At 42.7% G+C, this 144,179-nt stretch overlaps 7 protein-coding genes and 1 long non-coding RNA gene across 8 annotated transcripts in view; 5 read left to right on the top strand and 3 right to left on the bottom strand.

The window, feature by feature from the left end:
* Positions 1-12,360, top strand: part of LOC115102421 (phosphatidylinositol-3-phosphatase SAC1-B) — a 15,175-nt gene extending 2,815 nt beyond the window's left edge. Inside the window, exons 6-18 of the mRNA XM_029622359.1 lie at positions 2,900-2,959; positions 3,076-3,109; positions 3,768-3,869; positions 6,062-6,234; positions 6,404-6,552; positions 6,747-6,845; positions 6,986-7,124; positions 8,084-8,153; positions 8,338-8,410; positions 8,863-8,956; positions 9,057-9,149; positions 9,284-9,341; positions 9,605-12,360. Of these exons, the coding sequence (XP_029478219.1) occupies positions 2,900-2,959; positions 3,076-3,109; positions 3,768-3,869; positions 6,062-6,234; positions 6,404-6,552; positions 6,747-6,845; positions 6,986-7,124; positions 8,084-8,153; positions 8,338-8,410; positions 8,863-8,956; positions 9,057-9,149; positions 9,284-9,341; positions 9,605-9,741 (1,281 nt within the window). The 3' untranslated portion in view covers positions 9,742-12,360. The remainder of the gene's footprint in view (positions 1-2,899; positions 2,960-3,075; positions 3,110-3,767; positions 3,870-6,061; positions 6,235-6,403; positions 6,553-6,746; positions 6,846-6,985; positions 7,125-8,083; positions 8,154-8,337; positions 8,411-8,862; positions 8,957-9,056; positions 9,150-9,283; positions 9,342-9,604) is intronic.
* Positions 12,361-36,626: 24,266 nt separating this feature from the next.
* LOC115102429 (sodium- and chloride-dependent transporter XTRP3A-like) lies at positions 36,627-64,357 on the bottom strand. Its single transcript, XM_029622372.2, has 11 exons — positions 63,962-64,357; positions 58,219-58,359; positions 55,376-55,467; positions 54,850-55,077; positions 46,621-46,731; positions 42,480-42,721; positions 41,687-41,849; positions 40,846-41,050; positions 40,017-40,176; positions 39,100-39,265; positions 36,627-38,871 (listed from the first exon to the last, which is right to left on the bottom strand). Exons 1-11 carry the CDS (start codon positions 64,086-64,088, stop codon positions 38,704-38,706), a joined length of 1,803 nt encoding a protein of 600 aa, XP_029478232.1. The 5' UTR covers positions 64,089-64,357; the 3' UTR covers positions 36,627-38,703.
* An 11,748-nt stretch (positions 64,358-76,105) lies between these two features.
* On the top strand, positions 76,106-77,903 carry LOC115114447 (gamma-glutamylcyclotransferase-like). The gene is made up of 3 exons (XM_029642691.2): positions 76,106-76,364; positions 76,452-76,597; positions 76,942-77,903. Exons 1-3 carry the CDS (start codon positions 76,245-76,247, stop codon positions 77,144-77,146), a joined length of 471 nt encoding a protein of 156 aa, XP_029498551.1. The 5' UTR covers positions 76,106-76,244; the 3' UTR covers positions 77,147-77,903.
* Positions 77,904-78,548: 645 nt separating this feature from the next.
* On the bottom strand, positions 78,549-81,952 carry LOC135563081 (uncharacterized). Its single transcript, XR_010460292.1, has 3 exons — positions 81,554-81,952; positions 81,289-81,447; positions 78,549-79,956 (listed from the first exon to the last, which is right to left on the bottom strand). It is a non-coding gene; the product is annotated as an uncharacterized LOC135563081 (long non-coding RNA).
* Positions 81,953-82,943: 991 nt separating this feature from the next.
* Positions 82,944-84,745, top strand: LOC115114455 (gamma-glutamylcyclotransferase-like). Its single transcript, XM_029642704.2, has 4 exons — positions 82,944-83,251; positions 83,460-83,611; positions 83,980-84,112; positions 84,342-84,745. Exons 1-4 carry the CDS (start codon positions 83,036-83,038, stop codon positions 84,486-84,488), a joined length of 648 nt encoding a protein of 215 aa, XP_029498564.1. The 5' UTR covers positions 82,944-83,035; the 3' UTR covers positions 84,489-84,745.
* A 3,535-nt stretch (positions 84,746-88,280) lies between these two features.
* Positions 88,281-98,916, top strand: LOC115102436 (nucleotide-binding oligomerization domain-containing protein 1-like). Its single transcript, XM_029622385.2, has 12 exons — positions 88,281-88,490; positions 88,717-88,944; positions 89,355-89,529; positions 89,724-91,545; positions 91,669-91,752; positions 91,863-91,946; positions 92,034-92,117; positions 92,190-92,273; positions 95,364-95,447; positions 95,560-95,643; positions 95,793-95,876; positions 96,080-98,916. Exons 2-12 carry the CDS (start codon positions 88,738-88,740, stop codon positions 96,150-96,152), a joined length of 2,865 nt encoding a protein of 954 aa, XP_029478245.2. The 5' UTR covers positions 88,281-88,490; positions 88,717-88,737; the 3' UTR covers positions 96,153-98,916.
* A 22,095-nt stretch (positions 98,917-121,011) lies between these two features.
* LOC115102442 (nucleotide-binding oligomerization domain-containing protein 1-like) lies at positions 121,012-127,613 on the top strand. The gene is made up of 12 exons (XM_029622399.2): positions 121,012-121,296; positions 121,429-121,656; positions 122,066-122,240; positions 122,435-124,256; positions 124,424-124,507; positions 124,618-124,701; positions 124,789-124,872; positions 124,953-125,036; positions 125,358-125,441; positions 125,556-125,639; positions 125,789-125,872; positions 126,076-127,613. Exons 2-12 carry the CDS (start codon positions 121,450-121,452, stop codon positions 126,146-126,148), a joined length of 2,865 nt encoding a protein of 954 aa, XP_029478259.2. The 5' UTR covers positions 121,012-121,296; positions 121,429-121,449; the 3' UTR covers positions 126,149-127,613.
* Positions 127,614-129,748: 2,135 nt separating this feature from the next.
* LOC115102448 (E3 ubiquitin-protein ligase znrf2-like) overlaps positions 129,749-144,179 on the bottom strand; it is an 87,982-nt gene continuing 73,551 nt past the window's right edge. Inside the window, exons 3-5 of the mRNA XM_029622411.2 lie at positions 143,035-143,140; positions 133,641-133,723; positions 129,749-133,344 (exon numbers count right to left, since the gene is read on the bottom strand). Of these exons, the coding sequence (XP_029478271.2) occupies positions 133,666-133,723; positions 143,035-143,140 (164 nt within the window). The 3' untranslated portion in view covers positions 129,749-133,344; positions 133,641-133,665. The remainder of the gene's footprint in view (positions 133,345-133,640; positions 133,724-143,034; positions 143,141-144,179) is intronic.

The following is a 144,179-nucleotide window of genomic DNA, read 5'->3' as shown; positions in this document are numbered from 1 at the left end:
AGGTACACTTCAACTATGACAGACAAAATGAAGAAAAAAAATCCAGAAAATCACATTGTAGGATTTTTAAAATGAATTTATTTGCAAATTATGGTGGAAAATAAGTATTTGGTCACCCACAACCAGCAAGATTTCTGGCTCGCACAGACCTGTAACTTCTTCTTTAAGAGGCTCCTCTGTCCTCCACTCGTTACCTGTATTAATGGCACCTGTTTGAACTTGTTATCAGTATAAAATACACCTGTCCACAACCTCAAACAGTCACACTCCAAACTCCACTATGGCCAAGACCAAAGAGCTGTCAAAGGACACCAGAAACAAAATTGTAGACCTGCACCAGGCTGGGAAGACTGAATCTGCAATAGGTAAGCAGCTTGGTTTGAAGAAATCAACTGTGGGAGCAATTATTAGGAAATGGAAGACATACAAGACCACTGATAATCTCCCTCGATCTGGGGCTCCACGCAAGATCTCACCCCGTGGGGTCAAAATGATCACAAGCAAAAATCACAAAACCACATGGGGGGACCTAGTGAATGACCTGCAGAGAGCTGGGACCAAAGTAACAAAGCCTATCATCAGCAAGGGCATTGAAGATGAAACGTGGCTGGGTCTTTCAGCATGACAATGATCCCAAAGACACCGCCGGGCAACGAAGGAGTGGCTTCATAAGAAGCATTTCAAGGTCCTGGAGTGGCCTAGCCAGTCTCCAGATCTCAACCCCATAGAAAATCTTTGGAGGGAGTTGAAAGTCCGTTTTGCCCAGCAACAGCCCCAAAACATCACTGCTCTAGATGAGATCTGCATGGAGGAATGGGCCAAAATACCAGCAACCGTGTGTGAAAACCTTGTGAAGACTGACAGAAAACGTTTGACCTCTGTCATTGCCAACAAAGGGTATATAACAAAGTATTGAGATAAACTTTTGTTATTGACCAAATACTTATTTTCCACCATAATTTGCAAATAAATTCATTAAAAATCCTACAATGTGATTTTCTGGATTTTTTTTCTCATTTGTCTGTCATAGTTGAAGTGTACCTATGATGAAAATTACAGGCCTCTCATCTTTTTAAGTGGGAGAACTTGCATAATTGGTGGCTGACTAAATACTTTTTTGCCCCACTGTGTGTGTGTGTATGTATGTATGTATGTGTATATATATATGTATATATACACACACACAGTTGAAGTTGGAAGTTTACATACACCTTACCCAAATACATTTTAAACTCAGTTTTTCACAATTCCTGGCATTTAATCCAAGTAAAAATTCTCTGTCTTAGGTCAGTTAGGATCACCACTTTATGTTAAGAATGTGAAATGTCAGAATAATAGCGTGATTTATTTCAGATTTGATTTCTTTCATCACATTCCCAGTGGTTCAGAAGTTTACATACACTCAATTAGTATTTGATAGCATTGCCTTTACATTGTTTAACTTGGGTCAAACGTTTCGAGTAGCCTTTCACAAGCTTCCCACAATCAGTTGGGTGAATTTTGTCCTATTCCTCCTGACAGAGCTGGTGTAGGCCTCCTTGTTCACACACGCTTTTTCAGTTGTGCCCACAAATTTTATATGGGATTGAGGTCACTCTAATACCTTGACTTTGTTGTCCTTAAGCCATTTTGTCACAACTTTGCAAGTATGCTTGGGGTCATTGTCCATTTGGAAGACCCATTTCTGACCAAGCTTCAACTTCGACTGATGTCTTGAGATGTTGCTTCAATATATCCACATAATGTTCCTACCTCATGATGCCATCTATTTTGTGAAGTGCACCAGTCCCTCCTACAGCAAAGCACCCCTACAACATGATGCTGCCACCCCCGTGCTTTGCGGTTGGGATGGTGTTCTTCGGCCTGCAAGCCTCCCCCTATTATCCTCCAAACATAACGATGGTCGTAATGGCCAAACAGTTATAATTTGTTTCATTCGACCAGAGGACATTTCTCCAAAAAGTACCATCTTTGTCCCCATGTGCAGTAGCAAACCGTAGTCTGTCTTTATTATGGTGGTTTTGGAGCAGTGGCTTCTTCCTTGCTGAGCGGTGATTCAGGTTATGTCTATAGGACTCGTTTTACTGTGGATATAGGTACTTTTGTACCAGTTTCCTCCAGCATCTTCACAAGGTCCTTTGCTGTTGTTCTGGGATTGATTTGCACTTTTCGCACCAAAGTACGTTCATCTCTAGGAGACAGAACGCGTCTCCTTCCTGAGCAGTATGACGACTGCGTGGTCCCATGGTGTTTATACTTGCGTACTATTGTTTGTACAGATGAACGTGGTACCTTCAGGCGTTTGGATATTGCTCCCAAGGATGAACCAGACTTGTCGAGGTCTACAATTTTTTTCTTTCTGAGGTATTGGCTGATTTCTTTTGATTTTCCCATGATGTCAAACAAAGGCACTGAGTTTGAAGGTAGGCCTTGAAATACATCCACAGGTACAACTCCAATTGACTCAAATGATGTCAATTAGCCTATCAGAAGCTTCTAAAGCCATGACATCACTTTCTGGAATTTTCCAAGCTGTTTAAAGGCACAGTCAACTTGGTGTATGTAAACTTCTGACCCACTGGAATTGTGATACAGTGAAATAATCTGTCTGTAAAGAATTATTGGAAAAATTACTTGTTATTACAAGAAATTCATGGAGTGGTTGAAAAAAACGAGTTTTAATGACTCCAACCTAAGTTTATGTAAACTTCTGACTTCAACTGTATGAGGGAGGAAAATAATGTAAAAACATGTTTCCATTTGGAGATACATTCATGAAAACATGAGTAATGTGTTTGTACGTGTGTCCTGTCCAGATGCAGACATTTCCTATGCAGGGCATGTGGAAACAAGTTGAATGGTATGATAAAGATGTGTTGTTTTCTTGTCCTCATTTTAGGCAGATCAGCGGTTTGTGTGGAATGGTCACCTGTTGAGAGAATTCATGCCACAGCCAGAGGTAAGGACAGAGCTGACACATGTTAAATCCACTTGTGGTAAATATAAAATGAATATGTTCCAGTACAGATCTTATGATCTTTCTAAACTGCATTGTCTCTGTTCTTCTCTTGACAGCTGCACAGGTTTGCTTTTCCTGTTGTCCACGGCTGTATCCTTTCAGGTTTTTCTATTTGTTACAAACTCCAGATGAAGACTTTTCCCTCCTTTTCAATTCTCATAAACAGGAAGACCTCATTACCACTTCCTGTAAGACAACAGATATTACCCATGTGAGATGTCATTCACGGGGCGGTTGTTTAGAGTGAATGAACTGTTAAACAGCATTGCAGTTTAAACCCTGTAATCTGTCATTGGTTGGAAATCTACCCTCTGATGGGAACACACTAGATCACATGGTCATTTTTACGTTCATATTTTCCATGAGGTTTGGTGGTCTGAGTGACTGGATCTAAAGCCCATTACTCTGGATTAGTCTTGTCATTCTTTTCCCTGAGAAAAACTTAAACTGTTTGACAGACCATGAATATCAATAGAAGTTAACTTGCGGTTTTCTCCTTTAGCCACAAGGGGGAGCTAGAGATTCATACGTCACATTATAATTGGGAAATTAGGGATATTGTATTCACAGACAATGAATGGAAAGTGGATCCATTGACATATTGTGACGGAGCCCACATTTCTAAGCATCACAGCAGGCCCAACTCCAAAACATTTTCTGAAAAGGAGGCAGAGAAAGGTTGAATTCAGGAGGTAAAGTTAGGCTTTAAAGGTTAAGACTGTATTATCCCTAACCATGTGTTGTCCAGTCATCGTTATGAAGTCCTGCTGCATCAATGGGAAGATCTTTGACTGGAACATCATCTCCAGGCGGAGCTGCTTCAGGGCTGGAGTACGTTACTACGTCAGAGGTGACTGACTCCACATCCACCAGCACATCTAACTGGAGCTTTCTGACTAGAGCAGGGATGATGGACAATCTTTTCCACAGTGGACTGGTGTGGGTGCAGGGGGTTTTGTTCCAGCCAAACAGTAATACATACAGTACCAGTCAAATGTTTGGACACGTCTACTCTTTTCAAGGGGTTTTCCTTATTGTAGAATAATAGTGAAGACATCAGAACTATGAAATAACACACATGGAATCATGTAGTAACCAAAAAAGTGTTAAACAAATTCAAAATATATTTTAGATTCTTCAAAGTAGCCACCCTTTGCCTTGATGACAGCTTTGCACGCTCTTGGCATTCTCTCAACCAGCTTCATGAGGAATGCTTTTCCAACAGTCTTGAAGGAGTTCCCACATATGCTGAGCACTTGTTGGATGCTTTTCCTCCACTCTGCGGTCCAACTCATCTCAATTGGGTTGAGGTCGGGTGATTGTGGAGGCCAGGTCATCTGATGCAGCACTCCATCACTCTCCTTCTTGGTCGAATAGCCCTTACACAGCCTGGAGGTGTGTGTTGGGTCATTGTCCTGTTGAAAAACAAATGATAGTCCCACTAAGCGCAAACCAGATGGGATGGCGTGGCGTATCGCTGCAGAATGCTGTGGTAGCCATGCTGGTTAAGTGTGCCTTGAATACTAATTAAATCACAGACCGTGTCACCAGCAAAGCACCATCACACCTCCATGCTTCATGGTGGGAACCACGCATGCGGAGATCATCCATTCACCTACTCTGCGTCTCACAAAGACACAGCGATTGGAACCAAAAATCGGTCTAATGTCTATTGCTTGTGTTTCTTGGCTCAAGCATGTCTCCTCCTTATTGATGTCTTTTAGTAGTGGTTTCTTTGTAGCAATTCGACCATGAAGGCCTGATTCACCCGGTGTCCTCTGAACAGTTTATGTTGAGATGTGTCTGTTACTTGAACTCTGAAGTATTTATTTGGGCTGCAATTTCTGAGGCTGTTAACTCTAATGAATGTATCCTCTGCAGCAGAGGTAACTCTGGGTCTTCCTTACCTTCCTTATTTTCCTTACCTGTGGCGGTCCTCATGAGAGCCAGTTTCATCATAGCAATTTTCCGTATTGACTGCCCTTCATGTCTTAAAGTAATGATGGACTGTCGTTTCTCTTTGCTTAACTGAGCTGTTCTTGCCATAATATGGACTTGGTCTTTTACCAAATAGGGCTATCTTCTGTATACCACCCCTACTTTGTCACAACACAACCGATTGGCTCTTTTAAGAAGGAAAGAAATTCCGCAAATTAACTTTCAACAAGGCACACCTGTTATTTGAAATGCTTTCCAGGTGATGAAGCTGGTTGAGAGAATGACAAGGCTGTGCAAAGCTGTCAAAGTAAAAAAAAAAAAATGTGCAGGGATGTTCTAAATGTTTTACTATGGTTCCCTGAAAGTTTTCTTGTTAGGTTTTATTAACGATCTGAGCAAATATTTCAATAGGGCTTTTAACACTGCTGTCTTAGTTTGGGTTAACCGTTTTGGGCACAGATGCGACACATGGAAATTCATATGCTTAGGCATAATCATTCAAACTTTTTTATATTTTTTATTATGGCATGGCATCAGTGAGATTCAAACCCATGCTCTTCTGTTCTCGATCCATGGAATTAGTCCACTGCGCCACCAGGATGGAGCTAGCATGCCATATATTTTTCTAACAAATTCTAAATTGTTCATTTGAGTTTAGAATTAGAATTATTCCCAATGTCAAACCACTTGGAGAACATTCCTAGAACATTACAAACATTGAAAGTCAATGTAACCATGTTTGAACTTTTAGTAAATGTTCTATTAAGGTAATGAAATACCAAGTAAATAACATTATATATATATATATATATATATATCTTAAATGTGCTGAGAATGTTCCAAAGCAATGAACTATCCTGCACCATTCCCAGATAGTTGTGGGAAGATGTTTTGCTAAATAACCATAGGACATCCACACTCTCGCTAAGCTCCAAGAAACATATGGTTCTCAGAATGTTATATGCTAACTGGGTCTTCAATCAATATTTTGATTAGTGGAATCAGGTTTTTTACAGCTGGGTTGGAACAAAACCCTGCACACACTCCAGCCCTTTGCAGATAATATTGGCCTGATCATTACATAATGTCTATTTGGTCCATCAGGCATTGACTCAGAGGGTCATGCAGCTAACTTTGTGGAGACGGAGCAGATTGTCCAGTACAGCGGGGGCAAGGCCTCATTCGTACAGACCCGAGGCTCCATCCCCTTCTACTGGTCCCAAAGACCCAACCTCAAGTACAAACCAAAACCTCAGATCAGCAAAACCATTGACCATGTAAGCTACCTGTTACAATATTCATATCATTTTTCATATTCAATGTTTAAATGTAAAAACATTTTAATGTACAGTAGTAGTAGTCATTTAAATACAGTAGAGGTATGTGATATTGAGTATTACTATACTGAGTCAAGTCTTTCTTACCTTTATTGTCCTGCTTTCACAGCTGGATGGCTTCCAAAGGCATTTTGACTCGCAGATCATCATTTATGGAAAGCAAGTGATTTTAAATCTGATCGACCAGAAAGGCTCAGAGAAACAATTGGAACAGGCCTTTGACAAAATGGTGTCCAGCTTGGGCAATGGCATGGTCAAGTAAGGACTATAGCTTTTCCCCATCATTCATTCTGATCCCACTATGCCCGTCTTCTTCTAACTTCATTCATGTATATATATATTTTTTTAGGGGTGAACATTCTGTCTAAAGCCATAGAACTCCAAATAACCCCTTAAAGAAAATGATTTAATTTGATTTGACATACCTTTCTCCCTGTACCGTGCACCTCTAGGTACATAGCGTTTGACTTCCACAAGGAATGCAGTCGGATGAGGTGGCATCGCCTGCAGATCTTAGTCGATATGGTGACAGAGATGCAGGACGAGTATGGGTAGGTATTTAGTCTGCATGGCCGGTGAGATGAGTTTGTGTACTTTGTGTTCATCTCCGTCTGTGGTTTGCTGATTTGGTTTTGGGACAAATGTTATTGTAAAATCAAATAGGAATCAAATTGTTTGATTGGTTGGTCAGGTACTTCCTGGTTGATGTGGATGGGAACGTTCTGGTGCAACAGGAAGGGATGTTCCGCAGTAACTGCATGGACTGTCTGGACCGTACCAACGTCATCCAGAGTCTGCTGGCACGACGCTCACTGCAGTCACAGCTGGAGGTGGGAACCACCAATCAGACATGTCCAATATATAGACACTCCCACTAGTTCTAGACACTTCTACCACTTCCATCTTAACTACAGGTGTCAAACTCATTCCACGGAGGGCCAAGTTGCAGCGGGTTCTTTAATCCCTTGTACTTGATTGATGAATTTAGGTCACTGATTAGTAATGAACTCCCCTCACCTGGTTGTCTAGGTCTTAATTGAAAGGAAAAACCAAAAACCAGCAGACACTAGGCCGTCCATGGAATGAGTTTCACATCCCTGATCTATACACGTTCACCACATCTAGACTCACTCTCTCTGTGTCTTTGACATAATGAGTAATGTCATGTTCCTCCGTGTTCTACCTCAGGAGTTTTAGTTTTACTGTTCAATAAAGGTGTAGACGTAACCTCTCCTTTTACATTCTGTAAAAACAATGGTAAAAATCTTAATGGAAACTACATTTTATGAGGAGCTTGTCCATTTTGACCTAACATAGACCTTTTGACTTGACAAAGTCATATGTTTCACAACTTACATTACCTTGACTCACTTGACCCATATTTGCAAATGAGCAACAAACAGACATAACAGAGACGGGGAAAACACAAACTCTATGTTGAAGGTCTCTGACTAAAGCTGCTGTCTCTGTGGACTTTGACTGTGGGCTGTTTAGTTATCTGACCCTATGTGGGCTGTGAAAAGGTCCGGTCTCATCTCACCCAGGTACAATAAATACTTCAGGTACCATTGTGTTTTTTATTAAACTGTTTTATCACTGTGGGTTAAACTGTCATTGAAACATCTATTAATAGTGTAGTAGTTAGGCTGCTGGTGATGAAGGTGCAGTTGCATCAAGGTCTTTTGGTTAAACAACAGTGCTGAATCTGATGGCGACCATCTTGGTTCCACCTTGCCCCCTGTAGTCAGGCCACTGCAGTATCTCACCACACATCTTTGTTTATCTGCAGCGACTGGGAGTTCTCCACATGGGCCAGAGGATTGAAGATCAGGCCGACTTTGAGAAGATCTACAAAAATGGTGATCCTCAGCTGAAATCTGCACACTTTCCTACCCCTCTGCCAGCACGAGCACAGCATTGTCTTCCTTATGAGATTATTTGGTTTTGGTTTAACATGATTGAAAACCTCCCCTTTTTCCACTGACTAAATCTGGGGTTTTTTTCTCTTTCTTCCTCTCCCTCTCTCACCCTTGCTCGCTGCAGCGTGGGCAGACAATGCCAATGCGTGTGCCAAGCAGTATGCTGGCACAGGGGCCTTGAAGACAGACTTCACAAGGTGAGAGAGAAGGGCTCACGTGTTTCTTGCTATTCTGGTGATTAGCAAACTAAGGCACAGGACTAGCTCTCTTCATAGAAATGTACTCCCATTCCATCAGGAAGTCACTGAGTTCACCTGGCTTTAGGAGGATATTATGGATTCCAATAGAACTTGTCCATTATACAATGACAGAGAACTAGTTGTCTTTCTGCTGTCACAGTACCATCCCACTGTCAGTCACACCCATGAAGTTGGCCATGCATTATTGGCTATGAACTACATCAAAACATCCTACTGGATGTTGGTGCCCTAAGAACAGGGATGTTCTGCTTGTGATTTTTGTGATAACCAGGAAGACAACTCTGAGTAAGAGTGTGCTCAATGAAAGGGTGGAGGATGATGATGATTATTTGTAGTATGTGTGAGAGATGATTATGACAGGGATGACTGAAGCGTTGCTCATGTCTCAGAACAGGGAAGAGGACACAATGGGGGCTGGTGATGGACGGCTGGAACTCCATGATCAGATACTACAAGAACAACTTCTCAGACGGCTTCAGACAGGTGTGTCTAGTGTGTGTGTGCGCGCCAGTTATTAGTCATGTTTTGTAAATTCTTGACGTGTGTGGTAACTGATAATTGAGACATCTCTCCTGATCATCAGGACTCTATTGATCTGTTCCTGGGTAACTATGCCATTGATGAGGCAGACATGACCACACCCCTTCACGAGACCAAAGACTGGAAGTTCCTCACGGTGAGATCTGATTGGCTAGGCTTGATCAGTGCTATGTATACTGATAGGCTACAATATGTGTTGGTTTCAGTCACAAGCGGTAGATTGAGATTCCGTTATCTTATTTAACTCCTGTTTCCCCTCTCCCCCTCTAGTTGCCCATTATCATGGTTGTGGCATTCTCCATGTGTATCATCTGCCTCCTCATGGCTGGTAAGACAGCAGTGGACTCCCTTGTCAATTCTGCATTGAATCCTAATAGGGGCATGGAATTTATTTGAACATTCTAGTTACACCTGCACCGATCTCAAGTTAAGATTTGGTCCATAAACACATTTTGCAGTACTTAATTTTACAATACTGTTTCTACTTGTACTGAACTGGTACTGACTAGGCAAGTATGTGCTATCAATGGGAACTTTTCGGTACTTAGTTATTACCCGTAGTGACCCTCAGTGCCCCCCCCCCCCCCCCAGGTGACACGTGGACGGAGACCCTGGCGTATGTGCTGTTCTGGGGCACAGCTAGCTTCGTGACGGCTGGCGTCATCCTCTTCAACGGTCGGGAGTTTGTAGACTCGCCCAAGCTGGTCCAGAAGGAGAAGATGGACTGAATGTGTGCGTGTGGAAAGCAGCTACGCCCCACAGACTTCTCCTCTTCCTCTTCATCCCACTCTTCTTCATCATCATCGTACCCTCAGGATCAGCGGGCCTGGAGCCTGTACTGATTACTGAGCCAACGACATGAGGAAGAGGAGGAGGAGGGTGGGGTGAGAGAAAGGCCAGGTGTATGATGTAGGGCTGTGAAGCATACAGGGACTCGCTCTGCACTGGCCTGCTGCTGTCCACACCACTAAGCACATTGTTTGGGCTGGGGCTGGGGAAGATCCCTAACCTTGTCCATAGACTGACTGTATAAGCTGAGAACTGTCTGATTTTATGATACAATACCCCACTACGGTAACACAGTTACCCCTCTGCACGGAATGCATATGAACGGACACTGGCACTGCTGTTGTTGCCATAGCAACCTTGACACAGGAACTACTTTTTCAAAAGTCTTGCCCTTTTTGTCGTTGTTTTTGTTGATTTGTCGCCTTCTAGCTACATCATGTCATATTTTCTCTGTTGGTTGCCATATTGTTTGTGTCATTGCCCCTGAAGGGTCGATCTGAACGTGGTGTCTTAGTGTGATAGCCACTGGCACCCAATATGTCAGCTGTCTGACGGCCCAGCCCAAGCCATGATCCCAAAACTAGCTCACCAATAGTCATGGAGAGAATGTGCTAGCTGGCCAATAGGCAGGAAGAGAACGTGCTAGCTGGCCAGTGATTAGGGAGAGAATTTTCTAGCTGGCCAATAGTTGGGGAGAGAATGGGCCGAACTGTTTCAATAGGGAACTTTAGTTATGGTGTCCCACCACCATTAATGCCATTGTAACTGGCCATACTATTCTCAATCACTGCACTTCTGAGTGCACAGACAGACCCTCAAAGGGTTTCAAATGAGGATTCCTCTGAGATGTGACGAGAGGAATGTTTGTCTGTCTGGCTGTCTAGTCTTCCCAGGGATGGAAAGCTTCATGAAACAGCTGGAAAGACAAATCCTCATTAGTTTCTGACAACTAAAAGGTGTGAGAGAGCATCAAACTATATACTATAGTGAGTAGGATCTGTCTTTGACCAGTAGACTGCGAGGCCCAGACCTAGGCTAATAATGAAGCATGGATTTAAAGGTCCAAATGCAGCCATTTTTATATCCATATCAAATCATTTCTGGGTAACCGCTAAGAACCTTACTGTTATTGTTTTCAATTCAAATGGTCGAAAAGAAAATAATTGTCTGGGAATGGTTTTAGGGGAGGGGTGAACTGAACTAGATGTTATTGGCAGAGAGGTTTGGAAATCTTTCTTATTCATTTATTAACTAATTTTTACCGTCGGGTGATGTCACCAGGCAGTTCAAAACTCCATCCCACCAAAACAGACTGAAATTTCAGGCGGTCTTTTCTAACACTAGAAGAGCATTATTATTTCACAGTGTTATTCCAACCTGGTAATATATATTAATCATGGGAAAATATAGTTTTTGACTGAACTGGGCATTTAAACGAACCAAAGTCTCATGGGGCATTGGGGATTTTAAATGCCACTTGTCCCCTATGACAATTTCTTTGTTTTAGTATGTGGGAATGTGAACTGTTGCTCTCTCTTACACAATCTTTCTCTATATAATTTATCCTTTGATTATTGGCTGTTCTGTAGCACTAGCCCCAAGTCAAATTATGCTGCCTTACGACAGGTAAGAGACGGGGTGTTTAGTAGCAGGATTGGGGCCAATTCCATATAAATTCAATTCAGGAAGTAAAATCCAATTCACAATTGTATTCTCATTGAAAAGCATTGAGAACATGTTTAATTGGAATATGAATTTCAGTTTACTTCCTGAATTGAAATGAAATTGAGCCCAACCCTGGTGTATAGTGTACATAATCATTACAGGATCACACTTACCTTACCTGCTGTCAGAGTGGCACCTGCTGATCTGAGAATGTTTAAGTATGTAATATTAAATTGATTATATTGCCGCTTATGTGTCTTTCCACTTCAACTGTAGTGGTACAAAACGACAATGAGAATATGTATGTCCTATAACTTTAAATGTAGTGGTCCAATAATACATCGGGGTATGGTTACTATGATGAAGCATAAGTTGGTTATTATGCTTCTCAAATGGCTCATTTGCTGTAGCTATAACCCTTGGTATACATAGGATGCCATGCAAATGGACAACAGTACATTCCGCTGTGCATTATCAGCCATAAGCCTATCAAATACAAGAATCAGCCAGCATAGTGTCTCTTGCTGATCTGTGTTTTTAAACAGATGATTTAGGTGCCATGTTAACCTAGATACAATTTCATGTAATGACAAAGCATTGTATGCTTGTAAGAATGATGTGCTATTTAAGCGGAGTCATGTTTGAGCGGTTTTAGACAAATATTTTTGGTTTGACTGCTTTACCAATGAAAATGGGTTGCTACTGTTGGCTCAATGCAGTAATAAGAAAACAAGCTGGACCAGTTTTAATTGTTTTCTAGGCCTATATTATTGTCACTTGTTTTGTTTATCAGAGGATTTAATTTGGGGGTGTTATTTTCCAGGATTTTAATTTGTTATTGTGTTTTTTTGTCACTTGTGTCCAAGAATGTGTAATAAATGTGTCATCAGTCATTCTGTTCCATTTCCTAATATTGTTCTATAGAAATTGTTATTTTACACAAAATGTAGCATATTTATTGTCCATAGTGTTTTCTGGTTTAGTTAAGTTTTAAGTGACAATATGGAAAATACTATTGCTACCGTAATACAAATCAATTTCCTTTAGGGGGTAGTTTATGAATGTGTGTAGCAGTCCATTTGATCAAGTGTATTCTTTATTAGATAATGGTTAATCATTGTCTGATTTCTTTTCAGAAAACAACAGAACTGCCCTTAACTATTTTCTTGGAAGTTTTTCCCTAGGTGGCATAGTGCCACAAAGTGGTACCCTCCCTTACTAGTGCTGGTACACAACAGAAAGTAGTTTAATTTTTGAACAAAATGTTCATACTTTAGTTTGAGGATGTGCATATACAGCCTGCTCTTGGTGTTATTCCCTCCATCTATGATGCACTGAGGCACAGTATGTCAGTATGTTGAATTTATTAGGATCCACATTAGCTGACCCCATGACGAAAGCTAGTCTACCTGGGGTCTGACACTTAACAAAAAAGACATTAGACATTAAGAAACATTGACAAGTAGACATTAGAGACATTTAAAACTATCACAAATAATTTATTTTAAAAAAAAAATGGTGTCCGCCACACAATTTAGTTTTCATTGCATTTCAAAGGCAGTGGGCTATACTTTTTCGTGTGACTGTTACAAATGTTGAATAAGTCATTTGTATATTTCACAATATGTGATACTGTGTTGCAGAGTCAATAGTGTTTCGGCGTTGCGGTCATTGTAGTATAATTAAACGTAGACAGCGAAAATGGTTTTGCCATTAGCAGGACCGCAGATATTGAGAAGAGTGAGATGCAAGACATCGCTCTCACACAGTCACACAGTATCTGCATGTGCACAGGTTCCCTTCGCAGCGTGGAAGTTGAGCCTTGCGTTTCAACACTCTCTTTGAGTTGTTGAGGAAATTGACCCACTATGCTGTTTATTTTTCTGCATCTATGTCACATTGCTGAGACTAACTTTAATGTGTAATGTTTTATCTGCTGAGGAGTAGGATAGCAGATGTAACAGATATACCAGCCACCTCACCCTTCTCTTTATCCAAGCTGTGATGAAAGCTGTGATAAACAGACACAGATGCTCTCTCCGTAACGTTAACAGAACGCCTCTGTAACGTTACTGGAATACTAGCTCACAGTGTCATTTGCTCCCGCCTGCCGAGCACCTGCCCTTGCCGTAACGTTAAACTGCTAGATAGCAGAGTGCGGGGGCGAAGGACACTCCCGTTGTCTTAGCTAGCTGGCTGCTGGTGTCGCTCCCGCTATGTACCTGTGTTAGAACAGCCATCTGGAGCGTCTGAGCAGTTGGCTTCTGAGCCCTCACCCACCCACTGATTCTACTTTGGTCTGACACACTACTACATGTCCGGAAAGAACCAGGCAGATGTGTCCATGTCTAGAGTTTTATTCTCTTAGTCCACACACACACACACACACACACACACACAAAGTGATTTTTGTGGTTTCTATAGAAGAATAGAACTAAACATGCATATTGGGGCTCCTGAGGGGTGGTGTCTAAGGCACTACTTCTCAGTGCTAGAGACGTCACTACAGACTCTGGTTCGATTCCAGGCTGTTTCACAACCGGACGTTATTGGGAGTTTCATAGGGTGGCACACAATTGGCCCAGCGTCGTCCAGGTTAGGGTTTGGCTGGGTAGGCTGTCATTGTAAATAAGAATTTGTTCTTAGCTGACTTGCCTAGTTAAATAAAGGTTAAATAAAAATATATTTTTTAACAATGGTACTGCAAACTACACAGTTTGATATTTACATAGCCCAATAAATAAGAAGTGCACCTATTCGTAGATGAGTAAAAAAAAAAACAGACATTGAATATTCTTTTGAGCATGGTGAAGCCATTTGCACTTTGGATGGTGTATCAATACACACAGTCACTACAAAGATACAGATCTCCAGCACCCCGTTTGGAGGACAAATATCTTAGCTTTTATGCTAAATATACATACATTTTATCTATACATTTTGCATAGACATTTGACATACATGGTACTTTTATATATAACAACAATACATTACCAAACAAACTTTTTACTCCCAACCCTCAGCCACTCTCAGCCCATCCCACCTATCACCATAGACCTCAGCTCTTTACTCCCAACCCTCAGCCACTCTCAGCCCATCCCACCTATCACCATAGACCTCAGCTCTTTACTCCCAACCCTCAGCCACTCTCAGCCCATCCCACCTATCACCATAGACCTCAGCTCTTTACTCCCAACCCTCAGCCACTCTCAGCCCATCCCACCTATCACCATAGACCTCAGCTCTTTACTCCCAACCCTCAGCCACTCTCAGCCCATCCCACCTATCACCATAGACCTCAGCTCTTTAATCCCAACCCTCAGCCACTCTCAGCCCATCCCACCTATCACCATAGACCTCAGCTCTTTACTCCCAACCCTCAGCCACTCTCAGCCCATCCCACCTATCACCATAGACCTCAGCTCTTTACTCCCAACCCTCAGCCACTCTCAGCCCATCCCACCTATCACCATAGACCTCAGCTCTTTACTCCCAACCCTCAGCCCCTCTCAGCCCATCCCACCTATCACCATAGACCTCAGCTCTTTACTCCCAACCCTCAGCCACTCTCAGCCCATCCCACCTATCACCATAGACCTCAGCTCTTTACTCCCAATCCTCAGCCACTCTCAGCCCTTCCCACCTATCACCATAGACCTCAGCTCTTTACTCCCAACCCTCAGCCACTCTCAGCCCATCCCACCTATCACCATAGACCTCAGCTCTTTACTCCCAACCCTCAGCCCCTCTCAGCCCATCCCACCTATCACCATAGACCTCAGCTCTTTACTCCCAACCCTCAGCCACTCTCAGCCCATCCCACCTATCACCATAGACCTCAGCTCTTTACTCCCAATCCTCAGCCACTCTCAGCCCTTCCCACCTATCACCATAGACCTCAGCTCTTTACTCCCAACCCTCAGCCACTCTCAGCCCATCCCACCTATCACCATAGACCTCAGCTCTTTAATCCCAACCCTCAGCCACTCTCAGCCCATCCCACCTATCACCATAGACCTCAGCTCTTTACTCCCAACCCTCAGCCACTCTCAGCCCATCCCACCTATCACCATAGACCTCAGCTCTTTACTCCCAACCCTCAGCCACTCTCAGCCCATCCCACCTATCACCATAGACCTCAGCTCTTTACTCCCAACCCTCAGCCCCTCTCAGCCCATCCCACCTATCACCATAGACCTCAGCTCTTTACTCCCAACCCTCAGCCACTCTCAGCCCATCCCACCTATCACCATAGACCTCAGCTCTTTACTCCCAATCCTCAGCCACTCTCAGCCCTTCCCACCTATCACCATAGACCTCAGCTCTTTACTCCCAACCCTCAGCCACCCTCAGCCCATCCCACCTATCACCATAGACCTCAGCTCTTTAATCCCACCCTCTGCCACTCTCAGCCCATCCCACCTATCACCATAGACCTCAGCTCTTTACTCCCAACCCTCAGCCACTCTCAGCCCATCCCACCTATCACCATAGACCTCAGCTCTTTACTCCCAACCCTCAGCCACTCTCAGCCCATCCCACCTATCACCATAGACCTCAGCTCTTTACTCCCAACCCTCAGCCACTCTCAGCCCATCCCACCTATCACCATAGACCTCAGCTCTTTACTCCCAACCCTCAGCCACTCTCAGCCCATCCCACCTATCACCATAGACCTCAGCTCTTTACTCCCAACCCTCAGCCACTCTCAGCCCATCCCACCTATCACCATAGACCTCAGCTCTTTACTCCCAACCCTCAGCCACTCTCAGCCCATCCCACCTATCACCATAGACCTCAGCTCTTTACTCCCAACCCTCAGCCACTCTCAGCCCATCCCACCTATCACCATAGACCTCAGCTCTTTAATCCCAACCCTCAGCCACTCTCAGCCCATCCCACCTATCACCATAGACCTCAGCTCTTTACTCCCAACCCTCAGCCACTCTCAGCCCATCCCACCTATCACCATAGACCTCAGCTCTTTACTCCCAACCCTCAGCCACTCTCAGCCCATCCCACCTATCACCATAGACCTCAGCTCTTTACTCCCAACCCTCAGCCCCTCTCAGCCCATCCCACCTATCACCATAGACCTCAGCTCTTTACTCCCAACCCTCAGCCACTCTCAGCCCATCCCACCTATCACCATAGACCTCAGCTCTTTACTCCCAATCCTCAGCCACTCTCAGCCCTTCCCACCTATCACCATAGACCTCAGCTCTTTACTCCCAACCCTCAGCCACTCTCAGCCCATCCCACCTATCACCATAGACCTCAGCTCTTTAATCCCAACCCTCAGCCACTCTCAGCCCATCCCACCTATCACCATAGACCTCAGCTCTTTACTCCCAACCCTCAGCCACTCTCAGCCCATCCCACCTATCACCATAGACCTCAGCTCTTTACTCCCAACCCTCAGCCACTCTCAGCCCATCCCACCTATCACCATAGACCTCAGCTCTTTACTCCCAACCCTCAGCCCCTCTCAGCCCATCCCACCTATCACCATAGACCTCAGCTCTTTACTCCCAACCCTCAGCCACTCTCAGCCCATCCCACCTATCACCATAGACCTCAGCTCTTTACTCCCAATCCTCAGCCACTCTCAGCCCTTCCCACCTATCACCATAGACCTCAGCTCTTTACTCCCAACCCTCAGCCACTCTCAGCCCATCCCACCTATCACCATAGACCTCAGCTCTTTAATCCCACCCCTCTGCCACTCTCAGCCCATCCCACCTATCACCATAGACCTCAGCTCTTTACTCCCAACCCTCAGCCACTCTCAGCCCATCCCACCTATCACCATAGACCTCAGCTCTTTACTCCCAACCCTCAGCCACTCTCAGCCCATCCCACCTATCACCATAGACCTCAGCTCTTTACTCCCAACCCTCAGCCACTCTCAGCCCATCCCACCTATCACCATAGACCTCAGCTCTTTACTCCCAACCCTCAGCCACTCTCAGCCCATCCCACCTATCACCATATACCTCAGCTCTTTACTCCCAACCCTCAGCCACTCTCAGCCCATCCCACCTATCACCATAGACCTCAGCTCTTTACTCCCAACCCTCAGCCACTCTCAGCCCATCCCACCTATCACCATAGACCTCAGCTCTTTACTCCCAATCCTCAGCCACTCTCAGCCCATCCCACCTATCACCATAGACCTCAGCTCTTTACTCCCAACCCTCAGCCACTCTCAGCCCATCCCACCTATCACCATAGACCTCAGCTCTTTAATCCCAACCCTCAGCCACTCTCAGCCCATCCCACCTATCACCATAGACCTCAGCTCTTTACTCCCAACCCTCAGCCACACTCAGCCCATCCCACCTATCACCATAGACCTCAGCTCTTTACTCCCAACCCTCAGCCACTCTCAGCCCATCCCACCTATCACCATAGACCTCAGCTCTTTACTCCCAACCCTCAGCCACTCTCAGCCCATCCCACCTATCACCATAGACCTCAGCTCTTTACTCCCAACCCTCAGCCACTCTCAGCCCATCCCACCTATCACCATAGACCTCAGCTCTTTACTCCCAACCCTCAGCCACTCTCAGCCCATCCCACCTATCACCATAGACCTCAGCTCTTTACTCCCAACCCTCAGCCACTCTCAGCCCATCCCACCTATCACCATAGACCTCAGCTCTTTACTCCCAACCCTCAGCCACTCTCAGCCCATCCCACCTATCACCATAGACCTCAGCTCTTTACTCCCAACCCTCAGCCACTCTCAGCCCATCCCACCTATCACCATAGACCTCAGCTCTTTACTCCCAACCCTCAGCCACTCTCAGCCCATCCCACCTATCACCATAGACCTCAGCTCTTTACTCCCAACCCTCAGCCACTCTCAGCCCATCCCACCTATCACCATAGACCTCAGCTCTTTACTCCCAACCCTCAGCCACTCTCAGCCCATCCCACCTATCACCATAGACCTCAGCTCTTTACTCCCAACCCTCAGCCACTCTCAGCCCATCCCACCTATCACCATAGACCTCAGCTCTTTACTCCCAACCCTCAGCCACTCTCAGCCCATCCCACCTATCACCATAGACCTCAGCTCTTTACTCCCAACCCTCAGCCACTCTCAGCCCATCCCACCTATCACCATAGACCTCAGCTCTTTACTCCCAACCCTCAGCCACTCTCAGCCCATCCCACCTATCACCATAGACCTCAGCTCTTTAATCCCAACCCTCAGCCACTCTCAGCCCATCCCACCTATCACCATAGACCTCAGCTCTTTACTCCCAACCCTCAGCCACTCTCAGCCCATCCCACCTATCACCATAGACCTCAGCTCTTTACTCCCAACCCTCAGCCACTCTCAGCCCATCCCACCTATCACCATAGACCTCAGCTCTTTACTCCCAACCCTCAGCCCCTCTCAGCCCATCCCACCTATCACCATAGACCTCAGCTCTTTACTCCCAACCCTCAGCCACTCTCAGCCCATCCCACCTATCACCATAGACCTCAGCTCTTTACTCCCAATCCTCAGCCACTCTCAGCCCTTCCCACCTATCACCATAGACCTCAGCTCTTTACTCCCAACCCTCAGCCACTCTCAGCCCATCCCACCTATCACCATAGACCTCAGCTCTTTAATCCCAACCCTCAGCCACTCTCAGCCCATCCCACCTATCACCATAGACCTCAGCTCTTTACTCCCAACCCTCAGCCACTCTCAGCCCATCCCACCTATCACCATAGACCTCAGCTCTTTACTCCCAACCCTCAGCCACTCTCAGCCCATCCCACCTATCACCATAGACCTCAGCTCTTTACTCCCAACCCTCAGCCACTCTCAGCCCATCCCACCTATCACCATAGACCTCAGCTCTTTACTCCCAACCCTCAGCCACTCTCAGCCCATCCCACCTATCACCATAGACCTCAGCTCTTTACTCCCAACCCTCAGCCACTCTCAGCCCATCCCACCTATCACCATAGACCTCAGCTCTTTACTCCCAACCTCAGCCCTCTCAGCCCATCCCACCTATCACCATAGACCTCAGCTCTTTACTCCCAACCCTCAGCCACTCTCAGCCCATCCCACCTATCACCATAGACCTCAGCTCTTTACTCCCAATCCTCAGCCACTCTCAGCCCTTCCCACCTATCACCATAGACCTCAGCTCTTTACTCCCAACCCTCAGCCACTCTCAGCCCATCCCACCTATCACCATAGACCTCAGCTCTTTAATCCCACCCTCTGCCACTCTCAGCCCATCCCACCTATCACCATAGACCTCAGCTCTTTACTCCCAACCCTCAGCCACTCTCAGCCCATCCCACCTATCACCATAGACCTCAGCTCTTTACTCCCAACCCTCAGCCACTCTCAGCCCATCCCACCTATCACCATAGACCTCAGCTCTTTACTCCCAACCCTCAGCCACTCTCAGCCCATCCCACCTATCACCATAGACCTCAGCTCTTTACTCCCAACCCTCAGCCACTCTCAGCCCATCCCACCTATCACCATAGACCTCAGCTCTTTACTCCCAACCCTCAGCCACTCTCAGCCCATCCCACCTATCACCATAGACCTCAGCTCATACCCTCTGCCACTCTCAGCCCATCTTCACCATAGACCTCAATCCCAACCCTCAGCCACTCTCAGCCCATCCCACCTATCACCATAGACCTCAGCTCTTTACTCCCAACCCTCAGCCACTCTCAGCCCATCCCACCTATCACCATAGACCTCAGCTCTTTACTCCCAATCCTCAGCCACTCTCAGCCCATCCCACCTATCACCATAGACCTCAGCTCTTTACTCCCAACCCTCAGCCACTCTCAGCCCATCCCACCTATCACCATAGACCTCAGCTCTTTACTCCCAACCCTCAGCCACTCTCAGCCCATCCCACCTATCACCATAGACCTCAGCTCTTTACTCCCAACCCTCAGCCACTCTCAGCCCATCCCACCTATCACCATAGACCTCCCTTGTTTGGTTTCCATGTGCCATATATTCTTCAATTGCGCTGTGATGTTTCACAAAATGTTTGAATCTTTCTAATCGTATATTATCCACAGACTGTGAGCTAAAGATGAAAACCTTTCCTACAAGTATTATTATATTATTTATTGACTGCCTATGGTTTTCCAGATCGCCCAACACGGTTATTTGTAAGGTTAATTTTAAGTGCATGTTGTGATTTTTAAACCATTGCTGAAGCTGTGACCAGAAATAAGCTACATAGGGGCAATACCCGACTAAGTGATCTATTGATTCTGTATATTCGCAACAAAGTCTACAGAGCTGAGATTGTTGTATGGCCCATATATATAGTATTCTGTTGGTGGCAAGAATTGTATATAATCATTTAAATAGAAAAACTCTAAGTGTTGAGTCAAGTGTAGTTTTTTTGTACCAGTTCATAAACCATGTGCCATGGAATTGGTACATTGAAAATCTCCTCCCATTTATTTTGCAACCTGTATGGCGCAGCTGTCAACATTTTTGTCCTCAGATTAAGCTGGTATATTTTTCTATTTATGCCAATTCCTTTCAGCCAATTTGTATCTTTAATATATGGCAGGCAAACAAGTTCCCTACCTTTTCTTTTTTCCACTTGCCTCCTCCATTTTTGTGGAAGTGCTGCAATCAGTTTTAGTTGTAAATTTGGATTGAGCAGATATTCCCATATATTCAATACTTGCATAACTCCTCCATTTCTATTAATAATATTAATAATAAATATAATACAATTTAAAAAATAATAATTCCATAAAGAATGTTTTTTTTATTAATCAGTATATTTGAGTTTAACCATAACATTTGTTGTAATATTTGTCCTCTTTTCTGGAGGTTAAAACTGAAATTGTAACCAGCTTTGTGTGGCTTGTTTAAGAAAGAGCGATACTTTAAACAAAATTTCATTTTCAATTAGTCGGAAATGAGAAGTTGTAATCTGTATGATGGCAAAAAGCTATTTTTGAACAGAGGATGAGCTTTTCTTGATAATCTACTAGAGAACCATTTTGGGTTTAAGTATCATTTATGTATGAGTGAAGCTTTAGTGAGAGGTTTAAAGCTTTAATATTTAATAATTTTAGCCCCCCAAACTCATTAATTATATAAATAGGCATGTTTAATTTTGTCTGGCTTAGCATTCCAAATAAAATGAAATGTTTTTTGCTCATATGATTTTAAAAAGGAATCATCGAGAGTAGGCAATGGCATTAGTAAGTAAGTAAACTGTGATAGGACCAAAGAGTTAATCAATGTAATTTTTGGTATTTACCTCTCCAAGGTTGCAAAATCTTATCTATTTTTGCTAACTTTCTATTGAAATTAATTGTGGTAAGTTCATTTATATTTTTTGAGATGTGAATACCAAGTATGTCTACTTCACCATCCGCCCATTTTATTGGTAAACTACAAGGTAGTGTAAATACTGTATTTTTTTACGATGCAATACGTAACATGGCAATCTTGTCATAATTAGGTTTTAATCCAGAGAGGCTAGAAAAGTGATCAAGATCTTCAATGAGACTATGCTCAATGCAGGTGCTTCTACACCTGCATTGCTTGCTGTTTGGGGTTTTAGGCTGGGTTTCTGTACAGCACTTTGAGATATCAGCTGATATAAGAAGGGCTATATAAATACATTTGTTTTGATTTGATTTGATGACTATGCAGGGATCCAGATTGCAGACTTAAGAAAAAACTAGAGTCATCAGCATACAGTGACACTTTTGTTTTTATCCCCTGGATATCTAACCCCTTGATGTTCTTTTTGGATCTAATTGTAATAGCTATCATTTCAATGGCCATAATAAATAGATATGGAGACAACAGACAGCCTTGTTTTACTCCTCTTAAAAGCTCAATCCTTTCTGAGAAGTAACCATTGTTTACTATTTTACATCCGGGGTTGCTGTACATAACTTTAACCCATTGTATAAGAGATTCACCAAAATTAAAGTATTCCAGGCATTTATATATAATTTCTAATCGTACTTTATCAAACGCCTTTTCAAAATCTGCTATGAAGACCAGACCTGGTATCTTCAATGTTTCATAATGTTCAATTGTTTCAAGTAATTGTCATATATTATCTCCAATATATTGTTCATGTAAAAAAACTGTCTGATCAGGATGAACAATATCTGGTATAACCTTTTTTATTCTATATGCTAAGCATTTCGCCAGTATTTTCGCATCACAACATTGAAGTGTTAGAGGCCTCCAGTTTTTTAAATGGACTAGATCTTTATACTTACCACCTGGGTCCTGTTTTAGTAGTAATGAAATCAGACCTTCTTGTTGAGTACCTGACAGTCTACCATTTGTATAAGAGTAATTAAAAGATGCTAATAATGGATCTTTGAGAACATCAAAAAAGGTCTGATATACTGGTATATCTACTCTACTCTACTGGTATAACGTTAAGCCCTGGTGTTTTTCCAGATATTTTGCCTCACAAAGTTCCAATTCTGTAAGTTAGCCTTCACAGCAGTCTTTCTGTAAATGTGTTAATAATAATAATAATACACGTCAAATGATGATTATTATTATTATTATGAAAGAAGTCCTTACAGTTAACATCATTCAGTGGAAATGGAGGAGACTGAAAAGATGTTTAAAATATTTTGCTTCCTCTTTCAAAATATTATTTGGTGAATCATGGATAACTCCATCATTTGTAACGAGTTTCTGTAAATTATTTTGGTACAACATCTGTGTTGAAGATTCAAGACAAATTGTGAATTTTCCCCAATTTTCCATCCAATTCGCTTTATTTTTGTAATACATTACACTTGATCATTCTTGAATAAGTACCTCCATTTTTGGGGTTTTCCTCTAACCTATTTTGTGCCTCTATAGTAGTTTCCATTACCATCTACCTGCGCTGTTACTTCCTCTATTTCCTTTATTAGTCTAGTTTCTTTTGACCTAAACTGCTTTTGTTTTAATGATGAGTATTGTATTGAATGGCCTCTAAGTGTCCCATACAAAAAATGTCCCATACAATAAGGGGATCTGCTGTACTATGTTGTACAGAAAAAAGACAATTATGAATTATTTAGTCTTAGTTAAGAACAAATTGTCATCCAATAGGCTTTGATTTAATTTCCAATATCCCTCCAATATCCCTCTATAAGAGTTATATGGAGGTCAATTAGATGGTGGTCCGATCACATTCGGTCTCCTATTAACACTTTTAAAAAAAAATAATAACTTTTGATGCCAGCAAGAACGAGACCAGGAAGTAATGAAGACGGCTAGCTTGACTAAGCCTCCTCCATGTATATCTCACTAGGTCAGGGTTTTTCAACCTTTATATATCCACTAGTTCTAATGTATCCATGATCTTTGTGATCTCCGTAAGTGTTTGAGGGTGATAGTTTGTAGAATGATTTCCTTTACGATCCATTGAGGTACTTAAAACTGTATTATAATCTCCCACCATAATAATAGATTACTTCGTTGCTTGTGAGCTCAATAGATTATTATATATATTTTCAAATAAGTACCTGGTATCTTCAACGTTTCATAATGTTCAATTGTTTCAAGTAATTGTCGTATATTATCTCCAATATATCGTTTCTTTTACGAGCACATCAACATTCTGATCAATAAATAGTTTCAGATTCTCTATATTATCCAGAATGTTTGTTTTGTAGTTATTAGCTAATCCTCAATTTTTGTGATGAATTCATGGGACAAGCTGTGCCTACCACGCTGCCACGTCATCCAGACCTCGTCCCAGGGTCCTTAGTTTATTGATGAACTTTGAGAGCACCCTTCCTAGCCCAGATGCTGTAGAGGAAGGGAACCGCTCAGGGATTTCACCATGAGGCAAATTATGACTTTGGAACAGTTACAGAGTGTATCACTTTACTGCAGTCAAATAACCTAGTGGCATCATGCAGGGAATGTTAGTCATATTTTTTCATAATTTCATAATTAATATACCTATTTTTTGGTCAGAAAATCCAGTGTTTCCATGTCAAATGGTTTTGTTCTATTTCAGTCTTCTGTGATGTAATATTGGGATGCAAACTCAACATTATTACATGTCAACTCTATATCTGACATGGTACAGGTGTCTATATCTGACATGGTACAGGTGGCTATATCTGACATGGTACATGTGTCTATATCTGACATGGTACATGTGTCTATATCTGACATGGTACAGGTGTCTATATCTGACATGGTACAGGTGTCTATATCTGACATGGTACAGGTGTCTATATCTGACATGGTACAGGTGTCTATATCTGACATGGTACAGGTGTCTATATCTGACATGGTACAGGTGTCTATATCTGACATAGGTACACTTCAACTGTGAGAGACGGAATCTAAAACAAAAATCCAGAAAATCATATTGTATGATTTGCATTTTATTGTATGACATAAGTATTTGATACATCAGAAAAGCAGAACTTAATATTTGGTACAGAAACCTTTGTTTGCAATTACAGAGATCATACGTTTCCTGTAGTTCTTGACCAGGTTTACAGAAACAAAGGTTTCTGTACCAAATATTAGTTTCTGCTTTTCTGATGTATCAAATACTTATGTCATGCAATAAAATGCAAATCATACAATATGATTTTCTGGATTTTTGTTTTAGATTCTGTTTCTCGCAGTTGAAGTGTACCTATGAGAAAAATTACAGACCTCTACATGCTTTGAAAGTAGGAAAACCTGCAAAATCGGCAGTGTATCAAATACTTGTCCTCCCCACTGTATTTCCAGGTCTCTCCAGAGATGTTAGATCGGATTCAAGTTCGGGCTCTGGCTGGGCCACTCAAGGACATTCAGAGACTTGTTTCAAAGCCACTCCTAAGTTTTGGCTGTGGGCTTAGGGTCGTTGTCCTGTTGGAAGGTGAACTTTAGCCCTAGTCTGAGGTTGGGAGCACTCTGGAGCAGGTTTTCATCAAGGATCTCTCTGTACTTTGCTGTGGTCATCTTTCCCTTGATCCTGACTAGTCTCCCAGTTCCTGCCGCTGAAAAACATCCCCACAGCATGTTGCTGCCACCACCATACTTCACCGTAGGGAAGCATGCTACATCACCGGGGCCAAGCTTCCTGCCATCCAGAACCTATATAATAGGTTGGTGGTGGAGGAAAGCCCATAATATCATCAGAGACTCCAGTCACCAAAGTCATAGACTGTTTTCTCTGCTACCGCATGGCAAGCAGTACCTGAGCGCCAAGTCTAGAACCAAAAGGCTCCTTAACAGCTTCTACCCGCAAGTCATAAGACTTCTGAACAATTAATCAAATGGCCCCCGGACTATTTACATTGACCCCCCTCCTCCATTTGTTTTGTACACTGCTGCTACTCGCTGTTTATTATCTAAGCATAGTCACTTCACCCCTACCTACATGTACAAATTACCTCAACTAACCTCTACCCCTGCACACTGACTCTGTACCTGTACCCCCTGTATATAGCCTCGTTATTTTATTGTGTTACTTTTTATTATTTTTACTTTAGTTTATTTGGTAAATATTTTCTTAACTCTCCTTGAATTTTGAACTGCACTGTTGGTTAAGGGCTTGTAAGTAAGCATTTCACGGTAAGGTCTACACTTGTATTCGGCGCATGTGACAAAGTTTGATTTGATTTTAAGGAGACTGCATTGCGCAGGCAGATGGAATAGAGTAAATAGGCATTTTAAAGTCATAGATTTAGCTGGTGGTAACTTGTGGAATAGACACTGGCTGGAATGTGGTTTTAACCAATCAGCATTCAGGATTAGACCCACCTGTTGCATGAAGGAACATAGATTAGGTTACTTACATTGTCTGCACTTCTATTTCTCCAGGATATAATATGATTTACATGTCCTCTGTTGCTGATTATGACAGGGAGGACCGGAGTGCTACGAAACCCAGTCTCTAAGCAGTTGATGAAGATAATCCTGGAACCCCTGTGGTTGGGGTGAATCCCATCCCTTGTGTTTTTCTGTAAAACAATTATGTCCATTGTGGGATGGGTAAGAGACAGTCAAAGAATCAAGTAAAAACAGACAGAACTTTATTTTGTCTTGTCAGACCTGTCATAAATAAGAAATACAAGAACATTTGATTTCAAAAACTCTATATTTAAGAACTATTTGTTAAACATATTTCCTCTCACAAACAAAGCGTTTTCTGTTTGGAGCTCAGAGATCTGCTGCTCTCGCACTGAGAAGGAGAGGCTTGGGAAAGATCCTTTTCACCCAAACATAATTTAAAAAGTGCAACTAGAACCAGTCAAAACAAAATGCATCGAAGACACTTGTTTATTTTGGACCGGTGCAAATATCTATACACTGTGAAAGCCTCCGGGTCAAAATGACCCACAACATTCCACAACACATCAGTGTGTCCACATTTTGAAGTTAGGTTCATGACCCTAAATGAGGAAAAGTAATTTAATTTCATGGAGAAAAAGAGAGGGTAAGTAATGTTTTAGACAACTCAAAAGTAGAAATGGATCAAATTGACCAGCAACATAATAGGAGTTTTAAAGAGTGTTGATTGCTCCCACAGCAATGAAAAATTGTCACAAAAGAAGACATTCTTGTCTTTGCAGTTTCTTCAGGAACTTGTTTAGGGCAGCGAGGCAGCTGTAACATTCTAAACCCTTCGATAGCACTGCAGTGGGCCTGAGATGATTATTCTCTTCCCTGTGCCAACAAAGGTGTTCAAGAGAATGTTCAAGCTCTGTAAGGTCGCATCCAATTGACGGTCCTCTTTGTCCTTTCCAGTAACAAGGATGACATACAGGTAGCAATGTACTTCTGGCAAGCCACTCAAGATCTGATCCATTGCCTGAAGTGCCCCTTGTCTGTCACGACAGTCAGCAGCTCCTTTGACTTTTCATCCACATGCATCTGCAAGTAGGTGTGGCAGAGGTCGATTTTGCTGAATTTATAACCCTCAGCTAAGCCAGGGAAAATGTTGTGGTATTGGATACTGCTCAGCGGACAACACAGGATTAATTGTGAATTTAAACACCTAAAGTCGATGTCCTAATCCCCATAAAAAGATGTCAGTTTAATCCACCGCATCCGCCTATGTCTCACTTCTGCGGTGAAAGGTGGTAGAGCTAGAGGGGTGTTTGTCAGACCATGAAAAATCACGAAAATCGGTCTTCTCACAAAATAGTCTGTAGCATCCGAACGGTTTTACCTCCTCTATGGAAAGATGGGACTCATGAACGCAATGGTGTTCTCTGTTTTACCCATACAAGCGTCTTGGGACTCGTCTGAAGTTGGTACAGCCAATCCACCAACTGTAGTGTCCGAACAGTTTAGGCTACACACTAATATGACCTATCTGTTGAAAGGCGAGACTCTCACAAACAAGTACATGTTGGTTGTTTTGCTCTAGGATGCCCAATGTCCTCACAAGACTCATCTGAAAGTCCACGGTACAAGTTGTATAAGGGCACAAGGCGAGACCCAAATGCAGACACAGGAGGCAGATGTTAGAGCTCCGATATTTATTATAACAAAGGGAGTAGGCAAAGGCAGGTCGGGGACAGATGAGAGTTCATCAACCATGTCAGAGTCCAAACAGTACCAGACGATAGGCAGTCTCGAGGTCAAGCGAGGCAGGGGTCAGAAACCAGATCTAATTCCAAAACAGTACAAGGGGATAGGCAGGCTGGTAGTCAGAACAGGCAGAATGGTCAGGCAGGCGGGTTCGGAGTCAGGACAGGCAAGGGTCGAAACCAGGAGGACTAAAAACAAACAGAGACTGGGGGAAGAAAATAGGAGCAAGGAAACCCGCTGGTTGACTTGGCAAACAAGACAAACTGGCACAGAGAGACAGGAAACACAGAGATATATACATCGGGGATAATAAGCGACACTGGAGGGGGTGGAGACAATCACAAGGACAGGTGAACCAGATCAGGGTGTGACAAGTTGAAAACATCTATGGAAGTACATGTAAAAAAAAAAAAAAAAAGTTTCTGATTTTTCTTACATCACTCAAATGTAGGACAAACACTTCAGAATAAACTTCCTTTTCTATCTGTTCTATGTAATGATTCTGTTATTCAATGTGTTTGTATGGGCTAATAGCAGTAATGCCAAATACAGATTATTTTTTTTATTTTTTTAAATTTTATTTCACCTTTATTTAACCAGGTAGGCTAGTTGAGAACAAGTTCTCATTTGCAACTGCGACCTGGCCAAGATAAAGCATAGCAGTGTGAACAGACAACACAGAGTTACACATGGAGTAAGCAATTAACAAGTCAATAACACAGTAGAAAAAAAAATGGGCAGTCTATATACAATGTGTGCAAAAGGCATGAGGTAGGCGAATAATACAATTTTGCAGATTAACACTGGGGTGATAAATGATCAGATGGTCATGTACAGGTAGAGATATTGGTGTGCAAAAGAGCAGAAAGGTAAATAAATAAATTAAATAAAAAAACAGTATAAAAACAGTATGGGGATGAGGTAGGTGAAAATGGGTGGGCTATTTACCAATAGACTATGTGCAGCTGCAGCGATCGGTTAGCTGCTCGGATAGCTGATGTTTGAAGTTGGTGAGGGAGATAAAAGTCTCCAACTTCAGCGATTTTTGCAGTTCATTCCAGTCACAGGCAGCAGAGTACTGGAACGAGAGGCGGCCAAATGAGGTGTTGGCTTTAGGGATGATCAGTGAGATACACCTGCTGGAGCGTGTGCTACGGATGGGTGTTGCCATCGTGACCAGTGAACTGAGATAAGGCGGAGCTTTACCTAGCATGGACTTGTAGATGACCTGAGCCAGTGGGTCTGGCGACGAATATGTAGCGAGGGCCAGCCGACTAGAGCATACAAGTCGCAGTGGTGGGTGGTATAAGGTGCTTTGGTGACAAAACGGATGGCACTATGATAGACTGCATCCAGTTTGCTGAGTAGAGTGTTGGAAGCCATTTTGTAGATGACATCGCCGAAATCGAGGATCGGTAGGATAGTCAGTTTTACTAGGGTAAGCTTGGCGGCGTGAGTGAAGGAGGCTTTGTTGCGGAATAGAAAGCCGACTCTTGATTTGATTTTCGATTGGAGATGTTTGATGTGAGTCTGGAAGGAGAGTTTGCAGTCTAGCCAGACACCTAGGTACTTATAGATGTCCACATATTCAAGGTCGGAACCATCCAGGGTGGTGATGCTAGTCGGGCATGCGGGTGCAGGCAGCGATCGGTTGAAAAGCATGCATTTGGTTTTACTCGCGTTTAAGAGCAGTTGGAGGCCACGGAAGGAGTGCTGTATGGCATTGAAGCTCGTTTGGAGGTTAGATAGCACAGTGTCCAATGACGGGCCGAAAGTATATAGAATGGTGTCGTCTGCGTAGAGGTGGATCAGGGAATCGCCCGCAGCAAGAGCAACATCATTGATATATACAGAGAAAAGAGTCGGCCCGAGAATTGAACCCTGTGGCACCCCATAGAGACTGCCAGAGGACCGGACAGCATGCCCTCCGATTTGACACACTGAACTCTGTCTGCAAAGTAATTGGTGAACCAGGCAAGGCAGTCATCCGAGAAACCGAGGCTATTGAGTCTGCCGATAAGAATATGGTGATTGACAGAGTCGAAAGCCTTGGCGAGGTCGATGAAGACGGCTGCACAGTACTGTCTTTTATCGATGGCGGTTATGATATCGTTTAGTACCTTGAGCGTGGCTGAGGTGCACCCGTGACCGGCTCGGAAACCAGATTGCACAGCGGAGAAGGTACGGTGGGATTCGAGATGGTCAGTGACCTGTTTGTTGACTTGGCTTTCAAGACCTTAGATAGGCAGGGCAGGATGGATATAGGTCTATAGCAGTTTGGGTCCAGGGTGTCTCCCCCTTTGAAGAGGGGGATGACTGCGGCAGCTTTCAATCCTTGGGGATCTCAGACGATATGAAAGAGAGGTTGAACAGGCTGGTAATAGGGGTTGCGACAATGGCGGCAGATAGTTTCAGAAATAGAGGGTCCAGATTGTCAAGCCCAGCTGATTTGTACGGGTCTAGGTTTTGCAGCTCTTTCAGAACATCTGCTATCTGGATTTGGGTAAAGGAGAACCTGGAGAGGCTTGGGCGAGGAGCTGCGGGGGGCGGAGCTGTTGGCCGAGGTTGGAGTAGCCAGGCGGAAGGCATGGCCAGCCGTTGAGAAGTGCTTATTGAAGCTTTCGATAATCGTGGATTTATCGGTGGAGACCGTGTTACCTAGCCTCAGTGCAGTGGGCAGCTGGGAGGAGGTACTCTTGTTCTCCATGGACTTCACAGTGTCCCAGAACTTTTTGGAGTTGGAGCTACAGGATGCAAACTTCTGCCTGAAGAAGCTGGCCTTAGCTTTCCTGACTGACTGCGTGTATTGGTTCCTGACTTCCCTGAACAGTTGCATATCACGGGGGCTATTCGATGCTATTGCAGTCCGCCACAGGATGTTTTTGTGCTGGTCGAGGGCAGTCAGGTCTGGAGTGAACCAAGGGCTGTATCTGTTCTTGGTTCTGCATTTTTTGAACGGAGCATGCTTATCTAAAATTGTGAGGAAGTTACTTTTAAAGAATGACCAGGCATCCTCAACTGACGGGATGAGGTCAATGTCCTTCCAGGATACCCGGGCCAGGTCGATTAGAAAGGCCTGCTCACAGAAGTGTTTTAGGGAGCGTTTGACAGTGATGAGGGGTGGTCGTTTGACTGCGGCTCCGTGGCGGATACAGGCAATGAGGCAATGATCGCTGAGATCCTGGTTGAAGACAGCGGAGGTGTATTTGGAGGGCCAGTTGGTCAGGATGACGTCTATGAGGGTGCCCTTGTTTACAGAGTTTAGGGTTGTACCTGGTGGGTTCCTTGATGATTTGAGTGAGATTGAGGGCATCTAGCTTACATTGTAGGACTGCCGGGGTGTTAAGCATATCCCAGTTTAGGTCACCTAACAGAACAAACTCTGAAGCTAGATGGGGGGCGATCAATTCACAAATGGTGTCCAGGGCACAGCTGGGAGCTGAGGGTGGCCGGTAGCAGGCGGCAACAGTGAGAGACTTATTTCTGGAGAGGGTGATTTTCAAAATTAGTAGTTCGAACTGTTTGGGTATGGACCTGGAAAGTATGACATTACTTTGCAGGCTATCTCTGCAGTAGACTGCAACTCCGCCCCCTTTGGTAGTTCTATCTTGACGGAAGATGTTATAGTTGGGTATGGAAATCTCTGAATTTTTGGTGGCCTTCCTGAGCCAGGATTCAGACACGGCAAGGACATCAGGGTTAGCAGAGTGTGCTAAAGCAGTGAGTAAAACAAACTTAGGGAGGAGGCTTCTGATGTTGACATGCATAAAACCAAGGCTTTTTCGATCACAGAAGTCAACAAATGAGGGTACCTGGGGACATGCAGGGCCTGGGTTTACCTCCACATCACCCGCGGAACAGAGAAGGAGTAGTATGAGGGTGCGGCTAAAGGCTATCAAAACTGGTCGCCTAGAGCGTTGGGGGCAGAGGATAAGAGGAGCAGGTTTCTGGGCATGGTAGAATATATTCAGGGCATAATGCACAGACAGGGGTATGGTGGGGTGCGGGTACAGCGGAGGTAAGCCCAGGCACTGGGTGATGATGAGACAGGTTGTATCTCTGGACATGCTGGTTGTAATGGGTGAGGTCACCGCATGTGTGGGAGGTGGGACAAAGGAGGTAACAGGGGTATGCAGAGTGGGTCTAGGGGCTCCATTGTGAACTAAAACAATTATAACTAACCTGAACAACAGTATACAAGGCATATTGACATCTGAGAGAGACATACAGCGAGGCATACAGTAATCACAGGTGTTGAATTTGGAAAGCTAGCTAAAAACAGTAGGCGAGGCTAATCCGCTAGCACAACAAACAGCAGGTAAAATGGCGTTGACTAGGCAACGGGGCCGACAGGTAAGACAAACAAGCAGAAAGGAGTACCGTGATTAATGGACAGTCCAGCGTGCGTCAGCTATGTAGCCAAGAGATCAGTGTCCAGGGGCAGCGGTGGATGGGCAGGGGGGCTGGCGAGTGATTCAGGTTTTTTTTTTTTTTTTTTTTTTTTAACTAACAATGACTAACTAGCTTGTAGCTAGTTAGCTGGTTAGCGTCTGGAGGTTCTTGAGTGTCATAAAAATAAAAATAAGAGTAAAAGTAATAGCGATTCCGTATCACATTGGGTGAGGCAGGTTTCCGGAAGGTATAAACAAATTAAAAATCAAAAAGAGATAGAAAGTAAATGGGGTCAGAGAGTGATTGGGACGCGGTGGTACAGACGGTTAGCAGGCCTGTGCTAACAAGCTAACAGTTCGTAGGCCCGAGCTAGACAAGGTAGCAGTTAGCGGACCGGAGCTTGACAAGCTAGCCGTTAGCAGGCCGAATTAGCAAGCAGGGAGATAGCGAGGGCTAGAGAGTTAACCTTTGGGGGACGTCGCGATGGGGTGAGTCTGTTTATTTATTCCTCTTCATGCGGTGAGCTGGAGATACAGCGATTCAGAAAGCTCGCGGGCCTTGGCCAGCAGATGGATCTTTGGCGATGTCGCAGCGGAGAAGCCTGTTGAAACCCCTCGGACGATTATGTCGGCGGACCAGTCGTGATGGATCGGCGGGGCTCCGTGTCGGCAGTAGAGGGTCAGTCGAGGGTCCAGGCCAATTGGCAAATTAGGTATTTTTGGACCTCTTCGGGTAGTCGGGAGATGGGTTTAGCTCGAGGCTAGCTCCAGGCTAACTGGTGCTTGCTCTGGGACAGAGACGTTAGCCAGGAGTAGCCACTCGGATTGCAGCTAGCTATTTACGATGATCCGGTATAAAGCTTCAGAGCTTGCGGTAGGAATCCGGAGATGTGGTAGAGAAAAAGCAGTCTGATATGCTTTGGGTAGATGTCGCGCTGGTGTCCTAGTTAGCGTTGAAGACCGCTAGCAGTGGCTAGCTAGTAGCTAGTTAGCGGCTAGCTTCTGATGAGGGTTCCGATTCTAAAGCATAGAAAAAGCAGATCCGTACCACATTGGGTGATGCGGGTTGCAGGAGAGTATATTCAGCCTGTGGTTGGGAAGTGAGATTAAAATATGTACGAAATATATACGGAAAAAAAGAGGAAAAAAACTATATTTACACTATACAGGACGGGACAAGACAAAACACACGTCCGACTGCTACGCCATCTTGGATCCATCTTGGCTATTTCAAAGTAGCCACCCTTTACCTTGATGACAGCTTTGCACACTCTTGGCATTCTCTAAACCAGCTTCATGAGGTAGTCACCTGGAATGCATTTCAATTAAGAGGAATGTGCAAAGCTGTGATTGGTCAGTTTTGTATACAATTACATTAAGAATCAAATGTTTTCAGGTAAAATGTACTTTAATTAAGGGCTCGATTTAATCCATAATGCTGAAGGTCAGCTCCATAGTGCTATTGAAATTCTTCAGCGCTACTGATTGAATTGAGCCCTAATAAATGTTGGGAACATTATCTTATTGGACCATATTCAGAAAATAAAAACATTTAGCATACTCAGCTATTCCTCTCTTGAATCAGCAGCCAATATGAAACTTGTACGATATGTCTGGAGCATGTCCTCACTCACTTCACACTTTCCAATGATGTGAAGAATCAATATTTGAGGAGGAAGAGAGACAGGGAGCTACACAAAGGGAAAGTTAGGTGCATGTCAGTCAGCACCCCAGTACATTTCCATAGCTTGTGTCAGTACATTTCCATAGCTTGTGTCAGTACATTTCCATAGCGTGTGTCAGTACATTTCCATAGCTTGTGTCAGTACATTTCCATAGCGTGTGTCAGTACATTTCCATAGCTTGTGTCAGTACATTTCCATAGCGTGTGTCAGTACATTTCCATAGATTGTGTCAGTACATTTCCATAGCTTGTGTCAGTACATTTCCATAGATTGTGTCAGTACATTTCCATAGCTTGTGTCAGTACATTTCCATAGCTTGTGTCAGTACATTTCCATAGATTGTGTCAGTACATTTCCATAGATTGTGTCAGTACATTTCCATAGCTTGTGTCAGAACATTTCCATAGCTTGTGTCAGTACATTTCCATAGCTTGTGTCAGTACATTTCCATAGCTTGTGTCAGTACATTTCCATAGCACGTGTCAGTAAATGTCTGATATTGCAGAGTCACATTGTTGACACATCATCTCAAAATAGTATTAAATGCTTTTATTTCCATACAGATATTGAAACAGACTACAGATATTACAAATTTAACTACTCAATCTCATATACACAAAATGTATTTCTACTGAAAAGGTGGACCTTGGTGGTCCTGCTATTGGAAGTATGGAACTATTACTGGGTATTGAGATTTGGGAGAGAACACTTCCCTGTTTATATTACCCTTTGGATTGTTCCACAAAAAGAGTGACTTTTGGGTAGTGTTATTTTGTCCAAAAAACATATTTCACCTAATATTATCATTCTGTCATAAGGAGCACACATTCACATTCCCTATTCAAGAGGTCAAATTAATAAAAAAAATGGCAATTAAAGTAACAGGGTTGACAATTTGATCTTAAATCAGCCATAACCCCCTGCAAGCTCAAAAAAAAAACTTGAAACATTTATAGCCCATCTATGCTCGAAGTGTTATGCTCAACGCTAACAGTTTTCTACCACAAAACAAGAGAAAAACACCATAGAACCAGCTTATAATATTTTTTTATTTAACCTTTATTTAACTAGACAAATCAGTTAAGAACAAATTCTTATTTACAATGACGGCCTACACCGGCCAAACCCGGATGACACTGGTCCAACTGTGCACCGCCCTATGGGACTCCCAATCACAGCCAGTTGTGATACAGCCTGGATTCGAACCAGTGTGTCTGTAGTGACACCTCTAGCACTGAGATGCTTAGACCGCTGAGCCACTCGGGGACCGCCGCACCACTTGGGGACCGCTGTGCCACTCGGGACCGCTGCGCAACTAGAAATAGTTCCAGCATATTAACATTTGTCTAGTTTACATAACAGGCTTGACCTTAAAATGTGGGACAAACGTAAATTAATCACTAATGCAAGAAAATATATATATATATGTCAGAAAAACATGTCAAAATATAGTGTTTTGGCACCTTAGCAAATCTTTATTCATATAAAAAATAGGATATATTACATTTTCCATGTGGTTTGTATTAAAGGGCACTTCATTTAATATAGCAGGCGTTAAAATGTCTACTTAAAATATCAAAGAGACGCAAAAGGCACTCTATTTGAAGAACGACCCTGTTATATTCAGCCCTAAACCTCAGCTCACTAGGCTGAAGACAAAACTACATTCCAGTCTTTGACAGAGAAAAAAAAGTGCTTAACTTCAGACAAACACGCTATTTAATGCAGGTGGTTCTCGGATGGCCCATGTCTATCCCGTAGAAATAAAATCTCATGCTATACTGGACGAAAATATAAACGCAACATGTAAAGTGTTGGTCCCATGTTTCATGAACTGAAATAAACAATCCCAGATATTTTCCATATGCACAAAAAGCTTATTTCTCTCAAATGTTGTGCTCAAATTAGTTTACATCACTATTAGTGAGAATTTCTCCTTTGCCAAGATAGTCCATTTCTCTACCATAAGCTGCATCCAATGTCGTTTTATAGAATTTGGCACGTAGGTTCAATGGGCCTCACAACCGCAGACCACTTGTAACCACGCCAGCCGAGGACCTCCACATCCGGCTTCTTCACTTGCGGGATCGTCTGAGGCGGTGCTGAGGAGTATTTCTGTCTGTAATAAAGCCATATTGTGGGGAAAAACTCATTCTGATTTTCTGGGCCTGGTTCTCCAGTGAGTGGGCCTGGCTCCCAAGTCGTGAGCCTATACCCTCCCAGGCCTACCCATGGCTGTGTCCTTGCCCAGTCATATGAAATCCATAGATTAGAGCCTAATTTATTTACTTCAATTGACTGGTTTCCTTCTATGAACTGTAACTCAGTAAAATCATTGAAATTGTTGCATGTTGCGTTTATATTTTTGTGGTCTATACATTTAATGGTATTATAAAGTACATAGCTTGTCAAACCAAACACTTTTAAAAAATCCAGATTTCATAACATTGAAATGTGTCATCCTTGCTGGCTACTAGCAAGTTGGACTGAATTAAATGCCTGGTTTGCAACAAAAAGTGTATCTTGTTCACTAATACCAATGGTTCAAATGTCTTCATGTCTTTAATAATTTCACCATAGAAAATACTACTTATAAAACATGAACACATCATTGTGGTACAGCAGTTAAAATAATAATTGTTCACACCAATACTTGATTCACACTAACACCAACCTGTATTAAACATTGTACAAATATATTTACACAGTGTTTCCATCACTGTACAGTGGAACAACTTTGATTTTAGAAGTGGGGGGACATATATGGTTTTTTAATCCAGTCGGATAAACACTTCAAACAGCCTACCTGACCGCTCGGAGGCTTCTGCATGGTCCTAAAGCACCCCATTGCCTCGTTTTTAAAATCCCATTCCAATGATAACATCAGCGGGGGACAAAAATGCAATTTCAGAATGTAGGGGGGACCTGTCCCCCCATCCCCAGTCAAAGTTGCGCCCCTGTTATTATAAATGGATGGTTTCAAATTGTTAACATGAAAAAATGCTCACAGCATTACAACATGTTTAGCAATTGTTTCTGTGCAAACCCATACATTTTCCTGTAAAAAGAGTAGGTCTACATTGTATTTTTTGCTTGTGAATATGCACAGTACATTGGTACATAACCATTGGGCTGTATCCTAAGTCCAGTTGATGTGGATTCTATGACAGCAGTGCAACACTACAATACTTTCTAATTAGAAGAGCACACAATCTTTCACACGTTCAGGAGGTGAAACGCTCTGGAATGTTGCAGAAAGAAATGCTTCCTATAGAGCTAACATGATTTCCTATTCTATATGACAGAGAATAGTGTCTGTTCTACATAATATATATCTATCTGAACATTCTGTTACATTGCACCCCAATGAGTATGATCCTGGTAAGAAGTCACTGATGGTGAATTGACAGCAAAGCCCATAGGTATAGATATGGTCTTGGTCCTGTTCATAGAGATTTGTTCGTTATATGTGAAATTATCAGTATGTTTGCAAACACTAAATCACATACAGCTATTGCTACAAGTTGTTCTTGGTCATTTGACACCAGTCAGACTGTATTCAGTCATAACCGAGTCAGACGAAGGTCTACCTTGTACATCCAGGCACTCCACATATCTCACAACTCATTGAGTAATCTACAGAATATCTACAGTAAACCAATGGGATACAACATACTTCACCATAATGACATTTAAGGGAAAAAATATCTTAAACATTATGTAGCGCTTTAAATAAAGAGGGTTGACACACTGTGTCTCAAAGAATCTGCTACTGAAAGCTAAACATTAAAGGTCCAATGCAGCCATTTTTATCTCAATATCATAGAATTGATGGGTTACAATTAAGTACCTTACTGTGATTGTTTTCATTTAAAATGGTCAAAAAGAAACCAAAATAGCTTCTTAGCAAAGAGCTATTTCTCAAGCAAAAATGTTGCTAGGACTGTCTTGTAGAGGTCTGAGTGGGGAAGGGAAAATGGAAAACTAGCTGTTATATGCAGAGGTTTGGATCTCTTTCTTATTGGTCTATTAACTAATTTACCATGCTCCATCCCACCAAACAGCTCTTACACTAAAAGGGGATTATAATAATGTTCCCAATTTCACTTTATTATTCCAACCTCATAGCCTGGAAATATGTACAAAACACAGGAAATCTTTTTTTTTTTTTTTTTTACTGCACTGGGGCTTTAAACAATGCAATCAACCATTCACAAGATTATTTGTTCGTTTTTCACTTCTGAAATATTTTGGATGTAGTTCTAAGCCCTGCTCAGAACCACAACTACAAAATACAAAAGTTCACTATTATTACCCAGTAAGTGTTAGATGCCAAAGGACGACTAGGGCTAATGCTAGGTACAGATCTGGCGGTCTGTCCACCAGCAGCACAGTGGCAGAGCCAGCCTGCCCCGGGGGGAGAAAGAGGGCCTTTGGTTTGTGGTGTGGCATGAACCACTGCACCAGGAGAGTGAGGTACTGTTCTGTTAAGACAGCCATGATACGGACGGTAGATTGTCGATCAGTCGATCCTATAACTAGAGGGTCCAGTCAGTCTCAGAGCCGTAATGTAGCAGCTCTGCCTTGTGTCACTCTGTCTGCCAACCAATACGTGGGTCTTTACGCTGACACAGTGCTGACAGTGCGCTCTCTCTTCCCACTGGCCAGGTTCCTCTTCTTACAGTAGGTGTAGAGGGCCGTCAAAGGGATACAGCAGACAGAGGAGGCTAGGAGGAGGCCGATGAAGGCTTGGGCGTAGGGAGGATACTCCGTCACCACAGACTTCCCCTGGAGGAGGGGGAAGACAACAGGACAGGCAGAGATCAACATTGTATTTGGGTGCAGCATATTCTTTTCCAGTGCTTTTCTTTCATTCATGTATGACTGGTACAATCAAGTCTCCCTTTGGGGATTAATAAAGTACAATCTTATCTTACCCGTTTTTTGGTCCGAGTGCTTGTTAGTGTAATGACAGGGTTATTGATAAGATATTGGAGATAAAAAGAGAGGCCTTACCAGTTCTTTGTTCCAGGCCTGGTATGTGGGCGTTCCTCCCTGGATGTAGTTGACAATGTAGAAGATGAACAGGGCAATGAGGAGGATGGGACTGACTCCTGCCAACATGATCTTCCAGTAGCAGTTAAGACGATGACCTAACATGTCTTCTACATCCTTCTCAAACCTGGAGAGGGAAAGGTTGCAGGAGCATTGATATGAGGACTCTGTCGATTAAGGCAGCCCCCCGCACCGCTCTGATTCAGAGGGGTTGGGTTGAATACGGAAGACACATTTTGGTTGAATACATTCAGCTGTGCAACTGACTAGGTATCCCCGTTCCCTTCCTAAAATACTTTCATATATTTTGTATGGGCAAAAGACAACCATGGTATTTTAGTTTAAACATTCATTCAACATTCAAAGGAAATTGCTTATATGCTTCTTAAGCCATTTTGCTTTTAATAAACAGTACAAGCCCAACTTAAAAAACTACAGTGCAGTTCAGTCAAAATCCTGAGAGAAGAGTGAAAGGAATGTGAGGTATTTGTGGATGATTATGCTAAGTGTTGTTTGGCATTACTGGACACAATACAGCTTTTATGAGGTACTTTAAAGACTTAACTCTACTGGCTGCTAACACAACTGCAGTAGGGCTACACATTCTCCAGTAGAAACTGTTTCAAATAAAGTCAGCTCAACTATTGTTTCTTGGAGAAAAGGTACTGTATGACAAGATGTGTTCGTTTTTCTGATTTCAAACAGCAAAGGTGATGATGCTTTGAAAGCTTCTGAAATGAGTCATTCTTCATTATCAATATTGTACACACACACACACACACACACACACACACACACACACACACACACACACACACACACACACACACACACACACACACACACACACACACACACACACACACACACACACACACCTTTTGATGCCATATATGTAGCAGACGGTGATAACTTCAATGAGGACGATGAAGAGCAGAGAGAAGGTGGCTCCATAGTCGTTGAACATGGTGAACCAGTAGTTCCCAGAACGGGTGGTGAAGCCCAGGCCAAGCAGCAGGCAGAATAGACACACCAGACCTACAGGATATGACAACACACATGTTAGTCACACACACCAGACCTACAGGATATGACAACACACCTGTTAGTCACACACACACCAGACCTACAGGTTATGACAACACACATGTTAGTTACACACACACACCAAACCTAGAGTATTGGCCCACTCCAAGCTTATCTCTGTCCTGGCAACCCAATGGTTGAACCAGCTTCCCCCGAAGTTAGGACAGCAGAGTCCCTGCCCATCTTCTGAAAACCTATCTCATCAAATAAGACACAAGAAAAACATACTTACTACGATGGTGTTATGTAGTTGTCTCATCTAGCTATTTTAAGATGAATGCACTAACTGTAAGTCACTCTGGCTAAGAGCATCTGCTAAATGACTAAAATGTAAAATTTAGGATGGGACAACTCACCTGTTAGTCTCTCTCTCACACACACACACACACACACACACACACACACACACACACACACACAACAAACTCAAGCCGCAGGCAGAACAGACACACCAACCTAAGGACAAGACATGCCCGGGTCCACCCTAACCCTAGTTTCATGTTCACACCTTAGCTCAATTCTTACCCTCAACCACAACCATAAACCTAGCTTCACGACCACACCTTAGCTCAACCCTAACCCCCTCTTCCGCCCTTCCCCTCATCACCCCTTCTCTCTCACCATTGAGTGTTTTGGTGCTCATGTAGCGGCTGATGAACTTCAAGTCACTGAGGGGGGTGATGACGGCGATGACGTTGCCCAGCATACTGCCCATGCCCAGCAGCAGCAGCATGATGAAGTAGAGCACAGACCACAGCTGAGACACGGGCATGTTCTTAATGGCCTCACTGTACACTATGAAGGCCAGGCCTGTACCCTCAACAGCCTGGGAGGAGGGAGAGAGATGGAGAGAGAGAGACTTTAGTGGATATTCAGTCCTGCATAGTGCAAAAGTTTCTGAAGTCAGTATTACATTTTTTGCTTTCCTCCATTGGAAACTTAAGTGGGATGGTTTATTAAAGACAAAATGGAAAATCCAGAAGAGCATTGAAAATGAAATATTAGCATTAATTGTAACTGCAACAGCCCATGATATTTGCCACATCTCACTACCACCACCACAGAGTCAAATAAAGTTGTATAGGTGACATTGAACTATGATTAAATATTAAATATTTATAGAATGGTGAGTGAAGTTTTTATTGCCTCACGGTAAAATACATTTATTTTGTTGCTACATGATAACATATTGTCAGGAAACCAGAGGTGTGTTGTTAGATTAAGGACTCGATTCAATCCATATTGCGGAAATTCTGAGCTATAGCGCAAAAATGTTAAGGTAAGATCAGATTGAGATGATTTATGCAGCATTTACCCTGAATTTCAATCTCGCTATATCACAGAACTTCTGAGATTCAGATTGAATCGAGCCCTAAGAGAAGTAGCAAATTAAGTTGTCTTATCAGTATTTTGCACAAGTTTTCCTATTAGTTCATTTGAGTTGTGTCTCATCATGACCTACCGTGTCTAGTTCAGCCTCTAGGTCACAGGTCTCCAGCCTACCTCCCAGACTGGCAAACTGTTCTGGGTGTGTCCTGTTCAGCTCAGTGATCCAGTGGTTGACATTCTCCAGACTGATGGTGTCCTCTGCTAGATCAAAGGTGTTCAGGAGCAGCAGTCGCACCCTGGGAGAAGAAGAGAAATGTCAGTGTCATGAAAGGACAAGTGGTGTAGCGCAGTTTCTCTGAAACTTTTTTTAGGTGGGGGAGGGGAGGGGGCCAGGTAACTTCCTGCAATTCTACAGATTTTGCCATGGGGCAGAGAGAAAAGTGTGCAGTTTTAAAGCAAATTTCCTGCTATTCTATGCATTTTGCCATGAGGTTGAGAGAAGATTTACCAGTTTTATAGCTAATTTCCTGTAATTCTAAACATTTTGCCATGGCTTATGACATTTATACATGTTTGGTTTGGGACCCCCCAGCCCTTTCCAGTCGCTGCATGCTACGTCACTGGAAAGGGCATTTATGATCTGAATCATACAGTATATCTAGCCCCTTATACAATTCCTCTCATTGCTGATCTAGATTTCAATGCCTTCCCAAGTCCAAGCACCTGCCATTTCTTCCATTTGTATGTCTGCAGAAACTGCTACAGTCTACAGACGTTAAATTAATTGTATATGTTTGACCTAGAATTTTTTACGTTTGTAGTGGCTTAGTGCTGCTAACTGGTGTCACCTATGTCTCTGAGTTGAAAGTTCAATGCCAAAGTCAATGAGACAACCAACCAGACCGCAACCCCAACCAGGGCCTCACCTCTCCAGGCAGCTCTCGTAGTTGAAGGTGGCCTTAAAGCCATAGATGGAGAAGGTGACGATACTGGCGAAGATGGAGGTGCTACTGTTGACCATGGACACGACGATGGCCTGCTTCTCAAAGTTGTTGTTGTACTGGTTGTAGCTGGCAAAGGCAATGAGGGATCCAAAGCCCAGGCCCAGAGAGAAGAAGATCTGAGTGGCCGCGTTGATCCATGTAGTGGGGTTAGCCAGCTGTTCCATCTAAGACAGCAAACACACACACACACACACACATTAGTAAAGCATATTAGTAGCACACACACATGCAGTGGCAAGAAACAGTATGTTAACCCTTTGGAATTACCTGGACTTCTGCATAAATTTGTCAAAAAATTTGATCTGATCTTCATATAAGTCACAACAATAGACAAACACAGTCTGCTTAAACTAATAACACACAAACAATTACTGTATATGTTTTCATGTCTTTATTGAACACACTGTGTAAACATTCACAGAGCAGGTTGGGAAAAGTATGTGAACCTTTGGATTTAATAACTGGTTGACCCTCCTTTGGCAGCAATAACCTCAACCAAACGTTTTCTGTAGTTGCGGATCAGACCTGCACAATGGTCAGGAGGAATTTTTGACCATTCCTCTTTACAAAACTGTTTTAGTTCAGGAATAGTCTTGGGATGTCTGGTGTGAACTGCTCTCTTGAGGTTATGCCACGGCATCTCAATTGGGTTGAGGTCAGGTCTCTGACTGGCCCACTCCAGAAGGCGTATCTTCTTCTGTTGAAGCCATTCTGTTGTTGATTTACTTCTGTGTTTTGGGTCGTTGTCCTGTTGCATCACCCGACTTCTGTTGAGCTTCAATTGGCGGACAGATAGCCTTATATTCTCCTGCAAAATGTCTTGATAAACTTGGGAATTCATTTTTCCGTCGATGATAGCTAGCTGTCCAGGTCCCGAGGCAGCAAAGCAGCTCCAAACCATGATGCTCCCTCCACCATACTTTACAGTTGGGATGAGGTTTTGATGTTGGTGTGCTGTGCCTTTTTCTCTCCACACATAGTGTTGTGTTCCTTCCAAACAACTCAACTGTTGTTTCATCGGTCCACAGAATATTTTGCCAGTAGAGGTGTGAAACATCCAGATGCTCTCTTGCGAACTTCAGAGTGGCTTCTTCTGTGATTTCCTGCCATGAACACCATTCTTGTTTAGTGTGTTACGTATCGTAGACTCGTTAACAGAGATGTTAGCATGTTCCAGAGATTTCTGTAAGTCTTTAGCTGACACTCTAGGATTCTTCTTAACCTCATTGAGCATTCTGCACTGTGCTCTTGCATTCATCTTTGCAGGACGGCCACTCCTAGGGAGAGTAGCAACAGTGCTGAACTTTCTCCATTTATAGACAATGTGTCTTACCGTGGACTGATGAACACCAAGGCTTTTAGAGATAGTTCTGTAACCCTTTCCAGCTTTATGCAAATCAACAATTATTAATCTTGGGTCTTCTGAGATCTCTTTTGTTCGAGGCATGGTTCATTCAGGCAAATACAGTGCCTTGCGAAAGTATTCGGCCCACTTGAACTTTGCGAACTTTTGCCACATTTCAGGCTTCAAACATAAAGATATAAAACTGTATTTTTTTGTGAAGAATCAACAACAAGTGGGACACAATCATGAAGTGGAACGACATTTATTGGATATTTCAAACTTTTTTAACAAATCAAAAACTGAAAAATTGGGTGTGCAAAATTATTCAGCCCCCTTAAGTTAATACTTTGTAGCGCCACCTTTTGCTGCGATTACAGCTGTAAGTCGCTTGGGGTATGTCTCTATCAGTTTTGCACATCGAGAGACTGAATTTTTTTCCCATTCCTCCTTGCAAAACAGCTCGAGCTCAGTGAGGTTGGATGGAGAGCATTTGTGAACAGCAGTTTTCAGTTCTTTCCACAGATTCTCGATTGAATTCAGGCCTGGACTTTGACTTGGCCATTCTAATACCTGGATATGTTTATTTTTGAACCATTCCATTGTAGATTTTGCTTTATGTTTTGGATCATTGTCTTGTTGGAAGACAAATCTCCGTCCCAGTCTCAGGTCTTTTGCAGACTCCATCAGGTTTTCTTCCAGAATGGTCCTGTATTTGGCTCCATCCATCTTCCCATCAATTTTAACCATCTTCCCTGTCCCTGCTGAAGAAAAGCAGGCCCAAACCATGATGCTGCCACCACCATGTTTGACAGTGGGGATGGTGTGTTCAGGGTGATGGGCTGTGTTGCTTTTACGCCAAACATAATGTTTTGCATTGTTGCCAAAAAGTTCAATTTTGGCCAGAGCACCTTCTTCCACATGTTTGGTGTGTCTCCCAGGTGGCTTGTGGCAAACTTTAAACAACACTTTTTATGGATATATTTAAGAAATGGCTTTCTTCTTGCCACTCTTCCATAAAGGCCAGATTTGTGCAATATACGACTGATTGTTGTCCTATGGATAGAGTGTCATACCTCAGCTGTAGATCTCTGCAGTTCATCCAGAGTGATCATGGGCCTCTTGGCTGCATCTCTGATCAGTCTTCTTCTTGTATGAGCTGAAAGTTTAGAGGGACGGCCAGGTCTTGGTAGATTTGCAGTGGTCTGATACTCCTTCCATTTCAATATTATCGCTTGCACAGTGCTCCTTGGGATGTTTAAAGCTTGGGAAACTTTTTGTATCCAAATCCGGCTTTAAACTTCTTCACAACAGTATCTCGGACCTGCCTGGTGTGTTCCTTGTTCTTCATGATGCTCTCTGCGCTTTTAACGGACCTCTGAGACTATCACAGTGCAGGTGCATTTATACGGAGACTTGATTACACACAGGTGAATTGTATTTATCATCATTAGTCATTTAGGTCAACATTGGATCATTCAGAGATCCTCACTGAACTTCTGGAGAGAGTTTGCTGCACTGAAAGTAAAGGGGCTGAATAATTTTGCACGCCCAATTTTTCAGTTTTTGATTTGTTAAAAAAGTTTGAAATATCCAATAAATGTTGTTCCACTTCATGATTGTGTCCCACTTGTTGTTGATTCTTCACAAAAAAATACAATTTTATATCTTTATGTTTGAAGCCTGAAATGTGGCAAAAGGTCACAAAGTTCAAGGGGGCCGAATACTTTCGCAAGGCACTGTATGTTTGATGTCTTCTGTGCCCGTATGAATAACCCCTATGATGTAACTGGAATGATGAGATAGATGTTCTTCATTTATGTTTTTGTTTTATTATTTCACTGCCATACTGTGTTCGATCTTGTCCAGCCATCTTGTCTCAAGAGGACCACAATGGAAATAAGTCCCAGACTTTATGGTGTGTTATCCTCAATGATTTTATTCATGTGCATGTATGGCTTTTAAGTTTTATGTGTGCTTGTTTTTTAAAATGGTCGAATTAATAAACTAAACCAAACTAGATGCTTCTTATGAATAGCAAACTCAAATGTTGTGAGTGTTTTTTTATAGCGCAGGGCAGCTCTAACTAACATCTCCAATCTCGTCTCAATGATTGTACTCAAGGTTAGCTGACTCCAATTAGCTTTTGGAGGTCATTAGCCTAGGGGTTCACATACTTTTCCCAACCTACACTGTGAATGTCTAAATTACGTGTTCAATATAGACAAGAAAAATACAATCCTTTGTGTGTTGTTAGTTTAAGCACACTGTGTTTGTCTGTTGTTGTGACTTAGGTGAAGATCAGATCTAATTGTATGACCAATTTATGCATAAATCCAGATAATTCCAAAGGGTTTACGTACTTTTTCTTGCCACTGTATGTAAAGCAGGATTAAACATAACAGAACAATGTACATGAGCTACCATACCTTGGCTGTGAAAACGTAGATCTATTGCATCTCATCTATGCCGCTCTGTCTTTGCTCATCAATACATTTATATGTACATATTCTTATTCCATCCTTTTACTTAGATTTGTGTGTATTAGGTAGTTGTTGTAGAATTGTTAAATTACTTGTTAGATATTGTTGCACTGCCGGAACTAGAAGCACAAGCATTTCACTACACTTGCAATAACATCTGCTAACCATGTGTATGTGAACAATCAAATTGTATTGTATTTGATCAATAATGTTCTTTCATTCATCTAATCATTCGTACCTTGGGCGTGAACATGTACTTCACACCGTTGATGGCTCCGTGAAGGGTGACGCCACGGATGAGGTAGATGATGAGGACCAGGTAGGGGAATGTGGCTGTGAAGTACACCACCTAGAGAGGGGAGAAACAGCAGGGGGATTCAGGGTCAAAGTTCAACTATGCTGCACTGATTGCCTGTTTTCTAACACAGATTTGGCCCACTTGTCCTACGGTTTTATAACATTGCTCGCTGCATTTACTGTGAAGTTGTAGGTGGAAGTGAACTTGTTTGTGTATGTCTTTCCATCAATTGATAACGATGCTATTACTTTTCTATTATTTCTCTCTGTATTGTTGGGAAGGGCCGTATGAAACCATTTCACTGTTAACCTACACATGTTGCTTACGAAGCATGTGATGATTAAAAAGTGATTTGATTTATTTTGATGAACCTCTTTTAGGTCATTTTAGATGAGAGATCATATAAAAATCAAAAGCCCCTTGCCAGAACGAATCAGAACGATTCAGAACAAATCAGTTTTAAAGGGACCTCCTGTGTGCATGCGCTTGCACGTTATAATAAACATCATAGGCAGCTCGTGAGTTTCAAGTTTGGGGAAGCTTACAATTTATCACAATTTGCCAACTTTCTTCATGGAACAGTTTCATTTAAATCTCCTTCCAGACTCACATTAAGCATCTCCAATCCAAAAATACATCTAGAATCGGCTTCCTATTTAGCAAAAAAGCATCATTCACTCATGCATACCCTTGTAAAACTGACTATCCTACTGATCCTTGACTTTGGCGATGTCATTTACAAAATAGCCTCCCACACTCTACTCAGCAAATTGGATGCAGTCTATCACAGTGCCATCCATTTTGTCACCAAAGTCCCATATACTACCCACCACTGCAACCTGTATGCTCTCATTGGCTGGCCCTCGCTTCATATTTGTGGCCAAACCCCCTGGCTCCAGGTCATCTACAAGTCTTTGCTAGGTAAAAGCCCCACCTTATCTCAGCTCACTGGTCATCATAACAGCACCCACCCGTAGCACGTGCTCCAGTAGGAACATTTCACTGGTCACCTCCAAAGCCAATTCCTCCTATTCCTGGAACGAATTGCAAAAATCACTGAATCTGGAGACTCATATCTCCCTCACTAACTTTAAGCATCAGCTGTCAGATCAGCTCACATATCATTGCACCTGTACATAGCCCATCTGTAAATAGCCCATCCAACTACCTCATCCCCATATTATTATTTATTTAATTTTTGCTCCCTTGCACCACAGTATCTCTACTTGCACATTCATCTTCTGCACATCTATCACTCCAGTGTTTAATTATTAAATTGTAATTACTGTAAGGGTGTGAACTGGTGGCAGAGTAGTCAGACGCAGGAGAAAAATAACTGTGTTTCCAATGGCGCAGTTTATTTACAAAAAAATAATAAAAATCAATGGGTAACATAACCTGACGCACACCAGTACAGACATACACATACACTTACAATAAACAATCACCGAAAAGGACATGAAGGGGAACAGAGTGTTAAATACACACCAGTACAGACATACACATACACTTACAATAAACAATCACCGAAAAGGACATGAAGGGGAACAGAGTGTTAAATACACAACATGTAATTGATGGGATTGGAACCAGGTGTGATGGAAGACAAGATAAAACAGCGATGGCTAGAAGGTCGGTGACGTCGACCGCCGAACACCGCACGAACACGGAGAGGGACCAACTTCGGCGGAAGTCATGACAATTATTTGCCACTATGGCCTATTCATTGCCTTACCCCCCTAATCTTACCTCATTTGCACACACTGGGGTGGCAGGGTAGCCTAGTGGTTAGAGCGGTGGACTAGGAACCGGAAGGTTGCAAGTTTGAACCCCTGAGCTGACAAGGTACAAATCTGTCATTCTGCCCCTGAACAGGCAGTTAACCCACTGTTCCTAGGCCGTCATTGAAAATAAGAATATGTTCTTAACTGACTTGCCTAGTTAAATAAAGGTAAAATAAAAAACACTGTATATAGATTTTTTCTATTGTGTTATTGACTGTACGTTTGTCTATTGCATGTCATTGTTTTTGCCGCACTGCTTTGCTTTATCTTGGCCAGGTCGCAGTTGTAAATGAGAACTTGTTATCAACTTGCCTACCTGGTTAAATAAAGGTGAGATAAATAAAATAATTATAAAAAAATAATAACGTTTTTGTTTCTCAAAATTACTATCACATGGTTAATCAGAAAAATCTGAATTAAAATGATAAAAATCTCAACTAATGCAAGAGCACCAGCCTTGGACACATGGACACATTGATACAATGTGACCCATTGGCGGCTAAAGAAATGAGCACATGGAACTCAGAGATAGCCTATAGGCCAATGCAGCAGTAGGCCTATAACTTTCATTGTCAACTTAGTAAAATAGGCTTAACACAAATTAAAACAGTAGAAAATATCCTGATATAATTTTTTTTTTTTCAATCGGATTAATCTCTCTGCCTGTCTGCCTCCCTTTCTATCTGTCTTGATTTGAGCTATCGCTGGTGAAGTGAGACATTGTATCAACTCAGCAGGTTGGCGTGCTCAGATGTGTGCGCTCCATCCATGTTATGACAGAGAAACCATACACATGCTCATTTCTCACATTGAGCACTCCAAACAAAATACATAGAAAAAATTAGCAAAACTCCTAAATAAACCAAAACTTGTTTCTCACAAGTATAGCAGGTTGTGAACTCTGCAAACAATGTTTCCACTCCAAGAATGAGAACAGTAAATTACTGTAATACATTAATTAACAGAAATGTCTGTAACTGTTGGGGTTTGTTTCCTTGTTACTTGTCAATCATTGGCTCATTGGTGAAATTAGCATTATGACAATATCTTTAATTAAATCATTCAAAAACCTTTATTAATGTAATTGCAGACAGAAGTTGACACCAGGAACATAGCACGCATGTTCCTGAGTAAGTTCTGCAAAATATAAAAGGTCCCAAGTTATTTTATTAAACCTGAAGTCCAGCCCTAGTGATGTCACTGCCTACATCATTATCTTCTCCTCCTGAGACCAAAACCATGCCTACTCAACACTAAAACTCTTGTTTATATAGCTATCTAAAAGCTTAGCAGGAAATGTCCAAGTTGATTTATAGTGGAATGTCTAACTAATATCTTATCTCTTACACTCCCCTGCAGAGTTATGTCTTCACAGTTCTCAGACAGTTTCTTCATAAGAGGCAGAGAGCCTAGAAAAGTACTGTGGAACAATATTAAACCTCATAATGTATATATATTGTTAATCTGTAGTCTAGGACCCTATAAATGTAAGGAGGGAGGGGTCTTATAACCCCTCCCCTTCTCTTAATACAACATAAGCATAATCAATTATTATAATACATCAAACATTTGGTACAGCCCCTATCATGACCCCTAGGTGAACCCCTTTCATAACCAAATGACAGGGGATTAACGACACCTTGACAAGGCTTTACATGTTACATACTGTATGTAATGGGGAATTGATCAAAAATAAACAAAGGGAAAACAATTCACACAATAAACCAATGAATGTGCAAGAATTGTTGGAAGACATTGGAGCACATTATTGAGAGCTGAGTGCATGCATTCTGGAGAGAGACGCAGACATATTTTCACCACACGCGTTCCCTTATTCTTGTCTCAACATTTTCAATTATACTCAAGACACATTATCTTCACACATTTTAGATGCTTTTCACGGACATATGCAACTCAATAATCAGTTAGGCCTGCGGAAGTATTCACCCCCCTTGGCATTTTTCCTATTTTGTTGCCTTACAACCTGGAGTTTTTATTTTTCATTTTTTATGTTTGTGTCATTTTATTTACACAACATGCCTACCACCTTGAAGATGCAAAATATATTTTGGGGTGAAACAATCAAGAAATAAGACAAAAAACAGAACTTGAGCGTGTATAACTATTCACTTCCCCAAAGTCAATACTTTGTAGAGCCACCTTTTGCAGCAACTACAGCTGCAAGTCTCTTGGGGTATGTCTCTATAAGCGTGGCACATCTAGCCATTGGGATTTTTGCCCATTCTTCAAGGCAAAACTGCTCCAGCTCCTTCAGGTTGGATGGGTTCTGCTCGTGTACAGTAATCTTTAAGTCGTACCACAGATTTTCAATTGTATTGAGGTCTGGGCTTTGACTAGGCCATTCCAAGACATTTAAATGTTTCCCCTCAAACCACTTGAGTGTTGCTTTAGCAGCATAATTAGTGTCATTGTCCTGCTGGAATGTGAACCTCTGTCCCAGTCTCAAATCTCTGGAAGACTGAAACAAGTTTCCCTCAAGAATTTCCCTGTATTTAGCGCCATCCATCATTCCTTCAACTCTGACCAGTTTCCCAGTCCCTGCCGATGAAAAACATCCCCTGGGGATGGTGTTCTCAGGGTGATGAGAGGTGTTGGGTTTGCGCCAGACATAGCATTTTCCTTGATGGCCAAAAAGCTCAGTTTTAGTCTCATCTGACCAGAGTACCTTCTTCCATATGTTTGGGGAGTCTCCACATGCCTTTTGGTGAACACCAAACGTGTTTACTTATTTTTTTCTTTAACCTCTTAAGTCGACCCTCTACTTTTTTGAACATTCTGTTAAAAATCGCGCAACATTTCAGCGCCCTGCTACTCATGCCAGGAATATAGTATATGCATTTGCTTAGTCTGTGTGGATAGAAAACACTCAGACGTTTATAAAACTGGTTAAATCACTGCTGTGGCTTTACCAGAACGGCATTTACATCGAAAAGCACAGGAAAAACTGATCACTGAAAATGGGAAAATATATCCATGCACTACTTGAACCCATTGATAAAGGTGAACCACAATTAATTGACTGAGGTTGCAATACCTACAGCTTCCACACGGTGTCTAGAGTCTTGTCATTTCCCTTCGAGTTTTTTCTTGGTCAAACACATGCAGGGCACCGTATCTCCTTAGGTCTAGGACCGGATATTTTCGTTGAGTTTCTAGCCGGACATTTTTCCAGACGGACAGCTAATGATCTTTACATCGCCTCCTGATGAATTTTATCGCTTATTAACGTTTACTAATACCTAAAGTTGCATTACAAACGTATTTCGAAGTGTTTTGTGAAAGTTTATCGTCGACTTTTTGAATTTTAAAAAAATGACGTTACGTTTTGAAACGATGTTTTTTTCGTTTATCACACAGTCTACATATAACGATATCTAGGCTTTATATGGACCGATTTAATCGAAATAAAGACCCAAATAGTGTTTATGGGACATCTAGGAGTGCCAACAAAGAAGATGGTGAAAGGTAATGAATGTTTTCTATTTTATTGTGCGGTTTGTGTAACGTCGAAATGCTAATTATTTTGTTTACGTCCCCTGTGGGTCTTTTGGGGTGTTACATGCTATCAGATAATAGCTTCTCATGCTTTCGCCGAAAAGCATTTTAAAAATCTGACTTGTTGCCTGGATTCACAACGAGTGTAGCTTTAATTCGATACCCTGCATGTGTATTTTAATGAACTTTTGAGTTTTAACTAATACTATTAGCATTAAGCGTAGCGCATTTGCATTTCCAGAGCTCTAGTTGGGACGCAAGCGTCCCGAGTAGAAGCAAGAGGTTAAGCAATGGCTTTTTCTGGCCACTCTTCCGTAAAGCCCAGCTCTGTGGAGTGTACGGCTTAAAGTGATCCTATGGACAGATACTCCAATCTCCGCTGTGGAGCATTGCAGCTCCTTCAGGGTTATCTTTGGCCTCGTTGTTGCCTCTCTGATTAATGCCCTCCTTGCCTGGTCCGTGTGTTTTGGTGGGCGGCCCTGGCCCTCTCTTGGCAGGTTTGTTGTGGTGCCATATTCTTTACATTTTTTAATAATGGATTTAACAGTGCTCTGAGGGATGTTCAAAGTTTCTGATATGTTTGTATAACCCAACCATGATCTGTACTTCTCCACAACTTTGTCCCTGACCTGTTTGGAGAGCTCCTTGGTCTTCATGGTGCCGCTTGCTTGGTGGTGCCCCTTGCTTAGTGGTGTTTCAGACTCTGGGGCCTTTCAGAACAGGTGTATACATACTGAGATCATGTGACAAATCATGTGACACTTATATTGCACACAGGTGGACTATCTTTAACTAATTATGTGACTTCTGAAGGTAATTGGTTGCGCCAAATCTTATTTAGGGGCTTCATAGCAAAGGGGGTGAATACATACGCACGCACCACTTTTCCATATTAGATTTTTTAGATTTTTTTTTAAACAAGTACGTTTTTTTATTCACTTCACAATTTGGACTATCTTGTGTATGTGCATTACATGAAATCCAAATAAAATCCATTTAAATTACAGGTTGTAATTATACAAAATAGGAAAAACACCTTTTCAAAAATGCTTTTGCAAGGCACTGTATCGCCATGCGCGCTGCCCAAATTGCTGGCTTCCCAAATAGGCATAGGCCTACGCACTTGTGATTGGAAACAATCAACAGATCGATTTTTTTTAAATGAAGAACTTAATGATCCTCTGTGGCTAAGTCAAGTTCTCTGGTAAAGTATTTTGAATGATTGTATTTAGACAGGAGTAATTATGTAATTTTGGAAAAACATCAATTTATTTTAGGGGAAGCCAGCATCTGAATAGTGCACTGCACCCACCAACTTTCCTTTCTAATTCGCAAGTGGCTGAAATCAGAGATTTGTCTGTAATGACAAGATTCTCATTTCTCCACACTAACAATGCGAGTCGTTCAGCCAAAGGAATGTAGGCTACAAGCTTAGGTCTGCATATTATGACTATAGAAACGCATTGGGCTTATTCAGGACAGATTTTGTCAAGAATGAGCACCCTGGATAAGAGTGTCTGCTAAATAACAAAAATGTAAAAATGGAATGTAAAAATGTAGCAGATGTATCTGATGCTGTCTGGTCAGAAAAAGTAAGGCATGCCATACTCCTTTTGTCCAGAGAGCATCAGATACATGGTCTACACATAAGGAGACAGAGGGGTGCTGTTCCGCTCGCTCGGATGCTTTATCTGAGATGGATGCGTCTTTGTGTCTGTGCGCATCTCGGTCAAATAAATCATTCATATTTCAATATTTCATTTGGACGGGCAAGGAGGTACGGCAGGGCTTGCTAGACCCCCTAGGGCCCGCCCATAACACAAGTTCTGCCATGAATCCACTGTGAACAGCAGACCAGAAAACAGTTCTCTGTCTGTGTTGACACAGTATCCTTTACTTTCACCCTGGCTTGTCTCCTCAGAGACTCCCACTCTACATAGTTATGTAATGAAGTAGGCTAAGGTTTTCAAAAATCACTCTCCCAGCTGATGTTTTCCTCAGTTCAGTAAAGATCCATTGGATCTGCTTCCCCTTTCCCTGCTCCAAAATTCTGAGTTGGCAAACTGCAGCCACAAACGTTGACTGTTTTATTCGCCAGGCCTTGATGGACAACTATCTGATCATATAGAATATTGAACTGTTTGTACCTTGTCTCGACATTACAAATAACTTTCTTGACCCTTTCCTTTGTTATCGAGGTCACCTCTCAGCTGACTGTTTTCCTCTGCTCAGTAAAAATGCAGGTAACTGTCAAAATAAAGGAAACACTTGACTAAATGAGGGATACAAAGTATACTGAAAGCAGTTGAGTTAATTAAGCAATTTACATCCCATCATGCTTAGGGTCATGTATAAAAATGCTGGGCAGGCCATTATTTTGGCCACCATGGCTATGCCCACATAGGATGACAATGCCCCCATTCACAGGGCATGAGGTGGCACTGAATAGTCTGATGAGCATGAAAACGATGTAAACCATATACCGTGGCCATCTCATTCACCAGATCTCAACCAAATTTAACACTTATGAGAGATTCTGGAGCGGTGCCTGCAAGAGCGTTTTCACCACCAGCAACAAAACACCAAATTATGGAATTTGTCATGGAAGAATGGTGTTGCATCCCTCCGATAGAGTTCCAGACACTTATAGAATCTATGTCAAGGTGCATTGACGCTGATCTGGCTCGTGGTGACCCAATAACCTATTAAGACACTTTATGTTGGTGTTTCCTTTATTTTGGCAGTTGCCTGTATGACACAGGAGACGATAGTGACCTATGTCCACTAGATCTTCAGCTAGCATGACATAAGGGTACCATAACTGTCTTGACCCTGTCCATCATTACCGAGCTGATCTCTGACCTCTCACCTTCCCGGTGGACTTGACCCCCTTGACGATAAACAGGTAGACAATCATCCAGGCCAGCAGGAGGCAGAGTGCCTGTCCCATGTGAATCCCTCCGTTCTCCTCGATGGACCCGGAGATGTCCAGGGTCTCCCTGTAGAAGAAGTACTGGGTGGGCGTGGCCCGCTCACACTCCTCCACATGGCCAGTCAGGTTGCTGTTAACCGGGCACTCTGCCCATGGCAGGATCGACTGGAGCAGAGTGGGAGGAAACAGCACAGGTCAGGTCAGGCACAGGATGTTACAGATAGCACTAGAGCAATGAACTGCGTCTTCTAAGATTCCAAACAAAACAGTCTGCACAGGACCAATAGATGACCAATAGTGTGTCCTCAAAGCTGAGTGAGCCTGTTCATACATCTGGTAATAAGATTGTAACAAGTTATTGAAGATCGTCTACATTGTATCATACATCTGAATGGAGGTCAAATACTATGAATTGCTCTATTGAAAATAAAGATAATTTTGCCATTGTGAGACTGGAACTAACCTGGAATGAATGAAAGAGGTACCAGAAACTCCATGCATTGATGACATTGTAATAGAGGCATAGGTACATGGAGGTCACAACACTGGCCAGACCTGGAACCAGCAGAGAGAGGAACAGATACATTTAAACTATAAGCAGATATTATCTCATTTGCATCTTTGATAAGGATACTTTTGTTAGGTTGTTGAAATACATTTGCAGTGTTGGGAAGAAGTAAACTACATGTTTTTCAACTATTCATTTAATTACATTTTACAGTAGCTTATATTTTAGGGTTCTTTGGATGTCCCCATAGCAGAACTCTTTTTGGTTGCAGGTTGAACCCTTTTTAGTTCCAGGTAGAACCCATTTGGGTTCCATGTAGAACCCTCTAGTTAATTACTTTGTTGCCATGTAGAGGTGTAGTTAACCACACAAACTACATACTACATTTTTTGCAAAAAGAATAGACAATATGTAGGCAATACTTTCCTTCCTTTTTCAGTCAGACCTGCCTAATTCTCACTTGAAGCATAGTTTTTGTGTTTAATAAGCTAAATTACACATTTTGTTAACATATGACCCCAAAGTGATCTGTTCTTGCAATTTGAAGTCAATGACATTTTAGATTTACGTATGATAATTTGTATGTAGTGACCTACTTTTTCAAAGTAACTTTAGTTAAGTAAACTATATTTTTCTTCCAGTGTGAAGAAATTGGTAGCTTAAACTATAAACTATATTTTTAGAGTAGCTTCCCGATACTGTACATTTTACACAAAAATACTGGCCTAAATGTAACAAAGCCATTTTTAAAAACGTGTGTAATGTGATAAATTAAAGGCAAATGTATGTACTTTATTAAATGGCAGTGTGCACCCATACATGTGTAGCACTCTATGTGCAGTGTCTACTGTCCCCAAAAATATTATTAAAAGTAAAAAAAAATTTAAGAAAAAGAAAAAAGGACCGTCGCAGGAGGTCCCGGACTGTGGACAGTCGCAGGAGGTCCCGGACTGTGGACCGTTGCAGGAGGTCCCGGACTGTGGACCGTCGCAGGAGGATCCGGACTGTGGACCGTCGCAGGAGGTCCCGGACTGTGGACCGTCGCAGGAGGATCCGGACTGTGGACCGTCGCAGGAGGTCCCGGACTGTGGACCGTCGCAGGAGGATCCGGACTGTGGACCGTCGCAGGAGGATCCGGACTGTGGACCGTCGCAGGAGGTTCCTGACTGTGGAACGTCGCAGGAGGTTCCGAACTGTAGACCGTCGCTGGAGGTTCCGGACTGTGGACCGTAGTAGGAGGTTCCGGACTGTGGACCGGTGCAGGAAGCTCTGGACTGGAAACCTTCGCCGGAAGCTCTGGACTGGAAACCGTCGCAGGAAGCTCTGGACCGGAAACCGTCGTCGGAAGCTCTGGACTGTGAACCGTCGCCGGAAGCTCTGGACTGTGAACCGTCGCCGGAAGCTCTGGACTGTGAACCGTCGCCAGAAGCTCTAGAATGTGAACTGCCGCCGGAAGCTCTGGACTGGGAATATGCACTGGAGCCCTAGTGCTTGGAGCCGGAAAAGTTGGCACCGGACTGGTGACAAGCACTTCAAGGTGAGTGCGTGGAACTGGCACAGGACGTACCGGACTGGGGAGGCGCACTGGAGGCCTGGTGCGTGGAGCTGGCACAGGTGGCACTGGACTGGTGACACGCACTTCAGGGCGGTGCGAGGAGCTGGCACAGGACGTACTGGGCTGTGAAGGCGCACTGGAGACCTGGTGCGTATAGCCAGCATCAATTGTACCGGTTCGATGACACACTTTGCACGGCAAGTGCGAGGAGCTTTGAGATTCTTCAAAGTGGCCACCCTTTGCCTTGATGACATATTTGTAGACTCTTGACATTCTCTCAACCAGATTAATGAGGTAGTCACCTGGAATGCATTTCAATTAACAGGTGTGCCTTGTTAAAAGTTAATTTGTGGATTTCTTTGTGGAATGGATGATCTCCGCATGTGTGGTTCCCACCTTGAAGCATGGAGGAGGAGGTGTGGGGGTGCTTTGCTTGTGACACTGTGTGATTTATTTAGAATTCATGGCACACTTAACCAGCATCGCCTTCCCATCTGGTTTGCACTTAGTGGGACTATCATTTGTTTTTCAACAGGACAGTGACCCAAAACACACCTCCAGGCTGTGTAAGGGCTATTTGACCAAGAAGGAGGGTGATGCATCAGATGACCTGGTCTCCACAATCACCTGACCTCAACTCAATTGAGATGGTTTGGGATGAGTTGGACTGCAGGGTGAAGGAAAAGCAACCAACAAGTGCTCAGTATATGTGGGAACTCCTTCAAGACTGTTGGAAAAGCATTCCAGGTGAAGATAGTTGAGAGAATGCCAAGAGTGTGCAAAGTTGTCATCAAGACAAAGGTTGGCTACTTTCAATATTTTATTTCATACGTTTTTGGTTACTACATGATTCCATATGTGTTATTTCATAGTTTTGATGTCTTCACTATTATAGTGTTCACTAGTGTGCTCCCTCTCCGGCCTCTAGGTCACCACGCTGCTCGTTATGACGCACACTTGTCACCATCGTTACGCGCACCTGGACTCCATCAACTCCCTTATTACCTTCCATATATACGTACGTCACTCCCTTTGGTTCCTTCCCCAGGCGTTATTGATTCTGTTCCAGTGTCATGTCTGTGTGTTGTTCGTGCTACTTGTTTTACGTTGCGTTTATTTATTAAAACACTCACTCCCTGAACTTGCTTCCCAACTCTCAGCGCACATCGTCACAGTAGAAAATAGTTAAAATAGTAGTAGGTGTGTCCAAACTATAGACTGGTACTGTATATTTAGTACTCACCCACTCCCCCCAGATAGGGGTTAATAGCTCTCCATGCTCCAATGCTGCCCAGACGCATCTTCTGGCCAATGGCTAACTCCATGTAGAACAGGGGTACCCCCAACAGGACCAGCATAAGCAGGTATGGGATCAGGAACCCACCTGAGGACAGAAAAAGGACACACATACAGTATATTTGACCATTCAAAAGACCTGCAGTAGCAGAGACAAAAACACACACATGATCTATAAGGTGATGCACTGAGCTTCAGATTCATATGACACCCAGAAAATGTGTTCTCATTCTTAATAGTTCTATTTCATTTACATAATGAATGTGGCCTTGGTCCTTGTATTCGGTTGCATTTTTCTTCTCCCTATATATTAATGGAAAGAAAGGGTGCAGTGCAGTGCAGTGCTTCCTTCATTATTCTTTGATCAAGGGTCTAACATCTAAACAAAGCCTTATTCATGTTTCTACTGGGTTCTGTTCTCTCTGACTTTCTCAGTATTCATGACAATCACAAAAAAACAGTCTGGCCTGGGTCACCCCATGACCCATGGGACTGAAAGCAAAGTGACCTGTCTACTGTGATTTCCAGTCTGCTAGTTTGAGTCGTCGACAGTAATTACAGTAAGCAGGCAGTGGGGCAGACAGTGAAGGGGGCAGGGGGTGAGGAGGGACAGGGGAGCAGGGGGACATTCTCAGTGACACAAACACAAAGTCAAAGAGAGTTTAGAGAAGGGTCAGCCACTGGAACCCTTTTGGGATTCATTAATTCACTCGTTCATTCATTTACTCATCCATCCGTCCATTCAATTTTCAATTCATTCATTCATTCAGTGGGTGAACATAATGGTATTAAAAAGCATGTCATTGTCCATAATTTAGCAGTTAGATGGAAGATTCCATGCTTCTAGCTCTCAGATTCTTCATGCTACCTTCCCTTGACTGTAATGAACTCTTGTGAATGAGTGTTCACACAGAAACAGCATGTATAATCGGATAAGGATTAGACGGAAGTTGAAATAGTTAGATATATTGGAATAAATAGCTTTTCCTGTACTGTAATCTCAGATTCCTCAAGTTGTTGCACAAGAAATACATGATTGTAAAATCACGTTATTATGATGTGTATCAGGTGATTATTTACACTATGACAAATCATTTTTTGAACACTGTAAAATAAATAATGCACAACGCAATGGTAACATAATATAGAACTTAAGGGGGGCCTCAATGTGTATAATGTAAGACTCCTAACCTCTAATGTCCCATCTTTCTGTTTTACGTTGTGATCTGTTAACAATGAGAGGGACATGACATTTTATAGGATTTTTGGGACCTCCATTTGTCTACGCTCATGATGTACTGTTTGTCCTACATGTTATATTGATTACTGTATGCTTGAAGTCCTGTCATTAGGTGTAAGCCTGCTGTAGATTATTAGTATTGAATAGGTTCTCCTAAACCAGAGCCTCATAGGGATATGCAAGGGTAGAGCTTATTTATATGGTAGAATAACAAAGGTATACCATTTCATGAGGTAATTCAAGTGTATTTGTCTTCCGTCATCTTATCTCTGTCAGTGTCAAGTTGGTGGGGCATTGCCTTAATGTTACTGTCCAGTGTTTCCAGAATTCAATTAAATATGACCTATAATTGAACTTTAGTTCCAAAAGGCTATATCCCCACATTTTTCATATTTGTGTTTTTTCACCCAAAAATGATTGCTTATGGGTACCTTCATCCGTGTGTAAAATATTACTGTTGTCAGATTTTCTATTCATAGATTTTTCATGTATATTCAAATGTTTTTGTTTTTTTGCAAAACACCATGTATCCACTGTTTAGCTGGAATGGAATGTTCGTATCCTGTATATATGACAGTGATATATGGCTGTCTCACCTATCTTAATGCACTAACTGCCACTCTGGATAAGATAAGAGCATCTGCTAAATGACTAAAACGTCAAATGTAAATATTTTACATACAGATCTCACATTACTATAGCGATTCATTTTTTATTAAAAAATTATAATATTGATTTTACAAATGTATAATTTGTACAGTTCTTTAATAAACATTTCGTTATTTGTCACATTTAACTGTATAAAACCCAGCAGTAGTACTTATTTCTCAAGTTTTTCAAAAAAACATGATTATTTGTTTCTCTGAAATGAAACCATTAAGTGATTTTAAACAAATACATGTCTGTCAATGAACAAGCCCATGCCCTGATTAGTTGGTGAAATAACACACTAATCTCTTTCATAAGTTCTTTAAACAATAAGACCTAATTTACCAACATTTCTGTAAAAAATATATATAGCATTTTGGAAGGAAACTCTTCAATTACTTACAATATGAGTGAAACAGTTTTCCTACCAAAAATTGTATGTTAAAAAGCAGCTTTTCTGTGTTGGAATGGTGTGGGCCAGTGGAGGCTGCTGAGGGGGGGACGGCTCATAATAATGGCTGGAACGGAGCAAATGGAATGGTATTTGATACCAGTCCACTCATTCCACTCCAGCCATTACCACGAGCCAGTCCTCCCCAATTAAGGTGCCACCAACCTCCTGTGGTGTGGGCATACCCCAACAACAGAATGTTGTGGGTGTATACCGGTCATTCAAAATATTAATGCGAGTAGATCACTGATTGGCCAGCTCATGCCTTCTAGACCGCTGATTGGCCATCTCATCCTCCTCCACAAACTGATGATGGCACTAAGATCGCACTCAAACGCACTCAACACGCTGTATAGAAAATCCACATGCAGAAAGGGTGCTTCTCGTGGCCGGGGATTTGAATGCAGGGACACCTAGAGTTTTGACTCGTTTTTACCATCATGTAACCTGTGCAACTACAGTCAACAAAACTCTAGGTCACTTTTACTCCACACACAGAAACGCATTCAAAGACTCTCCCTTGCCCTTCCTATGGCAAATCTGACCGCATCTCTATCCTCCGTATTCCTGCTTACAAGCGAAAACTCAAACAGGAAGTACCAGTGATTCACTCAATAGAGAAGTGGTCAGATTAAGCGGATGCTAAGCTACAGGGGCTGCATCGCAAGCACAGACTGGAATATGTTCTGGGATTCATCCGATAACATTGAGGAGATTACCACATCAGTCACTGGCTTCATTAATAAGTGCTTCAACAACGTCATCCCCACAGTGACCGTAGGTACATATCCCAACCAAGAATGTTTTTCATTGACCACAGCTCAGCGTTCAACACCATAGAGCCTTAACAAGCTCATCAATATGCTCAGGACCCTGGGACTGAACACCTCCCTCTGAAACTGGACTCTGAAATTCCTGACGGGCCGGCCCCAGGTGGTGAGGGTAGGCAACAAACAACACATCCGCCACACTGACCCTCAACACGGGGGCCCCTCAGGAGTGAGTCTTTAGTCCGCTCCTGTACTCCCACGACCACACTTTCATTAAGTTTGCTGACGACACGACGGTGATAGGCCTGATCACCAATAAGGATGAGACTGCCTATAGAGAGAAGGTCAGTGACCTGGCAGTATGGTGCCAAGACAACAACCTCAAAAATGAGCTGATCGTGGACTACAGGACACGTAGGGCTGAGCATGCCCCCATCCACATCGAAGTGGCTGTAGTGGAGCGGGTGTAACAGAATAACTTTAGACCGTCCCCTCGCCCCCTGCACACATCAACGTCACCGATTGAAACACTATTTAGCGCGCACCGCTAACTAGCTAGCTATTTCACATCCGTTACACTCACCCCTCTTTTGACCTCCTCCTTTTCCGCAACAACCAGTGATCCGGGTCAACAGCATCAATGTAACAGTATAACTTTAGACCGCCCCCTTGCAGAGCAAGGGGAACTACTACTTCAAGGTCTCAGAGCAAGTGACGTCACAGATTGAAACGTTATTTAGCGCGCACCACCGCTAACTAGCTAGCTATTTCACATCCGTTACACGGGTCAAAAGTTTAAAGTTCCTCTGTGTCCACATCACTAAGGAATTAACATGGTTCAATACAGCAGACAATGCCTCTTCCCCCTCAGAAGTCTGAAAAGATTTGGCATGGGCCCTCAGATCCTCAAAAGGTTCTATAGCTGCACAGTTGAGAGCATCTTGACTGGCTGCATCACCATTTGGTATGGCAACTGCTTAGCATCTGACCGCAAGGCCCTGTAGAGGGTAGTGCTTACGGCCCAGTATATCACTAGGGACGAGCTTCCTGCCATCTATACCAGGTGGTGTCAGAAGAACGCCTTCAAAATTGTCAAAGACTCCAGCCACCCAAGTCACAGACTGTTCTCTCTTCTACCGCACGACAAGCGGTACCGATGCATCAAGTCTGGAACCAACAGGACCCTCCTTCGACCCCCAAGCCATAGGACTACTAAATAGTTAACCAAATAGCTACCCAGACTATCTGCACTGACCCTCTTTTTACTAACTATTTCACATACGCTGCTGCTACTGTTTATGATATATCCTGTTGCTTAGTCACTTTACCCCTACCTATATGTACATAGTGTATATAGCCAAGTTATCGTTATTCATTGTGTATTTATTCCTTGTTTATTACTCTGCATTGTTGGGAACGGCCCGTAAATATTTCACCTTTAGACTACACCTGTTGTTTACGAAGCATGTGACATTTTCTGTTGTTGATTTGATTGATTTGAAATAGCCAACATTTTTTAAACTGTCTGTTTGAGATACACGTTTGGGTTTTTGAAGTGTATTTTATTCAATTTATGCTTTGGACACAAATACGAGTATAGGATGAGACAATATTATTTGGGTATGAGTTAACAGAATATTAACTTTTACATTTATTTTGTTACTGGACAGTTACATTAAGGCAAAAACTCTACAATAATAAATACAGAACAACTATACTAGCATACCACACCTGTATTTATGGATTGGACATATTGGCCTTAAAGCAACCGAAGCATCAACGAGTCTTGTATGTGAACATTTTCTAGGAATCTATGAATGGAACAACAGAAACATAAACACCTGTTTACTGTTACGCTACTAATTGTAAAACTTTGTAAAAGCAAATGTTGATCCATTTGTTATTCTGTGACAAACAACTGGGCGCGTTAAGGGTTAAAATTGGCTCCGTATCAATCCAAACTTTAGAGTGGAAAGTACTTTTATGCGCGCGCTTTTGGAAGCTCCTTTATGTATGCGCTTTGGTACATGCATACCCTCTGTTTTTGAGTGGACTAACTGTTCTCAGTGACTTATATGGAATATAGGAATATGAAAAATATGAATTGAACTAACAACTACGTGAGATCATTTCAAAAACATGGCACATTTCCTGCACCACTAACTTTTAGAGGAAGAAAACAAGACTGCACAGTAACACCTTCACTCACTAGAAATGTTTAACAAGGTGACTGACGCTAACCAATATAGTAATCGTTCCGATTCCCTGTAAATTAATAATAAACTGATAACGTTTCACCCAGGGTAAAATAATAACTAACCCATTCTACAATCACACAAGATCAGTGTGCCATTGCGCATGGATAAAGGTGAAGAAATTGGACACTGACTGGCTATTCATATAGCCTACATTACCACTTTTAATCAGTAAACACTAATTGTATTCATTCATTTTACACAGTGTCAAATATTGCAGTTCGATATTTAATACAAAATAACTGTAGGCCTAAATGTACAATATATTATGGATTAAACCCTAAATTAGGCTATGCGCTGCACCTAAACAAATAAATAGTGCTTACCCCCGCCATGCATTTGACACAAGTATGGAAAACGCCACACATTTCCCAGTCCAACCGCGTATGATACACACGCCAGGACAAATTGCATGGGATTGTCCCACTCTGCTCTTGCGGCGTCCTTCCCCATCGTTGAGTCCTGAGCACACAATCAAGCCAATGTTCAGGTCCGGTCGAGTCGGTGGCAGTGCGGTGCCGGTGGACAACCTTGACAGTCAGCAAGCCTAAGTCTGAAGTACCGGGAGTAGGGATGGCACTCCTGTCTGGATAATAGAACAAATACAATGACAGCGTCCTATGGGAAACAGGGAAAGTGTGTCAACAGGAGGCTGTTCGAGTCAGACACATTTGCAATAGCTGAAGAAATAGCATGGAGTTTATAGAACGCTTGCCCATTCTAACGAGGTACCCCTACTTGAGAGGGAGGGTCTAATGTTTTAATAGGTAGGCATAGGCTAGAGAGTTTACATAACCCAGGTGAATGTTTGATTTTCCCAGCTCTTCTTAAAAACAAGAGTTTATACGCCTGTCATAGAGATAGTGGACCATCGCCAATACCTTTTATATTCCTTAGGGTATGCTTCAGATAGCATGTGTTTGCTTTTGTACAATGGATTTCACAGTACAAGATTCAGTGCTGGAAATAATGTATTTATTTTCCTTTTTTTGTGTTCATACAACTTGAAATATAGTACTGGAGTCAGATGTGCAAAAACAGCACAACCAGTGTTAAGGTATCAATGATTCAAATAGCTGTTTTCTGTAAGAAGTCAATCAGTAAGAAGTTAATGCACATTATTTTACCTAAAAAGGGAGTTTTCCATTACAGTTTTATTGCATTTAAATGAAAAGAAAAAACAAAGGAAAAAAAAGAACCCGTGAGAGATGAGAGACAGCGAAACAAATGTGTTAATATACACACAGTGACGATACAGTACAAATAAAGGATGAAAGATAGAACCAAAAGAACAGAGAACTGAGACAATGTCCTCCAGGGTTTGTGACCCTTGCCTGTCTATCTGCAGATTTCCCTGAAACCCCCTCTCACCTTGCCACCATGCATCCACTGATGCAGGTGGGTTCAGAGTCCAGACAGGCAAGGGTCACAACCGGGAGGACTAGCAAAAACAGAGCGAAGGAAAAAGCAGGCGAACGGAATAACACCCAGGTTGACTTGACGAACCTGCAACAGACAAGCAGGGAACACAGGAATAAGTACCCAGGGACTAATGAGGAAAACAGCTGACACTTGGAGGTGGGTGGAGACAATCACAAAGACAGGTGAAACAGATCAGGGTGTGACAATAGGCCCTTAAAACACTTCTATCCCCAAGCCATTAGACTGTTAAATAGCTCTTTAGGCTAGGGGGCAGTATTTTGATGTTTGGATGAAAAACGTGCCCAAAGTAAACTGCCTATTTCTCAGGCCCATTTCTCAGGCCGATTTATCAGACCCAGAAGCTAGAATATGCATATTATTGGCAGATTAGGATAGAAAACACACTAAAGTTTCCAAAACGGTCAAAATATTGTCTGTGAGTATAACTGATATGGCAGGCGAAAACCTGAGGAAAATCCATCCAGGAAGTGCTGTTTTCCTGAAACTACTCTTTTCCATTGCAAGCCTATCCTACATTTAAAGGGATATCAACCACATTCCTTTCCCTATGGCTTCCACAAGCTGTGAACAGTCTTTAGACATAGTTTCAGGCTTTTATTCTGAAAAATGAGTGAGAATGATCACATCTCGTCAGTGGATAGCCAGATGTCCTCAGATTTGTGCATGCGCGCACGCCGGGAGCGAGACCTTTTCTTTCTCTCTTCTATTGAAAAGGCTACCGTCCGGTTGAAATATTATCGATTATTTATTGTAAAAACAACCTGAGGATTGATTATAAAAAACGTTTGACATGTTTCTAAGAACTTTACGGATACCATTTGGAATTTTCGTCTGCCCGTCGTGACCGCACGAGCCTGTGGATTACTGAACAAAACGCGCCAACCAAATGGAGGTTTTTGGATATAAAGAGAATCTTTATCGAACAAAACAAACATTTATTGTGTAACTGGGAGTCTCGTGAGTGCAAACATACGAAGATCATCAAAGGTAAGTGATTCATTTTATTGCTTTTCTGACTTTCATGACCAATCTACTTTGCTGCTAGCTGTTTGTAATGTTTTGTCTGCTGAGAGTTTGAGTTGAGTTTGAGTTTATGTTTTATTTTTACAGGGACAGTGCACATTAATCAACGTTTCAGTAAAAGTGACGGTTTTAGCCAGCCGGCTAATTTTCAACCACAGTCCCTGGGCAGGTTATTAAAAACAATTACAATATAGACAATAGCAACATAGAACAAGCAAGACATAGCAACATAGGACAAGAAGACATAGCATACAGACAGAGCAACATAGGACAAGCAAGACGTAGCATACAGACAGAACAAAAAGCAGCAAGACAAAATTCATAAAAGCAACAAAGTGTTTCCACACCTCACAAGCTACAGACAACAGACAACATGGAAAGCGGCAACACACAGCTAGGGACCATGTTCACAAATCTGATTGACCTTTAGCCATGTCTTCAAGCATTTTGTGAAAGTGTGATATGTGGTGCAGTTATGTGTGTCTGATGGCAGTGTATTCCAGACATGGGAAGCTCTCACAGAGAATGCAGATTTACTAAAGGTGCTTTTCCTTAGGGGAACTATACAGTCACTTCTCATGGCAGACCTTGTGGATCTGCTGCCATATGTCTGGGTTTTCTGTTTAACAAAAATATTGAGTGGAGGGGGAGCCAGGCCATTAAGGATCTTGAATACAAGACATGCGTCGGTGTATTGCACAAGATTTTCCCAACTCAAGAGCTCATGCTTTCTAAGGATGTGACAATGATGATGGCTATTGGGCTTCCTATCAAGCACTTTGAGAGCCTGTTTGTAGACAGACTGAATAGGTTTTAATGTTGTACAGCAAGCTTGGGCCCAACTAGTCAAGCAGTATGTTAAGTGGGGGAGTATCATAGTTTCGAAGTACAGTTTTGCTACCTCTGTAGTCAAACAATTTAGTATAAATCGGAAATTAGCTAGGTTGAATTTGGTTATTTGAATTACCTTTTTCACATGCTTTTTAAAAGAGAGGTTGGAATCAAGTATGATGCCAAGGTACTTAAAATCGGATACCACCTGGAGCTTCTCCCCTGACACATAGACATCTGGCTCAGGAGCATCTGTTGCCCTCTTTGTGAAGAACATGCAAACAGTTTTTTTCACATTGAGATGCAAACACGAGTCACTGAGCCACTTTGTAACCTGGACCATTACAGTAGTGAGTTCTTGTGCAGCTTGTTGTTTGCTCTTTGCATGCACATATATCACTGTATCATCTGCATACATTTGAACTTCAGACCCAGTACAGACAGAAGGCAGATCATTAATGTACAGGCTGAACAGGAGGGGCCCCAGTATTGACCCTGGGGCACGCCCACATCATAGCTACGAGTGGGCGACAGCTCATTGCTCACTCTGACACACTGAGTTCTGCCTTCAAGGTATGATTTCATCCATCTCAAGGCATCAGGGGAAAAGTTGAACTTGGACAATTTTGTGATGAGAATCTCATGGTTAACAGTATCAAAAGCCTTCCTTAGGTCCGGAAACACAGCCCCAACAGCACCCCCTTTGTCCATCTTGGACTTCACATTTTCCAGAAGAAAGCAGTTGGCCGTTTCTGTGGAGTGTTTCGCTTCTGAAGCCAAACTGCATGGAGTGTAATGTGAAGGGGCTGTTGTTGAGGTGGGCAATCAGTTGTTCTGCTACACACTTTTCAACAACCTTGACACCACAGGTAGTATACTAATGGGCCTGTAGTTACTCACGCCAGCAGGGTCGCCTGATTTAAAGATGGCCGTTATTATGGCCGACTTCCATACCCTTGAAACACACCGAGACCAATAGATGTGTTGGTGACCTTAGTAATGGGGCCAATGAGTGACTCTTTGTAGTTTTTAAGAAAGGTAGAGTCCATCCCAAACACATCTTTGGCTTTAGAGTTCTTTAGTGAGCTAATCACCTTGTTCACCTTTGACTCAGAAACCTCCCTTATGATGAAGACAGGTTGAGTGTCATTCACTAGCACTGAGCCCAAGAAACCAGTGGAGGGGTTCTGTGTCAGTACCCTGACAGAGTCAATAAATTAGGAATTGAAGGCTATTGCTATTTCGACTGCATCCTGTGTTAGATTGTTATTCACCATGATTTCTAGTCTTTTTGCAGTGTTACTATGGTCTGTGAGCTGTCCTCACATAATCGCATGGTTTGCTTTCACCATAAAGACTTTTAAAAATCTGACACGCCGGCTGGATTAACAACAAGTTAAGCTGTGTTTTGGTGTATTGCACTTGTGATTTCATGAAAATGTAATATTTTCAATTCACCGTATGTAGACGAAAATGATCCCGCTAAAGGGATCGGAGTGGCAAGAGGTTTTAAATAGCTAACAAAATGGCTACTAGGACTATCTGAGTTGACCCTTGTATTTTTCTTTTTGTACTGTCTCTATGCACACTCACACATTCACTCACATTGACACTCCAATACACACAACAGGTACACACATTTATACTGACTCTACACACACGGACACACCCCCACATATAGTCTTTATATACGCTGCGGCTACTCTGTTTATTGTACATCCTGATGCCTAGTCACTTTAACCCTATACATATGGTGCCTTCGGAAAGTATTCAGACCCCTTGACTTTTTCCACATTTTGTTAAATTACAGCCTTATTAAAATGGTTTAAAACAATTTAAAATCCCTCAGCAATCTACACACAATACCCCATAATGACAATGTGAAAACAGATTTTTTTGACATTTTTACAAATATATACAAAATAAAAAACAGAAATACTTTACTTACATAAGTATTCAGACTCTTTGTTATGAGACTTGAAATTGAGCTCAGGTGCCTCCTGTTCCCATTGATCATCCTTGAGATGTTTCTACAACTTCATTGGAGTCTACCTATGGTAAATTCAATTGATTGGACACCTGTCTATATAAGGTCGCACAGTTGACAATGCATGTCAGAGCAAAAAGCAAGCCATGGGGTTGAATGAATTGTCCGTAGAGCCCCGAGACAGAATTGTGTCGAGGCACAGATCTGTTATCAAAAAAATGTTTGCAGCATTGAAGGTCCCCAAGAACATAGTGGTCTCCATCATTCTTAAATTGAAGAAGTTTGGAAACACCAAGACTTCCTAGAACTGGCCGCCCGGCCAAACTGCGCAATTGGGGGAGAAGGGCCTTGGTCAGGTAGGTGACCAAGAACTTGATGGCTGCTCTAGAGCTCCTCTGTGGAGATGGGAGAACCTTCCAGAATGACATCTATCTGTGTTTCTGTTCTACTTTATGTTATTTTTTAGTACTACATTGATAATGATGGGTTTAGAGCTAGCAAAAATACATTTCACTGTACTTGTGCACGTGACAAACTTCAAATTGAAACAAACAGCTTATGAACAAGTCTAACACAATTATCACCATATATTTCCCAATCCCTACTGTGACAATCCTTCCACTCATCCACTTCAAACCAGGGTCTCAGATGGGGGTTAGACTGGTTGTGCAATGGTCGCCTGAAGGGTGCACGTGCGGTTTGCTGCTTGCTGCACATCCCACTTAACTGTTGTTGAATCCGGCCCAGATGAGGCTGGTGGAATAGTTTGTCAGGGAAGATAGGGAGGCAGTGGCTATCGTTTTGGTGGGAGACTGGGCTCTGCTCAAACAGTGATTGGTGTAGACCTCACATCTCAGCCCTAAATGGGACACAACAGGAGTTAATGGTCGGAGCTGTCCAGTTGGGACTGGAGCCTCGTGGAGGGAGGCCATGGGACCATGTTGGAGGAGCTGTATAAGGGAACAGCAGGATTGGTTACGGGCGGGTTGGGGGTCGGTGGAGGGCGGGGGTCAGAGTGGGGTTCACAGTGAGGGGTGCAGCTGTACAATTGAGCTGAATTCTGTTTTCCATTGCTCCCCACTGACATAACACAAATGCATTGCTATTTGTCCCAGATGACATCCCCCTCTCTGATGCATTAGCTGTGTTTATTTGGGATTTCATAATGGTCCTAGTTGGACAGTTAAGGAAGACGCCCACGGGACTGGTGTGGCGTGATCATTGGGGTGGAGGGAGGAGCGAGAATGTCTGAAGGACAGTGAACGCAGTAGAGGAAAGCAACCCAGCCTGCATATTTACAATCGGAGAGGGGTTGGGGGAGAGCGGACATGTTTTGTCAACAGATGTGGAATTTAGCAAGAGCTGCTCGTGGGATGTCAACATCATATCCTCTTGTGTGTAACCCAGAACTGGTCTGTATGCACCATGGTGAGCTTTCAACTGGTCACATCCTTCCAAATGAAAAGCAGAAAGGCCAGAGACTGGAGGCTGTCTGGGATTGGGTCAGATCTGACCGGAAAGATCTGGACAAAACGTCCACCACAGTGAGGCACAGTTCGTCTGGGTTAGGGTTCTGACGGTAAATGCTTTAACAGGTCCTGACATTGCATCGCTGTGGCTGCTGCGAGGAACAGAGACCCCATGCCTGCTCAGTACAGGAACACTACAGGAACGAGAGCCAACTCCTCGCTGGCCCATAGCCCTGGCAACAATGGACAATTAGTGACTGTTGCGGTACAGACTGTCTGAAATGTTAAGACGCAGTTACATAACAGTTCTCTCAATGGGTCTTTGTCTCTCACTGGGTCTTTGTCTCTCACTGGGTCTTTGTCTCTCAATGGGTTTTTGACATACAGCTGTTCTGTCTCTCCAAGCAATGTGCCCAGTCTGCTCTTAAATCTTGTACACTGGTCACAAGATGGGTTCATCAGGTGGGGTCATTTGCGTACACTTAATGAGTGTATTGTTTGTTTTCCCTCATTCACAATTTGACACTTGTTTATTTACAATGAAATATAATTGCTTACATTTTTTTGCTGTTGCGAGAGTCACACCACAACACGCCACTGCATCAACCTTTTGGCTAAGATCAAGTATAGTACCTGAGTCCCATGTGTTGCTGCTGCTAATGGTATTGGTCTGGAACACCATCAGGGCAGCATGACTCTTGGCTCGCCCCGCGTGGGAAAGTCTGGCCAGAGGGTGTACTACTGCTCGGTGACAAAACACCCGGAACTGATTTTTGCCATGGTAACCATGTCAGCTCCCCTCTTTGTGTTGAGATATTGTTGTTTGTGTCCGCTATTTGTTTGGGATGGGGTTCTGACACATTCACCAATGTTTCAAGGCAAAGACTGGACTACGGAAATACCAGAGCCATATATCTGAACATTCCGACAGAGCCACTTTCTCCTCCATAGCTGTTGCTAAGTGATCATTTGACACTTCCACATTGTGCAGTTTATTTCTGATCGTTTTCAAAACCTATGAAGATTTCCATTGAAAGCAAATATGCAATTTGTTGACAGCACAACACAGTACAGACTTGGATACACATTGAATGCTAATCAATAAAAACGCCTGTCAAATTCACTGCTATGTTTTGCTTGTTTAAAGCAGGTAATTTCATAGGGAATTGTCAGAGGCGCTCTCGTATTGTTACATCATCAAAATGTCACAAATTAAGTTCTATTTGGGCGCTAACATGGCAGCCGTTTTAAAAACCTGTCCGAACTCTCTATATGGAAATGAAAAGTTTATGGCTCAACTCAACCAGAAAACACAGTGCTTTTCAATGAGGAGGCTGCCACCACTAAGGCTTAGCATGTCCAAAGCTCTATACCAGGGATTTAAGTTAGTAAGAGTTTGTCAGCTAGTTTGACTGATTGTGGTGAAGGTTTTAATTCCATAATAATAATAGAATTCTATAATCATAACAGCATCTTTTTTCAAGGAGTTATTTTTCCCTTGTTCATTTTATTGGGGATTTGATCTGATCCAACGGTGGATGTGATACTGTATCAACTGTATGTGACCATTTCAAACGCAACACTGCCATCTACAGGAATAAACAGATAGGGCAGACAAAAGGTGACTTTCTGTACAAGTCTGAAACATTTAACAACTGATAGAAAAATAACAGGCTTGGTCAGTTATAAACCTATACTTGTTTATTGATGGACTTGACGTTTGGAAACAAAACCTGCTGTAATGTTTCCAAGGATCATGTAAGATCTTTGGATATCCTACCAGCTACAACTTTAGCAGGATCCTTCCTTAAGTATCTAGCTATTCCATCCAGACCCCAGTCAAATCTTGCAAACATGTCTAGCAGAACTATTGAGTCACTTTGCAGACCCACACTATCCCACAGTTCCATTGGTGAAAAGTTGTACCCCCCTGTGAGCTGGAGGACGTGAATGGAGGAAGGGGCTCCAGCCCCCGACCCTGGCCCCCTCCCTGGCTCCATACTGGGGCTCTCTCTCACCCCTCTTCACACCAACTCAGGACAAACATGATTGGGCCTGAGTATGAGACCGAGAATGTTCTCCAGTAAAACCGGCAACATCATCCATGGCTGTCCATGCTTATGTCTCTAGCTTTATCCATGCAGGATATAATGGATATATCAATAGTTTGTTGGAAGGAACAAGGGTGAGATGAATTAATTAATGTAGACCGACAGAGACAGACAGTAAAATAAAAATGATACTGTGTACAAACCGTGATAAATAAAACAAGGAGAGAAATGTAGAAATAAGTGAATGCATTCAAATGGCTAAATGAAGCAGCTATAACTGATAGTTGCCACTTTAAAACACCCACCACCACAATGTAACCAGCATTACGTTTCTTTTATTGTACCCCCTCACTTGTCAATGTGTCCCTCACATGCACTTGCACATGCTACAATAAATCAAAGAACACCAGCGACACACAATTGGAAGATATTCTAGCCTAGAGGCTCAGTTCTGTAAAATATCATTGTTATTGATCAACAATGCTCTTGATCAATATGTGAATGTTACAGAAGCATTCTTCAAGTTTAAAAATGATAAATCACAATAAAAACCTGATTGATATTACCTTTGTATACGCTGGCCAGGAGTGTTCTCTTCCTATCTGCTTGAATGATAAACAAGCAAAGTATATGTTTTATTAATAATTCTACCTTTTTATCGCACAAAGAAATCAGGCGTTCTGCGCACACAACATTATTTGAATTAAACAAAAATATCTACTTTAATCAACTCCAGTATGTAATCAAATGTTCTCCTTCAACACATTCAGTTTATGTATGAAACATGCTCCGTTTCAGACTTCGCAGACAGACAATTACAGGTTGTGGTCCTCCTGTTTGTGATGGATTTTTCCACTCCGCGGATGGATGCGAGAGTACGACGTGGTCTGGGCGCTTGCTTCCTATTGGTTAGTTCTTTCTCCCCCTCCATCAGTGATCCAAACGCTGTTTTGAGTGGGTGCGGTTAATTAATTAAAATATTCCAGTAGGCTGGCTCAGAGAAATTCCTCCATTATCTTTGTCTAGTCTATGCAATCCATATGGGCTCAAGCAATGAGTACAACGGGGTCATTACCATCATCCATTTAGACCCATTTTCTGTCAACGTCATTAAAAGTTGCGCATGCAGTTCATCAGAAACGTCTTTGCCTCTTCAAATGCAGTTTGTGCAAATTAAAGTGATGCTCCAAAGGTTTTTTATCATTTCAACCAGAAGTTTGTAAAGTAGTGCTCACCTGCCATAAACAGTCACGGAAAAAATTGTGCTCGATTGTGTACTACATCATTAGTTAAATAAAGGTTAAATAAAATAAAAAAATACAATAAAATCATCCATTTCATATATGTAACCAATTGCAAAAATGTGTTTTATGATATATTATAAATTCCAATTATTCAGACTATATGTTACACATTTGTAAGTGCTTACGACCCCAGACTGCATCTTTATCACATAACAGATGTCATGTAATGGTCCTGTGTGTAGCTGGTGTAGAGAGTCAGGCGCAGGACAGCAGATATGAGTAATCAACGTACTTACTCAAAATTACAAAAATACAAAGCAACATAGCGAACCCACAAAAACGGACCGATGTACAAAGAATAATCACTCACAAACAAAACATGGGGAACAGAGGGTTAAATAATAAACAAGTAATTGGTTGAGTGAAGCCAGGTGTGAAAGACAAAGACCGAACAAATGGAAAATGAAAAGTGGATCGGCGGTGGCTAGAAGGCCGGTGACGTCGACCGCCGAACGCCGCCCGAACAAGGAGAGGGACCAACTTCGGCGGAAGTCGTGACATGTCATCTGAGATGGATTACCTATCAAGCTAGCAAGGCAAGGTAAAATATCACAAATAGAGCTAGATAAAGCAGGAAGAATAATATACTTGTTGAACATAGAAATCAGTCTTGTGTTTTCATGGTCATCACTGTTAAAGGACGAATATATATTTTTACAACCAGATCTCTATTTCTGATCTAAATGGAATGTTATAGAATGGTCCAGCCACCTTTTTGGGGATTTCATGTTTTTGAGAAACTTACCCCAAATAGCAAATCACTTCATCATCCTAATTGAGTAGTATGGGGGCCTAGAAAAAACATGAACAAAGGCACCAAAAATGTCCACTTATGTCCTTTTAGAAATGGCAAACATCTCAGTATAGCGTTTTTTTTTTTTTAACTAGGCAAGTTAAGAACAAATTTGTATTTAAAATGACAGCCTGCCCTGGGCCAATTATTCATCACCCTGTGGGACTCCCAATCACCGCAGGATACAATACAGCCTGGTTTCGAACCACGGACTGTAGTGATGCCTCTTACACTGAGATGCAGTCCCTTAGACCACTGTGCCACTCGTGAGCCCAAATACAGGTCTTTAGATGTTTGACACAATTTCATGTGTACATCTGCAATGTTATATTCCCGTTTGTGAAACTCAAGCCATTTCCCCTATCCAGCTGTTCCATTGTCATTGTAACATATTGCTACAGGTAACTGCCAAAATAAAGGAAGTGCCAACATAAAGTGTCTTAATACAGTGTTGGGCCACCAGGAGCCGTCAGAACAGCTTCAATGCACCTTGGTATAGATTCTGTAAGCTTCTGAAACTTCCTGTGTGGAAGCACATGCTTTTAATATACTTTGTATCCCTCATTTACTCAAGTGTTTGGCAGTTACCTGTAGAATGGATGGAGAGGTATTGCTAGAGTGGCAACAAAATAAATTAGAACGTTGCAGATACATTTCGGGATGACACAATTTCATGTGTACAACATCTAGACCTGCATCACTATACGAACTTTGCTGTTTCCACTATATTTTCAATAACCCAAAATAGTGTATATTAAGCTGTTTGAAGCTGGTGTACAAAACCAAAAGTAAAACGACGCAAAAGCTAAACTTAAAGATGGGAAGCATAGAAATAGCACACAGAACAGATATACTGAGCATCAGACTTGCTTTCAATAGGAATTACCAATCTATAACTCACTTTTCTATGTGAATTTGGTCAGATCGCACACAAAGTTACCTACTGGACTTTGATGGACCAGCCATGTTTAGCCTTCCATTCCCGTGACCAGTAATGCTTCCTATACTTTCAATGCATTTTTCTGCAAAAGATTGGTAAAGCTTGGGACAAAATAAAAAAGGTGTGTAAACTGCATTTACCCTCCACTGCACCAGTCAGTGCCAATGACATAATTTCAAAGCAAAGTTCTAATGATATTTCTTTGTACATAATTGAGGTTTGCCTGATTACCATCGGCGGTGGAAACATAAATCCATGTGCACGCAAGCAAACATGAGTGATGGATTGGCCTATTTGTCAAAGCATCAGCTGCAACACATCACTAACTTCTCTGCCCACATGACAGTGCTATGCAGGCTTTTTGCAGCACACTGTGAATGACATGCTGGTGTGACTGTGAGCTCAGCCAGCTCAGGCTATAAGGCTCAGCAACCAGCAGCAGGCTGTGTGTATTGTGTGGCAGTGGTGGGTACAGCACAGGCCAGGCCTGTTGGATTAGCATGAGAATGGAGAGTCAGTGAGTGGAGAGAGGGCCTGTATAAAAGAGGGGGAAGCAGAGTTTAATCTCTGTCACAATAGCGCCTCTCCTTGACCTCTCTTTGATCTCTCCTTGCGTCTCTGCTCCAAGCACTCTTGCTGACTGTAGTTTCTCTCTATTCTCTCCTCCACCTCCTTGTCTTCCCTCGACTCCTCCTCCTCCACCTCACCCTGCCCTTTCCCCTCCTGCTCCTCCTCCTGCTCCTCCTCCTTCTCCTCCTCTCTGTCAGCATGGATGACAACATAGAAATCCACACCTTCCTGTACTTTGCCTACGGCAGCAACCTACTGAAGGAAAGGCTCCAGCTCAAGAACCCCTCCGCTTCCATCCACTGTGTGGCCAGGCTCAAGGTACGACCCGACCTGACCTGACTATAAGGAGGACCTGGGAGGACACCTGACCTTAACCTGACCCTCTCTATCTCTCCTTCTCTCCAGGACTACAAGCTGATATTTGGGAACTACAAGGGTCTGGCCAGTGACCGCTGGCATGGGGGTGTGGCGACCATCGAGAACAGCCCAGGGGACGAGATGTGGGGAATGGTATGGAGGATGAACGTGGCCGACCTCAAGTCTCTAGACAGGTAAGATACCTTTATCTAGTTCACCTAATCCTAGTTGGCACATACTGTGTCTACTGTATCCAGGCTGTTTCACAACCGGCCATGATTGGGAGTCCCATAGGGCGGCGCACTATTGGCCCAGCGTCGTCCAGGGTTTGGTCGGTGTAGGCCATCATTGTAAATAATAATTTGTTCGTAACTGACTTGCCTAGTTTAAAAAAATATTTAAAAAAATACTGGGTCTGTTGTGTCATTCTGAGTGCTTCTTCATTGTGGTTGATGTGGTCTAGTTCTAACCAGTACTAAAGTTGTGTGGTTGGGTGTATTCATATTTGTGTGTTGTGTGTGTGTGTGTGTGTGTGCAGCCAGGAGAACGTGAGACTAGGGGCCTACAGCCCTGTGGAGGTGAATGTGAAGACTCGGGGCCAAGAGCTCATCTGTCGCACCTACATCATGAACAGCTGTGTTTACGCTCCACCATCGCCACAGTACCTCAAGGAGACACAACTCCTTTTACACTCCCCCCCCCTCTCTCTCTCTATCACACACTGTCTTACTTTCTCAATCTAGTTATATCTCTTTTATTCAAAATCCATTTAAGAACATGGACTTGACACTGAACTCTGTAAGACGTTAGATACCTTACCTTACAAGAGGAACGTTGTTAATGAAACTTGTGCTCTCCATGGATATACAGTGGGACAATGAATAGAAACGCAGAAAGTTGTCTCTGGAACAAATTACCAACAAATGTTTTTTCAAATGAATTGTAATGAAACAATATAGTCTATATTGTCAAAGGAGAAGCTTAAGGCCATCTAGACCAACAAGTATGAGGGCCCACTGCCTGTCATGGCTGAGCTGGAGCGGATTATGAAAAGAGACAAAGAGAGAGCCAACCACCGATCTGACGCTTGACAACACCTTGAACAAACTGCCATATTTAGGAACTCAACTCCTGGTAGGACAATATAAGTTTGCTTCAACATCTTCCATTGTCCTACCAAGAGTTGCTGAATATCTTCTCATCTCCAGTTTGCTCCACTGTTCATGCACCTTGGTTTGAAAGAAAGTTAGCGACAGCATATATTTTTCTCTAGGAACTCAAACCTGCCCAGAGAGAGAACTGTGTTCACGAACTCACTGGTTAAAGAAACCCTCAACATTACATCTATAAGTCCTCTTCAGGAATAGTTATTTACTGACTAATAATGATGATGATGATGACACTGAGTATCCCTCAGACTGTATAGGGATTAAATGTAGAATATGATCATGTGTATTTCTACTACTTCGGCACACAATAAAACCTCCCTGGATGTTCTGTGTTAATCTGTATAGAGTGTACAAAGGCATTAAATCAGCCTCATTCAAGATAGCCTGATCTCAGATCTGTTTGTGGTGTCTTTCCAAATCGTACAGGTCAGTGACATGACCACGTTGTCAAGACAGCACAGAAAGATATGGGACCAGGCTACATTCAAGATCACTTCTTCTTCTTCCCCTCCCCCTTTGTATGCAAATCCATAAACTTCATTGTTAGATGAGAATGTGTTTCCTTGAAAACATATTTTGAACAATGGAAGTCTGTTTACTTGTATGTGATTGAAGGTCTTTGTCTCCCTCTGCTGTTGATAACGGTTGGTCGTTGTATCAACACAGTTCATACAAAGTTCATTGGAAGCAGAATACCACTGTCTAGACATGTACACAAAATAGGTGCTTTCTTAAACCTTAAATAGTTATTTGGCTCATCCCTGTAGGAAAACCCTTTATGGTTCCAGGTAGAACCTTTTCACCCAACAAAGACCCCTTTAGAACCCTTTTTAAAAGAGTGAAGTACTGAATCTGGTCACTGGCCAGGGTGTGGTTCAGGAGGGACCAGTTTGGTCAACAGATGGTCCCAGAAGGCAGGCTGCATGGCCTGGTCCAGGTAGGTCCTGGGAATCACAATAATAACTGATTATTTGAATTAAAGAATAAAGTGTTTTTATCACACCCAAGGCATTATACAACACAGGAAAGACAACATACTCAAGTCATAATGAACATAGAATTTAGAAGACAAGCCTTCAGGTCTTCAGGTCAAGTTCCTCAACACACAAGGTCATAGAAAATATATACATTCGGAAAGTATTCAGACCACTTCACTATTCCCACATTTCGTTATGTTACAGCATGATGCTGCCACCACCATGCTTCACCGTAGTGATGGTGCAAGGTTTCCTCTAGAAATGACGTTTGCCATTCAGGCCAATGAGTTAAATATTGGTTTCATCAGATCAGAGAATCTTGTTTTTCATGGTCTGAGAGTCCTTTAGGTAACCCTTTGGCAAAGTCCAATCGAGCTGTCATGTGCCTTTTATAGAGGAGTGGCTTTCGTCTGATTGGTGGAGTGCTGCAGAGATGTTTGTCCTTCTGGAAGGTTCTCCCATCTCCACAGAGGAACTCTGGAGCTCTGTCAGAGCGACCATTGTGTTCTTGGTCTCCTCCCTGACCATGGCCCTTCTCACTCGATTGCTCAGTTTGGCTGGGCGCCAGCTCTAGGAAGAGTCTTGGTGGTTCCAAACTTCTTCCATTTTACAATGATGGAGGCCATTGTGTTATTGGGGACCTTCAACGCTGCAGAATTTGTTGGTACCCTTCCACAGATCTGTGCTCAATTTCGAGTCTCATAGCAAAGGGTCTGAATACTTACGTAAATAAGGTATTTATCTTTTTTATGTTTAATACATTTGCAAAAATGTCTAAAAACCTGTTTTCGTTTTGTCATTTTGGGGAATTGTGTGTAGATTGACATTTTAAAAAAATGTAATATTATTTTTCTTCTTAAATTTCCTTCTTACATCAGCTGATATCTCAAAGTGCTGTACAGAAACCCAGCCTAAAACCCAGAACAGCAAGCAATGCAGGTGTAGAAGCACGGTGGCTAGGAAAAACTCCCTAGAAAAGCCAGAACCTAGTAAGAAACCTAGAGAGGAACCAGGCTATGTGGGGTGGCCAGTCCTCTTCTGGTGGTGCCGGGTGGAGATTATAACAGAACATGGCCAAGATGTTCAAATGTTCATAGATTACCAGCAGGGTCAAATAATAATAACAATCACAGTGGTTGTCAAGGGTGCAACAGGTCAGCACCTCAGGAGTAAATGTCAGTTGGCTTTTCATAGCCGATCATTCAGAGTATCTCTACCGCTCCTGCTGTCTCTAGAGTGTTGAAAACAGCAGGTCTGGGACAGGTAGCACATCCGGTGAACAGGTCAGGGTTCCATAGTCGCAGGAAGAAGAGTTGAAACTGGAGCAGCAGCACGGCCAGATGGACTGGGGACAGCAAGGAGTCATCAGGCCAGGTAGTCCTGAGTCATGTTCCTAGAGCTCAGGTCCTCCGAGAGAGAGAAAGAAAGAAAGAAAGAAAGAAAGAAAGAAAGAAAGAAAGAAAGAGCATACTTAAATTCACACAGGACACCGGATAAGACAGGAGAAATACTCCAGATAATCCCAGAGAATCCCAGCAGAGAATCCCAGTGGAGAGGGGGCAACTGGCCAGGCAGAGACAGCAAGGGCGGTTAGTTGCTCCAGTGCCTTTCTGTTCACCTTCACATTCCTGGGCCAGACTACACTCAATCATAGTATCTACTGAAGAGATGAGTCTTCAATAAAGATTAAAGGTTGAGACCAGGTCTGCATCTCTCACATGGGTAGGTAGACCATTCCAAAATGGAGCTCTATAGGAGAAAGTCCTGCCTCCAGCTGTTTGCATAGAAATTCTAGGGACAGTTATGAGGCCTGCGTATTGTGACCATAGTGTGTACGTGTAGGTTTGTACGGAAGGACCAAATCGGAAAGATAGGTAGGTGCAAGCCCATGTAATGCTTTGTAGGATAGCAGTAAAACCTTGAAATCAGCCCTTGCCTTAACAGGAAGCCAGTGTAGAGAGGCTAGCAATGGAGTAATATGATCACATTTTTTGGTTCTAGTCAAGATTCTAGCAGCCGTATTTAGCACTAACAGAAGTTTATTTAGTGCTTTATCCAGGTAGCCGGATAGTAGAGCATTGCAGTATTCTAACCTAGAAGTGACAATAGCATGGATACATTTTTCTGCATACATTTTGGACAGAAAGTTTCTGATTTTTGCAATGTTACGTAGATGGAAAAAAGCTGTCCTTGAAACAGTCTTGATATGTTCGTCAAAAGAGAGATCAGGGTCCAGAGTAACACAGAGGTCCTTCACAGTTTTATTTGAGACAACTGTACAACCATCAAGATTAATTGTCAGATTCAACAGAAGATCTCTTTGTTTCTTAGGACCTAGAACAAGCATTTCTGTTTTGTCCGAGTTTAAAAGTAGAACATTTACAGCCATCAACTTCTTTATGTCTGAAACACAGGCTTCCAGCAAAGGCAATTTTGGGGCTTCACCATGTTTCATCGAAATGTACAGCTGTGTGTCATCTGCATAGCAGTGAAAGTTAACATTATATTTACAAATAACATCACCAAAATGTACAGTTAATTTGTTAGAGGACAAACCATTCACAGAGACAAACGTTGAATCCATTTTAGAATAAGGCTGTCATGTAACAAAATGTGGAAAAATTCAAATGGTCTGATTGCTTTCCGAAAAGACACTGTATGTTTTCGCAAGGATGTTTCCTAGTTAAATAAATGATAGAGTGTAGTTCACAGAACCCCCACTCCACATACTGTACGTACCTGGTCTTGACCAGCCTAGACAGGCGGTGGTGGGCAGACAGCTGGGGGGATTTCCTCCAGGAAGATAAGGATGACCCTTTGCTCCACCAGCAGACGGAGGGTGCGGCCAGTTACTGTTCAGGTAGTTACGACTCACCACACACACGGTGTAGCGGCTGCCTGGAACCAGACCAGTAAGAAGGATCATTAGATGGTGATGCCATAGGCTTGGTATTTTTAACCAGTGCGTCTGCATATAGTATTTCTAGTGGTCCAGGATACCTACCGTAGAGGCTGTCTGTGATGTAGTCCACAATGTCCTTCCCCAATTGGAAGTCCCTGCTATGCTGACATAGACGCAGGGAGACCCCCTCTGCTCCAGGCCGGGAAGCAGCTGCTCCACCACCCAGCGCTCCTCTCTCCCACTGTACAATACAAAGGCATCATAGCAATAGCCTCCAGCAGGTATTCCCAAGCAAGCTGATGGAGCAGCACCACCAGCATGAAGAGGAATTCAATTCCTCTAACACTCTTTCTAACTTCCCGTTCTACAAAATAATGCATTAATGCATCCACTAAATGTATTGCACAAATTACATTAAAAAATGACTGTATCGGTGGAATATAACTTTAGAATCCTTTTGGAAGTGAAACGTGTATAGTATTGGAAAATATAGTAGTTAACATAAACCTAATCTCCTAATCGTACTTCTTAACTTTAATCTTAAAGCTACAATTCACTGAATGCTTCTATTGAGAAAGGATTTACAGGGGGCTGTTGCTACGGATGTGAATATAAGCCCAACAACACTGCAAAAAAGTCTGGTTTCAACATTGGAAGAAAAAGTACCCAATTGTCATACTTGAGTAAAAGTAAAGATACCTTAATAGAAAATTGCTCAAATAAAAGTGAAAGTCACCTAGTAAAATACTACTTGAGTAAAAGTCTAAAAGTCTACACTTAAGTATCAAAAGTAAAGGTACAGTTGAAGTCGGAAGATTACATACACTTAGGTTGGAGTCATTAAAACTTGTTTTTCAACCACTCCACAAATTTCTTGTTAACAAACTATCGTTTTAGGAAGTCGGTTAGGACATCTACTCTGTGAATGACACAAGTAATTTTCCCAACAATTGTAATACTCAGTTGAGCACAATCCAACATAATTTACAAACAAAGCATTTGTGTTTAGTGAGTCTGCCAGATCAGATGCAGTAGGGATGACCAGGGATTTTCTCTTTAAGTTTGTTGGACCATTTTCCTGTCCTGCTAAATATTCCAAATGTAACAAATACTTTTGGGTGTCAGGGAATAGTAGAAAGTACATTAGTTGTCAAAAATATAATTAGTAAAGTAAAGTACAGATACACCAAAAACGACTTAAGTAGTACTTTAAAGTATTTTTACTTAAGTACTTTATACCACTGGGCTTCAAGTGGCACTATTAACACACTAGTTTAAATTGCATTAATTCATTATAAAAAAAACTCTCTCATTTCACCCAGAATGGATACTATGTTTTGTTGTGATAACTGAATCATGTTAGAAATGTAATGAAAAAGAATGATCATCTTATCAACTGAAGGGGACAGGGTGTTCTGTCTGTTTTATCTGTTCATGCATGCCCCTCCTCGTTTAGCGCTCAGCCAATCAGCGCGCCGTCACGCTGAGGTACAGTAGTCGAGCCCTTTCTCTAAAGACAGCAAGTAATACAATAACAACATTACCAACTGGTTAACATACTCACCATCACAAAGCGGATAGACCATGTCATACCTTACTTACACGATTTTACTTGCACTGTTTCATCAACAAATTGCGTCAAAAGCGGTTCCTGCCACCGCTGAAAATAATGGAACAAGTGTTTCAAACTCATCCGTGTCTGACTACTTTATGTATTTCGCTTATGGAAGTAATCTGCTGAAGGAAAGACTACAGCTGAAGAATCCATCCGCGGTTTTTGTTACAACTGGCAGTTTGAAGGTAGGCTTCAGTGCGTATGTTTTGTTGTGAAGATGCTGAGAAGTTGGCACCAAGCATTGTAGGTTGGCATCGGAGTTTTCATTTGCCATGATACGTGTGCAAGCTATTAATTATGCTGTTAGCAATGCTTTAACAAATAATTGTGATTAGGCTACGTACATGTGATTATGAAGTTACTGTGTATGCTTTTGAATATTCTACTTGACAGGATCATGTGATTCAATTTGGATACTGGAAGAAAGAGTTCAACAACACCAACTCTTGGCATGGTGGTGTTGCTACTATAGAAGAGTCCAAGGGAGATGTGGTCTGGGGAGTGGTCTGGAAGATGGACAAGGACAACCTCATCAGTTTAGACAAGTGGGTGGCTAATTTACAGTGTTATAGGGTTATATGCGGTTTGTGAAGTTGAACAGCCCTGAATAGGAATTGTTGCTGAGATGATGTCCTAGGACCTGTAGTGGGATATTCCAAATGTACATATTTGCCCGGAAGGCTTAGTCAACGGAAATAAGCCCCTGGTTCTCCTAGTTCTCTTCCCTCAAGCAGGTCCTAATACAATTCTGGTGCCAGTGGAAAAAGTGGTACAACTGATGTCTATGGCATATATATATAACATTCTGGATTGTTTTACAGACTGTAGAGAATGGCATGAATTTGTAACTTCAATCAACAGTATCTCCAAAGGATGAACAACTTCTATCTGCTCTTAACTGTGTGTTCTCCAGGCAGGAAGGAGTGGGAATAGGATTCTACAGTCCACTAGACGTTACCATTAACACAGACGAGGGAGAGGTCCTCTGTCGCACCTACCAGATGAACAACTTCACAGTTCACCAGACCTCGCCTCCATACAAACAGGTACGCTATATGTCTGTCTTTTGCTATAAAGCAGCCTAATCATACACAAGTAATGATTGTTTTGATAGCCAGTTTGAAGGATGCCTCCATTGGCCATATCCAAATGCACAAACAATGCATTTGTGTTATATTTAATGGCAAAATGTCGAAACCCAATACAGAAGTAGAATGTTTATGCAAATACCCATGGGTCGTGTTATTAACAAAAGCAACTAACTTTGTCCTACAGGTTGTTTGTCTTGGAGCAAAACAAAACGGCTTACCTCTGGATTACATTAAGAAGCTGGAGGCAGTGGAAACCAATGGCTACAGCGGTCCGTCCATTTTAGATGACATCACCGCGTTGAAACCTGCTGATAAAGGAAAAAGCTTGTAGATGGTACCAGAGGAAAGAAAATGAGAGAGAAATCACTTAATGTAACAACCTTAGAGGGAAATTGACACAAGACTCAGTTGTCTAAGTTCAAATGTCCCTGTTGTACTTTTGTTGCAACAACCAGCTTAAGTAAAAATGCATTAGAGTAAATTTAAAAAACTAAGTGGCACACTGGTATATATTCCCAAATGTTCTGTGTAAAATTTGAGCCAGTCATTTTAGATGTGATACCAAATAAATTGAAAAATGAATGACAATGTCTGGCATAGCATTTTCTTTTACTAATGTTTTTCTATTTTGCTTGGGAAGTGTGACACAGACACACACACTCTCTCTCTCTCTCTCTCTCACACACACATACACACACACACATACTTGATTGATTGGGTACAATGTCAGGGCCGGTTCCAGACACACAGTGCATTCAGAAAGTATTCAGACCCCTTGACATTTTCCTAAATTAGTTTGTGTGCATGTGTGTGTGGGTATGTGTGTATGTGCATCTGTTTGTGTGTGTGTGTGTGTGTATGTGTGGGCGTAAGAAGTCAGTATAAAATTAATTGATTTGTATTCTTGACTTCGGAACATCCCGTGAATAAACCTTTTTGTCTATTTAGCTGTGTCTCCGTCTGTTTCATTCGACCAGGATCTTACACATTCTGGTTTGCAGACTGAGAGTAATATAATTAAATTGGGTGATGTACCTGGAGAACATAATTCTCTTATCACCGATATAAATTTAGAGACCTGGGTGGGGGGGGTCGTTTGTATATGGGCTGATTAGAAATAACATCTATTTTAAACTGTAGGAGGTTGTCTAGACAAGATATATTCTGCCGGGGTTGTTTGACTTTTTAGCCCCCCACGTCCTTGGGGGTGAGATAAATACGTATTTGAAAGGCATGTTAATACAGGTAATGAGTGGAGGACAGAGGAGCCTCTTAGAGAAGAAGTTATAGGTCTGTGAGAGCCAGAAATCTTGCTTGTTTGTAGGTGACCAAATACTTATTTTCCACCATAATTTGCAAATAAATTCATTAAAAATCCTACAATGTGATTTTCTGGATTTATTTTTCTCATTTTGTCTGTCATAGTTGAAGTGTACCTATGATGAAAATTACAGGCCTCTCTCATCTTTTTAAGTGGGAGAACTTGCACAATTGGTGGCTGACTAAACACTTTTTTGCCCCACTGTACCTATTTAAAACCATTTATTTAATTCATAATGTTTAGTACAGACCTCTTTAAAACATGTTATAATTAATCCAAAACAATTTTACTGCGCAATATTGAAACATGCATGTATGTTTTAATTATAAACATTGGTTGTACAACAGTTATACATCATTACCAGACAGTACTAAACTTTCAATAACCTTTCATGTTTATAACAAACCGTTGTAGGAAAGACTGTATTCCTATAAAATAAGACATTGCATTTCTCCGCGACAGACTGGGACGAAAAGAGAAAACAAGAGATTCCCCTTCGCTAAAGGCGAGATACCGCTTTAAAACCATTTCATTCTAAATCTTTAGTACAGACCTTTTAAAACAGGCTATAATTACTTAAACATTTTTACTATTCCTTTATTACAGATAAAGGGGCAGGTTATTCCGGCTATATGTTTATACAGCCATCAGTTTCCAATTCACCATCGTCAAGACAGGCTCTCTTCGTCGCAGGATATGCCACACACGCTCCGTCAAGGCTCCGTATGTTTTCACTCCAGGGATAGATCAAACGTCTGGCATGTAGACGCTGGGTATGTCTTAAGGATAGAAGCGGCCAGTAATTGTACACGATTTTGGAAAAGACTGTCCAGTTTATTCATCCAGGTTATGCATTTAGGGTAATCAATCCATTTAAAGCTAAACACTGGCATAAAAAAGTTTACATCCTTGCAGGCTTTGGAAAATACATATGAACTGACAGATTTCGTCGCATTTGTACTATCAAATTGTTCACATGCTAAAATGGTCACTTTGGAGTCAGGGCTATACGCCATTGATGAGATCCTTATGACTTTCAAATCACTGCGCCCGTACACAAGCTCTTCCAATGCAAAGCCAGGCATGTTTGTACCACTCAGGGCCTGTTCAATTTGACAGAGCACTAGCCTTATCTTAAGCCATTCTCTCATACGCAGCGCAGGAGAAAAACTCCCAGGTTTTACATGATAACGGGGGTTGGGACTGCTGTCTGTGAAAATCTTAACAGTAGAATCCTCAGGTTGGAATATGTAAGCCATATGTCCATCACTCGCATCCAAAACTCCTTTAAAACATTCAGGGGCTTCATATAAAACGTCCTCGATGCTTTTATCATTGGGTTCGTGACAAGAGAGGCATAGCACCCTGAGAATTTGCCTAGGAGACATAATTTTCTGTTAAATGTTCTGGGTTTTATTTAAAAAATCTTGTTTAGTGTTCTGGGGCCCCATGTTCAGGGATTTATTTATAATGCTTCGGCCACAATCATAATCCCCACCGGACATTCCTGTTTCATAGACAACAACCCTAAGGGCAATAAAATATGGTGGGTGTGGGGCCATCCTCTTTGAAATGTTCAAACACATCCCACCCAGTTCAACCAGGTCCCTACACATCAATCATCATGACAACTTCAAAGGAATAGATGCAATATAGATGTAAAATAACACGCACACTGTAACACGTGACAACAGGATGCACTTATATGGCCATAACCATGTGACACCTTCCCTCCAGGAGGTCCTGACATGATGCCCATATTTGGGCATGTTCGCGTCACCCGGACATAGGGTCATAAATCAGACGTTTGACGTGCGCCGTCTACTTTATTCTCTCTCTATAGACTATTAATAGGCTATGCATCAAAGTAGCCTATTTTGCATTGATAAGCAAATATATTCTCAGTGATTGTTCAAACAATAAACCAAACATTGCAGCCTTATTTGAATTCCCCCCAAAATATATTTTGTTTAGAAGTAATAACTACTGATTCCAGGCTACTGGTAAAAACAGCTGCGAGATACAGTATGTGCTTTTTTTCTCCCTAACCAAAACACGTGGTTCTATTTTTAGCTGATATGGGAATGAATACACAAGCAGCATTTCAAACTGGGATAATGTTTTAGGTTACACTGGCAAATATAAGAACATTTCCCTGGTATATTTTGTTATTATAAATCGGATTATTTCACATGGAGATATGGGAAGCTAAAAAGACTGGCTAGTATTCTATGTTTTTAGCCAGGTTAAAGCCAGCTAGCCAGCCTGACAGCTAGCTACTACTAGCAAGGGAAGGCAACTTCATGTTTTCACAAAATGAAAAGACAAAAATAAAATACTTTTCTATTACCCCCTTGTGAATGGGAGTGGAACCGGTGAGGATATCAATTTACCAAAAGGAGTTGACTACTCCAAAAATTCCACTTTGCCCATGTGCACGCAAACACGTAGATCAGTGGAGTGGAGCTTGTAGTAACCTTAAAAATGTCTCTCCACAGTGAAGAGCGGGCCCCTAAAAATGTTTACCGCCAGCTCGGGTTCCCCCAACCAAATCTTGCTTAGGGCCCCCAAAAGGCTAGAGCCGGGTCCTGTATAATGTGTTTGCTATTATGCTTTGCTCCTGTTGTGGCAAGAGGCAGATAACACAGCATGCCAAAAGCGCTGTTACACAATCCGAGGTGAAATTACAAGCATCCCAGGCTGTTTTGGGTTTCACTTCCTCATGGAAAGACCCGATAACGAGCCAGTACAGTGTTCAGTGTTCAGTGTTTTTCCTCTCTTCAGAAAACTGTTTGAGACAAGACTAGATCACTCTTCTAACAGTCCGAGAGAAACGTTTGGTTAATATCCTGGTCTTAGAGAAAAATTTAATTAATATCCTGTTGTACACTATTTTCAACAGTTTCATAAGCAATAGGAGTTTGTTTTAATGGAGAGCTGTGGTTCCCAAGTTTTTCCACAGCGGTTTAGGAGAGTGCCCATAAGAACAATGTAATCAACGCGTTTTTGAAGGTAGGGTAAATGTTCCAGCCCATATTATACTGTATGTGATTCTGTACATTACACATTAACATGTCTTTTATCCATTTTTTTGGATCCATATTTCTCTCCTAATTGATGATTCTCTGTTATTTGCTAAAGGAGATAAATATGCACACAGGAGACAATTGTGAAATCTCTGCTTTATCATCTTGAAATGAAACCATTCCGCTATTGAATTTCCCCTACTCTCTTCCAGTAAAAGCTGAAGTCCAGCTGCATGCATATTATGGGCTCCAGTGCCGAAGAAGTCCGTGCTGGACTAATGGGCCATGTGTCCACTGTCCAACTGTTCACCTTGCACCGTGAGCTACTGGTCTCCCAGGTGAAGAGCACGCAGTGCATTCTGGATAACCTCCTACAAAGTGGCTTTCTGTGTTTTGAGGATACAGAAATCATCCAGCGCTCAGCCACCAAGACAGACCAGGTAATTTACCATAGGAGAGTTTCAGAGAGGATACATGTCCATTTGGACAACACACATTAAATGACAAAGTACCCATCACAAAGACATGCTCTTACATTCACAAATAGCTTACTAGGCCCAAACTAAAATGGACTAACTGATTTTAAGATGAGAAAATATAAAGACAAGACTTGATTTTGCAATACAATGGCATTTGGTATGTTGCCAGAATCTTATCTGTGAAAAATCCTGTTTGGCCACATTAATCCAAATGTGGGAAGTAATATTAATTAAATATGAATCACTGGTAAGTAAATATGATTGGCATCATGCAGGTGTGTAAAAGGGGGGAACTGTTAGCTGTCAAATTATTATTAAATATTGAATCACTGTAAAGTAAATATTATTTACTTATGATTGACATGGCGCAGGTGCGTAAAATCCTGGAATTGGTCCAAAGCAAAGGGGAGCAGGCATGTGAATACTTCCTATATATTGTCCACAAAGTTTATGATGCATACATAGACCTCCAACCATGGCTTAAAGAGATCAACTACCAGCCACCAGACTTCATACGGGACATACCAGTGAAGAACACGGACCCTAGTAAGTATGTCAGTAAACTGTATGGTGCTGCACTTCAAATGTGTTATTGGAATTTTACTTAACAATAAAAAAATACAGTGCATTGAAAATGTAAGCTATTAGAGAATCACGGGGGAAACTACTGTATATTTTGGCTGAATATCAGCAGTTGAGAATGAGATTCCAGTGTATTCTCCCTACCCCCCTCCTCTCAGTTAGTAGGTACTGTGAGAAGCTGAGGCACGAGCTGGGCCGAGACACAAGCTTCATTGCATCCTACACCAAGCGAGAGGAAACCCAGCTGGAGGAGCTCTATACAGACACCCTGATGGAGCTCCTGAATGACCACAATGAGAGCCTGGGCCACCTGGAGGGTCTGGAGCAGCTCCTGGGAGAACAGGGTGTCTTTAACCCACAGGCAGAGACAGTGCTCATCACGGGGGACGCTGGGGTGGGCAAGTCCATCCTCCTCCAGAAGCTCCAGAGGCTGTGGTCCAATAGGGAGCTGGAACAGACAGACGCCATGTTCTTCTTCAAGTTCCGCTGTAGGATGTTCAGCACATTCAAGGAGACAGACGAGATCTCACTGAGGGACCTGCTTTTCAAATACAACTGCTACCCCGACCAAGATGCAGACAATGAGGTGTTCAGCTACATCCTCCGCTTCCCCGAAAAGGTTCTCTTTACATTTGACGGCTATGATGAGATCCAGGCTGATCTGAACCTGGGGAACGTGCCTGAGGTGGTTTCTCCAGAGGAGAAGATTCACCCTCTTCTGGTGCTCATTAACCTGCTCTGTGGGAAGCTGCTCAGTGGTTCCCGGAAGGTCCTCACGGCTCGGACAGGCACCGAGGTCCAGAGCAGGGTGATCCGGAAGAGGGTGGCACTGCGTGGGTTCTCTCCGGCCCACCTTCAAACCTACACCAACCTACACTTCAAAGAGCAGGAGCACAGGGACCTGGTCTCAGTCCAGCTGGATGCCAGCCCCGACCTCTGTGGCCTCTGCTCCATCCCCCTCTTCTGCTGGATCGTCTTCAAGAGCTTTAAACACCTGCACTCAGTCTACGATGACTTTGAGTTGCCAGAGGCTTGCGTGACCCTCACTAACATATTCCTTCTGCTTTCTGAAGTCTTCTTCAGCCGCGGGGCCGCTCCCCCACCGGGCCTCCTGACGAGAAACACCAGGTGCCCCGCTGATACCTTCAGGGCAGGGTTGAGGCCACTGACAGCCTTCTCCAAGCTGGCTCTGCTGGGCACGGAGAGAGGAGGCTTTGTGTTCGACCAGGAGGAGGTGACCTCCTGTGGCCTGACTGAGGAGGACTTTCAGGTGGGTTTCCTCCGACCGGTCAGCCGCTACGATGCCTGTGGAAACCCTTCTACCTTTGAGTTCCTTCATCTCACCCTACAGTCCTTCTTGGCTGCATTCTCCCTGGTTCTGGATGAACAGGCCAGCGTAGGCAACATCCTCAAGTTCTTCACTGAGTGCAGCAGGAGGGACAACACATCTTGTTTATCATGTGTCTTCCCCTGCATCGGTGGCTCCTCCAAACCCAGTGGAAAGGACCCGTTCAAGACCAACGAGCATCTCCAGTACGCCAACCTCTTCCTGTGTGGACTGCTGTCTAAGGCCAATGCCGGCCTGCTGGAGCACATGGTTCCTCCAGCGCTGCTGAAGAGGAAGCGGGCGGTCCTCAAGTCCTACCTGTTCACCAGCGTGAGGTCCCACCTCCGCGGTCTGCCACTCCACAGCACAGAGCAGGAGGGCAGCAAGGTGCATGTCCTGCCCAACTTCCTGTGGATGCTGCGCTGCATCTTCGAGACAGGAAGTAAAGAGGTGGCCCAGCTGACTGCGAAGGGAATCACAGCTGACTACATCAAGCTGGGCTACTGTAATGTGTCCTCTGGCGACTGCAGTGCCCTCAACTTTGTGCTGCAGCACCGGCGGAAGAGGCTAGGGGTGGACATGGACAACAACAACATCAGTGACTATGGGGTCAAGCAGCTCAGGCCTTCATTCAGTAAGATGACCGTGGTGAGGTGAGGAATTAGGAATATATGCAGATGGAAACACTATGTACTTTATGCCACTGTTTAAAAAAAGGCTACCAGCACTCACAAATAAAGTATAGCTTTTCAGCTAAATTCGTTTCTCCATTTCAGGTTATGTGTCAATCAGATCTCAGACAGCAGCATTGAAGTACTGGCTGAGGAGCTTATCAAATACAGAGTGGTGGAGGTTTTGGGGTGAGTCAGTTTCTATAAGGGTCAACTTGCCTGTCGAACTTTAGTACTGTATTATGCTGTATAACAAATTCATATAACGTGACTGTATTTCTGCTTTCTTGATTTTATAGACTTTACAATAATCTCATTACGGACATCGGAGCCAAGCTAATTGCTCATATCATTGAGGAATGTCCTAAGTTAAGAGTCGTCAAGTATGTAAATCAGTATGTCCAATCAATTATATAATTATTTGTGTATGAATTAAAATGTTTATTTTTGGCACTTTGATTTGTTCAAAGGGTTGGCAGCAACAAGTTCACCAGTGTGGGTGGCAGGTATCTGGCCAGTGCCATTCAGAAGAGCACATCTATCTTTGACGTGGGGTAAGTGCACTATTACAATATTTTTTAATTTAATTAACAGAGTGCATGGGATGGATTGTTCCTGTTTTTCAGAATGTGGGAGAACAGTATTGGTGATGAAGGAGCAAGAGCATTCGCAGAGGCCCTGAGGAATCACCCAAGTCTTACCAACCTCTGGTGAGATAGATGGCAAGATATCTCATTATTGTTTTTATTTAACTGAGTAAGTATTTGGCACAGTAACCACATTCCCATCCACAGTTTTTATGCGGGTAAAGTCACACCGTATAAAAACAATCATGACAGCTGTGATGGAAACAGGACGTTTTGGTACAACTTTATAAATGCAGAGACATCATTGGTTTGTTGGACATTGTGTGATCTTTTAGTGTCGGTAAAATTAATAATGCAAGAAATAGCGGTTTAAACGCCACAAATATTGATATAATAACCATCATATCGAAGTAACTTGGAGTGGTGTTTTGATATGGTATGTGGTCCTCCCACTACAACTTGGGAGACCATGCAGTGTACTAGGCTACAGATGAAATACTGTAAGTATCATGAACTTCACAGGGTGCTGAAAGTGAACAGTGATGAGCTAGATGCTCCTTTCCAATAAATATTGAATGTCTTATTCTGGTAACATGATGATCGATGCTTGACTGCCATTTGACAAATAGAAATATCCCTAATAATATCATCATGTAGACTAGTCTACCTTCACTGTATCTGAGAACTGATGCTAAAGTGCACTTGCCAAGACTAGAGTGGGCACATTTGCTATTTAACGCAACAGCTTTTGTGATCGGTATATTAGAATTTGATTTGGTACATGAAAACTTAGCAAAATATAACATTTTGTGTGCGCTGTCAACTTGCATTGATTTTTATCCACAACAAGTCCATTTGGTGGAAACCTACCACCTTTGGGAAAATATTTTCTTTTTAGGATATTCACATGCACATTTTGTGCCAATTAAATGGAAACCTAGCGAGTGGCACTAATTGTGCCATGCCATTCTCAGTTATCCCACAGCTGTGGTTCATGACAGTTGATGTCAGTAATGAGGTTGTATAACCCATTGGTGCATCATTTTACTAACGGACACTTAAGTGATGACGCGTGAGAAGCCGGTGTTTGGAGGATATATTGGCACGGGTGTTAGGCGGCGACGAATTCGAGGGCCGGCAAACCGTGCGAATATCAAATCAAATCAATTTATATAGCCCTTTGTACATCAGCTGATATCTCAAAGTGCTGTACAAAAACCCAGCCTAAAACCCCAAACAGCAAGCAATGCAGGTGTAGAAGCACGGTGGCAAGGAAAAACTCCCTAGAAAGGCCAAAACCTAGGAAGAAACCTAGAGAGGAACCAGGCTATGTGGGGTGGCCAGTCCTCTTCTGGCTGTGCCGGGTGGACATAACAGATCATGGCCAAGATGTTCAAATGTTCATAAATGACCAGCATGGTCAAATAATAACAGGCATAACAGTTGAAACTGGAGCAGCAGCACAGCCAGGTGGACCGGGGACAGCAAGGAGTCATCATTCCCGGTAGTCCTGAGGCATGGTCCTAGGGCTCAGGTCCTCTGAGAGAGAGAAAGAATTAGAGAGAGCATACTTAAAATTCACCCAGGACACCGGATAGGACAGGAGAAGTACTCCAGATATAACAAACTGACCCTAGCCCCCCGACACAAACTACTGCAGCATAAATACTGGAGGCTGAGACAGGAGGGGACAGGAGGGGTCAGGAGACGTTTGGAGAATATATCCTCCAAACATCGTCTTCAAGGGCATTATCACTTTTATACAACTGGTTACCAACATATTCAAATAATGGTGAACATTTTCATTAAACACGTTATTTTGATGAATTTATTCATACTATTTCATCCTTCCACAAGATATAGTCCCGACACAAATCTGGGGTTGCTACCCAAGCCGGCTGGACATTCGTTCTATCGGTTTAGGTGCCAGACACACGACCCAGTCGTTCGTATCTATGGACGCGACCCAGTCGTTCGTCCTAAATGTTCCATTTATGTTCCAATGTTCCGTTCTTATCCCTTGCTTGCTAGCTAGCCAACTATGGCTAACTTACAGTCAAGTCAAACAGTGTAGACAAACAGTGTAGCCAGAACAACAACAAAGTAGCAGCATTAGCTTAAGCTGTTTTCTAGTGACATTTATTTGGATACATCCATAATAATGGGTGTTAGCGGACCAAGTCATTTGGTTTCACTCTAAAGCGGAAAGGTGGAATAAACGAGTCAGGAGAAGGTTTTCTTGATTGAACACAGTTCTCTATTGAGGGATTTCTGTCAGTACAAACACTCCAACACAATCAATGAGAATCTCCCAAAGATAAACATCTCCTTTAGATGAAACAGGAACATAAGAAGATTATCTTTAAACTATAACAAAAACCACAGGTTTGTCACCTTCTTAATGGTTCTTCTTGGATAGCTCCCCTCTCTTGGTGGCCATCCTCCAGAGATAGTTTATCTTCCCTCCTCGCTGGTTCTCTCCTCCCTCTTGTAGGGAAAAGATAATAAGTCATTAGTATCGTCAGCTGTGCTTAATTGCCTCTGGTCACATTGACTCACATGCCTGGTTGGGCAACTATCCGTGAGCCCAGCCTGCCCTCTGGTGGTCCTTCCACATGAGCTAATGAGGCACGATTTCATCTGGCATAGAAAATGTGCTCACTACTCAGGACACTGTGGTTCAGAGGAGCTAGCCAACAACACAGCTAACACAATCACATCAAACTGAAGCTGGAAAGACTGCAAACTAGCTGCACTTTGTTTAGTTTTTACCTGTTTTCTAGGGATAGTTCTTTGTATATATCCATAACAATTATGCTGATTCATGATTTCAAGATTTCGAATCCCGACACATTCATTACTATGGGACATGAAAGACTAACATTTAGTTAACAGAAATGTGAGATAATGTCTAGATGCTTTTTATGGTGGAGATCAAGTTTATATATTGTCTAGCTGGGCTGATGAGACAGTGGATTGCGCAGTCAGTGGAACAGAGTAATTAGGCATTTTAATGTGATAGATTTAGCCGGTGGTAACTTGTGGAATAGACACCGGCTGGAATGCGGGTTTTAACCAATCAGCATTCAGGATTAGACTCACCTGTTGTATAATCAGCTATACAGTATGGGTTATTGAACTCTTACTTTTAGATACACAGAGAAAGTACAGTATCTGTTTTACACTATGTCACTCTGCTCTTCTCTCCCTCAGTCTCTCAGCCAATGGCATCACTTCAGAAGGTGGGCGGAGCTTGGCCAAAGCACTGAAAGACAATAGAGGGCTCCGAATTTTCTGGTAGGACTTGAATTAACCTTCATGTATGCCTGTCTCATGTTCACAAGACTTGAAAATGTGTATCTGTGTCTTGGAGTACAGTACAGTTTAAATGTGTGTTGTGGTGTTCTAGGTTGGTGCAAAACGAGTTGTCAGATGATGTAGCACCAGACATGGCAGAGCTGATCAGATCCAACACGGGTCTATCTCACCTCTGGTAAGGCAGGCCCCAGTCTCAACACACTCCCAACAACCAATAACGAAGTTTAGCTTTAGAATTAACCAGAAAGTGAACAAAATGTATTTCTGAATGTGAATAAAAGTTAGCCGGTTAACCTAGCGACCCCTCTGGTCCATTCTGCGCAGGTTAATCAATAATCAGCTGACAGTGGATGGAATCAGACAGCTGTCAGAGGCTCTCTCCCACAACACATCACTCAAAGAGATCTGGTGAGTGTACGAAATGTGAAGCAATGTCGCTCATTTAAAGGCACATTACTCATTTTTTTTGTGTCAGCTTAATAATAGTATTTGATATATTCCTTAGACCCATTTGTATTTCAAAACATCTTTCACCATTTCCACTTTGTAATGGTTGTGGGTCTTTTATTGTATTGCTGATTATGATGTGCTCTGTCATCACTCACCCACAGTTTGAAAGGAAACTGTCTTTCTGAAGAGGAAGAGAAGCTGTTTGAGGCTGAGGGAAGGCTACGCTTCCACTGAGGAGACAGAACTGAGCTGGAGCGTGTGTGTGTGTGTGTGTGTGTGTGTGTGTGTGTGTGTGTGTGTGTGTGTGTGTGTGCGCGCATGTACATTGGTCTTAGAGGGTCTTTGTTTGTTTTGCACATACTACATTGGAAATATTTGTACATACCGTATATGTACAGTGCATTTGGAAAGTATTCAGACCCCTTGACTTTTCCACATTTTGTTACTTTACAGCCTTATTCTAAAACTGATTAAATAGTCCCCCCCGCCCCTCAATCTACACACAATACCCTATAATGATATAGCAAAAACAGGTTTTTACAAAATGTACTCAGTACTTTGTTGAAGCACCTTTGGCAGCGATTACAGCCTCAAGAGTTCTTGGGTAGAACGTTACAAGATTGGCACACCTGTATTTGGAGAGATTCTCCCATTCTTCTCTGCAGATTCTTTCAAGCTCTGTCTGGTTGGATGGGGAGCGTCGCTGCACAGCTATTTTCAGGTCTCTCCAGAGATGTTCGATCGGTTTCAAGTCCAGGCTCAGGCTCAGCCACCCAGGAACAGTCATAGACTTGCCCCGAAGCCCCTCCTGTGTTGTCTTGGCTGTTTGCTTAGGGTCGTTGTCCTGTTGAAAGGTGAACATTTGCCCCAGTCTGAGGTCCTGAGCACTCTGGAGCAGGTTTTCATCAAGGATCTCTCTGTACTTTGCTCCATTTGTCTTTCCTTCGATCCTGAATAGTCTCAGAGACCCTGCTGCTGAAAAACATCCCCACATTATGATACTGCCACCACCATGCTTCACTGTAGGGATGGTGCCAGGTTTCGTCCAGACATGACGCTTGGCATTCAGGCCAAAGAGTTCAATTTTGCTTTCATCAGACCAGAGAATCTTGTTTCTCATGGTCTGAGAGTCCTTAAGGTGCCTTTTGGCAAACTCCAAGCGGGCTGTCATGTGACTTTTTTCTGGGGAGTGGCTTCTGTCTGGCGACTCTAACATAAAGGCCTGATTGGTGGAGTGCTGCAGAGATGGTTGTCCTTCTGGAAGGTTCTCCCATCTCCACAGAGGAACTCTGGAGCTGATGTCAGAGGGACAATCAGGTTCTTGGTCACCTCCCTGACCAAGGCCCTTCTCCCCCGATTGCTCAGTTTGCCCAGGCAGCCAGCTCTAAGAAGAGTCTTAGTGGTTTCAAACTTCTTCAATTTAAGAATGATGGAGGCCACTGTGTTCTTGGGGACCTTCAATGCTGCAGAAATGTTTTTGTACCCTTCCCCAGATCTTTGCCTCGACACAATCCTGTCTCGGAGCTCTATGGACAATTCCATCAACATCATGGCTCGGTTTTTGCTCTGATATGCACTGTCAACTGTGGGATCTAATATAGACAGGTGTGTGCCTTTCCAAATAATGTCCATTCAATTGAATTTACCCCAGGTGGACTCCAATCAAGTTACAGAAACACTCAAGGATGATCAATGGAAACAGGATGCACTTGAGCTCAATTTAGAGTCTCACAGCAAAGGGTCTGAATACGTATGCAAATCACTTTGTCATTAGCTTGACGAGGTGTAAAACATATTTAAATGTTTTAGAATAAGTTTGTAACGTAACAAATGTGGAAAAAAGGAAGGGGTCTGAATACTTTCCGAATGCACTGTAGGCTAAGTGCATGTGCACTTGATAGGTGCAAGTTTCCACAAAATTCTTAGCTGCATCTGATTCAGTAATAACTGTCACAAGGTTGTAATATCCTGTGGAAAGATTTAGGACACTGGGCGTCCGAGATTACAAAGATTGGAGGCTCAATTACTCGAATTACCTTATTGTGAATATGCACTTTTCAAAATCTACACTCAATGTTGTTGCTTGCACTTGCCACCCAAAAGTGTACCATCTGGGTTAACTTGGTGGAATTTACACTAACAGCTTGGACATATGTCAACTTCACTGACTAAGGTCTGCCATACGGGTGCCATCCCAGATTCTAATATTTTTGTTGTTGTTGTAAGTTTAGGGTGTCGACTTTCAGATGGGACGTTAAACAAGTGTCCTGACTCTCTATGGTGCCTAAAGATCCCATGGCACTTATCGTAAGAGTAAGGGTGTTAACCCCGGTGTCCTAAATTCCCAATCTGGCCCTCACTATTATCACTATTATGGCCACCTAATCATCCCCAGCTTACAATTGGCTCATTCATCCCCCTCCTCTCCCCCTGGGGAACCAGATTGTTGCTGTAAATGAGAATGTGTTCTCAGTCAATTTTCCTGGTAAAATAAGGGTTAAATACAAATGAAATAGTTCATGTGTACGTTACCCATTAAGACAACTTGAACCTCCTTGCCAGCCAAGTGAGAGGTTAAACCCACAAGTACACCTCAGAGTACATTTAATATCTGCATAAGTAAAATGTAACTACTAGGGGTTACACAATATCTAGCTACTTAAAATTAAGTGTGTCATTAGAGGTAATTACTTGTAATTAATGTGTACCTATATAGTACATTATCCATCCTGACAACCGGGCCCTCATTGTAAGGCTTCCGAAAGCACCATCCAAGTGAGAGAAGAAGAACACTTGCACACCACAGAGTACATGTAATATCTACATATGTACAATGTAATTACTAGTTGTTACACAGGATTTAGTTATGAAGGGTATCGTGAGGTGTACTTACTTTGAATTATTGTGTACCTACAAAGTATGTTACCCATTCTGACAATCTAATCGTCAGCTTCTGAAAGCACCATCCAAGTGAGAAAATAAACACATTAATACACCACAGAGTACATATCTGTAATATCTGGGTAAGTACAAGTTTGCCGCTAGTTCTTACACAGGATTTAGCTATTTAACGCGAAGTGTAACTTTATAGTTACCTATGAGCAATTTCTATAAAATTACTTAGTACTCATTACCAAGTGAAAATACCTACAAAGTAAAGATGAGCAGCTACTTTAGTGAATTGTTTTGTAAAATGACATTACATTGGATTTTTATTGTTAGATAAATAATTTGATTAAACAAATATATAGGCCTACTCAATTACATAAAAAAGCATTGCATGCATTATCATAGCTTTTGCTACTGGCATAGAGCAGTAGAGTAGAGGCCCTTGCAAAAGTTGCAAACATGGAGGGAAATGTTTATAGCCTATGCTCCGGGAAAATGTTGGCCTTTTATAATGGCATTTCATGCAATTCTACATCATTTTAGATGACTGAATAATTTAGCAGATTTTTTTTATACCTCACAAATGATTGCAATGACAGTCTACTTTGACCCTGACAAACTGAGAATCTGAGCTCAATAAAAACAACCCTGTCTTGAATCCATCATTAACCTAGGCCTAGGTGTGTGGAGACACACCCATATTATACAATATGAGGAGGAAATTATAGTCGTAAAAAAGCTTTCCACTTTCACTGAGTCACCCAATGATGCACAGCTCACTCACCCGTGATTGCTGATGCCCTTATGTAAAACAATGCTGTTGAAATATTGCGAAAGGTGTCACGCTGTATAATGATAGGAAACAAGTGCAGGAATATGTAATAGGGGTGTTTATTTTCTCCACCCAAACAAAAGAGCGAGGTGTAAACCTCTAAATAATACACGGGACGAGAGCCGTAAAACAAGTACACAACAACACGTAGCATGGAAGCCGATACAACAGCACAGGTGCTCACAAGACCAACAGACATGGTCAAAATAACCGATGGACAATGGGGAACAGAGGGCACATATATACACACATACTAATCAGGGAGAATGGGAACCAGGTGTGTGTAATGAGACAAGACAGTCCGGGGTTGGTGGTAATGAATCCAATTCAGTGACGCCTAGAAGGCTGGTGACGGTAGACCTCCGAACATGACAGATTTGCCACACTTTCCTAACTGTAGGCATGCCTTATGAATTGGATACACACAATCCACAGCTAGGATATTTTTTAAAATAATCTATTGATCCTCTGTGGCTAAATTATAGGCATACTCCTGGTGTAGTCTTCTGAATGATTTCATTTCTCTCTAAACAGAGAGTAGTCATTCTATAACTTTGGCAAATGTATTTAAATTCATCAGGGGTGCTGGGGTACCTCCAGCACCCTTCCCGTGGCCATGATTCTGTAAGGAAATGAATGACGTGCAACGCTGGAGCGATAAGAGTTGCAAGCTCATGTCTATCAGAGCAGCGAGAGCAAGAGAAAGTGAATGTCATTCTAGTTATGTGAGAGATACAGGCACGCTTCTCTCTCTCACCACAGCAATGGCCAATGCAGCAGCTCCTCTTCCCGAGGTCAAGCTAAATTAAGGCAGTTTATACAATTTTAAAAACATTACAATACATTCACAGATTTCACAACACACTGTTTGCCCTCAGGCCCCTACTCCACCACTTCCACATATCTACAGTACAATCCAGGTGTACGTGTGTGTATAGTGCATATGTTATCGTGTGTGTATGTATGCATGTGTCTGTGCCTATGTTTGTGTTGCTTCACAGTCCGCACGGTTCCATAAGGTGTATTTTGATCTGTTTTTTAAATCTAATTTTACTGCTTGCATCAGTTACTTGATGTGGAATATGTAGTACTGTGCGCCTCCCATAGTCTGTTCTGGACTTGGGGACTGTGGAGACCTCTTGTGGCATGTCTTGTGGGGTATGCATGGGTGTCTGAGCTGTGTGCCAGTAGTTCAAACAGACAGCTCGGTGCATTCAACAAGTCAATACCTCTCATAAATACACGTAGTAATGAATTCAATCTCTCCTCTACTTTGAGCCAGGAGAGATTGACATGCATATTATTAATATTAGCTCTCTGTGTACATCCAAGGGTCAGCCGTTGGATGACCACACGACTGAACATTAGTCAAGGTACGACAAAACTAGGGCCTGTAGGACCTGCCTTGTTAAGAAGGTAGAGCAGAGATTTATTATGGACATACTACTCCCCATCTTAGCTACTGTTGTATCAATATGTTTTGACCATGGCACTTTACAATCTAGAGTTACTTCAAGTAGTTTAGTCACCTCAACTTGCTCAATTTCCACATGATTTATTACAAGATTTAGTTGAGGTTTAGGGTTTAGTGAATGATTTGTCCCAAATACAATGCATTTAGTTTTAGAAATAGGTAGGACTAACTTATTCATTGACACCCACTCTGAAACTAACTGCAACTCTTTGTTAAGTGTTGCAGTTATTTCAGCCGCTATAGTAGCTGACATGTATAGTGTTGAGTAATCTGGATACATAGACACTCAAAGCCAGTGGCATGTCATTAGTAAAGATTGAAAAAAGTAATGGGCCTAGACAGCTGCCCTGGGGAATTGCTGATTCCACCTGGATTATGTTGGGGAGGCTTCCATTAAAGAACACCTTCTGTGTTCTGTTAGACTGGTAACTCTTTATCCACAATATAGCAGGGGGTGTAAAGCCATAACACATATGTTTTTCCTGCAGCAGACTATTATCGATAATGTCAAAAGTCACACTGAAGTCTAACATAACAGCCCTCGCAATTACTTTTGAATGACTTTTGCTTCCCTTCAAGCCTGGAGGCACACACTTTCTAGTAGGCTTAAATTGAAAATATGGCAAATAGGAGTGGCAATATCGTCCGCTATTATCCTCAGTAATTTTCCATTCAGGTTGTCAGACCCCGGTGGTTTGTCATTGTTGATAGACAACAATAATGTTTTCACCTCTTCCACACACTTTACAGAATTAAAAATGACCATGCTTGTCCTTCATTATATGGTAAGATATACTTGGAGGTGTAGTGTCAGTGTTTGTTGCTGGCATGTAATGCTAATCTTGCCATTGAAAAAATCATTAAAGTAGTTGGCTTTGTGATGAATGAGCCATCTGATTCAATGAATGATGGAGCTTTCATTTAAGGTGCTCCAAAGCTTTTTACTGTCATTCTTTATGTAATTTATATTTGTTTCACAGTGTAGTTCTTCTTTTTATTCAGTGTGATTTCACATGATTTCTCAATTTGCAATATGTTTGCCAATCGGTTGTGCAGCCAGACTTATTTGCCATTCCTTTTGCCTCATCAGTCTCAACCATACCATTTTTCAATTCCTCATCAATCCACAGGGATTTAATAGTTTTTACAGTAATTTTCTTAATAGGTGTATGCTTATTAGCAATTTCATACATGTGTCAAGTGCAGTGTCTGATTGCTTCTCATTACACACCACAGACCAACAAATATAGTCAACAACATAGGAATCACTACAAAACGTATTATATTACCTCTTATACACTATATTAGGCCCAGCCTTTGGAACTTTGGTTTTCCTAGATATTTACATTTACATTTAAGTCATTTAGCAGACGCTCTTATCCAGATATGGCTACTATATTGTGATCACAACATCTGATGGATCTGGATACTGCTTTCAAGCACATTTCTGCAGCATTAGTAAAGATGTAATCAAAACATGTCGATGATTTGATTCCTGTGCTCTTGCTACGTAAGCTCAACTTTCTGAACATTCGAGACGTGTAGTCCACTTGTCATTCCAATCTCCTTTGCATTAGCGTAGCCTCTTCTGTAGCCTGTCAACTATGTGTCTGTCTATCCCTGTTCTCTCCTCTCTGCACAGACCATACAAACGCTCCACACCGCGTGGCCGCGGCCACCCTAATCTGGTGGTCCCAGCGCGCACGACCCACGTGGAGTTCCAGGTCTCCGGTAGCCTCTGGAACTGCCGATCTGCGGCCAACAAGGCAGAGTTCATCTCAGCCTATGCCACCCTCCAGTCCCTCGACTTCTTGGCACTGACGGAAACATGGATCACCACAGATAACACTGCTACTCCTACTGCTCTCTCTTCGTCCGCCCACGTGTTCTCGCACACCCCGAGAGCTTCTGGTCAGCGGGGTGGTGGCACCGGGATCCTCATCTCTCCCAAGTGGTCATTCTCTCTTTCTTCCCTTACCCATCTGTCTATCGCCTCCTTTGAATTCCATGCTGTCACAGTTACCAGCCCTTTCAAGCTTAACATCCTTATCATTTATCGCCCTCCAGGTTCCCTCGGAGAGTTCATCAATGAGCTTGATGCCTTGATAAGCTCCTTTCCTGAGGACGGCTCACCTCTCACAGTTCTGGGCGACTTTAACCTCCCCACGTCTACCTTTGACTCTTTCCTCTCTTTCCTCTCTCTTCCTCTCATCTCTCTCAGAATGACCTTCTTGATCCAAATCAGTCAGGTTTCAAGACTAGTCATTCAACTGAGACTGCTCTTCTCTGTATCACGGAGGCGCTCCGCACTGCTAAAGCTAACTCTCTCTCCTCTGCTCTCATTAGCGAATTCCAAGATGGCGTAGCAGTCGGACGTGTGTTTTGTCTTGTCCCGTCCTGTATAGTGTAAATATAGTTTTTCCTCGTTTTTTTCTGTATATATTTCGTACATATTTTAATCTCACTTTCCAACTACAGGCTGAATATACTCTCCTGCAACCCGCATCACCCAATGTGGTACGGATCTGCTTTTTCTATACTTTAGAATCGGAACCCTCATCAGAAGCTAGCCAGCTAACTAGCTACTAGCTAGTAGCTAGCCACTGCTAGCGGTCTTCAACGCTAACTAGGACACCAGCGCGACATCTACCCAAAGCATATCAGACTGCTTTTTCTCTACCACATCTCCGGATTCCTACCGCAAGCTCTGAACCTTTATACCGGATCATCGTAAATAGCTAGCTGCAATCCGAGTGGCTACTCCTGGCTAACGTCTCTGTCCCAGAGCAAGCACCAGTTAGCCTGGAGCTAGCCTCGAGCTAAGCCCATCTCCCGACTAGCCGAAGAGGTCCAAAAATACCTAATTTGCCAATTGGCCTGGACCCTCTACTGCCGACACGGAGCCCCGCCGATCCATCACGACTGGTCCGCCGACATAATCGTCCGAGGGGTTTCAACAGGCTTTTCCGCTGCGACATCGCCAAAGATCCATCTGCTGGCCAAGGCCCGCGAGCTTTCTGAATCGCTGTATCTCCAGCTCACCGCATGAAGAGGAATAAACAGACTCACCCCATCGCGACGTCCCCCAAAGGTTAACTCTCTAGCCCTCGCTATCTCCCTGCTTGCTAATTCGGCCTGCTAACGGCTAGCTTGTCAAGCTCCGGTCCGCTAACTGCTACCTTGTCTAGCTCGGGCCTACGAACTGTTAGCTTGTTAGCACAGGCCTGCTAACCGTCTGAACCACCGCGTCCCAATCACTCTCTGACCCCATTTACTTTCTATCTCTTTTTGATTTTTAATTTGTTTATACCTTCCGGAAACCTGCCTCACCCAATGTGATACGGAATCGCTATTACTTTTACTCTTATTTTTATTTTTATGACACACTCAAGAACCTCCAGACGCTAACCAGCTAACTAGCTACAAGCTAGTTAGTCATTGTTAGTTTTTAAAAACCTGGATAACACTCGCCAGCCCAGCCCCCCTGCCCATCCACCCTGCCCATCCACCGCTGCCCCCTGGACACTGATCTCTTGGCTACATAGCTGACGCACGCTGGACTGTCCATTAATCACGGTACTCCTTTCTGCTTGTTTGTCTTACCTGTCGGCCCCATTGCCTAGTCAACGCCATTTTACCTGCTGTTTGTTGTGCTAGCGGATTAGCCTCGCCTACTGTTTTTAGCTAGCTTTCCAAATTCAACACCTGTGATTACTGTATGCCTCGCTGTATGTCTCTCTCAGATGTCAATATGCCTTGTATACTGTTGTTCAGGTTAGTTATCATTGTTTTAGTTCACAATGGAGCCCCTAGACCCACTCTGCATACCCCTGTTACCTCCTTTGTCCCACCTCCCACACATGCGGTGACCTCACCCATTACAACCAGCATGTCCAGAGATACAACCTCTCTCATCATCACCCAGTGCCTGGGCCTACCTCCGCTGTACCCGCACCCCACCATACCCCTGTCTGCGCATTATGCCCTGAATATATTCTACCATGCCCAGAAACCTGCTCCTCTTATCCTCTGCCCCCAACGCTCTAGGCGACCAGTTTTGATAGCCTTTAGCCGCACCCTCATACTACTCCTTCTCTGTTCCGCGGGTGATGTGGAGGTAAACCCAGGCCCTGCATGTCCCCAGGTACCCTCATTTGTTGACTTCTGTGATCGAAAAAGCCTTGGTTTTATGCATGTCAACATCAGAAGCCTCCTCCCTAAGTTTGTTTTACTCACTGCTTTAGCACACTCTGCTAACCCTGATGTCCTTGCCGTGTGTGTCTGATTCCTGGCTCAGGAAGGCCACCAAAAATTCAGAGATTTCCATACCCAACTATAACATCTTCCGTCAAGATAGAACTACCAAAGGGGGCGGAGTTGCAGTCTACTGCAGAGATAGCCTGCAAAGTAATGTCATACTTTCCAGGTCCATACCCAAACAGTTCGAACTACTAATTTGGAAAATTACCCTCTCCAGAAATAAGTCTCTCACTGTTGCCGCCTGCTACCGACCACCCTCAGCTCCCAGCTGTGCCCTGGACACCATTTGTGAATTGATCGCCCCCATCTAGCTTCAGAGTTTGTTCTGTAAGGTGACCTAAACTGGGATATGCTTAACACCCCGGCAGTCCTACAATCTAAGCTAGATGCCCTCAATCTCACACAAATCATCAAGGAACCCACCAGGTACAACCCTAAATCTGTAAACAAGGGCACCCTCATAGACGTCAGCCTGACCAACTGGCCCTCCAAATACACCTCCGCTGTCTTCAACCAGGATCTCAGCGATCACTGCCCCATTGCCTGTATCCGCTACGGATCCGCAGTCAAACGACCACCCCTCATCACTGTCAAACGCTCCCTAAAACACTTCTGTGAGCAGGCCTTCTTCCTAATCGACCTGGCCCGGGTATCCTGGAAGGACATTGACCTCATCCCGTCAGTTGAGGATGCCTGGTCATTCTTTAAAAGTAACTTCCTCACCATTTTAGATAAGCATGCTCCGTTCAAAAAATGCAGAACTAAGAACAGATACAGCCCTTGGTTCACTCCAGACCTGACTGCCCTCGACCAGCACAAAAACATCCTGTGGCGGACTGCAATAGCATCGAATAGCCCCCGTGATATGCAACTGTTCAGGGAAGTCAGGAACCAATACACGCAGTCACAATCTGGACCCTCTATTTCTGAAACTATCCGCCGCCATTGTCGCAACCCCTATTACCAGCCTGTTCAACCTCTCTTTCATATCGTCTGAGATCCCCAAGGATTGGGAAAGCTGCCGCAGTCATCCCCCTCTTCAAAGGGGGAGACACCCTGGACCCAAACTGCTATAGACCTATATCCATCCTGCCCTGCCTATCTAAGGTCTTCGAAAGCCAAGTCAACAAACAGGTCACTGACCATCTCGAATCCCACCGTACCTTCACCGCTGTGCAATCTGGTTTCCGAGCCGGTCACGGGTGCACCTCAGCCATGCTCAAGGTACTAAACGATATCATAACCGCCATCGATAAAAGACAGTACTGTGCAGCCGTCTTCATCGACCTCGCCAAGGCTTTCGACTCTGTCAATCACCATATTCTTATCGGCAGACTCAATAGCCTCGGTTTCTCGGATGACTGCCTTGCCTGGTTCACCAATTACTTTGCAGACAGAGTTCAGTGTGTCAAATCGGAGGGCATGCTGTCCATGCTGTCCGGTCCTCTGGCAGTCTCTATGGGGGTGCCACAGGGTTCAATTCTCGGGCCGGACTCTTTTCTCTGTATATATCAATGATGTTGCTCTTGCTGCGGGCGATTCCCTGATCCACCTCTACGCAGACGACACCATTCTATATACTTTCGGCCCGTCATTGGACACTGTGCTGTCTAACCTCCAAACGAGCTTCAATGCCATACAGCACTCCTTCCGTGGCCTCCAACTGCTCTTAAACGCGAGTAAAACCAAATGCATGCTTTTCAACTGATCGCTGCCTGCACCCACATGCCCGACTAGCATCACCACCCTGGATGGTTCCGACCTTGAATATGTGGACATCTATAAGTACCTAGGTGTCTGGCTAGACTGCAAACTCTCCTTCCAGACTCACATGAAACATCTCCAATCGAAAATCAAATCAAGAGTCGGCTTTCTATTCCGCAACAAAGCCTCCTTCACTCACGCCGCCAAGCTTACCCTAGTAAAACTGACTATCCTACCGATCCTCGATTTCGGCGATGTCATCTACAAAATGGCTTCCAACACTCTACTCAGCAAACTGGATGCAGTCTATCACAGTGCCATCCGTTTTGTCACCAAAGCACCTTATACCACCCACCACTGCGACTTGTATGCTCTAGTCGGCTGGCCCTCGCTACATATTCGTCGCCAGACCCACTGGCTACAGGTCATCTACAAGTCCATGCTAGGTAAAGCTCCGCCTTATCTCAGTTCACTGGTCACAATGGCAACACCCATCCGTAGCACACGCTCCAGCAGGTGTATCTCACTGATCATCCCTAAAGCCAACACCTCATTTGGCCGCCTTTCGTTCCAGTACTCTGCTGCCTGTGACTGGAACGAACTGCAAAAATCGCTGAAGTTGGAGACTTTTATCTCCCTCACCAACTTCAAACATCAGCTATCCGAGCAGCTAACCGATCGCTGCAGCTGTACATAGTCTATTGGTAAATAGCCCACCCATTTTCACCTACCTCATTCCCATACTGTTTTTATACTGTTTTTTAAATTTATTTATTTACTTTTCTGCTCTTTTGCACACCAATATCTCTACCTGTACATGACCATCTGATCATTTATCACCCTAGTGTTAATCTGCAAAATTTTATTATTCGCCTACCTCCTCATGCCTTTTGCACACATTGTATATAGACTGCCCATTTTTTTTCTACTGTGTTATTGACTTGTTAATTGTTTACCCCATGTGTAACTCTGTGTTGTCTGTTCACACTGCTATGCTTTATCTTGGCCAGGTCGCAGTTGCAAATGAGAACTTGTTCTCAACTAGCCTACCTGGTTAAATAAAGGTGAAATAAAATAAAAAAATAAAAAAATCCTTCTAGACCTATCGGCTGCCTTCGATACTGTGAACCATCAGATCCTCCTCTCCACCCTCTCCGAGTTGGGCATCTCCGGCGCGGCCCACGCTTGGATCGCGTCCTACCTGACAGGTCGCTCCTACCAGGTGGCGTGGCGAGAATCCGTCTCCTCACCACGTGCTCTCACCACTGTTGTCCCCCAGGGCTCTGTTCTAGGCCCTCTCCTATTCTCGCTATACACCAAGTCACTTGGCTCTGTCATAACCTCACATGGTCTCTCCTATCATTGCTATGCAGACGACACACAATTCATCTTCTCCTTTCCCCCTTCTGATGACCAGGTGGCGAATCGCATCTCTGCATGTCTGGCAGACATATCAGTGTGGATGACGGATCACCACCTCAAGCTGAACCTCGGCAAGACGGAGCTGCTCTTCCTCCCGGGAAGGACTGCCCGTTCCATGATCTCGCCATCACGGTTGACAACTCCACTGTGTCCTCCTCCCAGAGCGCTAAGAACCTTGGCGTGATCCTGGACAACACCCTGTCGTTCTCAACTAACATCAAGGCGGTGGCCCGTTCCTGTAGGTTCATGCTCTACAACATCCGCAGAGTACGACCCTGCCTCACACAGGAAGCGGCGCAGGTCCTAATCCAGGCACTTGTCATCTCCCGTCTGGATTACTGCAACTCGCTGTTGGCTGGGCTCCCTGCCTGTGCCATTAAACCCCTACAACTCATCCAGAACGCCGCAGCCCGTCTGGTGTTCAACCTTCCCAAGTTCTCTCATGTCACCCCGCTCCTCCGCTCTCTCCACTGGCTTCCAGTTGAAGCTCGCATCCGCTACAAGACCATGGTGCTTGCCTACGGAGCTGTGAGGGGAACGGCACCTCAGTACCTCCAGGCTCTGATCAGGCCCTACACCCAAACAAGGGCACTGCGTTCATCCACCTCTGGCCTGCTCGCCTCCCTACCACTGAGGAAGTACAGTTCCCGCTCAGCCCAGTCAAAACTGTTCGCTGCTCTGGCCCCCCAATGGTGGAACAAACTCCCTCACGACGCCAGGACAGCGGAGTCAATCACCACCTTCCGGAGACACCTGAAATCCCACCTCTTTAAGGAATACCTAGGATAGGATAAAGTAATCCTTCTCACCCCCCTTAAAAGATTTAGATGCACTATTGTAAAGTGGCTGCTCCACTGGATGTCATAAAGTGAATGCACCAATTTGTAAGTCGCTCTGGATAAGAGCGTCTGCTAAATGACTCAAATGTAAATGTCTATTGGTAACTACCCTGGTAGGTTGACTGATAACCTGAACCAGGTTACAGGCACTGGTTACAGTTTGAAGCTTTTTCTTGAGTGGGCAACTTGATGAAAGCCAGTCAATATTTAAATCACCCAGAAAATATACCTCTGTGATATCACATACATTATCAAGCATTTCACAAATGTTATCCAGATACTGACTGTTAGCAGCTTCCCACCAGAATGGGCTTTAGGTGAGGCAGATGAACCTGTAGCCATATTACTTCAACAGTATTTAACATGAGCACCTCTCTAATCTTTACAGGAATGTAGTTCTGAATATAAACAGCAACACCTCCACCATTGGCATTTATATATTTTCTGTAAATGTTATAACCTTGTATTGCTTCCACTGTATCATCAAAGGTATTATCTAAGTGAGTTTCAGAGATAGTCAGAGTATGAATGCCATCTGTTACTAGCAAATTATTGACTTCATGAACCTTGTTTCTTAAGCTATTAACATGGGATATTTTGAGCAATTGTCTTCTGGGATGCTTACTTATCTTTATTGCTTTACTGGGAAGCTCAGCAGAAGTAGATATGCTCGAGTTATTTATGTTAGTGCAGGGTAAGCTGCACACAGTGAACTTCCTCCTAGGGCACACTGGCTCAGTGCTAAGAGCATAAATCTGGTTCATAGGCACATGATTACTGCATACAATAGCTGGATCAGCAGAGGCATTCAGGACAGTTAGAAGAACATACATTAGGTTACTTACATTGTGTCTACCAACACCCCTGGTGTAATGTACATTTCTTGAAGCATTATGACAACTCTGCGTCACAATGGTAGGGATTAACTGAGCTGGGCTTGGGTCATTGATAAATCATTGTCTCAACGCAGCCTTATAATGCTGTAAAAGCTGCCCAAAGTCACGGCTGGCGAGAATGACCTGGAAATCCGCCCACTCCCACTCTTCACAGGATTCGGAGAACTCTTTATGAACAGGTGAGCGGCAGGATAACTTGAGCCCGTTGCTCCCGGCACCTGGTGCAGGCATTCCGACATGGAGAAGCCCCGCTCGAACTAGAGCAGGGACGAAAGGTTGCCGACATCGACTTCGAAATCATAGTAGTAGGCACTGCGGCCACAGACACAGGCACACTCAGTGACGTGGGTGCAGGAAGATCAGGCTCCAGGACGGCGAAGCTATTCGTTTTTTGTATCCGCTCTGGGCCACTCGTTGGGAGTGTAGACTGCTTTGCGAGAGGCCACTGTCAATCGGCTTCCACAGCTCGTGACATGTAACCATCGTTGATTGCCTTTCTCCGCTTTCTCCTTTGACCCCGCTATCAGATGGGGGAGCTCTGGGAAACACCAGCCAGTCGGATAACGACAAACTACAAGGTGGAGATGCATCTAACAAGCGTGAACACCGTCCAGCCACCGACATAGAAAATGTTGTCGTGACGTTGTATTAGTTAATGTGACAACTGTTGCTCATCGAATGATTACAAGTTTCTAATCGCGTGATTAACTGAATCAAGCAATTATTAACTCATTAACCTGCGGCACCATGGGAAAATTAGTTTTTATTGAGTTTATATTTCCCAAATTAACTCAAAGAATATCAGAATGTTGATTTTTCAACAGCCGCTATTTAACCAGTTGCCTCTACAAATCTCTTTCTGAACGTCGTATAGCCCCTGAATCTGCACAGACCCGGCTCTCACCAATGAATTCGTACCACGCCAATCTTAGTCGAATATTTATTTTTCTAAAAAGCTAAATTGATGATAAAAGATACACATAGACAAAACACATTATAGGCTATTGATTAGAACTTAGTATAACGGGCCAACACACTATGGCGCGTGTTACCCACAATGGGGATTTCAAGAGAGAGATAAAAAAAAAAGTACACAAGAGAAATATACATTTGGGTGAATTTGTCAGCTATGCTATTCTAACCCTAGCCTTGCCCCAAACTGCTGCTCTTATGGGTCAGAATATAGTGATGTAATTACGTGGGGATGATCTCCGAGGATTCTCTGCGTGGACCGTTCAGCTGTTCGATGACGCACTTCTCCTGCGCACCTCCCTGCTCGTCCTCCCGATGTCAGTGTCTTTTTTGGCATAGGAGTCTGTTCCCTCACCCTTTGCTCTGGAAGGGGTCTTCTGAGGATAGACAGCTCTGTAGCTCAGAGCTCACAGCATAGGAATGAAACCCTTTAGATACCACGATTCGATGGGAGATGGAGGCTAGGTGGTTCGACTTGAATTCACCCTCTTCGACACAGCTACTCATCCGTAGCTTGGGTAGAAAATGATTTCTTTGTCCTCATACTTGCGTTGCGTTCTGGGTTCATTGACTTTTTAGACCTTGCTGCAGCTGGGGTCACGTAGTCCTCCTGTAAATTCTATACTCACAGGTTTTATACCCTTGGGTCAGAAGTGGGCGTAACCGCCTTTAGGGCAATTCTCTGGGCGTACCAAGTTAACTTCTTGGATATAGGGGGCACTCTTTTAATTTATGGATAAAAAAACGTTCCCATTTTAAACAAGATATTTTGTCACAAAAAGATGCTCGACTATGCATATAATTGACAGCTTTGGAAAGAAAACACTCTGACGTTTCCAAAACTGCAAAGATATTATCTGTGAGTGCCACAGAACTGATGCTACAGGCGAAACCAAGATGAAACTTCAAACAGGAAATGAGCAGAATTTTTGAGGCTCTGTTTTCCATTGTCTCCTTATATGGCTGTGAATGTGCCCTGAACGAGCCTACGCTTTCTGCCGTTTGCCCAAGGTGTCTGCAGCATTGTGACGTATTTGTAGGCATATCATTGGAAGATTGGCCATAAGAGACTACACAAAGAATCTTTTTGGACAAACTGAACATTTGCTATCTAACTGAGAGTCTCCTCATTGAAAACATCTGAAGTTCTTCAAAGGTAAATTATTTTATTTGAATGCTTTTCTTGTTTTTGTGAAAATGTTGCCCGCTCAATGCTAACGCTAAATGCTACGCTAGCTATCATTACTGTTACACAAATGCTTGTTTTGCTATGGTTGAAAAGTATATTTGGAAAATCTGAGATGACAGTGTTGTTAATAACAAAAGGCTAAGCTTGAGAGCTAGCATATTTATTTAATTTCATTTGCGATTTTCATGAATAGTTAACGTTGTATTATGCTAATGAGCTGCGGGGATAATTACACCCCTGGATACAGGTTTTTTTCGTAGCTAAACGTGATGAACAAAACGGAGCGATTTGTCCTAAACAAATAATATTTTTGGAAAAACTGAACATTTGCTATATAACTGAGAGTCTCCTCATTGAAAACATCTGAAGTTCTTCAAAGGTAAATGATTTTATTTGAATGCTTTTCTTGTTTTTGTGAAAATGTTGCATGCTGAATGCTACGCTAAATGCTACGCTAGCTATCAACAATCTTACACAAATGCTTGTTTTGCTATGGTTGAAAAGCATATTTTGAAAATCTGAGATGACAGTGTTGTTAACAAAAGGCTAAGCTTGAGAGCTAGTATATTTATTTCATTTCATTTGCGATTTTCATGAATAGTTAACCTCTTGCTTCTACTCGGGACGCTTGCGTCCCAACTAGAGCTCTGGAAATGCAAATGCGCTACGCTAAATGCTAATAGTATTAGTTAAAACTCAAAAGTTCATTAAAATACACATGCAGGGTATCGAATTAAAGCTACACTCGTTGTGAATCCAGGCAACAAGTCAGATTTTTAAAATGCTTTTCGGCGAAAGCATGAGAAGCTATTATCTGATAGCATGTAACACCCCAAAAGACCCACAGGGGACGTAAACAAAATAATTAGCATTTCGGCGTTACACAAACCGCACAATAAAATAGAAAACATTCATTACCTTTCACCATCTTCTTTGTTGGCACTCCTAGATGTCCCATAAACACTATTTGGGTCTTTATTTCGATTAAATCGGTCCATATAAAGCCTAGATATCGTTATATGTAGACTGTGTGATAAACGAAAAAAACATTGTTTCAAAACGTAACGTCATTTTTTAAAATTAAAAAAGTTGACGATAAACTTTCACAAAACACTTCGAAATACGTTTGTAATGCAACTTTAGGTATTAGTAAACGTTAATAAGCGATAAAATTCATCAGGAGGCGATGTAAAGATCATTAGCTGTCCGTCTGGAAAAATGTCCGGCTAGAAACTCAACGAAAATATCCGGTCCTAGACCGGAGGAGATACGGTGCCCTGCATGTGTTTGACCAAGAAAAAACTAGAAGGGAAATGACAAGACTCTAGACACCGTGTGGAAGCTGTAGGTACTGCAACCTCAGTCAATTAATTGTGGTTCACCTTTATCAATGGGTTCAAGTAGCGCATGGATATATTTTCCCATTTTCAGTGATCAGTTTTTCCTGTGCTTTTCGATGTAAATGCCGTTCTGGTAAAGCCACAGCAGTGATTTAACCAGTTTTATAAACGTCTGAGAGTTTTCTATCCACACAGACTAAGCAAATGCATATACTATATTCCTGGCATGAGTAGCAGGGCGCTGAAATGTTGCGCGATTTTTAACAGAATGTTCAAAAAAGTAGAGGGTCGACTTAAGAGGTTAACGTTGCGTTATGGTAATGAGCTTGAGGCTGTATTCACGATCCCGGATCCGGGATGGCTAGAATCAAGAGGTTAATGAGGCAAGGTCTAGATAATATTCAAATCCAATTTTAGACAACTAACTTAATATTTCATCTTCCCCAAAACATTCTCTTGGATTTGGATATTTTCCATACAACGTACAATGTATAAACATCAAACATCTACTAGGAAAACTCTTCACGTTACAATGTTTTCGTAATAACGTCATCTATTAACCTTTAATAACAAAACAAAAATGACATACATTTTCATATTCCATCTATCGTCATGACCACCATTGTGGCTGATGGAAACCATTGTTCCAAAGTCCCTTTATTTCATGTTTAATGTTCTGAGGCTGGTTCTCTATAGTAACAGAGCAAAGGAATTTGTCTGTGGCCTGAGATTTACCAGGGGCGTGAGGTGTCATAAAACCCCCCACATCTTCAGGCCCCTAGATATCTCCTCCTCTGTTGGGGTTGAGAGATAATCTGTAGGGTTGTGGTCTCCTGTAACCTGACCTGATCAGGACAGTCATGACAATGTAAACATTCTACTCTATGTTTTCCCCAGTTTCTTATGCAGGCTGGCGACCTTCATGATCAACAGAGCCACCTCAAGCCTATAGAAATTGCTGCATTGGAACTCCGAGTGATCCGGTTTGTCCCGAAACAAAGCGCAGTATATACAGCTCCTACAGTGTTGGAACCTTTCATTTATTTCTCCAGACAAAGAGGGCTCCATTGCAAAACTCATCTGGTACCAACTTCGTTAGCTCGATGGCTAGCAGCACAGCGTCTCTGTCAAGCAGGCTTCAACCTGTCTGCTGAGCGGGATTCCGAGACAAGAAATAGCGGTCCTAGCTATTAAAAGCTAACCGCATCATGGAATCCATGCAAGAACAAGTTTGGTATTTGTATTTGAATGAATAGCGGCTTTGTTTCAATCAAAAATAGCAAACCAAGTGTTTTCCAGCATACAATATTCAGCTACACACTCTGATGACGTATGAATGACTGCCATAAAGAGATCCACTGGAGATCTCTTTACGTTGCGCAAACCGTAAACCCGGGCCGGCATAACTGTAATCAATTCTTAGAATATCAGGCACATTTTCACATTACGTTTTTTTAGGGGGCTGGAGAACTACAGCGGCAACTTGAATTAACTCTGATTGCTTTTATTATAATTTTTACATTGCAAACAGTGAAAATAATTGTTCATGCCACGAAGGGTATTGGATCCTGGCAAATGGGTACTGGAACGAAACGGGTTGCAGGATCCTGCTTAAATTAAGCACTGTAGCTAGCAAACGTTAGCTGACTACCTTTGCTTGTATGGGACACTAAGTCTAGGACCAAACAGCTTCTACCCCCAAGCCATAAGACTGCTGAACAATTAATCAAATGGCCCCCGGACTATTTACATTTGACCCCTCCCCTCCATTTGTTTTGTACACTGCTGCTACTCGCTGTTTATTATCTAAGCATAGTCACGTCACCCCTACCTACATGTACAAATTACCTCAACTAACCTCTACCCCACACACTGACCCTCTGTATATAGCCTTACTTTAGTTTACTTGGTAAATATTTTCTTAACTCTTCTTGAATTGCACTGTTGGTTAAGGGCTTGTAAGTAAGCATTTCACAGTAAGGTCTACACTTGTTGTATTCGGCGCATGTGACAAATAAAGTTTGATTCGATTTTAATTGAGTGAGTAAGACATTTAAGTGTGTTAACCCTCGCAAGGCTGTCGGGCCCAGACAGCATCCCTAGCCACGTCCTCAGAGCATGTGCAGACCAGCTGGCTGGAATGTTTACAGATATATACAGTATATCACAAAAGTGAGTACACCCCTCACATTTTTGTAAATATTTGAGTATATCTTTTCATGTGACAACACTGAAGAAATGACACTTTGCTACAATGTAAAGCAGTAAGTGTACAGCTTGTATAACAGTGTGAATTTTCTTGGGAGTTTTTCCTAGCCACTGTGCTTCTACACCTGCATTGCTTGCTGTTTGGGGTTTTAGGCTGGGTTTCTGTACAGAACTTTGAGATATCAGCTGATGTACGAAGGGCTATATAAATAAATTTGATTTGATTTGATTTAATAATGTTTTTTACGCCTATAGCTCAGCCTTCAACAACATAAACAACACAACAACACATCATTAAGCTAGGGGCCCTGGGTCAGAACCCCACCCTCTTCAACTGGGTCCTGGACTGCCTGACGGGGCCGCCCAAGATGGTGAAGGTAGGAAACAAAACCTCCAATAAGCTGATCCTCAACACAGGGGCCTCACAAGAGTGAGTGCTCAGCCCCTCCTGTATTCCCTGTTCACCCATAACTGCATGGCAACGGACGCCTCCAACTCAATCATCAAGTTTGCAGACGACTCAACAGTAGTAGGCCTGATTACCAACAACGACGAGACGGCCTACAGGGAGGAGGTGAGGGCCCTGGTGGAGTGGTGCCAGGCAAATGAACTCTCCCTCAATGTCAACAAAATGAAGGAGCTGATTGTGGACTTCAGGAGACAGCAGAGGGAGCACGCCCACATCCACATCGACTGTACCGCAGGGAGAAGGTGAAAAGCTTCAAGTTCCTCGGCTTACACATCATTGACAATCTGAAATGGTTCACCCACAGACAGTGTGGTGAAGAAGGTGCAACAGCGCCTCTTCAACCTCAGAAGGCTGAAGAAATTTGGCTTGGCCCCTAAGGCCCTCAGAAACTTTTACAGATGCACAATTGAGAGAATCCTTTCGGGCTGTATCACCACCTGGTACGGCAACTTCACTGCACACAACTGCAGGGCTCTCTAGAGGGTGGTGCAGTCTGTCCGACGCATCACCGGGGGCACACTGCCTGTCCTCCAGGACACCTACAGCACCTGATGTCACAGGATGGCCAAAAAGATCATCAAGGACATCAACCACCCGAGCCACGGCCTGTTCACCCCACTATCATCCAGAAGTTGAGGTCAGTACAGGTGCATCAAAGCTGGGACCGAGAGACTGAAAAACAGCTTCAATCTTAAGGCCATCAGACTGGTAAATAGGCATCACTAGCCGGCTACCACCCGGTTGCTCAACCCTGCCAATTAGAGGCTGCTGCACCATGTACAGAGACATGGAATCACTGGTGTTGAATTCTAGCTTGAAATATATTTATTAATGTTACCATTCTATAAATGATTGATTACTTTACATGTATAATGAATGTATACAGCTCTGGAAAAAATTAAGAGACCACTGCAAAATTATCTGTTTCTCTGACTACTGACAACATTTCTCCCAAATTCCAAATGGCAACTGGTCAAAATAACAAAAAATATGCAGTGTTGTCAGAACTCAAATAATAAGTTCATATTCATTTTTAAACAACACAATACTAATGTTGTAACTTAGGAAGAGTTCAGAAATCAATATTTGGTGGAATAACCCTGATTTTCAATCACAGCTTTCATGTGTCTTGAAATGCCCTCCACCAGTCTTTCACATTGATGTTGGCTAACTTTATGCCACTCCTGGCACAAAAATTCAAGCAGCTCGGCTTTGTTTGATGGCTTGTGACCATTCATCTTCCTCTTGATCACATTCCATAGGTTTTCAATGGGGTTCAGGTCTGGAGATTGGGCTGGCCATGCCAGAGTCTTGATCTGGTGGTCCTCCATCCACACCTTGATTGACCTGGCTGTGTGGCATGGAGCATTGTCCTGCTGGAAAAAACAATCCTCAGAGTTGGGGAACATTGTCAGAGCAGAAGGAACCACGTTTTCTTCCAGGACAACCTTGTACGTGGCTTGATTCATGCGTCCTTCACAAAGTCAAATCTGCCCGATTCCCCCAGATCATCACCGATTCTCAATCAAATTTCACATTGGGTGAGAGACCTGGAGAGGCCTACAAGCCACAGTGTCTCGCACCCACTGTGAAATTTGTGAGGGATCGGTGATGATCTGAGGTTGCTTCATCAAGGCTGGAATCGGGAAGATTTGTATTTGTGAAGGACTGGTGGAGGGCATGCCAAGACGCATGAAATTATCCTGTTGTACCCTTTTGCAACATAATCAGCTGGAGTAAAAATGCACTAGAGTTTAAAACAATCTGCACACTGGTAAACACTCCCATGTGTTCAGTGTATTAGTAATAAATGTGAGCCATTTATTTTAGATGCGATACCAAATAAAGGACAAATGGATGACCATGTCTCCCTGCCTGGCATAGCATTTTGTTTCACCAAAGTTTCTCAATTTTGCTTGGGAAGCCTGACACACATGCACTTGATTCGGTTGATAATGTGTTCTAGTGTGTATTCTTCAAGTTGCGGTAGCAAAGGGTTTTCAACACTTCTGAATTAGTCAGACGAAGTTCTGCCTCCATTCATTTTCAGAGGAGGCATGCGGGGAAAGGCGCAGGGGATTGTAGAAAGGTGCTGCGAGAACCCTACTAGCAGAGCGTAGGAAAAAGTTCAGTTCTGCCAAAGATGATGGATATACTGACAATATACACGTTTCTCCGCCCTAACAATGGGAGACATCCCAAAAAACGGCACGGCGGGCTGTCTAGCTCCCACCTATCCTTTCTTTGGATTGGTGGATACATCTCATTATTGCAATCCTTTATTGAATATTTGATGAGGGTTGTTGATGTTAACTGCCGTTATTCAATGGAGAGAAATGCTATCCTATTAGCCTCATAACATTACCGTTTTTCCCAGTTGTTTACACACTAAAACTGGCTAATGAGGCACAATGACTCAAACCCGTAACTTATTTAGCAGAACCATTGTCACGGATCCCTCCGGAACTTTCATTACGCACACCTGTCCCCTATTCCCACTGATTAGTGTTTGAATAAGTGCGCCCTTTGGTTTCCATTGAGCTGTTGTTTATTGTTACTATATCCGTTGGTGCGTGTGAGTACCTGTGCTGTGTGTTTTGGCTTTCGTGCCATTGTGGATTGCGCAGATGATTACGGGTCTTGTCCTGTGTGATCATTTTTACCATTTTACCTTTATTTAACCAGGTAAGCTAGTTGAGAACAAGTTCTCATTTGCAACTGAGACCTGGCCAAGATAAAGCATAGCAGTTCGACACATACAACAACACAGAGTTACACATGGAATGAACAAAACATACAGTCAATAATACAGTAGAAAAAAAGAAAACAAAGTCTATATACAGTGAGTGCAAATAAGGTCAAATAAGAGAGTTAAGGCAATAAATATGCCATGGTGGCGAAGTCATTACAATATGGCAATTAAACACTGGAATGGTAGATGTGCAAAGGATGGATGTGCAAGTAGAGATACTGTGGTGCAAAAGGAGCTAAATAAATAAATACAGTATGGGAATGAGGTAGATGTGCAGGTGCAGTGATCTGTGAGCTGCTCTGACAGCTGGTGCTTAAAGTTAGTGAGGGAGATATGAGTCTCCAGATTCAGTGAATTTGCAGTTCGTTCCAGTCATTGGCAGCAGAGAACTGGAAGGAACGGTGGCCAAAGGACGAATTGGCTTTGGGGGTGACCAGTGAAATATACCTGCTGGAGCATGTGCTACGAGTGGGTGCTGCTATGGTGACCAGTGAGCTGCGATAAGGCAGGACTTTACCTAGCAGAAATGTGTAGATGACCTGGAGCCAGTGGGTTTGGCGACGAATATGAAGCGAGGGCCAGCCAACGAGAGCATACAGGTCGTAGTGGTGGGTAGTATATTGGGCTTTGGTGACGAAACGGATGGCACTGATTTAGACTGCATCCAATTTGCTGAGTAGAGTGTTGGAGGCTATTTTGTAAATGACATCGCCAAAGTCAAGGATCAGTAATGTAATTGTAACATGTAATATGCTATCAATTAGATTATGGTGTTTTAACATTATGATTCTTATATATTATAGTTAATGGGTCTTCCATTATACCTGTGTCATGACAGTGATGACTATAGCTGACTTCCTATAAAATATATAGGCCGACATGTAAAAATGCACATGAATGGGTACTTTGGGTGAAGGAAATTGTGTCTTTGACTTGCAAACATTTTGGTGCAAGTCTCTCTTCACCCACCATCAACACTAACAATCTCTGCAGTCCTCCTCAATGTCATTGACTTGATTTTCTCTCTGTATTCTAAAATGATTCTCAGCAAATAAACAAGGAATAATTGCACAACCTGTGGTGAAGTAAGCAAAGGCTCCACCCCTCAGATCAGAAGATTCTGTCCTTCAGGGGCCCATGAAGAGGGACCCCAGGCTGATCTTCTATTTTATTTCACCTTTATTTTATTTAACTAGGCAAGTCAGTTAGGAACAAATTCTTATTTTACAACGACAGATCTAAATGAGAGTAAAGTTTAAACTGGGAATTTCTGAAGCTGTACTTATTTCTACCAAGTGCATTGAACTATAAAATGAATACACCAACACTGACAAACATTTGTATTGGTTCTATTTCATTAAATCAGTGGACAAGACAGTCATCTGTAGGCTATGGGCTATTCATGTTAAATTGGCAACAGTAATGCAACACGATAGATCGGATGTTTGAGGAAAAAAACGGATTATAAATAAAACACATTTAGTCTCAGTAGCAAGTTGACATACATTTGCTACGATGGGTTTGTGTCACATCACACTGGTAGCTAAACCGTATTTTTTCTTTGGTTACGAGTGAGTAAGTTTACATGCACAGTAATAATTTGATATGAAACTGGTTGTGACAATATTATGCAACGGACATGTAAACACCTTACTCTGCTTATTTTAATCGGCGAAAGGTGACATCGAAGTAAGCATATGCTGATTAAAACACTTGATTTTATAAGCAATATTTCGAATTATTAGGACATGTTTGGGAAATCCTGATTTACCGTCGAGCAATTACAAGTGGCGAAAACCCTGTATAAAAAGAAGCAGACATCAGCATGCCAAAAGCGCGGACGCAATTCGAGGCGAAATTACGAGCATCCGAGGCTGTTTTTGGTTTCACTTCCTCAAAGAACCAGTACTGTGTTCAGTGTTTTTTCCCCTCCTGATATTGTTTGAGACAAGATATATTTCCTATTCTAACGGTCATAGAGAAACGTTTTGTTATTATCCTGTCGCACGCTATTTAATGGTTTATAATAACCAAGACTGGAGTTTGTTTTTGAAGAGAGACGTAGTTCCCGAGTTTTTCCGCCGCGGACTAGGACAGCGCGGATAAGAACAATGTTATCAAAGGTTCTGACGGTATGTATAGGCAGCCCGTATACGTATACCGTACGCGATAGCCATAGACTACTATACTGTCTTTTATCCGTACTGTTGGATCATTTTCTCCTAACTGATTATCTGACTAGAATTACTTCTTACATTTTCCAGTAAATACAGGCAGCTGAAGCCATGCATATTATGGGCTCCAGTGCCGAAGAAGCCCGTGCTGGACTAACGGGCCATGTGTCCACTGTCCAAATGCTCACCTTGCACCGTGAGCTACTAGTTTCCCAGGTGAAGAGCACGCAGTGCATTCTGGATAACCTCCTACAAAGTGGCTTTCTGTGTATTGAGGATACAGAAATCATCCAGCGCTCAGCCACCAAGACAGACCAGGTAATTTACCATAGGAGGGTTTCAGAGAGGATACATGTCCATTTGGACAACACACATTAAATGACAAAGTACCCATCACAAAGACATGCTCTTGCATTCACAAATAGCTTACTAGGCCCAAACTAAAATGGACTAATTGATTTTAAGATGAGAAATTATAAAGACAAGACTTGATTTTGCAATACAATGGCATTTGGTATGTTGCCAGAATATTATCTTTGAAAAATCCTGTTTGGCCACATTAGTCAAAATGTGGGAAGTAATATTAATTAAATATGAATCACTGGTAGGTAAATATGATTGCCATTGTGCAGGTGTGTAAAAGGGGAAACTGTTAGCTGTCAAATTATTATTGAATATTGAATCACTGTAAAGTAAATATTATTTACTTATGATTGACATGGCGCAGGTGCGTAAAATCCTGGAATTGGTCCAAAGCAAAGGGGAGCAGGCATGTGAATACTTCCTATATATTCTCTACAAAGTTTATGATGCATACATAGACCTCCAACCATGGCTTAAAGAGATCAACTACCAGCCACCAGACTTCATACGGGACATACCAGTGAAGAACACGGACCCTAGTAAGTATGTCAGTAAACTGTATGGTGCTGCACTTCAAATGTGTTATTGGAATTTTACTTAACAATAAAAAAATACAGTGCATTGAAAATGTAAGCTATTAGAGAATCACGGAGGAAACTACTGTATATTTTGGCTGAATATCCGTGGTTGAGAATGAGACTCCAGTGTATTCTCCCTACCCCCCTCCTCTCAGTTAGTAGGTACTGTGAGAAGCTGAGGCACGAGCTGGGCCGAGACACACGCTTCATTGCATCCTACACCAAGCGAGAGGAAACCCAGCTGGAGGAGCTCTATACAGACACCCTGATGGAGCTCCTGAATGACCGCAATGAGAGCCTGGGCCACCTGGAGGGTCTGGAGCAGCTCCTGGGAGAACAGGGTGTCTTTAACCCACAGGCAGAGACAGTGCTCATCACGGGGGACGCTGGGGTGGGCAAGTCCATCCTCCTCCAGAAGCTCCAGAGGCTGTGGTCCAATAGGGAGCTGGAACAGACAGACGCCATGTTCTTCTTCAAGTTCCGCTGTAGGATGTTCAGCACATTCAAGGAGACAGACGAGATCTCACTCAGGGACCTGCTTTTCAAATACAACTGCTACCCCGACCAAGATGCAGACAATGAGGTGTTTAGCTACATCCTCCGCTTCCCCGAAAAGGTTCTCTTTACGTTTGACGGCTATGATGAGATCCAGGCTGATCTGGACCTGGAGAACATGCCTGAGGTGGTTTCTCCAGAGGAGAGGACTCATCCCCTTCTGGTGCTCATTAACCTGCTCTGTGGGAAGCTGCTCAATGGTTCCCGGAAAGTCCTTACTGCTCGGACAGGCACCGAGGTCCAGAGCAGGGTGATCCGGAAGAGGGTGGCACTGCGTGGGTTCTCTCCGGCCCACCTTCAAACCTACACAAACCTACACTTCAAAGAGCAGGAGCACAGGGACCTGGTCTCAGTCCAGCTGGATGCCAGCCCCCACCTCTGTGGCCTCTGCTCCATCCCCCTCTTCTGCTGGATCGTCTTCAAGAGCTTTAAACACCTGAGCTCAGTCTACGACGACTTTGAGTTGCCAGAGGCTTGCGTGACCCTCACTAACATATTCCTTCTGCTTTCTGAAGTCTTCTTCAGCCGGGGTGCCGCTCCCCCACCGGGCCTCCTGACGAGAAACACCAGGTGCCCCGCTGATACCTTCAGGGCAGGGTTGAGGCCACTGACAGCCTTCTCCAAGCTGGCTCTGCTGGGCATGGAGAGAGGAGGATTTGTGTTCGACCAGGAGGAGGTGACCTCCTGTGGCCTGACTGAGGACGACCTTCAGGTGGGTTTCCTCCGACCGGTCAGCCGCTACGATGCCTGTGGAAACCCTTCCACCTTTGAGTTCTTTCATCTCACCCTACAGTCCTTCTTGGCTGCATTCTCCCTGGTTCTGGACGAACAGGCCAGCGACGGGAACATCCTCAAGTTCTTCACCGAGTGCAGCAGGAGGGACAACACATCTTGTTTATCGTGTGTCTTCCCCTGCATCGGTGGCTCCTCCAAACCCAGGGGAAAGGACCCGTTCAAGACCAACGAGCATCTCCAGTACGCCAACCTCTTCCTGTGTGGACTGCTGTCTAAGGCCAATGCCGGCCTGCTGGAGCACATGGTTCCTCCAGCACTACTGAAGAGGAAGCGGGCGGTCCTCAAGTCCTACCTGTCCACCAGCGTGAGATCCCACCTCCGCGGCTTGCCACTCCACAGCACAGAGCAGGAGGGCAGCAAGGTGCATGTCCTGCCCAACTTCCTGTGGATGCTGCGCTGCATCTTCGAGACAGGAAGTAAAGAGGTGGCCCAGCTGACTGCGAAGGGAATCACAGCTGACTACATCAAGCTGGGCTACTGTAATGTGTCCTCTGGCGACTGCAGTGCCCTCAACTTTGTGCTGCAGCACCGGCGGAAGAGGCTAGGGGTGGACATGGACAACAACAACATCAGTGACTATGGGGTCAAGCAGCTCAGGCCTTCATTCAGTAAGATGACCGTGGTGAGGTGAGGAATTAGGAATATATGCAGATGGAAACACTATGTACTTTATGCCACTGTTTACATGAAAGGTGCACTTGTTTACAAATAACATAGACAAATAATTTCTTACTGCTATAAAAAAATATGAGTAAAACTCTAACTTTTCATCTAAATTAGTTTTTCCATTTCAGGTTATGTGTCAATCAGATCTCAGACAGCAGCATTGAAGTACTGGCTGAGGAGCTTATCAAACACAGAGTGGTGGAGGTTTTGGGGTGAGTCAGTGTCTATCAGGGTCAACTTGCCTGTCGAACTTTAGTACTGTATTATGCTGTATGACAAATTCATATGATATGACTGTATTTCTGTTGTCTTGATTTTGCAGACTTTACAATAATCTCATTACGGACATCGGAGCCAAACTAATTGCTCATATCATTGAGGAATGTCCTAAGTTAAGAGTCGTCAAGTATGTAAATCAGTATGTCCAATCAATTATATAATTACTTGTGTATGAATTAAAATGTTTATTTTTGGCACTTTGATTTGTTCAAAGGGTTGGCAGCAACAAGTTCACCAGTGTGGGTGGCAGGTATCTGGCCAGTGCCATTCAGAAGAGCACATCTATCTTTGAAGTGGGGTAAGTGCACTATTACAATATTTATTTATTTATTTATTTATTTAACAGAGTGCATGGGATGGATTGTTCCTGTTTTTCAGAATGTGGGGGAACAGTATTGGTGATGAAGGAGCAAGAGCATTCGCAGAGGCCCTGAGGAATCACCCAAGTCTTACCAACCTCAGGTGAGATGGATGGCAAGATATGTCATCGTTATCACTTCTCTTAATAAGTATGTGGCACTGATTGTGCCATGTATTTCAGTTCTCGCAGAACTGCGGTTGAGGTCAGAAATAAGGAAGTATAACCCATTGGTGTATCATTTTCCTAACGCACATTCAGCTACAGTATGGGTTACTGAACTCCCTAACTCACAAACACTGAAACTACAGTATCTATTTTACAGTATATCACTCTGCCTCATAGTAATATCATTACCTAAAGTAATACAGTATACTTATGTACTACTAAAAGTAATTATATTTCTATGCTCTTCTCTCCCTTAGCCTCTCAGCCAATGGCATCACTTCAGAAGGTGGGAGGCACTTGGCCAAAGCACTAAAATGCAACACTATGCTCAGAATCTTCTGGTAGGACAATCTTATTCATACATCAAATTCCTGTGACAGTATTTGTCTCTGATATTTTATGTGTATTTGTGCTTTGGAGTTAACACAGTTTAAATGTGTGTTGTGGTGTTCTAGGTTGGTGCAAAACGAGTTGTCAGATGATGTAGCACCAGACATGGCAGAGCTGATCAGATCCAACACGGGTCTATCTCACCTCTGGTAAGGCAGGCCCCAGTCTCAACACATTCCCAGCAACCAATAACGAAGTTTAGCCTCAGAATTAACCAGAAAGTGAAAAAAGGTTATTTCTGAATGTGAATAAAAGTTAGCTGGTTAACCTAGCGATCCCTCTGGTCCATTCTGCGCAGGTTAATCAATAATCAGCTGACAGTGGATGGAATCAGAAAGCTGTCAGAGGCTCTCTCCCACAACACATCACTCAAAGAGATCTGGTGAGTGTACGAAATGTGAAGCAATGTCGCTCATTTAAAGGCACATTACTCATTTTTTTTGTGTCAGCTTAATAATAGTATTTGATATATTCCTTAGACCCATTTGTATTTCAAAACATCTTTCACCATTTCCACTTTGTAATGGTTGTGGGTCTTTTATTGTATTGCTGATTATGATGTGCTCTGTCATCACTCACCCACAGTTTGAAAGGAAACTGTCTTTCTGAAGAGGAAGAGAAGCTGTTTGAGGCTGAGGGAAGGCTACGCTTCCACTGAGGAGACAGAACTGAGCTGGAGAGTGTGTAGATTGGTCACATCTGTTACCGAAACTTAGAAGTTCTTTGTGTGTTTTCTTGCATACTGCATTTTGTAAATATTTGAACATACTGTATTAGCTAGGTGATTCTGGCATATGGGTAAAAGCCTTGACTACTGGCTGTAAGCGAATGAGTGATGCGAGTTTGGAGCAATACTGGCTGTATACAAGGGTCAGCCAATCGTCCACATAACAGAATGCAGCACGCGACTGAAGAGAGAAGAGACAACCAACCTGCTAGTGACAGCATCAGCACGCACGCCCCGGAAAGACCGCGGGGAGTAGAAAGGCAGTTTGTCAGTTACAGCAGCGCATCCCCTGGACGATAAAGAGGTAACGTTAGGTGAGAAGCCTGACGACGGAGATGGGGGTGATAAAGGTGATGAAGCGTACTTCATGAGCTGTAACAGAAAAACAGCTGTTATTTGGGAAATTTGAGGTGAGGGAGAAAGTGTGATGGAACAAGTATTAGCATTGTTAAGTATCTTACTATCTGGATCTCCCGTTAGCTAGCCAGAGAAATGTTGAGCAACATTTTGCCAACTTAACTGATCAAATAATTGTGTTTATGGTGTGAAAATTAGCTGGCTACTAAAGTCAGACAACATCAGATGAGCTAACGTTAGTAACGTTAACCTAACCAATTCGCTATAATACTAACTCGTATACGACTTCTTGCCGTTCAAGTTATAACGCGTTTGTTGCTTACTGGACCCTGGCAATCAGTGAAATGTTGACTAGCTAACGAACAAACTACTAAGGTTTTCCCTCTACAGCATGTGGTTCATTTTCAGAATGAGAGAATTAGGTGAAAATGAGGTGTTGCTTGTTAAACAAGTGCATTCAGGGATCAAGTGTAGCTGGGCCTGGCTTAAGCTGGATGCCACTATAGAGGTGAAAGGAACACCACACACTTTCCCTATTTCTCACTTTTTCAATACAGTGGATAAAAAGGGGTATGCCAGGTGTACTGTCTGCCTGAAAGAGATCAATTATGCCAACAAAGGGTATCATGCTCTGCTAGCACATTGTAGAACAGATGTCCACAGGCTTAAAGTGTACAATTGTAATAATGTGCAGTGTAGCCCAAAGATTTAGCTTATGTTGTGTTGAATTTGACAGTAACACTTGTGTGTGAGTGAGGGGGGATTATTAACATTTTTACTCAGTGAACATTATTTTTGCAAGTGTGTAACCTTGTGCACTTGATCAATGGTGGCCACTATAATAGAATGCCTGTTTGTTTCATTCTATTTCTACGTGAAGATGTATTTTTTAAAAGTGCAATATTTAGCTGTGTGTGTGTGTGTGAGGTCACAAGTGTTCTATTATAAAGGCTGTCATGGCTAACTGCAATATTGTATTGTTTTTTCCCAAGACTTGTTGTTTGCAGTAAAGTCTAGACAATAAATAACATTGAATTGCTTTCTTTACATTTTTTAGTCGTGAGTTAGGTTCACATTAACCACTTTATATTTTACACACAGAGACTGATAATGTAAATCATATTCTTTGTTGTTTAATTAGTTAAAACCTGCATTTCCCCCTAGCAGGGATTTTTTTGCATGTTTCAGTGCAAAAAAATAGAGTCATCTTTTTCGGCCCTCACCAGTTTGCATCCCTGATCTATGCATAGCTACTTCACCCCTACCTACATGTACAAATGACCTCTAACCTGTACCCCCGCACACTGACTTGGTACCGGTACCCCTTGTATAAAGCCTCGTTATTGTGTTACTTTAATTTGATTTTTTTTACTTTAGTTTATTTGGCAAATATTTTCTTAACTCTTCTTGAACTGCACTGTTGGTTAAGGGCTTGTAAGTAAGCATTTCACGGTAAAGTCTACACTTGTTGTATTCGGGTCATGTGACAAATACAGTTTGATTCGATTTGAAACTGCTTTTGTCGACTAAAGGAAATACTTTACTGGTGCTGAATTGAATGTCTCCTGCACCACAACAGAGCCCAGTGTAAATAAACTGAATTTTATGCGGTGCCTGCAATTAACTGGAGATTAGGCCACTGCTCTCAAACCTCCCTTATCATCAACCCTCACCCCTCTGATTTCTCTGCCTCATTCCCTTATTCTTGTATATTGGCCAGCACTGTATCTGTATGACACATACAGACAGTCATGTTATGGTCAGTTTGTGGTTTATGGTGACTAATGAATATAGGTTAGCAGGCGATGACAAGGAACAAACAAATAGAGGAAGACAGGACATTACACAACTTCCATATACACTACCGGTCAAACGTTTTAGAACACCTACTCATTCAAGGGTTTTGTCAATTGTACCGCAGAAATGGAACCTAAATCACATAGGATAGATGTTGTGGTAGCAGCTGCAGAGAAGTAACTGGGTGTATGAGATTTTACTGCAACCCCCCACCCCAAAGAGATATATATATATATATTTATACACACAGTACCAGTCAAAAGTTTGGACACCTACTCATTCAAGGCTTTTTCTTTATTTAAAAAAAATATTTTCCACATTGTATAATAATAGTGAAGACATCAAAACTATAGAATCATGTAGTAACAAAAGTGTTAAACAAATCAAAATATATTTTTTATTTGAGATTCTTCAAAGTAGCCACCCTTTTCCTTCGATGACAGCTTTGCACACGCTTGACATTCTCTCAACCAGCTTCATGAGGTAGTCACCTAGAACACATTTCAATTAAATGGTGTGCCTTCTTAAAAGTACATTTGTGGAATTTCTATCCTTCTTAATGCATTTGAGCCAATCAGTTGTGTTGTGACAAGTTAGGGGGAGTATACAGAACATAACCCTATTTGGTAAAAGACCAAGTCTATATTATGGCAAGAACAGCTCAAATAAGCAAAGAGAAACGACAGTCCATTACTTTAAGACAAGAAGGTCAGTCAATACGTAAAATGTAAAGATCTTTTAAAGTTTCATCAAGTGCAGTCGCAAAAACCATCAAGCGCTATGATGAAACTGGCTCTCATGAGGACTGCCACAGGAATTGTCCTTTCAACAGGACAATGACCCAACAGGCAGCGCAAGGGCTATTTTACCAAGGAGAGTGATGGGGTGCTGCATCAGATGACCTGGCTTCCACAATCCCCCTACCTCAACCCAAATTGAGATGGTTTGGGATGAGTCGGACCGCAGAGGGAAGGAAAAGCAGCCAACAAGTACTCATCATATGTGGGTTCTCCTTCAAGACTGTTGGAAAAGCATCCCAGGTGAAGCTGGTTGAGAGAATGCCAAGAGTGTGCAAAGCTGTCATCAAGGCAAAAGGTGGCTATTTGAAGAATCACAAATATAAAATGTAGTTTGATTTGTTTAACACTTTTTTGGTTACTACATGATATGTGTTATTTCATATTTTTGATGTCTTCACTATTATTCTACAATGTAGAAAATAGTACAAATAAAGAAAAAGCCTTGAATGAGTAGGTGTTCTAAAATGTTGGACCGGTAACTTTTCAATGACTGTTGAGAAAGCTTCTGCCATAATGCATTGAAAGTGAAACACTCATCCACCAATACACACTGTAAGTCACACTAGTACAATTAAAATAATGTGCTCCAAAAATGTTGCTCTTTTAATTTCAAATTCTGTACATATTTTTACATAAATGGAATGTTATAACATACTGTATGTCTAAAAAGTTTCTAAAATAACATTTCTAGGTATGTACTGTCGGCCTGTCTCTGAAGTACCTTGGGAGGTATAACCCAAAGGAAAATAGTTTCCTTCACCTCTCAACTATTACATGAATGCCCTACTACACCTCCACCTTCAGTCAAGCAAGCTCATCCCCAACTAATAATCATCTACAGTATGTTTGCTGTCATGGTATATTATAGTATCATGAACAGAACATCAAGTATAGCTACCTGATGACATATGTGTGTTCTCTAACACATCTCACATTCATATATGTTGACTGATTTAAACACTGCTTCTTCACAAGTCCATCCATACGGCGCTTTTCAACACGGTAGATTTGGATAGACATCGATCCGATTGGATTGATATGGGCTCAAATTGGCAACTGTAGCATAAGCAGCAAAACCAAAACATTTACACAAAATGACCATATAACCCCCCTCCTTTACCACTGGCCTGACATCCAAACTGAATTCTCTACAGTAAAAACATATCGAAATCAGTTTAGGTGCTAGGCTGCCTCCCCACTCTCCCCCAAAGAAACTCAAACATCCCAAATAAAAGACTAACAAAACTGAAATGGGGGTCAAATGTGATTTAAAACTGATTCTAGCTACAGTAGATCATATAAGGCTGTTCTGGTAGACTAGCTAGGGAGGATCCTCGTGCTACACACATACCCATGACAACAAGGGCATATTGTACACATACAGTAGTATGCTTCACAATCGTGAGCCATTCGACAACATTTCAATACACTTACAGTACAGTAGCCATGGGACAAACCATGCAGTTAGACCAGACATTCTAGTTTCAGACCAGACATTCTAGTTTCTCCCTTACTGATGTGCAATGAGGAGAAACTCCAATCTGGATTTAGATGAAACTTTATTAGCTATAGTACATGATGACAAACGGGGAAACAGTCCATTTGGGTGGGGGATTTTTATTGTCCCAATTCCAATGTGCTTTATGCCTCGCTGTACTTCTTCAAAAATAAATTGTTAGCAGCATGTTTTAGAGGCATGATGATGGCACTTTTGGAGAAATCACTGTTAATATGGTGTAACTGACCCAGTAGCCATGGTAACAATATCTTTAGTATATCCATACCATAATACCCAGATCCCCTATTAATGCTCTTTGTTAATTTGTCTGACTGGTCGTTATAAGTTTGAATTGGGAAACCAATATAAATACTATTGATCTTATTCCTTGATATGTCATAATAATATACTATAATCTAAAATCCCTAAACTGTGGAGATGGAAAAACCTCCACAATGATTGTGAAAAGCATAGCCAATAAAGCCTTTTGTCTTATTCATTGAATTTGTCTATCAGTTTCTTACTCTGCCCTTATTCGCAACCCAATGGTGAAGATGGAGGTCTAGTATACTTGTGTACTCATTAGCAGCACATCCTGGGAAAGCTCTCAAAACATTAAAGAGAACAACATCAAGGCCTTGTTTAAATATTACAACACAGGGTTGCTGGAAGCTGAAATGTATTAGATAGGAAATGTGTAAAACCTTCAAACGCGTTGACAAAGTTTCAGGGGATCCAACATTCTAATGATAACTTTTTTGAAGACATCAGTCTTCCCCTTATTCTGATTGGCTTTGGCATGGAGCTCCACCAATCGTCTACTTCCTGCCCCGCCCTCTCACCTCTACTGTGATAGGCTGATAGATTGATTGGTAGATGATTATGATTGGGTAAAAGGTGTGCTAGCTCAGGCAGCTATTTGAAACAGCACTGAAATGGACAAACATGAATAGAAGACATAGTTATTCATGTCATTCTCTTTGCATTAAGGCCCGACTTAGTTTCACTACAACTCACACATACATACACAGATATGCAATTACACCATTATGTCAAAACCTGCACACTTAAAATAAAATAATTTGCATAATAATAACTGCTAAGTCTCATGATGATAAATTAAGATTAAAGGTCAAAGTGAGTGAGTGAGAGAAGAGGATGGGTGTGTGAACCCTGTAGAAGGCTAGAGTATATACACCACATAATGTCAACGGGCCCCTGGGGGAGGGGGATATCTGATCTGGGGTCAGCATATTGTAGCCTGGATCCCAACTGAAATGCTCCTCTTTACAATTGCCAAACTGAAGATGTACAGTGAAACACAGTAATTCAGTTGGGATTCAGGCTAAGCACAGAGGGACTCATGTCCCAGTCAGACAGCTATTGCTGCTACAAAAACTAAGATTAACGTTCTCACTCCAGAGAAGTGCCTGCTGGGAGTTGTAGTTGCCACTAGCCGAGCCACACGCTTCTGGTAGCACAGTCCAGTTCACGTCTTGTTGCTACCACAGAGGCATTGAAGGGTTGTGAGTTAGATAGCTAGTCAGGGGAAAGGAGAGCGTGAGAAACAGAGAGCGGGACAGCATATAGCAGGGCACTTCTAATTTCAGTGTGGCTAGCAGCTAGCAGCATGTCCCAGTGGAGTAAAGGTTAGATTTAAGCAGAGTTTCACATTCAGCTGAGTCTGGCTCTCTGCTGGGTCTCTCTCCGTCTGTCGTCATCCAGTCAACAACACACAGGGGGAAGGGCTAGGGAGGGAGGATTTAGTATAGACTGATACCTGACCTCCCGCCCTCTGTCCCCCACCCACCATTCACACTGTTCTGTTGTCCTGACTCTGCCTTGGTAGGCCAGGATCCGAAGGTGAAGGCACTGGTAGACAGAGTTGGTGAGGATGGGGAAAGAGTGGGAGAGGGGGATGAGGACTGACTTCCCCCTCTCCCCTCAGCTTGCTCCCCGAAATGTCCAGGTGTACAATCACTCAGACCAAACAGATGGGAGGAGACCTGAATCTGCTGTCCAATAACACAGGAGGAGGGAATTCCAAGTCACAGTAGCCCTGGAGCTCAGCCAATCACAGCAGCTCGGCCAATGGGATGGAATGCAAAATGTCTGTGGGTGGCATATACAGCCGTTCCATTGATGCAGCAGAGAGTGAGAGGGCGTGTTGAGAGCAACAGATTTTCCTGATTGGATAGTTGTGCAAAAGAGGTGTTGTGTCTTCCCTCAACATCAGGCTGTCGGATAAGCATGTATGTATGTATGTGTGTATGTATGTATGTGTGTGTGTGTGTCTGTCTGTCTGTCTGTCTGTCTGTCTGTCTTTGAGGACAAAGCAGAGGTTGGTTGTATTTGTGAGTGTGTATTTGTGAGTTTGTGTCTGTCTGGTCTTCTCTTGGAGCAGATTGTGTGTGTGAAGATAAAGAGATAGATCAGCATTCAATGTAGTTTCCCTGAAAATGTCTTTTAATGAGATTTGGCACTCTGCGGTACTTGACTGGTTTGAGTGGAGGTGTTGAGGGCTGTTGAGACATACTGGAGGTGGTGGGGCTAGAGGGGTGGGGTCAGGGGTCAGTTCTGTACTGGGCACAGAGTCACAGGGAATGGGATGGGTTTCACATTGAGGACTGTTGTTATTGGAACAGATCACTCTTCTTATCGAGGAAGTAAGAAACCTGCAGCGAGGAAAAACAACAGAAATCTGAATAACCTGAGGGCTAACACGTGATGCTGAAACAGAACAATAGAAAGAAAGAACTCGACTGAACTAAAGGGTATAATACTTTATCATATTTTTCCTGTTTTGTGTCAATACAGTACTGCATTTCCATTTGGGGAATTCTACAGCAGAAACCTTTAAGTTTCCCACAGAATATTAAAGTGACTTATCACAATAATGCATCAACATCAACAACACTCAGGAAATGTGGAATTTACCTGCGGAGAAAATACATATTAATATATAATTTACCTGTGAAGAAAAGTAGCGAGGCCCTTTAGTCTGAGGGATGTTCTGGACACGATCTGTTCACCTCAAACCACTCATCAATACAGCTGACAGAGAGAGAACAGGAGACACAGTCAGGGAGAACATAGCACATACTACATACAGTGCATTCGGGAAAGTATTCAGACCCCCTTTTCCCCCAAAACGATTCCACGTTACAGCCTTATTCTAAAATGGATGAAATAAATGTTTTCTTCATCAATCTACACACAATAACCCATAATGACAAAGTGGAAACAGGTTTTTAGGGAAAGGCATCCCGCTAGCGGTACACCAGTTGACGACATCTGGTGAAATTGGAGGGCGCACAATTCAAATAAATAATCCTAATATTAAGCATTTGTGAACATACAAGTATCTTATATATTTTAAAAGATTAAATTCTTGTTAATCTAACTGCGTTGTCCGACTTACAATAGGTATCTTATATATTTTAAAAGATTAAATTCTTGTTAATCTAACTGCGTTGTCCGACTTACAATAGGCTTTACAGCGAAAGCATACCATGCAATTGTCTGAGGACGGCGCCCCACATCAACATATTTTCCAAACAGCACAGGCTTCTTAAAATCACAAATAGCGATGAAATAAATCACTTTCTTTTGAAGATCTTCCTCTGTTTGCAATCCCAAGGGTCCCAGCTACAACATGAATGGTCATTGTGTTCGATAAAATCCTTGTTTATATCCCAAAAAGTCTGTTTAGGGGGACAAAATGACACCGTAGAGAGAACACTGTGTTTCAGCGAGCTCCCGTGGCATTCTTTAATTAATATTTTTACATTAATCTCCTAGCTTGAAAAAGTGGTAGAATTGGCTAAATAAGTTATCCTACAATGAGTCTTGACGGCTATTTATCAAAAATCTCCGACAACATGCCCAACAGAACTACTAAGAACTCGAGCAAAACCACCATCCTTGTAGATGTGCAGGAGGAGCTAGCTAACGTTAGCGAAGCTAGCACCATTGCGGATCCAGGCACAATGGACCTGGTGATTCAAAAGATGACTGATAACATTACTAAAGTGATCGATGTTAAGATAAGAACGGTCTTGGAAGCAATAGCAGGCCATTCAGCTGAACTACAGAGGGTTGTCAAACGTGTTGATGAGGCGGAAGGAAGAATTGCTAGAGTGGAAACTTCAACTACATCTATGGACACTAAAATAAAAGCACTTGAGAAACAGGTGCGCGAAATGGAGGAGCACATTGACGACTTGGATAATCGAGGACGCAGATGCAATATTCGTGTTGTGGGACTCCCGGAAAATTCTGAAGGGACACGTTCAGTAAATTTTTGTTGAGGAATGCGGTATAGCTTCACTCTCTCCTCAAGCTAAGTCACTTAAAGCTATTTGTGATGATCTGGGGTATGCTGATGTTTGGAGAACTTTTCATCAGAGAGTTCACTTTAATCTCTGGACCTCAATAATGTCAGACTAGAAAAGATTACTTCTTTATGCCCAGGACATCTTTGAAGTCTGTTTTATCCACTAGGATAGGAAGCATAGTCATATCTGATCATGCAGAGGTGATCCTGGACATAAAACTCAGCGGGGCATTCAATCGGTCAAGACATTGGAGGTTGAATACAACCATTCTTAAAGACCATACATTCACATCATATTTTATTACAGAGTTTAAAGCGTATTCTCTATTAACTCTCAATCAACAGATAACCCCTCACTCCTTTGGGAAAACTGTAAAGCGTACGCCAGGGGTCTGATTATGTCATACACAGCCACTAAGAGACGGACAGAGCGTGAAAAGCAAAACACTTTAGAGGGTGAATTAGGAACTAAAGAGAAGGACTACATAGCTAAAAAGAGAGCTGACTCTCAGTCAATTGCTACTATTACTGATTCTGATGACAATCATTTATATGAAAATAAATTGATAAATGACTAATTTAAGAAATTTTATGCAAAACTTTATGCCTCAGAACTGCCAAAGGATGCACCCAAATTAATGGAGAACTTATTTTCTAAGATTGAGCTCCCTTCTATCTCCGAAGAACAGAGGTCTCTCCTTAATGTCCCTATTACCGAGGAAGAGATAATGTTCGCAATTAAGAATCTGCAAAATGGTAACGCCCCAGGACCAGACGGGTTTTGTAGTGAGATCTATAAAGAGTTCCATGGCCTGTTCCTTGAGCCATTGCGTGATATGTTTAACCACTCATTTTCAAATGACCAGCTCCCTCAAACGCTGAGAGAAGCCAACATATCACTTACTCTCAAAAAGGGAAAATGTCCATAGTCTTGTTCCTCGTACAGACCAATTTCCCTTCTAGAATAGAAAATTGCTTTCTAAAATTCTAGCCACAAGACTAGAGGACTCACTGCCACTAATTGTGAAAGGAGACCAAACTGGCTTCATTAAGGGCCGTAAATCACGCAACAATGTCAGGCGGCTTCTTAATGTAATTCAAGCCTACCAACAAAGTGCTATGGATGGTCTTTTGCTCTCCCTAGATGCCGAGAAAGCATTTGATCGTGTGGAGTGGTCTTACCCATTCTTTGCTCTAAATAAATTTTGTCTAAGGGACAACTTTATAAAAAATAAATTTTGTCTAATGGGACAAATAGCTTTATAAAAGAGGTACCAGACAGGGCTGTTTAATGGGCTACGGTCAAATGATCCACAGGCCAGACAGGGCTGTCCTTACTAATGGACTACGGTCAAATAGCTTCTCTATACACAGAGGTACCAGACAGGGCTGTCCTTTGTCCCCTCTCCTCTTTGCACTCGTTATGGAACCACTGGCCAAGGCCACCAGGGCAACGCCTGCTATACAGGGGCTGCTCATTGGTGATGTTCACCATAAAATAAGCTTGTATGCTGATGATGTCCTGATATTCATCTCTAGTCCCGAGACTTCAATTACATATTTGATTAATATTATTGAATTATTCAGAGAATTCTCAGGCTACAAGATTAACTTAACTAAATCAGAGGCTATGCCACTTGGTAACCTTCACTCTGTACCTAATACTTCTCCCCCCTTCCCTTTTAAATGGTCTCCCTCAGGCTTTATGTATCTGGGTATATTTGTAACTCCTAAATTCCAGCAAATGTACAAAGCCAATTTTGTTCCCTTGTTTGATACAATAAGACAGGATCTGGAGCGCTGGAACTCTCTCCCGATTTCTTGGTTAGGTAGAATATCCCTCTTGAAAATGAACATTTTACCTAGACTACTTTACCCAATCCAAATGATCCCAGTATTACTCTCCAATAAGGTAATAAAGGATGTAAATGGATGGCTAAGTACCTTTATATGGAGTAAACGCTGCCAAGTTCTATGGGCGGCTTAGATCTGCCCAATATCAGGTTCTATCAGTGGTGTGCCCACCTATGTTATATTTCTGACTGGATCACAAACGATGACTCCTCTATTGAGACTTCTCTTTCAAAATACCCCTTACAGGATCTTTTATTTTTCAGAAGTTTCAAGTCTGTAGAAGATCACTGCAATAATCCTATTACACTTAACACACTCAAAGTATGAAGGTCAGTTCAACACTTCCCGGGAAGGTCCAAACTAACCTCTGCTCTTACCCCAATTCTTAACAACCCAGATTTTAGTCCAGGATTGCTGGATGCTGGCTTTAACTTTTGGCTTAATAAGGGCATACACAGACTAAATGATTTATTTGCCGATAAGATTTTATTGTCATTTGAGCAGATGGTCGAGAAATATCGACTCCCAAAGCAGGACTTTTTCCTCTTCCTACAAGTAAGACATTATATTCTGAAGAGCACCACCTTAATTGGTAACCCTGATATGTCTGCCATTGAAAGAATGCTTTTTTCCCACAAAGGAAAATGTCTGTAAGTCTGTTTTAAGATGCTTTAAGGTCCTTTTCTGCTGTCAACACACAGAGGGTGAAACAAGTGTAGGAGAAAGAATTGTCTGTTACTATTGACGAAGAGATGTGGGAGGACATTTGGAGATATGCAAAAACTAGTACTAGAGCAATCCAATTAAGAATAATACACAGATTGCATATATCCCCAAATCGCAGACATGCTTTTAGCCCCTCTTCCTCTTCTCCTCCGTGTCTTAAATGCAAAACTGATACAGGCACCCTAACACATTGTTTATGGTCATGTACCAAAATACAAAGATACTGGTTCTGGTGTTCTGCAAGAAATTGAAAAGATCCTAGGAGTTGATCTAGAATTGGACCCGGTTTCTTCACTGTTGTGTCTCCCTAGTAGGCATGTTACTTCTGTGGGTAAGAGGAGGCTTTACAACATCCTTACCTTCGCAGCGAGGAAAACCATCCTTTTACAGTGGATTAGTGATAAGGTTCCTTCTATTAAAGATTGGCATAAGATACTATTTGAATGGATGCCTCTGGAATATCTGACATGTGCATTGCATTCTAAAACAGACCAGTTCTACAAAGTATGGGAACCTTATCTAAATTCCCTAGAACCTGAGGTATCAGCTATTATGCTGCAATATTCTGTTAGAATGGTGGTGATCTATGTATTTCAGAATTACACTGTACGTTCCATGTGTGGAACCTAACTTCTTGGTTTAAACTGAGCTTTTTTGTATAATTTCTGTTTGTAAGTTTGTTTAAAATGTGTGTATTGAGAGACGCAATGATGGGGATGGGGTCAGAGAAGCGCCCAGCGGGAAGAGGAAAATGGTGTACGTATGTATGTGTGTGTATGTATTAGAAGTCGACCGATTAATCGGAATGGCCGATTAATTAGGGCCGATTTCAAGTTTTCATGACAATCGGAAATCGGTATTTTTGGGCGCCGATTTCCGTTTTTTTATTATTATTATTTGTATACCTTTATTTCAAATCAAATCAAATGTATTTATATAGCCCTTCGTACATCAGCTGATATCTCAAAGTGCTGTACAGAAACCCAGCCTAAAACCCCAAACAGCAAGCAATGCAGGTGTAGAAGCACGGTGGCTAGGAAAAACTCCCTAGAAAGGCCAAAACCTAGGAAGAAACCTAGAGAGGAACCAGGCTATGTGGGGTGGCCAGTCCTCTTCTGGCTCTGCCGGGTGGAGATTATAACAGAACATGGCCAAGATGTTCAAATGTTCATAAATGATCAGCATGGTCAAATAATAATAAGGCAGAACAGTTGAAACTGGAGCAGCAGCATGGCCAGGTGGACTGGGGACAGCAAGGAGTCATCATGTCAGGTAGTCCTGAGGCATGGTCCTAGGGCTAAGGTCCTCAGAGAGAGAGAAAGAAAGAGAGAATTAGAAAGAGCACACTTAAATTCACACAGGACACCGGATAGGACAGGAGAAGTACTCCAGATATAACAAACTGAATCTAGCCCCCCGACACATAAACTACTGCAGCATAAATACCGGAGGCTGAGACAGGAGGGGTCATGGGACACTGTGGCCCCATCCGAGGACACCCCCGGACAGGGCCAAACAGGAAGGATATAACCCCACCCACTTTGCCAAAGCACAGCCCCCACACCACTAGAGGGATATCTTCAACCACCAACTTACTATCCTGAGACAAGGCCGAGTATAGCCCACAAAGATCTCCGCCACGGCACAACCCAAGGGGGGGCACCAACCCAGACAGGAAGATCACATCAGTGACTCAACCCACTCAAGTGATTTAACTAGGCAAGTCAGTTAAAGAACACATTCTTATTTTCAATGACGGCCTAGGACCGGTGGGTTAACTGCCTTGTTCAGGGGCAGAATGACAGATTTTCACCTTGTCAGCTCAGGGGATCCAATCTGGCAACCATACAGTTAACTAGTCCAATGCTCTAACCATTGCACTCCACGAGTAGCCTGCCTGTTATGCGAATGCAGTAAAAGTCAAGGTAAATTGCTAGCTAGCATTAAACTTATCTTATAAAAAACAATCAATCCTAATCACTTTTTATAACTACTAATCCAGTTTACCAGGCAATATTAACCAGGAGAAATTGTGTAATTTCTGTTGCGTTCATTGCACGCAGAGTCAGGGTATATGCAACAGTTTGGGCTGCCTGGCTCATTGCGAACTAATTTGCCAGAATGTTACGTAATTATGACATAACATTGAAGGTTGTGCAATGTAACAATAATATTTAGATTTAGGGATGCCACCCGTTAGATAAAATACCGAACGGTTCCATATTTCACTGAAATAAGAAACGTTTTGTTTTTCGAAATGATAGTTTCCAGATTCGACCATATTAATGACCAAAGGCTCGTATTTCTGCGTGTTATTATGTTATAATTAAGTCTGATTTGATAGAGCAGTCTGACTGAGCAGCAGCAGGCCCGTAATCATTCATTCAAACAGCACTTTCGTGCATTTTGCCAGCAGCTCTTCGCAAAAACAGCGCTGTTTATGACTTCAAGCCTATCAGCCTAATGGCTGGTGTAACCAATGTGAAATGGCTAGCTAGTTAGCTGGGTGTGCGCTAATACCGTTTCAAACGTCACTCGCTTTTAGATTTGGAGTAGTTATTCCCCTTGCGCTGCAAGGGCCGCGGCTTTTGTGGAGCGATGGGTAACGATGCTTCGAGTGTGGCTGTTGTCGATGTGTTCCTGGTTCGAGCCCAGGTAGGGGCGAGGAGGGGGACGGAAGCTATACTGTTACACTGGCAATACTATAGTGCCTATAAGAACATCCAATAGTCAAAGGTATATGAAATACAAATGGTATAGAGAGAAATAGTCTTATAAACACTATATTAACTACAACCTAAAACCTCTTACCTTGGAATTTTGAAGTCTCATGTTAAAAGGAACCACCAACTTTCATATGTTCTCATGTTCTGAGCAAGGAACTTAAACGTTAGCTTTTTTACATGACACACATTTTTACATGGCACATATTGCATATTGGCACATATGACTTTTTTCTCCAACACTTTGTTTTTGCATTATTTAAACCAAATTGAACATGTTTCATTATTTATTTGAGGCTAAATTGATTTTATTGATGTATTATATTAAGTTAAAATAAGTGTTAATTCAGTAGTTGTAATTGTCATTATTACAAATAAATAAAAAATAAAAAATAGGCCGATTAATCGGTATCAGCTTTCTTGGACCTCCAATAATCGGTATCGGCGTTGAAAAATCATAATCGGCCGACCTCTAGTAAGTATGTATGTATGTATGTATGTATGTATGTATGTATGTATGTATGTATGTGTGTGTGTGGTAGGTATGTACCTGTATGTATGTACGTGTATGTGTGTGTGTGTGTGTGTGTGTGTGTGTGTATATATATATATATATATATATATATATATATATATATATATATATACGCAGGTATGTGTAAGTGAGTGCTGTATTTGTTGCTTTGTCTCTGTTGTTGTATCTCTTAATATAGGTGAAAATTGTGAAATTCCAATAAAACATACTGTTACAAACAGTCTGTTTAGATGGCACCATCGATTTCAGTAATCCACTCGTTCAACATGCAGACAAAGGAGTCCAAAAAGTTACCTCTAAACTTCGTCCAAACAAGTTAAACGATGTTTCTATTTAAATCCTCAGGTACCCTAAAATGTAAATAAACTATAATTTTTCATACAGAAGTGTGTTCAAAAGGAAAGTAAAATTAGTAAGCGCACACCTTCTTCCGCGTGCGCCGAAAGACTGATATATTTCCGGTGCCCTCTTCACCAAAACTCCACATTCCTGCTCGTTTTTCAAGAAACAAGCCTGAAACCTTGAATAAAGACTGTTGACATCTAGTGGAAGCCATAGGAATTGCAATCTGGGAGCCGGAATTACATAGGACCCCTAGCTTTCTATTTTAAGAGCCTGGGACCTAAAAAAGAAAAGAAAAGAAATCTAGGTTTTGCTATGAGACTCAAAATTGTGCTCAGGTGCATCCTGTTTCCATTGATCATCCTTGAGATGTCTCTACAACTTGATTGGAGTCCACCTGTTGTAATTCAATTGATTTTACATGATTTGGAAAGACAACCACCTGTCTATATAAGGTCCCACAGTTGACAGTTCATGTCAGAGCAAAAACCAAGCCTTGAGGTCAAAAGAATTGTCCGTAGAACTCCTAGACAGGATTGTGTCGAGGCACAGATCTGGGGAGGGGTACCAAAACATTTCTTCAGCATTGAAGGTCCCCAAGAACACAGTGGCCTCTATCATTCTTAAATGGAAGAAGTTTGGAAACACCAAGACTCTTCCTTTTTAGAGCTGACCGCCCGGCCAAACTGAGCAATTGGGGGAGAAAGGCCTTGGTCAGGGAGGTGACCAAGAACCCGATGGTCACTCTGACAGAGCTCCAGAGTTCCTCTGTGGAGATGGAAGAAACTTCCAGAAGGACAAGCATCTGTGCTGCACTCCACCAATCAGGTAATTATGGTAGAATGGCCAAACGGAAGCCACTCCTCAGTAAAAGGCACATGGGAAACAAGACTCTCTGGTCTGATGAAACCAAGATTGAACTCTTTGGCCTGAATGCCAAGCGTCACATCTCTAGGAAACCTGGCAGCATCCCTACGGTGAAGCATAGTGGTGGCAGCATCATGCCATGGGGATGTTTTTCAGGTGCAGGGACTGGGAGACTAGTCAAGTTGAGGGAAAGCTGAGAGAAGCAAAGTACAGAGAATTCCTGGATGAAAACCTGCTCCAGAGCACTCAGGAACTTAGACTGGGGCGAAGGTTCAACCCCCAACAGGACATCGAGCCTAAGAACACAGCCAAGACTACGCAGGATTGGCTTCTGGACAAGTCTTTGAATGTCCTTGAGTGGCCCAGCCAGAGCCCGGACTTGAACCCGATCAAACATTTATGGAGAGACCTGAAAATAGCTGTGCAGTGACACTCCCCATCCAACCTGACAGAGCTTGAGAGGATCTGTAGAGAGGAATAGGAGAAACTCCCCAAATACAGGTGTGCCAAGCTTGTAGCATCATACCCAAGAAAAGTCAAGGCTGTAATCGCTGCCAAAGGTGCTTCAATAAAGAACTGGGTAAAGGGTCTGAATACTTATGTAAATGTGATATTTAAGCAACAATGAACAAAAACATGTTTATGGTTTGTCATTAACGGGTATTGTTTGTAGATTGATGAGGGTGAAAAAAACAATTGAATCCATTTTAGAATAAGGCTGTAATGTAACAAAATGTGGAAAAGTCAAGGGATCTGAATACTTTGTAAATGCACTGTATACAGAACACAAGAAGGGAAGGGGAGGGAGACACAGAGAGAGAGAGAGAGAGAGAGAGAGCAGGAAAGATGATGCATACACGTACCGGTTGAGGAAAACAGGAGAGATCCCTCTTGTCTTAGGTTGTACAGAAACATTTTGTGATAGAGGTGGAGAGAAGGAGAGAGGTATATAGAAAGAAGGGGAGAGAGAGGGGGGACTTACCCTTTGTGGTATATGCAGAGACAGGGCAGGCGAGCAATGGTGTCCCCCTGTACCAGCTCCTCAAGACAGATTGCACATTCCCCTGCATCCTTACTCAGGACGTCCTCTGGAGGGAGAGAGAGAGTGAGTGAGTGAGTGACAGGAAATAGAGCTAGACTGCCCATTTAATCAACCAGGCCAAAGCCAGCTGCACTCTCCACCACCACAGCCTTGTCAAAACCTGCAAACAGCCCTAGTCACAGCCTGCAAAGAACCACAGGGCTTCTGCGTGGAGGCTGGAGAGAGAGAGAAAGATAGAGAGAACACCTATGAGGATCAAAACACACATCAACATGATACCGCCATGATTGGCTAAGAATGATTGCGTTTACACTACATTTCCTGAAGGGGGAGCTCTATATCCATGGTTAAACCCGTGGACCAAATTGGCATTGGGAGCAGGCTCTAATGCAGTGGGACATGTGATGCTGAGAGGATATGGAGAGGTGCATTTGGTCTTCATTCCTTACAAACAACAACACACATAGTTTAAAGCAAGTGCTGTTCTGCATCAAGCTCTGCATAGTGTGGAATTGATAGGAGGAATCCCACTACTACAGTGCCTATTATGACTCCAGACTCACAACACAGCACTTCTCTGTCATAGGATCCCTTCTGAGGTCACAGAACGGCATTACAACCATCTATTCTCTATATTAATCTATTGACTCTACTCAGGGAATAATTCACCCAGTCAGACTACACTGTCTAGTACAACCAAATCAATGGATTGTCAGTCAAGGTTAATGTTTAGTGGTTGATGACTGTTTCAGAATGAGCAAAGGGGATATTCCCAATAACTCCCAATAACTGTCGCCTAAAATAATTCATTTAATTCTGCCTTCACACAACACAAGGGTGAGTCCAAAATGCCACCATATTCCCTATTAGAAAGGAGACCTGGTCAAAAGTAGTGTACTATATAGGGAATAGGGTGCCATGTCAGACTCACACAAGTGCTTGCATACTTGTGCCATTGTGTCTGCCTGGGTTAATAATTTGCATAACTCAAACAATCTCCCCATAAACACTATCTTTATTTCAACAGTTGGTTCTGTGGTTGTGTATGTCATGTTATCTGCAGCCCTCAGACCAAATCCTGCTTC

This window comes from Oncorhynchus nerka, linkage group LG3, assembly GCF_034236695.1.
Source record: "Oncorhynchus nerka isolate Pitt River linkage group LG3, Oner_Uvic_2.0, whole genome shotgun sequence".
Classification (NCBI taxonomy): Eukaryota; Metazoa; Chordata; class Actinopteri; order Salmoniformes; family Salmonidae; genus Oncorhynchus; species Oncorhynchus nerka.
The sequence above is the reverse complement of the archived record's forward strand: the minus strand, read 5'-3'. Positions and strand labels throughout refer to the sequence as shown.

Coding starts and splice junctions, on each gene's coding strand:
- LOC115102429 (XM_029622372.2), bottom strand. CDS start 64,088: ATGGGGAAGGACGCCGCAAGAGCAGAGTGGGACAATCCCATGCAATTT. Junction 55,468..58,218: donor CCCCTATCTGGGGGGAGTGG/GTGAGTACTAAA, acceptor TGCTGGTTCCAG/GTCTGGCCAGTGTTGTGACC. Junction 46,732..54,849: donor GGGTCAAGTCCACCGGGAAG/GTGAGAGGTCAG, acceptor TCCCCTCTCTAG/GTGGTGTACTTCACAGCCAC.
- LOC115114447 (XM_029642691.2), top strand. CDS start 76,245: ATGGATGACAACATAGAAATCCACACCTTCCTGTACTTTGCCTACGGC. Junction 76,365..76,451: donor ACTGTGTGGCCAGGCTCAAG/GTACGACCCGAC, acceptor CCTTCTCTCCAG/GACTACAAGCTGATATTTGG. Junction 76,598..76,941: donor GACCTCAAGTCTCTAGACAG/GTAAGATACCTT, acceptor GTGTGTGTGCAG/CCAGGAGAACGTGAGACTAG.
- LOC115114455 (XM_029642704.2), top strand. CDS start 83,036: ATGTCATACCTTACTTACACGATTTTACTTGCACTGTTTCATCAACAA. Junction 83,252..83,459: donor TTACAACTGGCAGTTTGAAG/GTAGGCTTCAGT, acceptor TCTACTTGACAG/GATCATGTGATTCAATTTGG. Junction 84,113..84,341: donor CCTCGCCTCCATACAAACAG/GTACGCTATATG, acceptor TTTGTCCTACAG/GTTGTTTGTCTTGGAGCAAA.
- LOC115102436 (XM_029622385.2), top strand. CDS start 88,738: ATGCATATTATGGGCTCCAGTGCCGAAGAAGTCCGTGCTGGACTAATG. Junction 92,118..92,189: donor ACATCTATCTTTGACGTGGG/GTAAGTGCACTA, acceptor CCTGTTTTTCAG/AATGTGGGAGAACAGTATTG. Junction 95,448..95,559: donor AGAGGGCTCCGAATTTTCTG/GTAGGACTTGAA, acceptor GTGGTGTTCTAG/GTTGGTGCAAAACGAGTTGT.
- LOC115102442 (XM_029622399.2), top strand. CDS start 121,450: ATGCATATTATGGGCTCCAGTGCCGAAGAAGCCCGTGCTGGACTAACG. Junction 124,257..124,423: donor AGTAAGATGACCGTGGTGAG/GTGAGGAATTAG, acceptor TTTCCATTTCAG/GTTATGTGTCAATCAGATCT. Junction 125,873..126,075: donor ACATCACTCAAAGAGATCTG/GTGAGTGTACGA, acceptor ACTCACCCACAG/TTTGAAAGGAAACTGTCTTT.